At 45.7% G+C, this 133,667-nt stretch overlaps 2 protein-coding genes across 3 annotated transcripts; both read left to right on the top strand.

Annotated features, from left to right (window-relative positions):
* Nucleotides 1-33,893: 33,893 nt before the first annotated feature.
* HIF1A (hypoxia inducible factor 1 subunit alpha) lies at nucleotides 33,894-62,884 on the top strand (the record flags this gene model as incomplete). 2 transcript variants are annotated; one of them, XM_084270755.1, is made up of 15 exons in its annotated part: nucleotides 33,894-33,928; nucleotides 48,539-48,729; nucleotides 49,675-49,820; nucleotides 49,922-50,006; nucleotides 52,750-52,862; nucleotides 53,870-54,072; nucleotides 55,455-55,561; nucleotides 55,721-55,868; nucleotides 56,619-56,839; nucleotides 57,016-57,296; nucleotides 57,805-57,927; nucleotides 58,156-58,550; nucleotides 59,411-59,519; nucleotides 62,201-62,327; nucleotides 62,499-62,884. In XM_084270755.1, the coding sequence occupies 15 exons, from the start codon at nucleotides 33,894-33,896 to the stop codon at nucleotides 62,648-62,650; spliced, it is 2,436 nt and encodes an 811-aa protein (XP_084126881.1). In that variant the 3' UTR covers nucleotides 62,651-62,884. The 2 variants fall into 2 exon arrangements, with proteins under 2 accessions (XP_084126881.1, XP_084126882.1); XM_084270756.1 differs by lacking the exon at nucleotides 57,805-57,927.
* Nucleotides 62,885-70,579: 7,695 nt separating this feature from the next.
* SNAPC1 (small nuclear RNA activating complex polypeptide 1) lies at nucleotides 70,580-80,967 on the top strand (the record flags this gene model as incomplete). The annotated part of the gene is made up of 10 exons (XM_084270563.1): nucleotides 70,580-70,707; nucleotides 71,378-71,537; nucleotides 72,720-72,860; nucleotides 73,290-73,394; nucleotides 74,281-74,439; nucleotides 74,887-74,961; nucleotides 75,523-75,585; nucleotides 76,606-76,747; nucleotides 78,579-78,659; nucleotides 80,498-80,967. 10 exons carry the CDS (start codon nucleotides 70,580-70,582, stop codon nucleotides 80,530-80,532), a joined length of 1,089 nt encoding a protein of 362 aa, XP_084126689.1. The 3' UTR covers nucleotides 80,533-80,967.
* Nucleotides 80,968-133,667: the final 52,700 nt, after the last annotated feature.

Genomic DNA, 133,667 nt, shown 5'->3' with positions numbered 1-133,667 from the left:
ATGATGGAAAGCCCACCTGTGACCTGAAGCACCATCAGCCTTTCAAAGCCTGAGCCCCGCAAAGCCCTGTGTGGAACACAGAAAAAGAAATGGCCCAGAGAAGCTGTGGCTGTCCCTGGATCCCTGGTAGGCTTCATGGCCAGGTTGGATGGGGCTTTGGGCAGCCTGGGCTAGTGAAGGGTGTCCCTGCACATGGCAGGGTGGGGTGAAACAAGATGGCCTTTAAAATCCCAAACCATCCTGTGAGTCTGTGTGACACCTCTGGGTGCCTCCCCAGGGTGAAGAGCGAGCAAGCCCTCTCCTAACTCCTTGCTGGCTGCAGTAGCCATGGTGGGCACCCAGCTGCCGAGCCCAGAGCCGAGGTGGTGTGAGCATCCTGGGGACCGCACCCCGGCACTGTGAACCAAGGGCTAAAGCAGACCTGCCCTGACTGAGCAAACAGCACAGGCTATCGGGACGTTTAGTCTCTGCCTGGCCATTCGCCCCTGTTACAATGCTTGGCTAGGAGGGGGTTGCATTTCTTGCAACATCCCTCGGTGAGGTAAGGTGAGTTACAGGCAGTGTTTGTCTACCGGGACACGCAGCAAACCACCCGGCTGTTTGTCCTGGCCCCCTGCCCGGCGGACGGTGCCAAACGCTGCTGCTGTCCCTGCGGTACGGAGACCCGTGCTGGCCACAGGAGGAGGCACCTTGTCAGCTGCAGGAAGCCCAGAGGACAGTTTTTTGGGGTTCCTGCTGTGGAAGCTGCGGTGGGGGAGAGCCACCTGCTCGCTGCGTTTGCTGCCTCACTGCATCTGAGGCTGATGCGCCGTCCCAGCCAGCAAGTCACAGTGCAAAGCAGCACAGGGTACTGCTTCCTTCAGCAGCTGCTGCTGAGTCACCCAATATTTGTTCTGATTATGAGACCCTTCTTATCAGAGCTTTTCACTACTGTGCCCCTCCACTTCCCCCCTTCCTGGCACCCCATGGTTCATCTCCTGACCCGCCTGGCTGTATTTGCAAACCGCCGGCGTTTCCGTCCCGGCTTGGCATCCCGGCCACGTTCCTGAGGCACGTGTCAGAACTGACTAAGGGCTCTGCTTTGCCATCCCAAAGGCTCTGCCTTGTCATCCCAGGGGGATTTAGCCACAGCACCCAGTATGTTTTGGCTCCAGCCCACCCACCCTTTGTGTCTGCATCACTGCTCCCCTGGTGCTCCGCTCCTTCCCACCCCTGGTTTGCAGATCCAAGTTATCAGTGCAAAATGCCACTGATCCCAAGGCATCACCTTGCCAACTGGGAGCCCAGCAGCCAAGCAGCAGCTGCCCATCATGGAGCCAGTGCCTTCAGCACCACGGCGGGCAGGCTGTGAGGCTGCAAGGGCTCAGGTAAAATCCACCCTTCGGCATGACTCACAGCTTCTGCACCCACTGAGTCAGCCTGGCCTGGCAAACCAACACCCCTGCCAGCTTGCAGTGGCAAATCAATCCCTGCCATCTGGGAACAGGAATAGGGCAAAATCGTGCAACCGCTGTTGCCCAAGAAGCCACAGATGGTGCTGAGAGGAGACTGCAAATATTTTCCCCAGTTAAACCTCTCCTGGGGCATTTCTGCCCACTGCAGCATCCATGATGCCCCCAGCATGCTCTGCTAGCAAACTGTGTCTGGGGTGTGAGGTGGAAGTATCCCAGAGGCTCAGCCCACCCTGAAATGGGTCCAAACACCACTTGTGTGGACATGCCAGATGTCTCTTTCTCCCCTCCACAGGGCAAGAGGGATGGGCTCCTCAGGAGCATGATTCATGGCTGCTGTCTGTGGGATGGAGGGCATCAGCGGGCTCATGTGCCAGCCCAGCAGGAGTGTGCCTGAATTTTGGATGTGTCCTTTTCACCTGGGTGAAACTGCACAGGGAATTTCCAGCCACCCTTGGGGATGGTGGGTGTGTACAGCCATTGCCATACGCTGCTGAGGCTGCTGTGCAGAGCAGATGTTTCGAGAGCCACGGTCGCACCCCTGTAGTGTCCAAGAGCTGCCATCAGGGCCTGGGGCTGACTGGAGGCATTGCAATTTTACCTCCCCCTGCCCTTGCCCCACACTGTTGGCCACCCTACACATCCCCTTTTTCTCCTGAGCAAGGTGTGGCTGCCTCCTGGCTGGCATCAGTCCACTGCATCCATGAATGTACACTGCAGCTGATTAAAGCTTCGATGAAGGCAATTATGGGGTGCAGGGTATATAAATAAGAGGTCCTGTGATGTCCCAGGCTGGGGACAGGAGCTGCTTGACCATGTTGGAGAGTATCTGAGGGTGTATTCAGGGCTTGCTTCTGCTTTTCTCACACCATCTCATACTCAGCCTGAGCTGCTGTGTCACCTTCATGGGACAGTGATCTCCAGCAGCCATTTGTTGTGGTCAGCACTGGACTCAAAGGATTTGTTTGTGTCCCTGACTTAGCACTGCCTTCCTTCCCTGGCAAGAATGTCTGAAACCCCTGGAGAGCCTGGCCCTCTGTCTCAAAGAAGGAAAGATGTGCCCAGCCCAGCACCAGGGCACTGAGCATCCCTCTCACATCTCTGGGCTTTTGTTCTTTTTGCTGTTGGTTTTATTTGGATTTTTCTTTCCTTTCCCCTCACAAGTCAGCTGTCTCTGTGCCATGCTGGCTTCCATTTCGATGAATCCATCCTTTCTTACTGCTGCTCCACCTTCCTATCTCCTGGAGCTAGAGAGTGGTTGAGACGTGGCATTCATGTGCATATACATGTTGTATACAGAGAGGTTCTCTATTCATCTTAAATCTACTTTGATCAGGAAAGTAATAACTTGCTGGCATGAATTACTTTACAAATTTTCCTTTTGTGGAGAGAAGCTCCTTGGCTCGAGCTTTTCCTTCCTAGCAGAAACAAGTTATATCTGACAAACTAACCTTGCTGCTTTCGCTCACAAAGCAGTAATTTACTCTTCAACTGGTGGCATCACAACTTCTCACCCCCGCAGCACCATTTACTCAGCAGTGCAGGAGGATAACGTGGGGTGTAAGCAATGGGGTTGCTATCTGCTCTGTACTGCCTGGCCTGACTTTCCTCTTCTTGGTGTATTTTAGGACACATAAACTAGTGGGGAAATGTTTTTCTTCATGTGAGGAAATTCAAGTCACCTCAGGATCAAATTTATCCCACAGAGTAGCAGCTACGGCTCCCAGTAGATCCAGTGGAAAATAGTTGTAGCCCAGCAAATTCCACTTCGGCCCATACAGCTGCAGAGCTGTAAAACACTTGGATGTTTCCCTGCACAGAGCTCCTGTAAAGGCTTCCTGCAGCCTCGACTCCTGACCTGCCCAGCCTCCAGGGCCTCCTGAGCTGAGCCAGGACTTTCCAAAGAAAATCCCATCAAAAACTCCCCTGTTTCTCTGGTCGGTGTTTTGTTCAGTGCTCCAATGTGAAAATATTGATTCTGGACTTTGCTGCAGCTGCTTTGGATATTTGATGAATTCAGTGGTACCGAAGTTTGGCCTGAACTGTCCTTGTCTGGTTCCTTTTTTATCTTTTTAATGCAGCCTTAAAAGCACAGATGCAGCATAAATCCTCTAGCCAGCCAACATTGCCCGTCTCGACTACACACAGTTTTGGTGTGGGTTTTTTTTTCCCTTTTAGCCTTCAGATTGTATTTAAAATGGAAAACTTTAAAAGCCATTACAGGAGGGTTTTAAGCATTTATGCATAAACAGGGGAGAGTCAGGCTGAGCTGTTTGCTGATTGAAAAAATAACAGAAACCCAAGGAGTGTTTGCAGCACCGTGGTGTTTCTGCAGGCTGGCTGGGAGGTGCTGAGCTCTGCTCAAACCAGAGCCGATTGCATTCCTAGATGCTGAAGGAGCTTTTCCCCATGCCAGGACCCTGCTTCACCCCTCGGTGCCAGTGCTGAGGGATTTGGTACACAGGCTTCAAATACACGGAGCCAAAGTGCCATTAGCGTGAATTAATGCTGCGAGCATCGGCCCCTCTCTAGCAGGGCATAACTCATCCCATGACAGGGGGCTGTGGATCCAGCACCAACTCCAGCCATCACTTTGTTTTCTTCCAGGCTCAGTGCAAAGGGCACATTCTGGTCTCTGTGAACCCACAGGACTCGGTGATGCCCAGAGGGTTTCATTTCAGCCCATCCCCAGAGGTCTCAGAGGACCGGGCTATAACAGGCCAGACGGGAGGTTGGGGAACTGCAACCTGCTTTCTGTCTCCAACACCAAACTTTAGCTGTTTAATTGTACTGTCTGGTCCCTCCTTCCTTGCCTTGCAATCAGCAATTGAAGCCAAGGGAAAGGCATATTCAGCTGCACAACGATTTATAGTCTTCTGATCTGCCTCTCGGGCTGGCTGCAGCTCGGCAACCAGGCAGGGGGAGACGAGGCCTGCTCCTGCAGCCTCCACCACCTCTGCCTTTCTCAGGGTCTGATCCAGCCTGGGCAAGGTTTCACTCCCAAATCCCCCACAGGAACGAGGTATTTTTAATATTCTCATTGCATCTACTAATAACTTGAAGAAATGAGACTCAAGGTACACTCGTCACAGATGGAGCTGCCCATAAATTTCTGTGCCTTGGCGTTTTCAGCAGTTTCTGTGAGAGCAAATCTTTCCAAGGGGTTGAAGCTGAAATGGTTTGTTACAAGGAGTTTGGCCTTCTCTAGGCCCCAGCAAGACTATTTTTCTTTTGGTTAACATTAGCTTAGCTTGTGCCTCTGCCTGCTCTGACTGTGATTTGGGTGGGAAAAGTGTTTGGAGGTGGTCTGGCCCCATCCTCTGCACCCCAGACTCCTCAGCCTGGTGCTATCTCCTGCCAAGCAGCCCCAGAAGGGACTCTGATGATGAACTGTTTTGGCAAAGATGCAAATGATCCCACCTGCAGCTCCAAAGCCCTGCATCAAAGAGATCTGTGGACCAAAAAGCCCTTTGCCTTCACTCAGTGTTGTCTGAGTGAGATGCCATGCTAAGCCCAGCTAAAAATTTAACCCTTGGATGAGGGTGCATCGAAGAGACATTTCCTTTAACTTGGAAGTAGTTTCTCTGAATCAAAACATTTCCAGTACTTCTTCCCATTGAAAGTGGGCTCACTGTGAAAGTCTTTATAGCAACTGGGTACCTATGCTGAGCCCTGGACATCTCCCACCATTGCATCTCCCACCGCTGCTCTGCACTGGTAAGGGAGACACGTGGCACAAGAGCAGATGAAGAGCTAGCACGCATTTTCTCTTCCAGCTCCCTGTCTGTGATATCTGTACAAATCAACTCATAATTTTGCTGCTGGTCTTGAGGACAAGGTGTCCACAGCACTGGCCATGAGTGTCGGCTGACCACCAAAAGTCACCTCTCACAGAGCAGCGCTGCCCATGCCAGGGTAGCATGGGAAGGCAGGCTGACCTGCCCCACCAGCTCTGCTCTGCTTGATGCTAGAGGGAAAAAGAGTCGTCCCTTGCCTCCTGCAGCCTGCTCTTATCTCCTGTTGCCAGCATCCTGTCCTCTTACTTGGTTCAAGTCTTTTTAAAAGGCCAAAAGGCAAACCAGAAGGGGTGAGGATTTCCTCCTGGGCATGGCTTGGAGACACCGTGGGCTGAGCACCCGAGTGTGGCTATTTTGGACACAAAGCCGACAGATCCAGCAGTAAAGGGATGGCTGCTTTTGTGACATGGCCATGTATGCCCGAGGAAGTACTGAAGGTAGATCACAGGCTTCCTGCTGAGCCTGGCAACAGCTCTGAGGAGAAGCTGGAGGGTCTATGCAGCTGCATCATTGCATTTGGGAGAGAGGGAGGGTAAACCATCCAGCTTTCTGTTTCCAGCCTCTTCAGCTTTCTCCTGGAGCTGGAAAGCACTGAAAAGAAAGTTAGTGAGAGGGAAAGAAAACCTTGTCTAAGCGAGACAAGACTGTGGCCTCCGAAGCTGGGAGCTGTTGTCTTGGTCTTGTGGGAAGCTGCTGCCTGCAGTGGGACTGGCTCTGGTGCACACCTGGCACCACTGCAGAAGTGTTCTCAGGAGTGTCACAGGACATCTTTACTTTCTCCAGCTCATCTTAAAAAGCAAGGAGCTAATAGGAACCTGCCCAGCATGGTGTGCACCAGACCTAGTCCTGCTGCAGCCAGCAGCTTCCCATGAGATGGAGAATCTGCCCTGGGCAGCAGCCGTGTGCCGTGGGCAGCCTGGCACGGCTGCGGTTCAGGGCAGATATCCCACTACCTTCCGCTTACACAGGGGCAGGGGGCCAGAGCTAAACTTCAGATAATCTGCTAAGACTCAGCAAGATCAGCTGAGGAAACCAGCCTGGCTTTCCACTGCTGCCAGACTGGGCAAAAAGCCGGAGACGGAGCAGTCGGGGCTCAGACAAAACAGCTCGCTGGGCTTTGTTGCAGGCCTTTGTCTGCCTGTGGGCAGTTTTCCGCAAGGCTGCTTCCCCCTCTCCCTGTAAAGCTCTGCAAAGCTTGCCTATCAGGCAAAACGTGAAGGGGTGAGCTGAGAACCCGAGCTCACAGGCCACTAGAATTCGTCTCACAGCAAAGGTGAGGGTTGTTCCTTTCCCCACAGGGGAATTTACCCTCCCAGGGGCAACAATACAGTGACTGGGGGGAAAAAATACTCAAGTTGAAGAGCTTATGGAGAAATCCCAGAGGCTCCAGGCCAGTCAGGACAGAGAACTAGGAGTATTTGAAGCTATTCATACCCTGAGCTAAGACTGTTGATGGGTGGCTTCCTCACGGCATTTGGTGAAAGAAAGTGTGGAGCTTGTTTTGGCTGCCAGTCTATCCTGGCAGTTTATTTTTAGCTGAGATGGCTTTGTGACGGCGCAGTGGTGTTGCAACACTACAGTTCTTGTTTGTGGTTCCCCTGTACTTTGGTGCTGGAGTAAGTGAAGGCTCCTGACAGGCTCGTTGTGTTAGAAAATGCAGAGATGTTGCAAGAGACAGTTCCCTCCCTTGGAGGCAGCAGCTAAAAGACCTGCAGAAGCAGAAAGGAGCTGGCCTTGTGCGCAGCCTGCTGCAAAGTGATGCTGCTGTGGACCTACATCCTCATTCCAGCCCCACAGACTTGCTGTGGCAAGAGGTGTCTACCTCAACCCCACATCGCACTGCTGTGCACTGCCCAAGAGACCCATGGACCTTCTCCTTCGAAGGGGTGGTGATGAGAGGCCCCTGCCGTGGGTTATGCCTCCTCCCAGCTCTCCTTCCAGCCTTGCCGTTTCTTGCAACCACTATGGGCTTGCACAACTGCTGAGCTTTCCCCTCCATCCTCTCCATGAGCATGAACCACACCTAGAAATAGTTTTTCTAACCCTAGCAGTGTCATCGTGACCGAAGTGACAGTGAGGGGAGCCAACACAGGTCAAAGGAGAAGACAAAGATGAGCTCTGAGGGCTGAAAGGAAATCTAATCCCACAACTCAACACTAACTAAACCTGCCTTCAAAAAACAGACTTCACAGTCCAGCTTCCTACCTGATGTAAGAGAAGAAACATGAAATTAATAGGAATCTGGCCTCCTTGGTTACTCTCCCTTCACTTGTGGGTGCTTTATGCCCATGCAAGTCCATTGTCTTCTGCCCAGGGTAATACTGAGGAGAGTGAGGTACCACTCTGCCTCATTTTAGGCAACACAACCTGAGATCATAGCTGTGCTAGCTTGAAATGCCACACTGTAAATCCCTACATGTTGGTTCTCTGTCTCCTCCTCAAGTTTTACAGGATGCCGACAGCTTTCTGCTTGTTTTATGATTTCATGGCTGTTGCTTGACAGATCAATATGAGAATTAATTAATCTTGGCTACAGGGTAGGCAGCAGCTCAGGCAGCTCAAGAGCAAACAAGGTCAGGATTTCAGCAACAGCCCATTTTGAGAACTTGCTGGGGCTCCAGCAGAGCAGCCTCCTCTCTCTGGCTTTTGTTTGGATCGCTGCTCTCTTGCCTTGTTTGCAAGTTCTGTCCTGTTGGTGAGGCTGATGTAAAGCCAAGCCCAGAAGACTACAGCAGATGACTCTGCTCCATACAGAGAGCAAGGATTAGGGCAGGGGCAGCGTTTGGCTCAGACACATACAGCCACTACAAAACAATTATTGACTTAAAATTCCTTTGCCGATGTCCCAGCTTTCATTTGATGATGTTAAAAGGTCAGAAGGAAAATTAGAGCTTTTTTGCCCTAATCCCTTTAAGTGCTAAATTCATGGAAAGCACTTGAACCAACTATTTAGATTAAGGCAATAGCTTCAGATGATGGAGAAACTCTGATCCTCAAAGGATGCCTGAATGAAAGATGGCTTTTCAGAATGAGATTGGAGTTGTCCTTAGCCTCCTGTTACAAAGATTTTCCCTGTTGGCTTGGTAAGTGAATAATCCATGACTGCCATGCTTATTGCAGGGCTCAGCTCTGCAACGTGCCCTTAGATCACAGCGAAAGTTTCCAAGCAGTAACAATAAATACAGAGCAAAAGAAAGGTCTGTGCCAGTCTCACTCCAAATTCACCTGTTTCCCAAACGAATCACCACTGCTACTAGTGAACATCATTTACCAGGTTGATGCTGCTCCTTACAGTCTTTGCTAGGACTGAAGTGCCCTTTTTTTCCCCCCCTCTCTGTCCAGGTTTTTTCCAAACTTTCTCTGGATCTCCAGGACGCAGAGTGAGGATGCCCTGAAGGAAAGGGTGGATGCTCTCCCTCCATGGAAAGGAGCCCAGTGAGTACCAACACAGCAAGACAGCAGGTACAAAGGGGATCTCAGAAGAGGGCTTGAGGGCAGCATGGCTCCTTTCTCCCCTGACCCTGGCTCCCAGACCCCGCTCCAGCTGAACGCCCTGGGCACAAGCAGGCAATAATCCAGCAGGCTGTGGGATGGTAGATAGGATCTTGTACAGTTCAGTTGGGGTTTAGCCAGCTTGTTTCCTTGGTGTCTCTGTTGATAGAAGGGCTTTCACTGCACATACAAGCCTTAGCAGAGACAAAACTCATGTCTCCTCTTTTAACAGGGGAACTGACAGTTACGGCGCTGTCAGCAAAACGTGTTTTCCATGTACAGCTCTGGGTAGGTACAGAGCCTGTCCCTGCAGCTGTGCTCAGCAGGCAAGGGGAGCCCCTGTGGACAGGAGCCTGGGTTCATGCCCACATAGCCCGGAGTAGCCAGCCAGCCTGCACAGGGGGCTGCACCCCAAAAACCAGAGCACCCCTAAGGGCTAAACTGATGACAAGACCTGTTAGCTTCCCAGACAGGTGCCTGTGCTCCTGGCCCGCTGGCAGACACCTTTGCCCATCTGTCTGGAGCAGAAGGCACTGGGGTGGAGATGTGGCTTCTCCAAAGCCCTGCTCAGGACTAGAGAGAAGACCACTCAAAGAGAAGACAGTGCTGGACTTTTACACCAAGCCTGGGGGGTGATGGACAGCAGTGTGTGGATATTCCATGGCACAGCCTCTATAAACTGGTAGCTTCACTGTTAGTCCCATGTGAGATGGCCCTTTGTAATCCAAGGCACAACAGCTAGCTGTCCTGGTGAAGGAGAAAAGTCCTCTCATTAGTAGCAGCAACAGGTTAAATTCCCATGTTCCACTCTGGCACAGCAGTTCCAGCTCTATCCTGAGCCCCTTGCTTGCAATTTAACTTTTTTCTTTTTTGAGTTTTAAATTTTCCTAGGACATTTCTTGTCCTGAAAACAGTTCTGAGAAACATATTTTCCATGACTGGCTTGTTCAGTAATGTTTTTACTGGCCTGGAATAATTCTTATACAATAAGATTAAGTTTCTCTTGCTGGAAAACTCAGACACTACAAATTTTTAATATCAAAACACAAACAAGTAATAACAAGTAATTTCCTAAGAAGTTATACAACCCAGCATTGGTACTTTTTCATGGGAAAATGCTTCTTTCCAGCGTGTGTGTCTATTTTTAAGGAAAGTAATGGCAACTGGAGTGAGAGGAAAACACACAGGATAATTACAACCCCCACTTATCAACCCGCTTCTAACCGTTCTTTGGAGTGGTGGGGTAAACATGCAAAACACTGAACCACTCTGCATTTTTATGCTGCTTTGAAGTGCGAGTTCCAAAGAAATTTTAACTTGCATCGCTTTGGCATTTCCATAACTGCCTGGTGTCGGTGTCTTTGGATGGCAGCCAGTGTTTGGCTTTCCAGAAAGAAGCCCAAAGCAGGTGGCCTGGTTGGAGATCATAGAATCATAGAATCATAGACTGGGCTAGGTTGGAAGGGACCCCAAGGATCACAGAGCTCCAACCCCCTGCCACAGGCAGGGACACCAACCTCCAGGCCTGGAGCTACACAAGGTTGCCCAGGGCCCCATCCCACCTGGCCTTGAACACTTAAGTTGGGGTACAGCCCCTGCTTCAGCCAAACACGTGTGTGTCACATTCCCCCTTTTCTTCTGGCTGCAGCACATAAACTTGTATAAATCTCCAGAGTGGTGTGGCAAGGAGAGGTTGCTGGGTGTCGACACTTGGGAGCCTCTGCCATCAGCAGATGCAGGTGTTGGCAAGTGCAGGCGGGCTTCTAAAAATATCCTGCATGCTTTATTCTTGTTTCAAAGGCCATTAAGTATTTCTGTGAGAGTCTTTTTCATCTTCAGCATGGAGAACTGCCTAATACTCCCACACATCCTTTATAATCCCCTGAATCTCAGGTTCTTCCAAATGGCAATATCTGGGCTGTGGATCTGTGCAGCAAGATGCATAGTGCTGTGCAGCAGCACCAAGTAATATGGGCACAGAATCTGAGTGTCTTCTCCTTTCAGCTGTCCTTACAACACAATAATTCAACCAAGTGCAGGCTGTGGGTCTGCTTCCCCTCTCAGTGAAGAGCACAATCAGCTCCAATTACTCCTCACACGAGCATCATCCACGCGTGAGACTTTTTAGTGCAGAATATTTAGGTCTGCTTCATAACTAGCAATGAAGTGTCAAGAGGAGGTCTCAGCTCACCCATTGGTGCCTTACCAAACCCAGCTTACAGCCATGCAAAGGCAGGAGAGACCAGGAGCCAGCCTTAAAAACAAAAGCACATTGCTCGCCTCTCGCTCTGCCGTTGCGTTTCCAGCGCGAGTGCTCCGTGATTCCGAGCAGCAGAGCGGGTGTTTCAGTCATCCTAATGTGTTTGCTTAGGCACCAACATTAGTGTCAAAAGCACTTAATGCAAAGGAAACTTCCCAGGAGTGCACCGGTGGCTGCCAGAGCAATCAGTCTTGTTTCGGGCGCATACACACGGCGCGGCATTGACTTCGGCGCGCTGGGTAATGAGCTACCTGCAAATTCGGAGTGTAGCTCAGAGGTTTGCTTCCCACTAGGGCATCTGTGAGAAAGCTGCTGTGCCCCATATCAGGTGCCCGTGGGTCCTCCCATGCTCCCCCCAGCCTCCGCTGGCCACAAATGTGAGCTAAGGATGGAAAGAATTATTCTTGGCTGATGCTGCTACCTCATATTGAGCTGATGATTCGAACTGGTGGCACTGAAGCTGTGACATGAGGGACACCCCACCACCCTGGACACTGGTCATGAAAAATCAGGTTTCCTATCAGGCTAATTAGGGCTGGGTGATTAGCCACGTTTGGTGAGGGTTGGCCACTGGAAGCCTCTGGTGAGGTCTCTGACCCCTCTCCCAGTCCCTGGCAGCTCTGCCCTCCTGTGTCTGGGGCTGGCCAGTGGTTCTCCTGTGCCCCCAGCTCTTTTTAAGTGCAAGCAGCTTGGTTTGGGACCATGGCTTTAAACCAGGCTTGCCTGAGCCTAGCTGCAGGTTTTGGAGCAGAGGATTTCGCCAGGAGCCTTCCCATGTAACCCATCTTTTAGTATCCAACTGCAAGGCTCTGTCTTTGGGCTCTCCTTAGGCAAAGGAAGAGAGAGACCTGGCTTGCTCGCTGCTTTAAGGAGCCCTTTCCCTTTCATGATTTGTTTGCTGCTTTGATTAATTCTTTTTTCAAGTTTCTGTGTCTTTGATGTAAAGGAAACAGTTATGAGGAATCAGAGCTGAGCTGTGGAGGCGAAGAAATAGTTGGAGATTACATTTAAATCTGCTGCTGGAGTTTTGAAGGCAACTCTTAGAGCAATTTTTGCTTTTTTAATCTCTTCTTTCCCCTCTGTGGCAGAAAATGAGTTTTGGGGGGCACCTGGCCATCACATCTTGCTGGAGATGGCTGAGTCCTTTCTGTATTCATCCAGTACCTCTTTGCTTTGCTGTTGTTCACCATCTGCAGATTGTCCTTGCCTCCAGCACCCACAGCCTCCCTTCCCTGGGGGCAAACACTCATTAGCTATAGAAAGGAAAGCACAATAATAGGGGTTTTTTTTTTGAAAAAGCAACATTGCTGTAGCTCAAGTGGGGTTTTTTTTTCCCTACAGGTTCTATTGCCAAACCCTCACACCTGAAAATACCCAGAGCTAATTCATCTCTACAGGTGCTAGAGTCACCTCAATAGCAGCTGAATCAGAAATAGGCTTCCCTCCTTGTACCCACACATGGTGCTTATGGGCCCTTCAGAGCCTAGCAGTGACTGACAGGGCACAGTCCCAGTTTCCTTGAAGGTGGAGGGTGGAGGATCCCACGCCTGCGCAGGAGCTTTCCTGGAGCTTTCCGGAGGGAGCGGGGAAGCGGTGAGGCTGGTTTGCTCTTCCCACATGCCAATTTACTGCAACGCAAGGCAAGTCACCTCATACGCTATCATCAAAGTGGTGGTGGTTATTCCAGGGGATTTTTGGGGTGGATTTGCCTAAGGCTTGTGCCTGAGCTGGAGAGGCCATTAATTAGAGCAAACAATATTGACTTTAAGCCTCTTTTGAGAAACTGAGGAGCATTTTAAAGAGGCAGATCCCTCGAAGAGCCTTGTGCCAATCTCCCCGCCATGCCAGGAGGGATGGAGCCAGCCTGGCTCTTCCCACCCCATGCTGTACCTCCTGTGCTCGTGAAGGGTTTAACATCCCTGCTGCAAGCCTGTAATTTCAGAACCAAGGGGACAACACACCTGTGCACCATTACTCGCCAGGTGAATATTGCAGATCCACTTTAAATCCCAAATCCGAGAACTTTTCATCCCGCAGAGAAGGGGTGTGAGCTCCCACTCCCCCAGCTGGCTGGCTGGGTCAGAGCCAGCAGTTTTACACTGCCAGGGAGCAGAATTTGGGTGTATTTGGGTGCAGAGGGGATTTCTACAGCGGCTGCCTCTCTGTCACCACGTGCTTTGGCATCTGAAACGTGGAGCTCCTCAAAGGGCACACCATCGGATTTCCTGGCACAGTGCAATTCCCTGGACCCTTGGAATTTGGAGCCCTTAGAAAAGGTTTCTTGCTCGGGGCTTTGTTAGTGTTTGATGTTTTAAAAACACTAAGCAGACACCACTCTCCTAATCCTGCCAGACTTGCAATGAAGCAGATATGTAATCCTTCATGGGTATTAAATTTAATAGGAATAAACTGTATTTAAGAATTGCACTGTCAAATGCTTGCCTAAGCAGAGGAAAGTATTCTTAATTTAGACTTCTTCAGAAATCTCTTTAAGCTGTTATTGCTTGTGAAAGCCTCTGCTGCACGTGTGGGAGTGAAGATGAGAAAAACAGCAACAAGGGCTGTCTCAGATCACTCTTTTTTGGACACTTGTGGAAGAAACATATCCCTGTAATATATGACTATATTCATGTGCCTGCACAGCCTTCCATGCAACTGCTTTTTTATGCCTGACTGCAAATGTAGATGTATATTTAAGGGGCACCCCTGTGACTAAGGAGAAGCTACATGGTATAGATTCATGTCAGCTGAAGGATTTTGAGGGGGTGGGAGTGAGGTGTGAAGGGGGCTAAGAGAGGGAGGTGGTGGGAGCCTGCTGTGGGCAGGCTCAGCCAGCTCTTGGAGCCACTCCTATGGAGGTGAGCAACAGATGGGGGGGAACTGAATAAGGAATGGGGGGCACACCCCCGAGGAGGGGAGCAGCGAGGGAAAGTCTCCAAGCCTCTGGTTTTGGATCCCTTTCTAACATGGGTACTGCAGCTTGGCTTTGTTTGGGCTTTGGCCCAAACTTGGGAGCAAGCAGCTAGGTGTCCCAGCTGGAAAGCAAGTTTCTCAGCTGAGCAAACATCTGAGTTAACAACCCGACTTAACAATAGGTGATTAAAAGCTTTGACTTAGTCTCTACTATTGGCATGAAATGGATGAAAAGTCCTCTTCCAACCCTCAGCCCCCCAGCACCGTGGCTGGGAGCCCCAGTGCAGGCAGGTGGACGTGTGGCAGTGGTGGTACCTGAGGCATGGCTCATAATAAGTGGGGGACCTGCAAAAGAAAGGCTTTTGTGAGAACTCAGGTCGAAAAAAACAAAGAGGAAAACCCCAAGTGCCCTGGCCGTGAGCTACGTGGCAGGATGTGGTGGGAAGAACACAGAATGGTTGTTTCAGATGTTGATCGACTTCTCTCCATTCCCACCCTCTCCCACCAGCCATGGCACAGGGCACTGGGAGTTGAGAGCAGAGAAGCTCTTCAGAGGTGAGACCGGCTGAAATCCAGCTCATCTCGAGCCTGCCAGTCCCTATCAGGGCATCACACAAACAAATCCCACCTGACATGACTGCGCCCTCTCACCTCCACTTGCTGCCCCCCCCCCGCCCCCAGCCCGAAGGGTAGTCAGGCAAACTCTGGGGTTTAACTGTGGTTTACATGAAAACATTTTTCCATCTGACAAAAACGAACCCTGTGGTAGCACCCCAACCCATCTAGCAGTCAGCACAGGAACTGCCTGAGACCACAGGCTAATTAAGGAGCTTTTAAATAGTTTCCGCCAGTGACATGATAAAGTGCTGACATGATAAAGGTGACAGGGTTCTCCATGCCACCACCCTCCCCCTTTCCTCTCCTATGACCAGCAATCAGCAGCTGCTTTCCCAAGAGAACCACATAACTCTGCAGCGGTGCTGGAAGATGCTCCTTCCCAACAAATGCATTTATCACCCCTGCCATGGGCTCTGGATGTGGCAAAGGGGATCCTGGCAGCACAGGGCTGACCCCGGGTGGGTCAGAGGCAGCTCAGTTGGGTTTCTGCAGCCTGGCCCCTTCATCTCAACAGGGTTTATTTGCACCTGACCTGTGCCAGGACAGTGAGAGCATCTCCAGGCTGCTTTCCTCCCTCCTGGCTCCAGCCTGCCGGGTCTGAGCAGGCTGAGCCTGCTTGAACATGAACACGCTGTGCACGGGGAGCTGGGGCAAGACCTGGAGTTTGCAGATCTCTTCCCTTAAAAACCCAGCAAAGCGGGTGGGAAATTCCCCCCCTGCCCCAGGCTGAAGAAGGGAGAATAGGGGGAGGGGAAGGATGGGGCCAGGCCCAGCACTGAAATGAGTTTCAGTTTGATCCTGATTAGAAGAGGGCAGGAGAAGCTGAAGCCAACTCAGCTCCAGTTGCTCTTAACCTCAGATGACCTCATGTAAAGGCCGAGCACTGAAGCTCTGCTCGCCACGATGACCGGTGGCTGCTGGCAGTGCTCCTTCGTGCCAACCTGTGTAGTAAAACTCCCCTGGAAAGAGTCTGGGGTCCCAGCAAGGAGTTTTCACTCCTGAGGATGGGGCACTGGATGTATAACAAGGCTTTTGCTGTAAAGTGAGACTTCATGGGGACAAATCTTTGCAGGATTCGCAGGTCCCTCATCCTTGCTCAGGCATGTGCTGGAAAACCATCACCTAGATAATGATGCAGGGTCCTTTTTAAAGCACCACAGGTATTGTACTTCATACATGAAGTACATACTCCTCAGAAAGCATTTAGCCTATACAGTTTTACATGGGCTAAAACCTATGAGATAAACATCTTTTGGATGGAGAGTTTCAGCTGAATTCCACCAAGGAATAAATAGACCATCGTCCCATAAACTTGTTTTTTACAGAGTACAAAATGTGTGATAAAAAGCACATATTTCTGTGGCTGAGTCACCCCTTGCAAACAGAGTGTCACATTAATGTTTGCCCAGAAACACCTTCCCTCAGAGCAGCCAGCCTTGACCCTTTCAGACAGCATGAAAAAATAAATAAATGAAATAAATATATAATTTCAGTGGCTTTTCATACTGCCTGACCAGCTGCCAGAAGCTGCTTAGGAGCTGCTTTCCTCTTGAGGCAAGGACACAAACAGGAATTTGAATTATACCCTCGATTTCCTCTTAAAAGGTAAAATTGACTTTTTAACAAATTGGAGGTCAGCTGATCAGGGACTGTTCTGTGATGGATGCTGTGCACCCGTCGACTGACTGACGAAGGCTGTAAATCTGCAGCTCACCCAGTGGAGCGATAAAGATTTACACGGGCTGAGGATTGGGACTGTGGGATTTATGTTAGACAGCATGACTTTTGACTCCTGGTTATGTCCAAGGGAGTGAGGGAAAGGGGAAAAAAAACCCCCTCACCTTAGCAAAGACGACTGCTTGCCTCTGCGTCTGCGGCAGCACAAGATTGGCCTTTTAATTTCCTACTGATTAAACTGTAGAAAAACAAAATCTGCTCTGCCTGGAGCCATTTGGCTTCTGCTCAAAAGCTTCCTCATCAAAATGAAATATCATTTGCTGTGAAACCGCTAGCAGGAGGATGAACACAGTTATAAAAGTGGCTGTTTGTAAAACCCAAGTGGGGAGCAGCAAAATTCTGTAATTCAGGGTGAAATCTCTGCAAGAGTTCCAGAGGGCAAAACTTCATATAAAGCCCGTGTTTCACCAGGATTGTCTAGTTAGTGGGTTGGTTCAGCTGCCCATCAGGCAGATACAGAAGTGTTTCCTTTGCTAACAACTCTTGGCTTCTTTAAAAGATGAGCTGGCTGGTGTGGGGTTGGCGGGACCCTCCAGTTCGAGACAGGTGTCCCCAAGCCCAGAGGTGCAGTTGGTGGCATCATCTTGGGATGCGCGGGGCAAGAAACGGTGGTGCAGCCTCTCAAACACCCACGTAGTGCCATCAGCAGGGCTTCAGGCTGGACAACAAAGTGCAAGAGGAAGAAACCTATATCACCTCATATAATGCTGAGTAAAGAGCAGGTTGTTTTAGCCCTGGGAAGTAGCCACAAGAGGGAGATGTGATGGGATTTACCAAATCTATGTCTCGATATCTCTGCAGAGATATCAAGGAACCGAATATTAATTCAGAGACTGCTTGTAGCCCAGGAGGAAATGTCCCTGCATGAGCCTGAAGTTTTGGAGTGACCAAATACCAGAGTTGAATTTAGGAAGTACTGTTACAATGGCAAATATATTCATAGTGATTTCCCCACACCCCCCCAAAAAACCCCCCCTTGTTCCTAATGAAAAGTTCTGTTTTCTGGAATATTGCCTGAATTATATTAATAATTCTGAGTCAAAAGAGGGAAAATATCAACTTCCTCAAAACCCCAACAAAACAAGGAGTGAAATTTTTGTTTCAAGTTCATTTAAAATAAATTTTTAATCAGTGAACCAAAAAATCCCTCATCCAGACAGCACAACCATAATTATCTCACCCTTAAGGGCAGACTGACCAAGTGATGTTGAAGCATTTTGGAGCGTGTTAGATGACTTGAATCGGCTTCCTGCAGTCTGTGCTTTAGATTTAAACAAAATGTTTCCCAAAAGCTATCAGTCTATCACCTCTCCCCTGTCTGAAGGTCATTCCTACTAAAAATAAACCTCCTTATTTCTCCTTTCCCTCCTTCTTCCCTCGTTCCCCACAAACCCAGACTCTAATATCAGGAGCTCTATGGGGCTGAAGATTTAGGAAGGGAATTGTCAGCATAGCCAGTGCTGTGGTTGCTCCCTTTAAAATCTTCTCTACACCCTTTAAGCCATCTGATTCTGGGCTGTCATTGTAATGATGGGGGGGAAAAACAGCATTTTTTTTTCTCCTCTTAGTGCTGCTTCTGTTACGTAACCACTAATACAGTATCTGGTGCATCCAGCCAGTCAGTCCTTGGGGCTTTTAGACCTATTTACACACAAACAGACTAACATCCATCTGAAAGTCATCTGGGGCACAGAAAAGCGATCCTTTTGCCTCCCTAAAATAACAATCTTTTTTTGTTGTTGTTGTTGCAGGGCACTGAATAACTGTTTGGCAAAGCAAGCACCAGGTTGGTGCTTAGATTAATCTGCTTAGATCGACTAACACAGTTGTGCAAGAGTAGAAAATACCCAGTCAAGTAAATTACATCACCCAGGGAAAAGCTATTCTAAAGAAAGCACACTTCATAAGCCTGAGCAAAATCCTGCTCAGTTAAACATTTACATATATTTACAAACAGGAGCAGAAGCTTATTTCATTCCTTGTGGGAAAGGGGAAAAAATTAAAAAGGATCTTTGAAGTTTTGGCTGGTAGAAAAGCACCTGACCAAATTAATCACTGGCTGAGATCCAGGATGAATTAAAAACCTATTAGAATTTTTCTCACGTTAGTAGGACTGGATAGGTACAGCCCCGAGTCCAGAAGAAAGGAGGTCAAGGTGTTCAATAATACTACTTCTGAGAAATGAGACTGATAATCTCATCTGACTGCCCTACACATACATAAATAAAACAATAGTCTGGACCCCCAATAACATTTCTTTGAACCAGACTCCTCTTTGGGCAACCTGATATAGTGAGGGTGTCCCTGCCCATGGCAGGGGGTTGGAACTAGATGATCTGTGAGGTTCCTTCCAACCCAAAGCATTCTGTGATTCTGTGATTCTATAAGTGGCAGGTCCCTGGTTAAAATTTGGGCTGTCTTTGAAATGTGGCAATTCTACTGTCAGACCATCTTTTAACAACCTCTATCACTTGATGCTTCATTAAAATCTGTTGTTCTCTCCACAGTATTAAATATGAGAGGAAAAAAATTAAACTTTGAGGGGATGAAGGAATTCAGAGGGTGTAACCACATCTGGATTTAAATGCTTAATAATTGCTGACTTTGTTTTTATTGTTCTGCTTAGAAATATTGTTAGTAGGAGATCGATGGAGAGACCTGAAAACAGCTGATGGCGCAGCGCCTGGTGCAGGCAGCTCTTCAGTTCAGTTTTCTAGGTTGGTCCCCTAAAAGCATTCACCAGAAGAAGTGTTCAGGTTTTAATGAATGAAAGATGGGATGAGAACGTAAGGTTTTGTCTTGCAACAGGGCCTGGGCTGCTGGAGACATCCCTGCTTGAAGCATAGATGTGAGCTCTCCTTCACAGCATCCCACTCAGGTGTGCCCTTGGGAATTACAACCCAAGCAGCACAACCATCCCAGCAAAAGAGGACAAACTGCCACCACAAATGGAGAGGATTAGTGGAGGGTGCTGGAGAGAGATGAGATCTTGGGGTCTCCATTGCTTTCCCTGGACCAAAGCCCATTCCAGCCACCTTGCAGCAAACCCCTTGCTGGCAAACCCCAGCAGAAGAAGGCAGCGTGCTGGGGCGAAGCTGTGGCTGTGTGATAACAGCCAAATGCAGCTCACAGCCAGGTCCACAGGGGCCAAGTGCCATGCACAGCCCTCTACACCCAGTCGTGGCAGCTGCATCGTGCTTCTGGTTTGGTTCTGCTTTTGCAGAAAGCACGGCACCATACCAGAAGCTCTGCTTCAGCTTCCTGAGGTTTTCTTGAAAGCTTGTCTCTAGCAAAGCCCCTAGCCATGGTTTTAGCCTTAGATTACAGTTTGGACCCAAATATGCAAGTGTGTCATGCAGGGAATTCCCACAGAATGGAACAGAAGTATATAAAGTGGTTGGTCTAGGACCATATTTGAACTTGGCGACCCCTTTTAGCCTGGGTCGTCCTTTAGCAGGATAGAAAAATGTATTTGGGTTTAAATCGTTCTCTTTCTCTTCCTCCTCCCAAGTTTATCTGACCAAGCTCCTCTCAGCTTTAAGAACACCTAGATACTCCACTGACATTCATTTTATTTTTGGAGTAACCTTTGCTTGCTACCGTTCTCTTTTCCTGTGATCTTTATTCACTTCACCTTAAACTCACACGAAATAAGAACGGCCTCATTGGTGACAAAGCTGGGTGAGACCTGTGTGAGTGTCACCGAGCCTTTTAGGATGTTATCTGCCTGATTGTGTCAGCAGGGGGATTGTTAAGCTAATGTGAATTTTAAAACTAGGTATTGTATATTATATATTGGCTTCTACGCTGTGTGCACGTGATCCAGCTGGGAGCTGGATAGATGATTCATCATTACAAGACTTAACATTGCTCAAGAGTTGAACAGGGCAGCATTAATTAGCTCCTTCACACTGATTGCCCTGCCCTGGCCTGCTTCTCCCCAGCTCTCCTCTAGCTCCTCCTTCCCACTTATTCACCGGTTTGATCTCCCTGGTACTCTCAGATTTAGCTTTATAGCAGCGCTGCAGATAACCACATCTATCCCAAGTGTAAATACAACTACACACATGTCTTTGCGGGGTGACGGTCATAATAACATGTACATATTATTATGTGTATCACACAGAGTCCTTCTGTTCATAAGCATGAGGAAAGTCCTTAATAAGCGTTATTACTATTATTGGTATTGAGTGACAGTCTTGTCACTGGCATAAGTGTTCCTATGTAAGTGTATATTAAGTGCATAGTTAAAATCCTTAGTCTATTTTGTTCATATGCTACAAACGAGCTGATAAATGGCTGCAGCCTGTTGGGATTATAATATGAATTGACATTCCAAAAAAACAAAAAAAAAAAAGAAAAAGATCCAGCTCCATCTGTTTGGGTTACATAACTTGTGATCTCAAGCAATCTCAGAGGCAGGATTTTCTGCATAAATAGTACAATTTCCAGTAAGGAGATTAAGGCTTCTTTGTTGGGAAAGGAAGAAATTACCAGAAAAGCTGTCATTTCAATGAACACAAATAAATCATGCTCCAAAATACACAGGAAGACAAATTCATGTCATTGAGTCCCTCTACCCCAGATGCTCTCTTCCAACCTGTCAGAGAGAGCAGTATTTTGCCATAAATACCATTCATCTCTTAAACAGCCATGAATCGTGGTCAGTGATCTTCTCTACGCATGTTAACTCTCTCAAGAATCAGTGCTGCTGTTAATATGGTGCATTTTTACAGCTATAATCCAAGTGGGTTTTTTTAATATCCGGTGGCTTTCCATAAGTGCTGGGCTTCAGTAAATCCATGCACTGGGAAGCATAAAATGCATTCCATGAGTACAAGCAGAAGCAGTCAGAGCAGCTGCTGTATGAGAGCCCAGCGGCAGATCCCACTGTGGGTGATGGAGAGAAAAGCCCTTCCCCAGCAGCTGACGGCGCCGTGCCCATGCTCTGGGAAAGCACACAAACCCAAAACCACGCTCTTTGTGTGTGTGAATGAGGAGAAAGCTCTGTGTTTGGCCTATTTCTGCAGACAGACAGGCAAGTGTTTCTGCAGACAGGCTGTTACCACACGTCACATCCTCCAGAGGCAAGAGATCCCATTAAAAGGCTGCTTGCAGAAGGCATTTATTAAAGCAACCTGTACCACTGGCTTTCCCGACGGCAGCTCTGCTCCAAACCCAGCGGTGCGCAGCGAGGGACTCTGGATACCTGCCCCGACACAAATTCACTTTTCTAGAGAGGAAAACCAAGCAGAACCCACCCAGCAAAACCCCACTTTGTACACCCTGGGGAGCTGGTCCACCAGTCCCACACAGAGCCCGAGCCGGGCAGCTGCGCTTCCCTGGTGCTGCCTAGCCCTTGGGCAGTCAGAGAGCTTTCACCCAGCTCTCTGCAGCACTACCTCTGTTTCTGCCCCTGATTTATGTTTTCACTGCCTGCTGCAGCTCTCAAGTGCATCCAAACCCCGGTGGGTTGTGATGGGAGTTTCTCATCTTTTACATCCACGGTAACAGTTTGGTACAGACCTTGCTGCGGCTGCTCAGCACACATCCCTCCTTCCTCTCCTTTGTCTGTTCTCCTTGGAAAGCCGAGCGAGCCTGATATGTGGTTAACAGGAATGTTGTGCTGGTAGCTCTCATTTTATTACTTGTGCATTACCATCCCTCTGCTGAAGCCACTTCATGCCCGAGTACTGTGTTTACCATCCCTGTGCTCCTTGGCCACCTCCATCCTTTTACCTGTCCCCTGTGTGGTTTAGGATTTCCATGATCTCCAAGGAACAGCACAGCAGGATGCCCTGGGAAAACCTTCCCTCCTCCCAGGCCGACTTTTTTGCTTTTCCACCAAAACAGTGTGTAAACAAGAGAGGAAGTCCTCACCCTGCCCTCACACAAGTCTCTGGGACTTTAAAATAACCCTTTATCTCCTTGTTTCACCACAGGGGAACTGAACTTGGTCAGGCTGATATGCAGAAGGAAGAGGGGAACGGCTCATCTGGAAGCTTGTGCACTCAGCAGCATTGGTAAACTGAGTCAAACTCAACGTGCTTTGGAGAAGTGTCCCGGTTGGTACCTGGGGAAACCATTGCTTTTGACCTCCCACGTCAGAACATCACAGAGGTGACTTGGGAGAGCAGGGATTGTTTGGGAGGGATTACAGAGTCAGCACCTCCTTGTTGTCCATGCTCCCCTCTTCCTCATGCATCCCTTGACTCAGCAGTGAGAGACTCCCCAGTCTGCAGGGGTTATCACACTCTGTTCCCTCCCCATGCACTGCACACGGCAGTTTCTCATCAACCCCCCTTGTTTCAGCTTCACAGAAACCCCACTTCAGACTGCTGAACCCCCAGTGAGATAAATGTAGATACAGGTTTCCACGGCTGGCCCCTCTAGTCCTGGAGATAAAGTGAATATTGCAGTGGGAAGCCCTGGGTTTCCCTGCCCCGCCGGGCTCTGCAGGCAGCCAGCGAGTGTCTGCATGGTTGCTGCAGCAAGCACTAACCAGAGAGTTGCAGAGCTGCAATTTGCCATCACATGTGTGATGACTACAAATGCTTTGTGTCATCCGAAAGGAGAAAGGACAGCTTCTGGCCTGGAAGGGGCTGCTTGGGCAGGAGCTGCCTGGGAGCAGGGAATAGGGACAGTCACCTCAGCGCAGCCCCGTTTAACACCACATGCCCCACCGAGGCTGCAGTCACTTTGTAAAGGTCAAACCTGTGTTATAACGGGACATGAACTCTGACGTCGTTTCAGAGTGACTGATCGATATTCCTGGCATGGGAAAGCAGCCAGGGATGAGGCAGAGTCCCACTGGCATGGCCAGGCTCAGCAGCACCGTGTGGCTTGTGAGCAAGTTTATAATACAGAGTTGCTAATGTATTAATGCTTTAATTGCTATTTAGCAACGAGGCGTTTGGGCGGAGCTGCCCAGGCAGAAGAGATTAGAGAGGGCCAACAGAAGAAGAGATACTGATCAATGAGATGCTTGACTTTCTCTGGTCAGATGTATTAGCTAACTCCAGGAAATTATGTTTTCCTCATACCCCTCCTGTGAGCCTGCAAGAGCCTGGCCTGATTTCACTGACACCCAGCACTTCAAAGCTGGCCACATCCAATCTCAGGAAGCGTACGTGTGTCTGACACAGGCCATCACCCTGTGACCAGCAGCTACCTCTGCTTAGCAGCATTAAATATGTGAGCACACATATGTACCAATTAAATATGTGCAGTTTTATAATTAATTTTAAAAAATCAGCTGTTTGCATGGTCTCAGACATGATAGAACTTCATTCCTCTTTTCATGGGGCTGCAATTTCCTCACCATCATATGCAGCGGAGGCTGCAGGACTATCACACATGCTACAGAAACTCTGAGGTCATGTGGAAACTTTTCAAACTAATGAGGGCTCCTGGACATGAGATAACTATGTTTTGCAAAATAAACATTAGTTCTGGGTAGTTTTCAGCTCGTTTAAGTCATTCTCAGCCCATTTTTTAAAACGAGTCTCCTTGCAGGGAAAAGTAATCAAAGCTGTATGATGCAAGCTACTTGTCTTTTCTGGAAGGGGTAAAAACATGTGAGGGACTTTTTGTCTGGAAAAAATCTGTGCCAGGAAGATCAGTGGTTACCATACAGATCTGTGAATCTGGAAACGGAATGTATCCCTGAGGAGCTGACTGGCTGCCTGTGTGGCCTTGAAGAAATCAATGGTCTGGCAGTGAGATGACCCTTGGGTTGAGCCAAGCCTGCATGTCTGCATTTTGAGGGAGGAAGGGGGTTTTTCTGCTGGGTTTTATCAATGTTTCTACTTTTTGGATTTTCCAGAAGCCACACAGTCAGAGCAGCCAGTCTGCCCCTGCCTTTCCTGCAGCATGATGCACTGGGGGCACCTCGCATGGGCTGTCCTCGGCATGCACTTGGGAGGAAGAATGCTCATACTAAGATGCAACGTAAGAAGCATTGTTCAGTCTGGGAGGAGAGCTATAGAGGAGCCTGAGATGTTACTGAGTTGCTTCTTTCCCCCTGGCTCTATTGCTTGCAGGCCTTCTGTCTGCCCGAGCCTAAGGGATGCTTGGCAGATGCGTGAGGGTGTGGTGCTCCACACAGGTCAGGCTGAGAGTACCAGGTGAGCCAGGCATGTGTTCCTGCCCAAGTTATAGGGATACACAGGCCTCTGAAAGTTATTGAGACTCTTTGGTTTGTGAATTCCTGGCCCAGTTCACCTCAGTGATGTTTCCTATGGGTCTTGGTACTTAAAGGGTTGAGTTTTGTTTGTTTGTTTTCAAGCTTAAATCAATTTAAAACCCTGCAAAAGTGTTCCTGTTACATCAGAATGGATTCTTCCTTCTCCTGAAACTACTCTCCACTCTGCCAATTAGACTGCTTTTGCTGCTGCTTTGGGAGAAGTTGGTTTAATGTTCAGCTGCTAGTCCTATCAATAATCCACGATCTGCTGTACTCAGGCCTGTGCTTCCTTGTACCTGGGGGAGACTGCAGGCAGTACTGTCTTCTCTCAGTTTTGCGTAACAGTTCTAGTAATACAAAGGAGTAGAAGTGATGCTATTGCTATTGTCCTCTTGCATTGCTCTTTGGTTGTTTTTTTTTTTAGTAAATGCAGCAGCCATGACATAGTGATGAAATTTGACTGGTTTCTGACCTTAAGGTACAGTTGAGGACTTCTCTGATGTCCAGTTGATGTCCAGTTGAGGACTTCTCCACTCTCTAAAAATAATAATTACATCCATGAACTAATTTTTTTATCCTTTCTAAGAAACTAGGAGAAAGAAGACTTGATTACCTTGTGTGTATCTATTGGGTGCATGAATGTACTAAAGGCTTGTACTGAGGAAAAGCTGGCAGCATAAATACATTTTCATTTGGTTCTGAAAATGGTGAGGTCTGTGGTCATCCTTATCTAGATCCAGTTCCTAAGAGATCTTTGTTTCCCACGCTCATGAGCTGCCTCTTATTGATAAACAGTTTCATTATTTAACATGTGATCTCAGATAGCAAAGAGAGGTTTGATGCACCAACTTGGTCATTATGGTTCTGAATTTTGCTTACACAGTTCCTTGGCAAACTCCTTCCATCCTGTGTTGACATCTTTTGACACACGAACCCAGAGTTTCCCTGGCCTCTGAAATGCACTGCTAATTAGCTCCTATGATAACTTGCCAGGATTGCTGAACTCTTCATTAACAATAGAGGAATGCTCCCAGCCCATTCTTTGCCTCAACTAGGGGTTTGGGTTCTTCTAATTTTGCCACCTGCCAAAGTGCCCTGACAACCCAGTGCTGGTGGTCCTTGTTTCACCACCCTGCACTTCACCTCTCTTGCACCCCTCAGTGTTTCCAGCTGAAGTCTGTAGGAATGAACAGTTTAAACCATGAAACAGCCAGAAAGTGTTCAAGGGGGATGTCAGTCCATTCCCGCTGGCCAAGGTAGGTAGCACTAAGGAGAAGACACTGGGCAGAGTGCCCAGATCCTGCTTTGGGGTCAAACACCTTGGAACTGTTCAGTCTCTGCCTTTTCTCAGATCTCACTTGGCCTTTGTCTTCTGTGAGGGGAGTTGGAGTTCTGCTGGAAAGTACCTATTATCCCATTCATAAGTAGAGAACTCAGATTCCCTTCCAAAGGACCACATCTATGTATCTAGCTCCAACTGATTTTTATCTCAGTTCCCTGAATATCTCTGTGTACCCAGACCAAAGTGTTCTGTCTGTGGCCACGCAGGAAGCCTATGGTAAGCAGAGAAGTAAAAACACACCCCAAGCTAGAGCTCTGACTACTGTGCCATTCCTCCCTTCATTGGAACTTTTTGGGGGCAGGAGATCATCTCAATTTGCTGGGAGTAACAGCAGCATTTTGCATCTGCATTTTGATATCTGGCTTTAAAATAAAACCCCCATACCACTGCTGCAAATGATGCCTATTGATTAGCCTCCCATAAACTGGAGAGCTCATTTCAGCTGGCATTGCCATGGCTGAAAGCCAATACTGAAATTGATCATTTAATTAACTGGAAGAAAATTAAAGGAACTGTAATCTGTGTCTCAGCTCTGTTATTAACCTGGCAAAACTTACTTCTGCCTAGAGCAACCATCAGTTCCTTGACGCTGCAATTCAGAGACATTGATTTAGACATCCCCTCCTCACCTACCCAGCCCGTGTTCTGCAAGGCAGGAGGCAACGTGACCTGATCCTTCCTTCACCCAGTCGTGGATCCCAGCCTCTGGGGTGCCCGACACCTCTCACAGCTGGCTGGATCAGCTAAACTCATATCTTATCCCCACAGCTGTGAATGCTGTGGTTCTAGCTAAATAGGTGGAAAAACTGAGCCAAATGGATGTACTAACAAAAGTCATTTGTTAGACGCCAAAATGAGCACATGGGAGGTCTTAAGTTTTCCTGAATTCCAACATTTCCTTAAAGGGATTGCAATATTGATTTTAATTTTGCTACTTCAAATAATGTTTGAGAGAAATTACTGGGTCCTGAAAATACAGTGATCTCCTGAAGCTTTAACTTAAACAAGCGACTTGAGTGGTCTGTGTGCATGGAGAGGAAAACAAAAAAGATAGAAGCAGCCATTGTTTTAATGATTGTGTTGCCATATCAAGAGAAGAAAGACAGCTGCTTCTAACTTGTCTTTGCATGCCTAAGTAATATATTAATTACCTCATTCCCCCATAAATGCCTACAGTCCTCCAAAAGGCATGTTAAAACAGACACAGTCATTAAAGCTTGCGCTGCATTTTCTAATGTGTTGCGGGAAAACAAACAAACAAACAAATAAACCTCAAGCCCTTTGTGTTTTAGCTAGATCCAAGTTGGGGAAATGTCAAGTAGAAACACTTCAGAACCTGCATCATTGGGAAGAAAGTGTGTTTTAGTGCCAAACCAGAAGTAACCAGAATTTGAAAGAGTTCTCAGTTTTGGATCAGGTAAAATCAGGTTGGAGCCCTTTACATTTTAATTTCAAGTGAAGCCCAGTTTCATCTTTTGATTTATTTCCGAGTCTTTCTTGCTCCATGTGAGAAACCTGCAGTCCAGGTTGTAAAATAGCAAAGGGCTTGGTAGGGCAGATGAAAAGGATCAAAAAAAAAGAGAAACCTCATTGGGGATGTTCTTGCAGATCCTAGCTAGGTGTGGGAGCCAGAAATCGGCAAGAGATTGGAACCCCATCTCCTGAGAAAAGCAGTTTCCCTCTGCTCTAGGTTACAACTGATGCAAAGGCTGTCGCACCATTCACGCTGCATCTGCTGACTGCTCCTCTGGTTTCCCTTACGTGTCCTCAAAGCATTTCACTTGTGTTTATAGTACCTTCAAAAGGGAAGCTGGGCAAAGAAGAAAGTAAAACGAGCCTGGTAGGTATGAGGTGTTCCGGGCTGATTGGCATACTGGGAGTGTCTTGCTGGCTCCACTGATGGAGGTTAAAACAAGCAGAACCAGCCGGTGCCCTGCTTGGTGGGGTGATGACAGACCACACTGCGGTGGTCACCACGGCCTCATGAGAAAGTTGTGTGAGGAGTGTGTGAGCAGAGGCAAGGGGAAGGGAAGGAAGTGCTTGTGTCTCCCTCTGACACAGTAAGTCCGATGGCCATGCGAGCAGCGCTCTGTATGCTCAGGCATACTCAGGACCGAACTGAGGAGCATCAAACCTGCTGTTTAAGTACCCTGCACCCTCCAAATGTCAAGTGGGCAAATGTGTGCCCAAACTTCTGTTTTGCCTGAATCAGAGCAAGGATTTAAACCCAGCTCCCCTGTGTCCCCAAGCACATCTCTGTAAACAGCAGTTTAGGGACTAAAATGAAACAGCTCTCAGAGGAGAGAAGAAGGGAGGTATTGCCCATATGTGTACCAAAACCGCATCTGAGCTGGACATGACAGAGGTTTGACAACCATCTCTGACCTCCAAAAGAGTGCTTGGTGCCCAGACTTTGGCTCCTCTTTCCAAGTCCCATTGTGGTGCCTAGCAGGACAGAGTTCCCAGCTGAGGATCCTAAGCATGGAGAAATATCTTGAAGACCAAAACCTGGACCTGGCCTTGGCAAGGCCATGGGTCCAGGCAGCACTCCATTTTTCAATGTTCCCACTGTGGTTTTCTCAGTCACTCCTGCCTCAGTTGGTTTCTGAGGCTCTTACTCAGGTCCCCAGATCTCCCAGTGCGCTACACAGGGAGCCAAGCTCCACACCCAGCACGCCGTGGACTCCACCACTCAGCACTGTGGCAAAGGATTGCAGTGCTGAAATCCAAAAACCTTTCTCCAGGTGATTTGTATAATGCCCCACGGGAAGCCTGGAACCAAACCTCAGCTCCCTGATTCTTCTTTGTTCAGGGCTTTGGCCAAAAACTTGTCTTTTCTGGAAGGACAATTTTAAATTCCATCCTGCTCTTAGCCCACATTGGGAAAACGACTGTGTAACTGGCAATATATGCTCTGGAGTGGCCTGAAGTTGGCAGGGTGCAGCCCACTGGTGACACAGTATGGCATAGCTTTTCAAATCTAGATACACTGAATTAGACATAGTGCTGCAGATTTTCTTACCCACATTGGTGTCTGTGCAGAAATCACAGGGTATGTCCAAATACCTAAATGTGCACTGACTCAAGCAGGCTTTAAGAGGTGGTCATAGTCTGAAAAAATGTGGATTGTGCAAATGCAAAAAGAAAAATAATTAGGATCCTGGCACAAGAAAGAGAGGAGAAACACTAAGGTTAGAAAAGATCAGTGGAAGAAGCAGCTGCCAAGGAGAGGTTGTGGCTCCCATCACGTATGCTTGTTTCAGGCAGTACTTTGTATTTGAGCAAGAGCAGCATTAGGCTTTCACTGCTAATGGTTTGGTTTGAATTTGATTCAAACTTCAATTCACTTTGCTATTGTGAAATGAGTTGACCACCAGAGGTGTCAGGTTCTTGCACTGGGAAGCGCAGCAAGCCGCAGTGACAAGCTGCACTGGATCACTGTCAGTCTGTGTAGCAGAGCCAGGGGTCTGCCCAGCCTTACAGACCTTGGGGCACTTCTCTTTCAAGTCAGTGTTCCCAGGGGGTGCTGTGGGTAAGGCAGCTTTTCTAGTCGTGCATCCATAGACTCGTAGGTGCCCTTCCTTACAGCACTGTGCCTTTTTACAGTCAGTTAGCACGGATTCCCTACATGTAAGGGGGCTGCACAATGAAGTGAATGCCCAGGAAAGCCGGTGCTGAGGGCAGGTTGTTACAGGGACATCCCATGGGATGGGAGTTGCCAACTCCAGTGAGATAAGCGGAGGGAGTCCTCACATCTCTTTAACACTCTCCACCTGGTAAGTCCACGCACGGAAATGTAAGTGTTCTTTGTAGGGAAGATGCCTGAGAAAATGAAGCTCTTGATCTTCGTCCCACTGCAGCCAGCAGAAGTTTTGCCATTTCTATTGCTGGGGATGCATTTGGGTCTAGAAAGTTAATGTATACTGAGCCCATCACAGTGAGGTTTGACCCGTCAGCAGACAGATCTGAAGCCACAGACAGCATATCTCCTGTCTTCATGTTGATTTGTTCTGCTGCTAAATCCCTGCCCCTGTCCTTACCAAGCCATTTGCTGACTCATCAGCCTGTGCATTTGCCCTAATTAGTCATATGCAAACACTATTTTATTCAGGAAGCTCTCTTAAGCTGCAATATGAACTTAGTACGACAGTAAAGGTCAAGAAAAGTGACTAAGGTATTATACAGTGTAGTAAGTTCCTGCTTACTGTAGCAAGCACTGCCCATGCGGGGAAGAAAACGTGTATGCAAAATATTAGTTGAGTGACACAAAAGTTTAATAAGGGGGGGATGTGAGGAAGGGGGGGAGCGTTTGCTTAACATGTCTCTAGAGCTGATAGTATGAAATCCTTAATTGCAGAACAAGTCTCCACTAACATCCTCCTGAAACCCAGTTGGGTTTTGATGCAGTATTCTTTATTACAAGCTTGGGGTAAGCATGTTCGGCATGAGAGAAATGTGTCTAGTAAGGAGACCACAACACTTACTCACAGTTCCTCAGCCAGATCATTCTGGGAAGCCTGACATCTTTGAACCATTAACTTGGGCAGTATTAGTAATGTAAATACTAAGATTTTTTCTGTGGTGCCTTCTACTCTGGGGGTTTGCTAACATGTTTCAAGCCTTTGTGCCTGGATGATCGAAAAAGATCATCATCTAGCGAGAGAGCTCTCAACAAGGAACTTTTCTGATGTATTACAGAGTATGTGAATTTGGGTAATAAAGGTGCACAAGTGGATCCCAATGCTTATGGACAGGAAAATTGTCATTTGAAGGAATGTCATGTGAAGCCTACTGGGCAGGATACACCAGGCTCTGTAGTGAGTGTTACAGCTAGGCAGTCCCTGGTCTGGTCCGCACCGGTATTTCTTGGTCTTTAAAGTCAGCGTGGGTACAGAGATTGGAGTCAAAGTGCAAAGAGGCTTTCACTTCTGAGTGTGGCCAACTCACCAGGAACTACTTCATCCTCATACTCAGATTAGAGAAGCTGCTACAGCTACTGTGAGTTGTACCAGCCTCCTTTGAGGCATGGGAAATACCTCTCGTAGTGCCACTTCACTACTGAAACTACCCTGATGTGGTCCCTGTAGCAGAGACTCTGATGGGGAGGTGGCACTGAGCTGGGTATGTCATTTCTGCTCCTGTCAGGAGATTCCCCCCATTTCATCAGGGAAATTCCTTAGGGGCTGTTATGGTGGCTCCATGGACTAAAATAGTGCATGGTTGCCATGTTTAAACTGTCCATAATTCATTTGGAAGCATGAAGTTGTCTGTGTAGGGTTCCATGGTGCTTATGCAAGAGGCCAGAGTTTGAGTCTTGCTGTGATTTTTTCTCTTCTCAAGACTCCAGTGAGCACAGAACAGCAGAAATATCAGTAGTCCACAGCCACAGTGCCGTACACTATCCTGCTGTCACATCTCATAAGCTAAGTAAAGCTGGGCTTTGTCAGCTTTCGGATGAGAAACCTTAAAGGAATAAAAGGAATCTATAGCACCTGAGTCTCTTCGTCATATCAGACTGCTGGGGGCAGGAGCAATTCATTCCATGCAGCAGTTCCTTGTGATTTCTGTTAAATGCCACATTCACAGCTTTTTCTACAGAAGAAATTAAAAAGCCAGAACAACTCAGGGCTGTACGCAAAAAATGACTGCTCATGACGTTCAGAACCCACCACAGAAGTGTTAGGGAGGTGCAGCACTGCAAGGGCAACGCTTTGCCCTGTGGGTGTAACTTACAACATCACATATGCACACAGCAGTGCAAATGTTACTTATACCTGTCAAAGCTGGTTTTTTAAAGGTGTTGTTACTTCTGAGCTGCAAACTGAGTAGTCTCAATGTTCAGGTCCATGTGATCCCTTCACGTCCCTGCTGGAGGAAGCCCAGAAGATGTAAAGGAACCTCTGAGCTCTGAGGAGCCCCTCCACCTGGAGTTGTACCGTTCCTGCCTCCTCACAGTGTACAGGGTACGTAGCTACAGCTACTGCGGAGCCTTTAATTTGAAATGTGTGGGCTCTGGCCCCAATTTTCCTCTCCCTGAGCTCCCACAGCTGTGGCCTGGCTCCCGAGCATCTGTGTGGCTGTGTTTAATAACTGCTTGTATCAATACAGGCTGGGCAATGACCTGCTGGAGAGGAGCTCTGCAGAGAAGGACCTGGGGGTCCTGGTGGATGACGGGTTGGCCATGAGCCAGCAGTGTGCCCTGGTAGCTGAGAGAGCCAGTGGGATCCTGGGGGGCATCAGGAGGAGCATTGCCAGCAGGTCAAAGGAGGTGATCCTCCCCCTCTACTCTGCACTGGTCAGGCCCCAGCTGGAGCATTATGTCCAGTTCTGGGCTCCCTGATACAAAAAAGACAGGGATCTCCTGGAGAGAGTCCAGAGGAGGCTACAAAGATGATTAAAGGACTGGAGCATCTCCCCTGTGAGGAAAGGCTGAGTGAGCTGGGACTGTTCAGCCTGGAGAAGAGAAGACTTGAGAGGGGGTCTGGTCAATGTTTATCAATATCTGAAGCGTGGGACACAGGGGGAATGGGCAGCCCCTTTTCAGTGGTCTGTGGGGACAGGACAAGGGGCAATGGCTGCAAGTTGGAGCACAGGAAGTTCCACAGCAACATGGGGAAGAACTTTTCCCCAGTGAGGGTGAGGGAGCCCTGGGACAGGCTGCCCAGGGGGTGTGGAGTCTCCTTCTCTGGAGAGATTCCAGACCCATCTGGACACTTCCCTGTGCGACCTGTCCCAGGGACCCTGCTTTGGCAGGGGGGTTGGGCCTGATGATCTCTGGAGGTCCCTTCCAACACCAACGATTCTGGGATTCAATTCCTGCTCTCCTGGCAAGGCCTGGGCGCCATCCCTGTTCCCTCACTCGTGAGGAGCCTCTCGGGCCAGACAAGGTTTGTAGGTGACCCTAGAGCGCTGGGGTGTGCGGTGCGAAGCGCCGGACTCGCAGGGAGCCTCAGGGTGTCTCGGGGGCAGCCCGGACCCGGGTCCCGGGCCCCGCCGCTCTCAGCCGCGCTGGGCGGGCACCGGGCCCGCGGTCCGCCCGCCCCGCCGGCTGCTGCTCTCTAGCGCCCCCCAGGCGGCCGCGGGCGGCGCAGGGGCATCTCGGGGCAACGCCGCCGCGGGACCGCGCTGGTCCTAGCGCCGCCCGCCCGCCGTCGAGAGGCACGACGAGGCACCGGGACGCTCTATCCCGGCGCCACGGAGAAGACCACCGGTGCTGAGGGAGGAGAACTCACGTCCCCCGAGCCTGAACCCGTTCCTGGCCGGCGGGGTTCGGGCCTGCCTGGGTGGGAGGGAAGGCAGCGAGGGTGCGGTGCCTCCGCGCGGCCCCCGTCCAGCCTCTCGGCTCTGCCTTTAGGTGTCGGGGTTTTTGAAGTTGTAAAACTCGCTCAAAACGCGCTTAATTATCAGTGCGCTATCCTTCTGGCCCGCCCGGAGATGCAGCCGTCCGTTGCCTTTAATTAAGATGAGGTTTTGAACTCTTTTTAACTGGAAACGTCCTGGTTTTACGATTATGAAACCTTTGGGACAGGGAGAGGAGTCAAGCACCGCGTAAAGCTCAGTGGGTTAAAAAAAACCCCCCACCAACCAACCAAACCGCGATATGCCCATAACTGTGTAGCTGTACCGGCGGGCTCGTTTTTTTGCCAAGTATGTAGCGATTCGCACTGGAGTGAAACCACGGAGCCCCCCAGCTCAGCCTGCCCACCCCCGGGGTGCGCTGCCGTGCCGGGAGCCCGCCCCGCACACAGCGCCACACGTGAGGAGCCGGCCCCCTCCCAGCTGAGCGCTCAGCTGACCCCGCCGGCCGAGGGGTTGGGCCGAGCCGCCGCTCCTCACTGGCGCAGCGCGGGGCCCGGGCCGGCCGCGCCCGCCCCCGCCTCCTCCTCCGCGCCCAGCTCCGCACCGCCCACCGCCGCCGCTGCTGCGCCCTTCGTCGCCCGCACCTCCCCGCAGCCTGCCCCGATGCTCTGAGCCCGCGCGGCCCCAGACCCGGCCCCTTCCCGGCCGCGCCGCCATCTCCCCGCGCCCCGTGGCGGCCATTGGAGCCGCCCGCCTCGCATCCAGGGAGCCGGCGGGAGGAGAAGCTCAGCCCGCCGCCATGGAGAGCCCCGGCGGCGTCACCGACAAGAAGAGGTACTGCCGGCCGACGCCGCGGCCTCCCGAGCTGCCCGCCCGCCGCGCCGGGGCTCGGCCCGCGCCGGCAGCGCGCTGCCCGCCCCCCGCCCGGCCCTCGCTCGCCGCCCGGCGCGGGGGCCGCCTCTCCCCCCCCCCCCCCCACTTCCCCCGCCCGCCGGTGCAACCGGCGCCGTCCCTCGGGCGCCCGGCCGCCCCCCGCTTTGTTACCGCCGCCCCCTCCTCGTCCTCCGTCCCCTTCCCCTCCCCGCGCTCCCCCGGCCCGCGGAGCGCTTCGCTCTTTCATTCCTCCTCCTCCTCCTCCCCGCCGTCCACGTCGCCATTTTGTCGGCGGGGGGAGCGGACCGGGACTCCGTCGCGGCGGGGGGGGTGCGATGCCTCTCCCGCGGCGGGAGCTGTCCCGCCGGCACGGCCTGGCGTGGCTCCCGGCTCCGCGGGTGGGAGAGCGCGGCGCGTTTTCTCCCCGTGGGGCGTGCGTGGGCCCCGCTCCTCTCTCCGCGCCCCTCAGCCGTCGTGCCTGGGCGGCCTGCGCGCCGCGAAGGCGAGACAAGCGGGTCGGGAGAGAGGGGCTGGCGGCGAGGCCGAGGGGTGTCCGCGGGGTTCGTCAGCCGGGGAAGCGGGGGGGGGGGGTGGAAAGGAAGCGCCTGGCTTCGGCCGAACTGCAGAGGTGCCGGGGAGCGACCCGGGGGCTGCCGTTGGGTCTGAAAATGGGTGGGTGGGAATTGATTGTGCTCTATTCCGGGCGCCCACCGAGCGAGGGGGGGGTCAGGCTTTGAGCAGAGAAGGGCCGGCTTAGAATCTGTAAATATTAAGCTTTAAAAGACCCCCGGAAAACCCCCCGGACCCACGCGGGGTGGGGAAGGGGGCGGGCGGCTGGACAATGTGAGTCGAGGAGTATGAATAATTCACCAAGGCTTGTTAGCTCAAATTAGGTTGGGGGGGGGGGGGGGGGGGGGAATAAAAGCCTTAAAAGCCTTTGTTAGGCGGTGAAGTTAAGGAGTTGGGAGTATTTGGGTGACCAAATTTCTGCGTTGGTGCTCCCTCGGCGGGCTTTGTGGGGGGATTAATTGCCGTAATCGCCATCTGCAGAAGGCGCCGTTTGTTTATGTTGCTATCCATACCTTTTTGGTTTGTTTTGGGTGGGTTTTTTTTTTTTGCTTCTGTGGAGATGGGTTTTCCTCTGCCCCTCGTACCAGAGGGGGTCACCTGAGCGGGTTAAACGGAGCATTAAAGCCTGGGAGTTGTTGTGTCGGAGGGGAGGCTGCCTGGCTTTTAAAATGGATGGTGAGCTTTGTGCTGAGGTGGGAGCGCGGGGCGCCGGGCTGCGCACGGGGAGCGCTTCCCCTCCGGGACAGTGTCCCTGCCCTGGCAGTTTGGAGCGATTAGGGCCGTGCAGGGGGGGAGAAGCGGCTCTCTGTCTTAGTGAAATCCCTTCAGCGGGGCACCTGGGGGTGGCATCGGTTCTGTAACCTTTGTTTTTTCCGCTCAAAGCGAATAGCTATTGGGAAGGCTGGGAGAAAATGTTGCTAGAGAAATGCTTTGCTCTGCTGCCCTAATTTAGTGGCAGGACTAGAAAGGGGCTTTGAGGCTCAAGTTGTTCTCTGTTACTGGTTTTTGTTTAGGTTTTTTTTTCTTCCCCTTGAGCATTTTCTATTTTTTTTTTACCTTACCATTCTTGGGTACTTTTTTTTTTTGCAATTTCCTTATCCTGGATGTAATCTGCTTTCTTCAGAATGCAAGAATCAGTATGCAAAGCTTATCCTTCCTTCCTAAAGGCAGGGCTTATGAAAGAGAATTTGTCGTTTGCTCTTTCCTGCAGGCTGAGCTCAAAGTTGGGAATGTTTCTTATAAAACAGTAAGGAATATTCGGATTGCTTATGTTGTAGGGTTTTAATCAAAACCATCAAGCTCTATCTGTGGTACACTCGTCCTGGGGGCAGTGGAGAAAAGATGGCTAAGAAAAAAAAAGGAAGGATGTGAGCTCACCAGAGGACGTATTGACAATCTCAAGAATTTCTCGAGAACTCGTTTCTTTTAGAAGGGTTTAGATTTGACGGGGTCCATGCCCTTTAAGGGAGAAGACCTTCTGGTCCTGTTCTTCCGTGATAAAACTTTGGCTAATTATGTCTAGATAGTGATTTTTGGCATGTGTTAAGATCCCTTTATTCCTTGTCTCTCCCTGTGCTTGTACTTGGATAGTGTTTAGCTCTTGATAGTTAGTGAAGCTTGTGTGCTTAATTATCTGCTGTGAGATGCAGAAATGATGGAATTTGACCAAGTGTGTGTCTCAGACTTACATAAGTGAAATTCAGTCATGATAGCAACTGGAAGTGTGGATTCGCTTACTGCTTGGTTGAACCCACTCTTTGAGGAAGTCCTGAACTTCTCATATACATTCAGGGGTTAAGAATCCATAAGAAACAAACTATCAGCAAGGTGATAAGCTATTGAGTTATTTGGGTTTTAGCTGTTCTCCAGTAGTTGTATCACTTTCCTGTGCTCCTGGGTTTTCCTCCGCCTGCTACAAGGAGCAAGTTTATCTCTGTGGGTAAAGCAGTATTGCTGGGAGCTTTGTTTGCTTATTGACTTTGATTTGATTCATATGTAAGGTTTTTGTTGAGAAGTATGCTGGATTTTTTTTTTTCCTCTCAATATTCTTTAAACAAACTCTAGTGCACAGATGGCTGATGCTATGAAAAGTTTTTCCCGGGGTCTGTGCTGTGACACTTCACGGTGAGCAGTGTAATTCCTGCACCATTTTAATTAAATGAGCCATTTAGGGTTACTATGGTAGTGGCTCGCAGCTGGTAGATATGCTAGAAAAATGGCTCTTGGATTGGTTTCAGTCATTGTAGCATAATATGTAATATTATGGGTGTTAAATAAAACGAGAAGAGGAAGGATTTTAAAAAGTGGTTTCTTGAGTACTCAGAGTTTTAGGACAGTATAAACCAGTGGAATTTAACATCCTGACTTGATCCTACAGGAAAAACTTGAGCTTCGCAGTTTCTCAGAGTTGGAACTTGAAACTTTAACTCCGGTGTCTAAGGGGATGATTTGAGAGACCAGGGTTGTGCTGCTGGATCTCTGCCACCGAGGTCCAGCTCCGAAATCTGTTGGAGAAGCAGGGGTCCCGTGCCGCTGGCTGCGAGGGGCAGTGGCTACTGCTGGCTTTTCTTAAACCTGCCTGAGGTGCTTAGGGATTCTGTGTGCCACTGCCTTTTGTCTCTTAATTTCTTTCAGTGCTGGTGGAACTGAGCCACCATTGCTAGAGTGGAAAGTGAATACAAACCCCTTTTGTATATACTCTAACTGTACCTCTCTACGCGTTGTAAGAAGAGGAGAAATCTTTCAGTAAGTGTCCTGTAAAGTCTCCCCGCAGGTACAGGGAGGCCAGACTTGTTTCTGCCTTACAGAAGGATGATTTTCTGCTTTTTGGCTTTTTCTGGGCTGTTTACCTTGCCATAGGGTTTGCCAGGTGGTAGTGCCTGTGGTGTCTGTTCTTTGCCATTTCCTCAAACATGTAACAGTTTTGAATTCCTTTGATAAAAGTGATCAGAAATTACAGTGCTCTCTAAGGATGAAGGCAGCAGCATTAGTGCTTTCACCCTTCCTCCTTGCTATCAAGGCACTATAAATCAGGGAAGAATAGCTGCCTTCTGCGGGTATTTTCCATAATTTCACTCTGTTGGTGCTTTGGCCTCCTTTTATCAGTGAAGGTCTGAGTATATGGCAGTATATCGATGGCAGTAGTTGGAGGTTTTCTGGCTTTTGTTTACAGAAACAGTTGCTTTGCCCTTTTAAAACAGTGTCTCCAGTCTGGAGTCAGGGTCTCTTGGTTGGCATGCTTGAAATGCCAGTAGTGGAGAGGTCTAGTGTATATATGATCTGATGGTCCGCATCGCAAGGTTGTCTGTAGTAGTAAGAGGCTTTTGCTTCAAGTACTTTCAAGCTTTTTTAGCAACTCTGCCTTTTGTCTAAAGGCTTTTTCCTTGCTGCTGTTTCTGGAGGCACATTCTGGACCATTTTTTGGGAAGGGGAGAAGGCTGTAGCTGATAACTGCTATCAGCACCTTAAGTCTGGCAGTTAAGTCAACTGTTGGTTTAAAGGTGGAGGTGTGAAGTGGACGTTCTTATTCAGTCTCTTAATTGTCATTCCCATTTTTGGCTTCCTTTCTCTCTTTTCATCAAAGCCATATTTAGATTAGGCTAACATCATGCCTATGTCTTTTGTAAGCCTGGAGAAAGTTGGGAAACATCGTTGCATGCTGTGTTTTTACTGCTATCATAGGAGAGGCTGGAGAAGACCACCCTGCTGTCACCTGTAAGACTTGGGTCAGCACAGTGCATTTACTTTTAGGTTCTTGCTTCCTCTTCACATGGTGAAAGCAACCGTAGGACCTTTGCTCCTCTCTATCCTTGAACTGTAATGCCTGAAGTTTTATAAGGCTTTTTCCAGGACTCTTGATTGCTGATGGTGAAGTGGAGGGAAAAAGAAGTCAATAAATGTTAATAAAGCTAGAAAATACCAGCAGTGTTGGGGTGTAAGCCCAAACCCTCCTGAGGCTCTTAGGAGTGCACACGTTCACTTTGGTGTGCTGCTGACTCAGAAGAGCCTGAGTAACAATGGATCCGATTCTTGAGTGTGTTCATGTTGTTCAGTAGTAATACTGCACCAGTCTATGGTAGAAGGCAGGATTTCAAGTAGGCTCATGGAGATTTTTTTCAGTATTAAAACCAGCATTGAATGACAGAAACTGCTGATTTTTGAGTATTCTTTTTTGGGTTTTTTGTATTGCAGAGGAGATTTTGGCAGGATTATCTCAATTTATTCTTGAAGAACTTGGTGTTCTAACATGCCAGCGAAATAATTCTTACCTGATGGTAGAGTATGCATTGTTAAGTAAAGGGGGGGGTACTGCATGGTTCAGCAGTGGTATAGAGAACATCTAGATTTTCCTGGTGATACTGGTCTTTCAAGGAGATGCAAATACCTATCTGATGACAATTTGTGTTCTTTAAAAAACAAAGTGCTTCAAAACAAAAACAAATCTTGCAAGAACCTTGGCAAGAAGGTGCAGTAACCCATTTCTCACAAGCTGATGTCCAAAAGAAAGGAATGTTCCAGATTACAAGTCATCAGCTCAAATGCTCCTTTTATCTTCACATACACAGTTATATGGGCAGGTGTTCACATGCCTCAAAAAAAACCCACCTAGGTAATGCATGGAAAGAACTTGGACCTTAATCATCTTTTCATGTTATAACAGCCCTTTCTCTTTGAATTCAAATGCTCAAACTTTGAGCATTTTGAGCCTCTCTTAAGAAAGCTCCTTTGTACTGGAGCAGGCAGAAGAGCACGTGGGATGATCTTAGGTTTTCCACTGAGTATTGATCTGGACATACTTGGGGGTTTAATGACAGTGGGAACTACAAAAATGGCCTGGGAGAGAAGGTGAGCCTTTTTGCTTTAACAAATGACTGAAAATCCAGGAATGATACATGTTTCCAAGTTGCCATCGGATAAGAAAGGCTGTTAAGCTTTTCTTCTACCGAGGTTTCTGCTATCTAGCTTAGAACTTAGAATAAAAGTTCTTATGAAAATTAAGTTCTGAAATGATTTGAAACATGAAATCCAGGGACTACATGCCAGCATATATATAAATATAGTTTATGTAGGTGACAACCACTTTAGGGTTCTTTGATGTGGAGCCATAGCCTCAGTTGATGTAAATTAACGCAGGTTCATTAAGTTACTCCTGTTCATACCATCCTGGCGGTTTGGTCCAAGGTCTCCAAGTAAGAGAAGCTTCATTGGATACATAATCTATCATTTTTGTCTGCTGAAGCCTGATAAAACTGGGACTTGTACAGAAATGCAGTCTTCTTTCAAAAGCCTGGCGCTGAGGAACTGGTGCTTCAAGAAGATGCATTGGTAGCTCCTTAAAGATACCCAGTAGATAATGAACTTTGTGTGTGCTAGGAAGGGACACTGCGCAGCTTCTGTTTAATTTGGCTCAGTGTGAATGAATGTCTGTTAAGTGTTCTGAGGAAAAATGTTACAACAGTTCTTGTAACTCACAACATTAAAACAGAGCCCGAAGTCCAAGTGAAGAATTGAGGAAACTGAATCAGCAGCGCTGAACTGGGCTATTGTATTTACAACAGTGGAAGGTTTTACAAAGTAACTTTATTAAATAACCTTTTCAACCCAGTTTGTAATAGTGGTGGAAGCCTTACCTGAAAAAGATGATCCATTTCGTTTACCAGAACAAGTTGTTCAACTGTCAGTCCTCAACCAAAACCAGATTGGTTCTCACACTTCAAGAAGCAAAAGAATTTGAGGCCAGGACTTCTGTGAAGTGATATTCATACTGCCCTAAATAAGAATAGTAAGTGGACTGTTAAACTAAATGGAGTTACTAGAGGATTACTAGAGGCTTCCCTCCTTATGTTTGCCTCCAGCTTGTGCACATTGGAAGAGATGGGGGTACGCTCTAAGAAACAGAAAACTTGATGTAATATGCATCAGAGATAAAAGCTGCACCTTCTACTAGCTAGGCTGAATAAATGAGCACCTCTGTGTGATTTAGCTGATGCTGGGAGTCTTCAGTGCTCCATCCTTCAGAAAGGACATTTTCCTTGCACCCTACTGAATCTACTGGATGTAGAGCTGATACTGCTTTAGGCTTCTTGTCCTAGCTATTGTTGTGTTCTTGATTGTTTAGTGGATCTGTCCTTTATTCATACCAAAAAGTAAAATTTTATCTCTCCTGTTTTAGTGCTTTAGTTCTTAAAACCTCTGATCATGAAATACCTTGTTAACTGAAAGCAAGTGAATGTGGATGGAAGCAGTGAGGGGAAAATATCCAGCCTCCGTTCTGGAAAACCTGATGCAATGACATAAAACAAATTACACATTTTAAAGCCTTAATTTAGACTAAAATTAGTTACTTTATCAGGAGTCCTCATCTGTTTGAAGAGAGCAGTTCGTAGCTAAAACATTGTTAACAGAGACAGGTATCTTGTGGATATGTTTTGTGTCTTGTGAGCCTGGTAGAAGCAAAAGCAGAAGGGCTGAAGGGAGGGGAGCACTTGGTGACTAGTTCTGTCAAGCCCATGTCCAGATACCTCTTTTGAATAGCTGTGGTTTTTCTGTAATGATAAACACAATTTAACTACCATATATCTTTCATCCTGAAGGGCAGGGCACAGCTAACTAAAAGGGGGAAAGAAAAAAAGCTGTATTCTAGGAAAAAGCTGAATAACCTCGTTGGGGGAAAAAAAATAATAAATTGAGAGTTTTCTTACAAACAACTACTGTATGCTGTGTGGTTATTTTAAAACAGTAAACTACTATGCAAAGGTAAAGTATCAGTGGGTTACATTGTGCAGTGAGACAGAACAGAATCACTTCACCACTTCTGAATTAGAAGTACTAATTTTGGAAGCTTTTACCTCCTCACTTGCACTTTCTTAGTGGGGAGGTAGTTGGGGTTTCAGGTCAGTCTGAAGCCAACTCCAGGTGACAGGATGTATTATTTCTGCAGTCGGGTCCTGTGCTGGCCTCAGGAGTTCTGGGCTCTGCTGCTGGCTCTTATGTGCCATAATTTACCTGTCTGTAAGATGGCTGTTTATATAAACTTCCCAGTCCTGATAGTAAGACCTGACGCAGTAAGTTAAGGCTTAGCTCTGGAGTCTCTCTCCCCGTGATGGCTTTGCGAACAGCAGTGGGTTTCAGCGTTCGTCCCGTTTCTGCTGCTGTAGCTGATTGTCTGAACTGCCTGCTTGCTCCCTTAATCCATGAGGTCTTTTTTTTTCAATTGGGGAGTTTTTTCGTGGTGGCCTGTAACTCCCCTAGTGTAAAGAGCATGGTTTAAATTGCTCTCTTGGAAGGTACCATACAGCAGAATGAATTTTAGTAGTTTACGTTCAGCGGTCTTATCTATGCTTGCATATGATGCTAGTTTCTGCAATAAATCTCTCTTAAATCTTTCCTTGCTGTATGTAAGGAACCTCTGATTTTCTCTCCTGAGTTGGATTACTGGGCTGTAGTGCTCATTAATTTATAACGAGCAAGACTGCCTTCTACTAAATCACATGCTTGTGATTACACTCACGATTTGGGTGTGGGGTTTTTGTTTGCTTTGTTCGGTATTTTCCTCACAAGAACACTCTACCCAGACTATAAAATAAGGTGAACTGGTAAATAAAACCGGCCATAATGGTGAAAACAAGGGTACTTAAAATGAGGTCAGTACAAGAAGAGGCAAAGCTGTGACCCACAGCTCATTGTGAGCTGGTAGCTGAGAGAGTGCACTAATTCTGTGCTGCATCTACAGGAGGAAGGCACTGCACCTCTTCTATCTGGTTTGGAGAAAGTTATATTTATGGAGAATTTGCAGGTATATGGCAGTTTGTGGAAAGCCCCCCTATTGAACTGAGCACAGTCTGAAGCACCTTTTCCCCTGGATACCAGAAACAAGCAGCCTTGTAAGCCAACACGCAAGATGAAGCTGGTCCTTGGGCTCTTTCTTCCCCACCCCGTTGCTTTTTCCCATGTTTAAGCAGTAAAGATTGGGGCTTCTTTGCAAGACCGACTGTAGTGGACACAGCTGCCCCTACCCTTGGCTCACAACCTGCTTTATTTTTGCTTGCTGAACGATGAACAATCTGTGTGGCTGGGAGGTGAGTGGGAACGAGGCTCCTGATCAACTTAAATGAAAAAGTATTTTTAGGGTAATATGAGGGCTAATTGGCGTATTTTCTCTGTATGCCAGGTGGAAGATAAGAGATTTTTGGGTTTTGGGGTGGGGTTTTTGTTTAGTTTTTTTGGTTTTTAGAATACTTGCCTAATTAGCTTGCTCTATATTTAAACTACTGGATTTGCATGTTCTCTTACAGTGTAAATCCATTTATCATATGAAGTTGTCTTTAGTGAAGTTGTCCTGTGCTAAGTGCTGGGCTTGCCTGGAACTTCTTTCCATAGAAGAATGGTAAATATTGCATCTAGCAGCTCTGGATAAAATAAAGATCTGAAAAGCATCAGAGGAAATCAAGTGGCTGCGTATCCAGCACAGACAAAATAGTAGAGTGCTGTTGTAACACGCTCTTTGACACTGCACCTTTTAAGTGAGGTTGTATCCACTTGGTGTTTTGTTGGCTGAGGTGCTGTGGGCAAGAGTGGTCAGCATGGATGTGCCCAGGGTTGAGCTCTTCAGATGGTCCCCATGAGCACAGCCAGGAACTCTGCTGTCCTGTGGGTGTCTGCTGGGCTACGGCTGCAGACCGTAGGAAGGAATTGCATCTCTGGCCATGCAGCTGTGCTGGCAGAAGCAGCTGGTTTAGGCTGGGCAGGAAAGGATGACCCAAGTTTTATACCAACTGCAGGAATGAATTCAACCTTAAAAGCTAAATAGGAGGCTGTGTATGGGATTCATTTCCAAGTTTCAATGCCATCATGATGACATAGACTGTTAATGTGTTATTTTGTTGTTACAGCTGTGTCTTGTCTTTTTTTGTGGAATGAAGCAAAACTGAAGCTGTTATATAAATATATATATTCTCTCCATATATACTAGAATATATAACATATATTCTATAATATATGTAATAGAGTATATCTTCTAAGCCAGGTATTTTCAATATTTGCCAGTTTTATGGTCTTGGGAGAGGTGTTACCTGTCGTGAAAGTACTGTGAATGAAATATTGTACTGGCAAATGATGGGAATTACTCTCAGAACTGAAAACTATTTAAAGTTCAATAATGGGATGTTACCAGATTTGAGGGACGTTATTCACTTGAATTATATTGCTTCCACATGGTAGGCTTCTGTGAGACTGTTTTAAGAGCAGATACTGTGATTAAAAAGAAAGCCACTCAATGGTAGGAAGCCATTCTAAAGAGAAAAATGTGAATCACTGTCAGAAGATGCTTATAAATTTTTAGAATGTGCTCAAAACCCGGATCAAGAAGGATGAGCCTGGATTAATTAATATGCACACAATAGCTATGGGAACCAAAAGCAGCTGGGGGGGGGGGGGTGGGGGGGGGAATCTACCTGATCAGTGAAACAGTATGAGAGGCTAGAAAATAGCTAACACCAGTAAAGCAGCGTACAGGAAAAAAATCCAGCCCAATTACATGTGTTAATGTAATATTGTCTACACAGCGTGGAATTTTCCTGACACTAGATGACGATGTATGAAACTAGGACGAGACAAAGTTGACGTGCTATGTATTTTAGGATGTCTGACTTTTTAATCTAGTTAGTAGTTTTTAATTGAAATTTATCAGCTAATGATGGCATCTTCCAAAGTTCTTCTTAGTCTTAGTTACTGGTGGTAGACGAGCAGGAACAAAGCAGGTTTCAGTGTGCCCGTTGATTAGTGTTACACGAGGAGATGAAAACTGGGTTGGGGGAATCGCTTGTAGAAATACACAGTGGTGGGCGAAGGGGGTCTTTGGGACAGCACGAGGAGCAATATTTTGGCAGAGGCACACTTGGGCCAGGTTGGTTCATCTTACTGTAATGACAGGAGTTGCACACTGGAGTACAGAGGATGGGGTGACATCGGTGACTGGAGCACATGGGGCTGCTGCTGGCGTGCTTTGTTCTAAATGCTCCTGGGCCAATTACTCTTGCATGCTTCTCAAGCCTGCTGTAAAGTTTCTATTCACCTTGCTGTGTTTTAAAGCCTTTGTGATTTGAGGCAGTGAGTGGGACCTTGGCATTAACATCCTTCAGCCAAGCTCTGGGCTCAGCTGCAGTCAGTCCTGGTGGTGAAATGCTTTGCTCTAGGTCTCTAACTCAGGTATCTTTGGGAACTCAGATGTTTATTCAGCTATTGCATGTGAACATCTCTCAGATAAAACCTGCCTAGTATCGGGCTTAAAGCTGTGTGTGAAACACCGCTTTCTGCGAGCTGCAGTGAATGACCTGCTTTGGATTGCTCTCTGCTTCTGTATTCTGGTGGCAGAAATACAAAATGGAAATGAGTGTCTGGCACTGAAATCATGCAGGGAGCATCATACCTGAAAATGTATGCAATTTCCTGTCTAGCATTGGCATTTCTGTAACTTTCATTGCACGTGTAATCGGCTCTTCAGCTGACGCCTTCTGAATCTTTCAGTATTTCTCCTTCATGCAAGACTGGTAGCAGAAGGTTGCAATACAGCTCTGAAGTTTGGGGTTTATTTTAAATGGAGCTCGGGTTCCTGTTGTCTCTACAGAAGTATTTTTTGATGTGAAGACTCTGAGTTTTACGCATGGGTACTTCTGAAAATCATTCATAACTCTTATTATTTATTTAAGCTGATTTAGTGGCAGTTAGTACCTCACTGTTTAAAGTCCTGTTCCTTGGGCACCGCCCCACGTATTTGGTTTTTTTCCTAGTTGAGCCCAAGCTTGCTTCAGAAATGTATTTTTTTCACAGGAATTCAACATCCTCCAAGTGACTACCCAAAAAAAGTTGTGGGCACGTACGCACAGTGATTGTGTGCTCATACTTACTTTGGGCAACTGGAACTAATGAAGCTTAGAGTAGTTATGATGGTAAAGGATTTCTCTTTTGGCTTTTTTATTATTGTTTAATGGTATCCTTTTGTTGAGACAACTCTGACTTCACTCGGTAATTAAATCTGAACTGTGACAGACACCTTTTCCCTATTAATTTGATCCATGAAAGAAACGCTCGGTGAAGCTGGTAGTTAATCTTCTGATTTAAATTGCTGGGCTTCAGCCCGATTGGTTACAGCTTAGTTTTAAACAGCAGCTAAAATTAGCAAATTGTGGTGCTCTACTTAAGCATCTATCTATAGTAGGAGCCTTTCTAGAAAGGAAATACCTAGTGAGAGGGAGCGGAGGCTGCCGATCACACAGCAGCAGTTGGTACCAACCTTGCCCCTTCCCCTTGAGTTCTGCCCATCACAAAGCCAGGCAGCGTTCCAGCCGACAGCACTTGATTCTCTTACTCAGGGATTAATTTTTAACCGAAGTGCTACGAGCTTGATTTGAGCAGTGTGATAAATAATTCGATGGTGGTGAGAGAGTTTTTGACTGTTGGTGTTGAAGTCTGCTGCTGAGCACACTGAAACCAGGCAAAAAATCAAGAAACCAGCTGAAATGCTTTCAGGGACACTAAGCCCTCAGAAAGAAAATGAAAGAGCAAGGGCTGAAACAGAAACTTGTGAGGTTTTACGTCTATTTTCCTGTCTTGCGTGGTCCTTCTCTACATGCCCTTGTAATTCACAGAAGCCTGACAGATCTTGAGACTTGAACCACACAATGTTATGGCCAAAGCACGAGGGTTTTTTACTTAAAAGTGTCAGCAACAGTTGAAAAAGGAAGCTGTGACACAACTGCCTGCATCTAGGCACATGGAAACCAATTACTTCTAGTAATTTTCCCTTGAGTTTCTGTTTGTAAGACAAACTTTTCCACAGGGGAAGGGATCCTGAATGAGCAGCTACCAAAGAAATATCAGAGGTATCAAGGTGGATCTGCTGAAGGCAGCGGAATTACTTGTTTTACCTCTGTTGGGGGAAATCTGTGGTGTAAGGAGGATGAAGAAAATCCAAAATGGTTTTTTTTCTGCTCCACCTTTAGAGAAAAGACACTGGAGGCCTGTCTTCAGTAAGAAATGCTGAATTGATCAGGTTATATAGCCAAAATGTTTCAGTATTGTTTAAGGTTAATGGCTGTTTCTGGATAGATCTGTATGTCGGAAACCTCAAGCTTCTCAGACCAAGATATCCCTGGCTAGAGCAGGAACATCTGTTTTCACAGGGATATTGAATGTGAAGGAATCTGCAAGATGAGAAGCATTACAGCAATTTTAGGCTGTTGTTGTGAGGAACACAAATTTATATTCACAGAAACCAAAACTATTTGTTTGTCTGGCTTTTTTTTTGCTACTAATCTATAAGTAAGTTTTCCAAAGACCTCCATTATTATGATGTTAATATTTCTTATGACACAGAAATACTGTTCCTGTGATCTAGTAGCCTGACTTCTTGCCACCAAAGGGCAAAACATAATGCTATTCGTGCATCTTATACAATTCACAATTCTGAAAATCAAGCTCTCGGTGCTTCTTTCTGCTGGCAGTGGCAGGAGGAGAGGATGGTGGAGGTGGGGATGGATGGGGATGCTGTGTAGTAGAAACTAAGCAGGTTTCAGGTGGTTGTGGGTAGCGTGTCAGGGAAAGGACTGAAAATGTGTTCCTTGGGGTATTTGTCCCAGAATCATAGAATGGTCTGGGTTGAAAGGGACCCCAAGGATCATAGAATTCCAACCCCCCTGCCACAGGCAGGGCCACCAACCTCACGTTGAGTCTGGTTTGGTATTTCCCAGGCAGTATCAGCTCGGGAATCACTTTCCTCTGTCATTTGTGGTACCTCTCAGAAGATGTGTACTAATTAAAAAGTGCTTTTGCACAGATCTGCAGACTTAGCAACATGAATTTGGCAGCGGCAGTAAGTGACTTTGTCTAGTGAAATGGATTCCTAAGCTGCTGTAGTAAATGTAACTCAGTGGGGTTTTCTTTCTGTCTTCCAACTAGTGACACTTAATCTCCATGAAATAACATCAGAAGGTGTGCGACTCTGAAATACAAAAGCGGGGTTTATAGGCGTCCTACAACTTTCATGCAAGTCAGTGGAAACAAATGGGATCCTACAGATTAATGCTACTGCCTGTTGCATCTCAGGTGTGTGCAGGATGGAAGCAGGGTGCCTTTGGAAGAGATAAACGTATAAAAAGAAGAATGAACAATAATACCATTTTAAAACAATAGAATTTATGCCACTGAAGTTAAAAATGGTACGGGGACCACAGCAGCATTGAGTTGCTGTTCAAATGTAAGAAAACTGTGGAGCTCCTGTCTCATAATGTTTAGTCCAAAACTCATGTGACAGGTGCGTGGGACAGGCGTGAACCAGTGTGGGTACTGGGCAAAGGGAGAGTTATCTGCGTTACTGACAGAGTCTGTGTTGTTTCGGAGCTTGCTCTTTGTCCCTGCCTTCATCTGTCCTAGGGTAGGTGAGTCTGGCAGAGGCCATGGAAGGAGAGTGAGGCAATTCTTTACAGCTGGGGATTTCCAGTATAGAGGACGCTATGGAACAGGATATACTGGAGAAAGAGGTATTCTGGATTACCTGAAAAGCAGGACACCTCATGCTGAAGTAATGTCCTTGCTTAGCTGACGTGTTGAATGGGCTTTGTAAGGATGGTAAAAAGGGAAGAACTTGGAGAGTGTAGATGATACTACAGGACCATCAAGCTGGAAATAACTTGCACTGTGGTATTTTGTGTGGACTTGGGGGCTAGGAAGGAGGAAGGAAGCAGGATTTCAAGGCTAGAAAGGCATTTCAGAAGCAGCGCTGTTTGAAGAACTGATCTTGTTGGAAGACTGTGGGTCTGAATTTAGTGCTGGGAGAGCGTAGCTGCAGCAGTACTGTTATACACAGCATAACACTTTTAAATTGAGGTTTTAAATTATTCAACATGGAGAACTGGTTAATTGCCCAGTGGGCAGCTTAGTTTCAAATTTAACTTCCATTAAACAGAGCTCTGTTTCCTATATTAACCCCAAACTTTGTTTATACAGGATTAGCTCGGAACGCAGAAAAGAGAAATCAAGAGATGCAGCCCGGTGCCGGAGGAGCAAGGAGTCAGAAGTGTTCTATGAGCTTGCTCATCAGCTGCCCCTGCCCCACACCGTGAGCGCACACCTAGACAAGGCTTCCATTATGAGACTGACCATCAGCTACCTGCGCATGAGAAAGCTGCTAGATGCTGGTAAGCAGATAACCTAGCAGAATCCGGAAAAGGGGCTGGAGGTATATTGAGGAAGAAGCTATTTCTTCCTCAATTAGTTAAATAAACAGTATCAGCAGTTAAATAATAGTTGCATCCTTTCCATGGAAAGGCAGAAGGCATTACGGTAGAAATAGACTCTTGGTGATTACACAGGAAAGGAATGGCCACAGTTCAACCGCCTGTTTTCCCCTTTCTGTGCCGGTGATCCCAGTTGGCTCCCCACAGTAGGGTGAACTGCAGTGCCATTTTCAGTCTCTGCTGTTTGACCCTTCTCCCAGAGTTAGATTATTTCATTTTACTCTTCCCCTCTGCTATCCCCTGTAGAGTTGTTTGCTCCAACTGTGCTTTACTGAACTGTAGGTGGTTGGTGGACAGCTGACTTAAACTGTAGGTGCTTCTCCTTAATACAGTGTGAGGAATCTTTTTAATTTGTACTTCACTGAAGGCGAGGTTAGCTGAGGGCTGTGTCTGTACTCTGCAGGAGTAGGCTTATCTACAAGAGTATCCGACTTAGCGTATGAACCGGTGTCTGTACACCATGCCAGTATGCTGTACTGGGTATTTGTACTCATGCATGCCTACCTGTACCATATAGAGGAGTAACTTTGGTAGCCATACTCTGAAATACCTCCTAGGAAGATCCTGACACAAGTTTGTAATGCCTTCCTGAGATAAATGCTAATATTTTTGCCGTGTAGACTTTCTTAAAGTGGAAGGTTTACTGGTTTATGCACAAAAGCACAGAGGTTTAACCTTGCTGATTGTCTGTGGTATGTGATACCATTACTAGAGCTTGAAGAATTTAACTGTGTGCTTAGATATGTGAATTATGCTGGCTTTGAACAGCTCTGAAAGACTGACTGCTTGCCAGAAGGCGAGTAAAGAATGGCTGATGTTTCCTTAAAAATGTGTGGCTGCTTGTAGGTGAGCTGGAGACTGAAGCCAAAATGGAGAAGGAGCTGAACTGTTTCTACTTGAAAGCTCTTGATGGATTCGTCATGGTTCTGTCCGAAGATGGGGACATGATTTACATGTCTGAAAACGTGAACAAGTGCATGGGACTCACTCAGGTGAAACATTGACATTTGCTAAGACTCTTTTGAATCTGTACAAGTTGCTGTGCTGTTGTATATGTGAAGCTGAACACCTGTGTACCTCTTATTTTTTGCAGTTTGAGTTGACGGGGCACAGTGTGTTTGATTTCACTCATCCGTGTGACCATGAAGAGCTGAGAGAGATGCTTACGCACAGAAATGGTGAGAAGAAAGAAATAATCAATCTTATTTACTGATGGCTACCTCTTGTTTGCATTAGTACATTTGGATATCTTCCAGAAAAAGGTTTGGTGTTGAAAAAACAAACTAGTTTGTTTGTACTGGTTAGATCTCAAAATAAACCTTGTTCAGGGATACTGACACAGAGATAGCCAGAATGCTTTTGCAATGTCTTAATTGTAGGAGAGATGAGACTTCATTAGTATTCTTTAATCTAAACCAAAATTGATGACTAAAACAGACTTATTGAGGGTTGAAAGAATTCGTGTGCTTACAGGAATAAAAGTAGAGGTAGGTGGAATGAGATTGACCTGAAGCAATTGCTAGAGAAGGCTATGGAAAAGTTGTATTGTTGGATTGGTCTTGGTCTGGGCTTGCCTTTCCATGAGGATTTAAAAGCAAATGGTTTGTTCCATTTCTTAACACACATAAGAGATAGCTATATTTAGAACATGGAAAAACTAATTGGGGAATACTTGGACAGTCCCAAAAAGGGTTTTGGGATTGTTGCTTCTCTGCACTTCTTAATTGGTGCATGAAATTGGTATCTTTCACAGATTTCTGACTCTTCTCTTCTCCCTCTGAGAGAGCAGAACACTGTGTTCACGCATTCTGTACACTTTTGAATTTAACAAATGCCCATGAATTAACTGCTTTTAAGTCTTCTAAAGGTTTGGTAATGACTATCCAGACTTGGCAGCCTGCGAGCCTCCACAGAAATCTGCTTTACTCAGTCTAAAATCCGACCTCTCTAATTCCTGCTTCATCAAATGAGGGTTATATGGACTCTGAATCTAGATACTGAAAAAATTACCAAGTCTGACCTCTGCTTTCATGTAGCACTGTAAATCAGAAGTCTTTTATGGTGTCATTCTGTTTAATTCAGTGGAAGAGATGTGATAAGATATCGTAACATTAAGGGCTCCGACTTCGATTTTGTAAGCATTTTCTAAACTTGTCTGCCCTTAATACTGAAGTGTGTTTCTAAGGCTGGATTAGACTTTTCCCCCTCCCTTTTGGAATACAGCAATACATTTTTGGGAGGTGGAGAAACAACTTCATTAAAGCAGCATAAAGAAAATGGTCTTTTTGCAGAAGTTGATTCTTAAAAATGTCACATTACAGCATTTCATGCAAGCTCTGGCAAACCAGAGTAAGATGTCTGGAAAGCATTATTACAAAATCTGTTTTGCAAATGAAGTTGGCAGACAAAAGTCTAAATTACAGTAGCAATAGTACGTTTTTATATTTATTAGTATTCCCAGGTTGCATTCTACTGCAGCTCTTGCATCAGTGGAATTATGTGGGGTTTGAATTGAGTGTGAAATATTCCCCTTTGGGATTGTACAGGTGCAAATGAATATAAATGTGATTGGCAGAGACTGGACTGCATTCTGATTTTGCAAAGTTGCTCTTTAGGCTTTCAGTGCTGGTGATTTTAAAACTTAGGTCCACTGCTGAGTCAGACTTGAGAAAGCTGCTCCATCTTTTAGAATTGCTTCTTAAAGCAGAGCCGTAAGCATCGGGACTGGGTAATAACAACGTGTGTCTTCAACTAGAATTTCCAGGTTGATTTACCTCTTTTTAAATAAGTTGTAGCTGCTTCTCTGAACTCTGCTTTTTATGTTTTTTAATTCCCCTCCCTCCTTTATTAAAGGTATTTTGATGTGGTGTAAAGCAGGCTTGTCCCTGTTAGTCTGTGCTAGAAGCACCAGGCGATGTAGCAGTAGGGACTTCCAACGTGGTTCTAATGAATCTTGTCAAACTAGTAGCCACGGTGCATGGCACCATGAAGAATTCCATAGCAAATGGTTGTATAAACCTGTATCAGAGGGAAGCTCACATGCTCTAAACTTCCACCCTCTGCTGTGAGTTGCTGCTCACCCCTCAGCACAAACTCACTCTTCCACTGCTCCTTGTCTTGGGTGCTTTGTTTCCTCCTTCCACGTGCAGTGAGCTGCTTGCAGCTCTTCTGATAGATGGGTTTGCATTTTTTTTGCCCAGAAAAGTAATTGTAGTTAGTTGATTAGTTAATAATCAACTCTGAAAGGTTCTCCCCTGTAAAGAGAAAAAATTGCCTTACTTGCTAAACAGCAAGGTTTTAAGTTTAAAAATATTAGTGCCACTAATAGTAATTTGTGTTAGAAATTATGGATATTTCTTTTCTCCAAGAATGTTAATAACGTGTTAAATTTATTCTCTCTACTCCACTGTCTATGTGCATATGAATATTTCCATTGTGAGTTAAACACTTGAAGTTGTTAATGCTGAATTGATAAACTCTAAAATACTGCAGTCCTGAAGAGAGCTACAGGCCCAAAACATGTTTGAATTGAACCTCCCTGCAGTGATTTACTGATGCATTTCAGTGGAATCCAACTCAACAGTACTTGGCACCCTGCTTTTCTGTTAACATTTTAAGACACATTAATTTTTCAATCTGTTTATCTTTCTCTCCATCCCCTTTCCCTGAAATCTGGGAATGTGGAGTTGGCTACAAATACAGTCCTGATTGTAAAACGTTGAAGCTTCAAGTTTTTGCCTACCTCATTCTGAAGAGTGTTTTTATTGAAAGCACTTCTAGGTTTATTGAGCTTTTAATTTATTTTTTGGGGGGTCTTCCCCTAGTCTTAGAGTTCTCAAACATGTTTTGAAGTGGGAGGGTTTATTCCTTGGGAAGATGATCTGAGAGCTTAAGAACTATTTTGCTATTTGCTTTTGCTAGGTGCTGTGAAAAAGGGCAAAGAACAAAACACAGAGCGCAGCTTTTTTCTCAGAATGAAGTGCACACTGACTAGCAGGGGAAGAACAGTGAATATAAAGTCTGCGACATGGAAGGTAACTTAATTCAAAGGAATATTTACATAGTTTGGCTGCTTCCTCTTCAGATGTCATAACACTACATTTCAACATTTTTACTTCGTGCAACAAGCTTCAGTTCCCACTAAGTGCTTAACTAATTTAATGGGTGTGCTTCGATGTGCAGAATTTTAATGCTGAATACATCATGGAGGTAACTGAAACTGTGTTAAAATGAGCTTTTCAAAACTCTTTTAGTGAATTAGCCATTTTAAATTAGAGGTTATTTACTTGCTGAAATTACAGTTGCTAAATGTTTGCCTAAAGCCTTGCTCTCAGAAGAAAACTACTTACACTGATACCTTATTTAATTTTTTTTTTATTTGATACTGTAAATGTGGCAGTTGAGGTCTCAACTTCAATACCATTCTTTCTGAAGCTGCTGGCTGCATCCCTTTTGTAACAGTTGGAACAAACAGTAACTTTCTGCAGTGAGTGCATTTTCTTCTGTGGACAAAAAGTAACCTTTCACTGTATTTAGATGTGTTATGGCTCACAATTCTCTTTTGTAACTTAAATTTAGTTATTCTTTGCTGCCATTCAGTAAAAATTTCTACTTCAGAATGGTTAAATAACCCCCAAAATACAAAACCTCTCTCTTGAGGAATGTATTTGATCTCTACCATCACCTCTGCAGAAGGGTCTGAAGCAGGAGTTGCTGCTGTCACTGTAACTCTGGAATTTTAGTAGTAAGGGACCTTTTGCTGAGGCAGCTGAGTGTCAGTGTCATCACTAATGTAACTTTCAAAGAAGAGTTTGCAGAAAAGCAGAAATGTTGGTCTTGCTTCAGCCAGCACCAGCAGCCTGTGTGGTGTGAGAACTGCAGCTCTCCTGTAGCCACCCAGCTGAAAGCACTGCGCCCTGTTGTGACTGTCGCATCGAGGGGTGGGGAGGGGAAGGACTTCGCTCCGGGTGTGCTGATGGGAATGTGACTGTGTTGTCTGGCAGACAAGAACCTGGTCTCTCAGGATATGACCTTCCCATAGGTACTCCACTGCACTGGACACATCCGTGTGTATGACACATGTGGTAATCAAACTCACTGTGGCTACAAAAAGCCTCCCATGACGTGTCTGGTGTTGATCTGCGAACCTATTCCTCATCCATCAAACATTGAGGTCCCCCTGGACAGCAAAACCTTCCTCAGTCGTCACAGTCTGGATATGAAATTTTCCTACTGTGATGAAAGGTAATCTATATCTTGTGCTTTAAAAAAAGGCTTAATTTGGAGGAATTGCAGGGTGGGTACACGTTGGCTGATGTTGGCCTTGCACATTTACATACTCTTACTCATTAACTCGCTTCATGGGTGCCACGGAACCAGCAGTGAGATACTTTGGCTTTTATTAACTGCTCAAGAGGTCTTATCAGAGAGACAGATTTTTCAGTCATGTAGGGTTATTACTTGGGAATAAATTCTCTGCCTGCCTGTTCAAACTGGTCTTTAGTGTACTGGCAGTGATTAAATTGAAATGACAAGATTCTTCTGAACACTGAAAAAAACAGGGAGGATTCTAGGTTTGTCAAAGGTGATGGTGCATTTTGGTGATTTCAAAGTGTATGTGTAATACACATATTATATAAAATACAGAAGCATTTTATTGCCAACACTTCCCTCCCTCTCTCCCTGCCTTCCTTCCTTGGGAGATCAGTGTCTCCTTTCTCCAATCTAAAAGACCCCAAAAGTTCATCTGTACTTTCAGCACAGTGCATCTGCTGCTGAAAGTGAGATTCTGTGTTCAGGTACAAATCATGGATGTAGTCACCTACATAAGGCTGCTCTTGCTACCTTCTGGAAACCTAGCTTGACTGACATGAAAAACAGAAGTGAAGGAAATACTGACCTGAGATTTGTGTGGGCTTCTTTGTTTTGTCTTGTTTTTTCAGTTGGGTGTTATTTATTATTGCCTACCAAAAGTTTCCTTTTCCTTATAATAAAACCCAAATGTCTAATTACTTGCTGCCGTTTAGATGCAGAGAGATGTTAGCACAGGTTATTTTCTGCCCTCTGCAGTAACATTGCCTTTATGTGACTGGTGGTACCACATAAAAGTCACTCGTTTGGTCACGTTCTGCATGTGGAATAGGGCAAAAGAAATGTGTTCCCCTATCAAGCACTGCCCTCTGCGGGCTGAGGAAAGTACTGCTTGCCGTAAGACAAGTAGGAAGAATAAATCCAGTTCCTCATTTCTTCTAGTTGCAGGTTTAAAACCGTTGAAGCATGTCTTTGTTATTTTATTGAATTCTCGTGTTTGTGTAAGCTGGATATTCCAGCCCATAAGTAGCTGGTCTGCCTTTAAGCTAAAAAAAGAAAAAGGCTAGAAAGCAGGGATTTACTTAATCCTGTCCACAGGATGAGATTTATAAATATTCAATGAGAAGTGCAATCTTATGCCTGTTGCAATTTTTTGCAAAGAAGCATAAAAAGACAGTAAAGTGAAATTTCTGCTAATATGTGTAGAAGTGAATCCTCAGATCTTTGTAGATGGCCAAGCATCCCAAATCACTCTAGTATTTATGCTATTCCATGTCTGCTCTTACTTAGCAGTTTTTTTCCCCCTTGTTTTAAAGAATTACAGAGTTGATGGGATATGAGCCAGAAGAACTCCTGGGTCGCTCAATCTATGAGTACTACCACGTGCTGGATTCCGACCATCTGACCAAAATACACCATGACAGTAAGTGAAAAGCCCTCCAACTCCCCAGAGATGAGGTGCAGCACTGGTGGAAAGCAGCAGCAGAACGAGGGCTTTCTTTTCATTGCAGATATGAATACTTAAACAGCTCTAGGGTTTTTTTCTGCCTATAATTAAAGCTGGTGTCCTTTCTGCTTTTAGTGTTCACAAAGGGGCAGGTGACAACAGGACAGTACAGAATGCTCGCTAAACAAGGTGGCTATGTCTGGGTTGAAACTCAAGCAACTGTTATATACAACACTAAGAATTCCCAGCCCCAGTGCATAGTGTGTGTAAACTATGTGTTGAGGTAAGTTGAGTGGACATCACTATTCTTTGTCATCCTCTTTCCTGAAGATGCTTCTCTAATTTGGTGACATCAGTGACTATAGGGCCAGCTTCTTCTGGTCTGGTGTGATGGAAGCACTTTGGAATTTGTGTGCGTCCTAGACAACCCTCTCATCATTCTCTGCAGCCTGGAGCAGTTAATTTCACTAATAACTTTTAGTCATGGAGTCAGAGCAGCAGTAATTGTCTGTCTTAATCCCTTTTCTTCTCCTTCCTTAAAATTCCTTTTTCAATTGAAAGCTTCAACTGAAGGCAGACTTGTGGACTGTTTTTCTGCAATTCTCTAATAGTCTTAAGTTAGTTCTTCAAAACTTCATGGGAAATACCAGTATCAATATATCTCACATCTATTTAAAATGGAAAAAAAAAAAGTTTTAGGAAATAGCTACCTTTTTATATTTTTTCTCCTTATTTTCTCAATGCTTTCAGAAAAACATGTTTATTCTGGTTGTGGTTTTTTGATGGTACCAATTAGTGCTTGCTTCTTTCATCAAATGTAATAATTGAATAAGAAAAAAAGAATTCTTAAAGCTCCTATCCTCATAAATTTGTAGTATGGTATGTGTGGTGTTTTGGGGTTAATTTTTTGTTTGTTTGTTGTTTTTTGGGTTCTTTGGGCTTTTTGTTTTTATTTTCAGCTTACAAAACTGTTGAGCTAAAAGGAATAAATTCAGGCTTCTCTTTAAAAGTTATCTTCCTCTCTGTCTGACAGTGGAATTGTACAGAAGGACTTGATTTTTTCCCTTGGACAAACTGAGTGTATGCTGAAACCAGTAGAGTCTCCTGATATGAAAATTACCAAAATATTCAGCAAAGATGACCTGGAGGATACCAACAACCTATTTGAAAAACTTAAACAGGAACCAGATGCTTTAACTGTGCTGGCCCCAGCTGCTGGAGACACAATCATCTCTCTAGATTTCAGCAGTAATGGTGGGTGTGTGTTTAAGTTGTGGAGCATGCTAATTAGTAAAGTTCTGTTTTATGGTAAACTTTAAAAAATAACCTCCCAGTACCACTTGTACTTCAGCTGCTGTTTAAATTTAATGAGGTCCGTAGACACGCTCAGTATTGTTACTTAGGTTGATGGTTTCTTTTAATTTTTATAGAGTCTGATGAGCAACAATGTGATGAAGTTCCTTTGTATAACGATGTAATGCTCCCCTCATCCAGTGAGAAATTGCAGAATATAAATATGGCAATGTCCCCACTACCTGCCTCTGAAACTACAAAGCCACTTCGTAGCAATGCTGATCCTGCACTCAATAGAGAAGTTGTATCAAAGCTGGAGCCAAACACAGAGCCGCTCGAACTTTCTTTTACCATGCCTCAGGTGCAAGAGCAACCAACCAGCCCTTCTGATGCAAGTACCAGCCAAAGCTCTCCTGAGGTTAGTTACCTCGTTTGGATACGCCGTCGTTAAAGTGGATGTGCTGCTGGGGGCTCATGGAGCAAATCTGGTGAAAGATGCAGCCAAGAGAGGAATTTTAAAAAAAAAATGAGCTGTAATTTAGTTAAGTTTGTGCCAGGATCTGAGGAAGAAAAGATACATTTTCATACTGAGAATGATCTTTTCATTAAAGTGAGTCTTGCAAAGGTCTGCGGTACCACCTCATAGAAATAAGAAGACCTTGGGGTTGGTCTGTCTGTTAAAGAACAGTTCAGAGACTGTTACCTACTCTGTAAATAGCAAATTAGTTGCAATAAATTACTGTAGAGTCTATTTCCAGGTTCCAGCTAATGGTGAGCTTCCCACATGGGGTCAATTTCTGTGTGTATGTGTTTTTCCATTTTTAGTTTTGTGTTTGTGCACTAGAAAGCTTTTCAGAGAATCTGTAGATACAATGCAAAATGATGTAATGACAGAAACTTAAGTGCGCTCCAAAATGTTTTCACAGCCCAGTAGTCCCAATGACTACTGCTTTGATGTGGATAATGATATGGCTAATGAATTCAAACTGGAATTAGTGGAGAAACTCTTTGCGATAGATACAGAAGCAAAAAATCCATTCTCTACTCAGGTAACGTACGCTAACTTAAAATTCTGTATCATCTGCATACTTATTCTCAAAGTGCTTCTCTTTCAATTAGAATGTCTTCAGGAAGCTCCTTCCTCTTCTATGCAGTGTTTTTATTTAAATAAATTGAAAAAAAAAAAAGTGTAAGGATTTGGTAAAGGAAAAGCCTTTATGAAGCCATAGCTGAGATGTTCTTACATACTTATGATTTTTACCCCTCATCTTTTCCAGGAAACTGATTTAGACTTGGAGATGTTGGCTCCTTACATCCCAATGGATGATGACTTCCAGTTGCGCTCCTTTGATCAGCTATCTCCGCTGGAAAGCAGTTCTTCTGGCTCTCAAAACGCAGCCACCATTACCATCTTCCAGCAGACTCAGACACCATCAAGTACTGCTGATGAAATAAAACCAGTGACAGAACGAGTCGATGATGTGAAGACGTTAATTGTTCCTTCATCTCCTGTCCACATAATCAGCGAAACGAGTAGTGCTCCAGCATCGCCGTATGGTGGGAGCAGGAGTCGAACTGCATCTCCGGTCAGAGCAGGAAAAGGAACGTTGGATCAGACAGAGAAATCTTGTCCAGGAACACCCAGTTTGCTGACAGTCACTCTGAACAAAAGGTATTTTTCAAAGCGAAGCTTAAGCCCTAATATCTGCTCAAGAAACTAGATAAAAGCACACTTTTAAATCCTGCCAACTGGCATATATTGTCTTCAGTGTTCTACTTCCAAGTAGAAATCCATACACTTAAATTTGGGCATGTCACACAAGTTTGGCTCTTTTTGTAGAGCAAGCTTCCCTAAAGTTAAGTAGCTTTTCCATAAACATCATCTCTAACAGGCAGCTGCTGTATGCAGACTGTGTTCATAACTCTTGTTCTGCTCTTGCACCTGACACGCAGCCTGTTTAAGAGAACACAGTAGGCAGGATACAAGTAGCTATACAATATTTCTGGTGCTTTTCTTGTCTGCTCTGTTACGAGGTAAGAGATGACTGCAGTCTGTGTGCTATCTTTAGTGCTTTTAAAATGAGCCACATTTCATGATGATGGACTGTGGTGTTTGTAGCAGATACTGATCATGATAGAAAATCCTATGAAGTGAAACATCAGACTTTTGATATGTGGAAGCTTTATGTGTCTCTAGAAATAATCACAAAAGACTTCTCCTCACCCTTCCCTTCCTCCTCTCTGTTGTAAGTGAATTGCTGAATATTGATGCTTTGGGGGGTGGTGTTTGGTTGGGGTTTTTTTGCAAAGGCATAAAAATTTTGGTTATAACTCAATCTGAGCTGCACAGCAATATTAAAAGCTAACGTTTGCTATGCTCACGGACAGTTATGGTTGAAATGCATCAATTATGAAAGAAAAGTAGTATAGTTCATAAATTCAGTTCTGTGATATTGTCTATAAGTGTCCACAGAAGAAGAATGGCTCAAGGATAGTAGAAACGTCTTAACAGCCTGAATCAATTTTTCTTAGATCTACTGCACTGGATGAAGAACTAAATCCAAAGATGCTAGCTTTGCATAATGCTCAGAGAAAACGAAAAATGGAACATGATGGTTCACTTTTTCAGGCAGTTGGAATTGTGAGTTTTGTTTTACCATTTTAAAATATTCACTTTTAACCTTGCAATTTCTGAAATGAGGCATCAGTGCAGACTCCTGAGTTTAGCTGTTGGTATGCAGTGGAATCTTGGTATCAGAGATAATGGTTCGATGTGACATTCCCACGTACGTGCAGGTGCTCTGGTTTTAGTTCTCTTTCTCTTGGCTGTTTCAAAAAAGTGATTAGAGAGAAGACACTTTTGTGATCATGTATGTCCTTCAGTAGAATGTGCACAAGTGTAAGACATCGCATTGAGATTTAGAATTGCCATATTAATCTCACTTCTGAATTCAAACTCATGTTTTCACATTTGTCAGTACTGGACTTAGAGGTCTTATGTTTCTTTCTACACTTTCAGTTTTCCATCTAGTCTGAGATTCCTGTATTTCATCACAAAACCATCTGAACCGTAAGGGAATAAAATTCATATAACCCAGCAAACGTATATTACTATTTCTTTCATTTCATGCAGACTCTCTCTAGTATTATAGTGTGTGCAGTTGTGGGTTAGCTCATCATCATCTGGCCTAGCTCTTCAAAGAATCTTTTAAAGTGTTCTTAGATGTATGTTAATTAATTGGGGCTATCCAGCCTATTATTTTCTTCAAGGATATTTCATCTCTCTGATCTTGTCTCTTACTGTCAGTTCTTAGCACATAATGGCAGAGCTCAGGATTTCAAAATATTACCTCTCCTTGTCTTCATTGCCAATTCCCTTTTCAGTTTCACCCAGTTAACTCTTAGTTCCTCTGCTGCAACACAGCCTTTGAGATTCCTTCTCAGTGGCCCATCTCCTAGGTGTAGTCACCCATCACGCCTTACAATGCAGGATGATTTTTCTTCTGAACTATGAGTTATTCCTGTGTTAGCATTCTGGTTTGGGCATGAGATGAATCGCTGTATCCTGTCTTTATCAGTGCTGTCCTCTAGAAGAGCTGAGAGCTTCGTGTATCCATTTTTTTCCCTGAGGCAAGTAGGCTTTATTTAAAAAAATAAGGTCATGCTTATGCCATTGTTTCCCTTCACCAAATGCTTTGTGCTTTCACTCATGTTGTTCTGCTGCTTCAAGTAGCCCTGTAAGAATTCACAGCTCTGCAAGAAAACCTATTGCCTTTCATTGCCCCTTTGTCATGCCAGGGTGCTAGGGCTGTCAGGTAGAGATGCTAATAAAGTATTCTGAATGGCATGGGATGTCTCTGAGTGCACAGAGCTGGGGCAGTTGGGTGTTAACCACTGTAAGAGTGTTCAGGCTATTACACTTAGTGCCTTTTTAATGCTTGTAGGCTCAAACCTCACCCTTCGCTAAAGCTTTCTCTCTTGTTTTGAAAACAAGTGTTGCAAAGACTCTGATGGTTTCTGCACAGTCAGAAGCTGAATTTTCCACATTGTTGAGACTTACATGATGTTGTTTCAAGTGAGTGCTTTTGTTGTTCCACTGCTTTGCCCACAGTGGATCTGAGTGGATGAACTAGGCCTTGCACACGCGTGGAAGCAAAATTATGTGAAATCCAGGCCTGGACTAAATGGTGTTCTGAGGTTGGGACAAAAAATTGCTGCGACCTCTTTGCTGCAAGGAAGCAGGACTAGTTTGCAAAGAGTGAAAATAAATGAAGATTTAAGTGTTCTAGAAAACAGGAGAATTAGGGAAGGGCAAGATGTGTCACCAGTGATGTTATGAAATATCTGAATCATTACATCTTCCTTAGTATCAAGGGCTGTGTCGCAGTCAGGGTAAAGACCAAACCAGCAGTGATGTTGGTGACTGACCTTACTATGAGATCCAGCTTCCAAGTCTGAGATGTTTAACTGTAACTTCTGCTATCCAGCTGTCCTTTTGACTTGCAGGGATATTTTATAATCCGAAACCATATGTTCTTTACTGGTGTAACTGTTTGGGATAACAGCAGCGTTCTGAAATACCTTTTCCTCTCTTTGCAGCAGTCAGTGCTACTAACAAGACCACACTTTGCAGATTCAACTACTTTGCTAGCAGATTTGTTACTAAGATCATTTGTTTTTTTCCTCCCATCCCATCTGTTTCAGTGGCAGCTTCTTACTTATCCCAATTATATGGAGCCCTTAAATCTTTCTAATCTCCATATCTTCTATGCCGCTGTCCAAACAATACACTAAGGAGCTGTGTCTGTACTACATTGTCTTAGGACTGCATTTCCTTGTGAGACTTGGGTCAGACAGCTTGGTGGCAGGAACTGGAGAGCGAGCAGAATTTACATCTTAAGTTTTGACAACCTACTGAGGTTCCAGAATCTCCTACTTGCACTGTTAACTTCAGTGCACAAAACCATTAGGAACTCCAGTGAAAGGCTGCTGCTTACTCTGCTGAGAGCAGCGGTAATGAAAAGGGTGTGAATATGCTGATCTTGGGCACAGGAATGGATGCTAACCAGCATTTAGTAACTGCTTTCTGTAAGGGAAGAGAAAGGTCTTGAGCTCTGCTTCGGTTTTCCTTTTTAAATATATTTTCAAGGCCAGTGTACTTGGAAGTCTCTTCCTCCCTGTGTTGTGAATGAAGCCTGCTTTAGACTGTAGTGATGCCTACGGAAGTAATTAGCGCCAGGGACGCTTAGCTTGGAAGAGGGATGTGGAGGGCTAGAAAGATCCAGCATTCAATAAAGAAGCTTTATTTTATTTCTTTCCTAGGGGTCTTTATTCCAGCAGACAGGTGACCATGGAGGAAATGCATCGCTTGCTTGGAAACGTGTAAAGGGATGCAAAACCAGCGGTCGTAACGGAGTGGAGCAAAAGACAATCATTCTGTTATCAACTGGTTAGTACTGGCTTTGTTTAATATGCAGAGGAGGGTGGATGGGGGCTGCGCGAAGAGAAACCCCGGTGCCACCACCACCATCCAAACCTACCTCCCCGGGGGAGCAGTTTTGGAGGAGAGGTGAAGCACGGCCAATTAAGCGCGATTTTTTTCCTTCCCCTCCCTCTATAGACATAGCGAGTAAACTTCTAGGGCAGTCGATGGACGAGAGCGGACTGCCCCAACTCACCAGTTACGACTGCGAAGTAAATGCTCCCATACAAGGCAACAGAAACCTGCTACAGGGTGAAGAACTGCTCAGAGCTCTGGATCAAGTTAACTGAGCTTTCACAATACTTGTTCCTTTTTTGGACACTGGTGAATCATCACCTAAAGCAGTCTATTTATATTTTCTATATCTGATTTTAGAAGCCTGGCTACAGTACTGCACTAATTCAGTTAGTTCAGTTTTGATCCCCTTTCTACTTATTTTGACAGTCTTTTTAATATGTTCTTTATGTAACAATAACTCAAACTATAGCGCATTTTTATAATTCTTTGGTACATACACTTTTAAGTCCATTACATTTAAAATACACTTGCAGTAGCAGCTTTGAAATATGCACCTGATTTTAAAAAAAAAAAAAAAGTATTTATTTTTTGGCTGGGGAGTTAAGTCACCAAAACTTACCATTAGTGAGATGTCAACACAGGAAAAACTGGCAACACTTCCATCCTGCTTCTCATAGGTAGTTGGAAGATTTGTGCTCTCTTACTCTTCATGTTCAAGTAAGTTGTTTTTTCTTATTTTAATAGTTTTTGTAAGAAACAACAATGCTTTGCAGCAGTGCATTGTAGCCACAATCGCACAATATATTTTCTTAAAAAATACCAGCAGTTCCTCATGCAATATATTCTGCATTTATAAAAACTAGTTTTTCAGAAGAATCTTCTCTTGTTTTTTGTTTGCCTATGAAACCATGTTTAAACCTGGATTATGTCATTATTTTAGTCACGTTGTAACATAAATTGTTCTTAAATGCTGTCTTATGCTTTTGACTTCAATGAGTGTGGTTAGTCAAAGGAAAGGCTTTACCTGGAAAGGGCTAGCAGCATTTTATTTGGATATGTTCTCAATTTAGAGAGAGTTTGATGTTCTTAAAAGTAGTCACTTTGCCAGCTTAAAAAAAAAAATTCCCTGCCTGTAGTTGTTGAAGTTAATGCTAATATTGTGTATGATCTTAAATCTAAATGTTCAGCTTACCCCGTGTGGTATAGGTGATATTTCAAGCAGATTGTAAAACATCTTGCATTGTTAGCAAAGTTTTATCTAGTACTTCATTGAGTTGCTCAATATTTTGATGTTTTGGTTTTATGCACCTTGTTGCTATTAACATCCATATGTTTTCATGTAGATTTCAGTAACTTGAATATATTTAGAAGTCTTTTTATTTAGAAATATATAGTTGTCACAAACATCTTATTTTCCTATATGTACTGTACAAAACCTTCATTCACTCATTCTTTTGCTCTTTGTGGTTGGATCTAACACTAACTGTATTGTTTTCTTACATCAATAAACTATATGTGGACCAGGCCCCCTTGGGGAGTGTGTTATCTGAGAGAAATGAGATAATTTATATTTTTGTTAGTGGTTATTGTTCATCCGTGTTCCCTTTTTAACTTAGAGTTGATTGGAAATCACTGCTTCCTTATTTTGATGGTAACATCTCCAGTAATTATTTGAGCCCATTCAGTACTGAAGTCTCCTAGACAGTGTTGTACTACTGCTCGCCAAAGACGTTAAACTTCAAAACCTGTTATCACACCAGTTAGCAAACTTGAGAGCGAGGAGCCCAGCTACTTGTGTTGCTGTAGGGTGGAAAGATTCTTCCTTCCATACAGCTTAAGGCTTGTCTCTGGAAGCTTTATCAAGGTAACACTGGAAAGCAGGAAATAGTAAAAGTCACAGGAACGATCAATTAAAAGTGGCTTTTTATTGCAAAACTGCATGATTTAAAAAAACCTAAGCTGGTATCTGATGTTACAGCTTGTCCTAAGTTCTTGTGCTGTTGACTCAGTAACTTTGACTAGATGACTTTTCTCATTTTGCTGTTAGAAAACATAATGCTACTGATACAACCTTGTGATGTGTAAATACGGTCAAGGCATTCTGTGCAGTCTTCCAACTGTTTAGAAAAACCCTTATCTCAATGTAAGAAATCAAACATGAAGCATCACAAGAATTATTTCTGGTTTATTTTGGAAACTCTGGTTTCCTTGGACTCTTTGAGTCTTTTGAAATCAATATAAAGGTACATAAGCTTAACCTGTTTCACTTGAAACGAGCACTTTTCAAAATGACCCAACTGTGTTAAATTAGATGGAGATTATTAAGTACCAACTATAAGAAGCAAAGGCACCAGTAGCAAAAGACAGTTCTGTGCTTTTTTTAAGGTTGAGTAGAGAGAAGGAAGTGTGTAGATGCACTAAGCTAGAGGTTAAATTTCACATGGAGAACATTTTGAATATACACATGCTACTGAATGTTACCTTTAACATGTGTACAACCTTTAAGTGTACAAAACTTCAGTGTTCTCTGGATAAAAGCAGCAGTGGATTATCCCCTTTCATGTCCCACAAGAAGCTTGCTACCCTCTTGCTTGCTTTTGTTCTGTTACTCTCTTTTCCTTACTTTGGTGGAGCCTGACCTGTTTGACTCTGTCAGTTCTTCAGCATACTTTTAGAGTAAGTAGTAAATTATCACGGAGGAAAATCCGTGTTGAAAAGAGGAGGAAAACTTCAGTAACCCACATGATTTATGGTTACAAGCCTGCTGGAATCACTTCTGCTCTCAGTGACAGCAGCCTACAAATCTTCCCAACTCTCACACTTTTTTAACTATAACAATAAGGCATTTTGTCAGCTGTCCTGGTAAAAGGAACAGAAATAAGCAACTAATGGTATGAACAGCAGTAGCTGTATTACCCCACCAAACCTCCCAGAGACGCTGAGCAACACAGGGACCGGTAATGGGAACTGCTCTGGCCTTGTCAGAGCTTTGCTACTAAACACAGATACAAATTCATAAACCCCAGAAGTCCAGCACACCTTTTTTTAGCTGCTTCTGTTGTTTGGTTGGTTGTTTTGTTGGGTTGTGGGTTTTTTTTAACTACAGGAATACACACCCTGATTCTCTTAAATACAAAGTGTTTCCTTATTGATTTTGAATAACCTTTTAAAACATCAAGGCACTACAGGAGAGCATTCAGTCTCACCCGTAGTAAAGAAGAAACTGTAGATAGATGGATAGATGGAGTGTTTCTGCACATGAAACATGCTCAGTTATCTGGAATTGATGAAGTGAGACTAACCAAGTTAGCTTCCAAAAGGTCAGGGTGACCACAGCGCTTGTCAGGCCCTGCCTTCATGGCATAGCATAATTATATTCACATAGGGATTCTAACTGATGATTTTATCAGCCATATGATGGTTTTAAAAGGTAAAGGAATTTTTAAACTAGTGTTTATAATAACGGCTCCCAAGAAGTCACTTACCTCTCCTGCCCAGTAAACTAATGTGATCTTGGGTGTAATACACTGGGTAAATTAAGGTAGCACAGAGTCCAAAGTACACCTTTCTAACACACCTTCCTCCCAGGTACTCCCAGAGGTTGGGCTATGATGATCTTTGAAAACCCTTGGGTAAAACAGGAACAATTTACTGTTCAGTTTTATTTCCTGGGGGTCTGTGTACGCACATTAAACTCTCCCTCAGTAATTAATGAACTAAAGAATTCCTGATTAAGACCAGAAAGAACAATTAAACATAACAAGTTAGACTCCAAAGCTTATTTTGGATTAATTGATAGGCTCAGCTTCCACTGAAATAGAACTCTGATGACTACAGGTTAAAGTACTGTATATTTAAGAGACTCTTTTTCCATTGTTTATAAAGCTGTTCATTTAATAAGTAAACAACAGTGGCTCAAGGCAGAAACGTGGGCTCTTTCACCAGTAGCTGTTGGCAAGCTTGTGCCTGTTGCACTGCTGAATGAACCATTTCCTTTGACAAACTGTGCTGTGGAAGCTGGGAGTCAGGAGTAGGCAACCACTGTCAACCAGGCTGGATGTGCCTGGGGTCAGCCATCTGTTCCCATCCCACTGCTTAGCTGCTGCTAAAGAGAACACACCTCTCACTCAAATGTCACTGCACTAATGGATGTTACTCAAACTTAATTGTCCACCATGAAAATAAACATTTCACAGGCCAGCAGTGCTTTGCAGGAAGGCCATTTTCAGAGGAATTCACTTAGTTGGTATCCAGCTTTCATTAAAACTACCATTAGGAATTAGGCACTTGATCCCCCTGGAAAGCTCCATTCTGGAGAGCTGTGATTTTTGGTCCAAATTCTAGAAAAGAGCTGTTGTTTTCCTTTTGCTTCCCTGCTTACCTTGAGCAAGGCTTGCCAAGTTACCAAAAAGTTAAAGAGTTTGCTACTGGATTTACACAGTATGGTAGATTTTGTGAATAATAGCAGTATTCTCTCATGAAGAAGTGGTATATTTTAATGGAATTCTTTTTTGGAACCAAGTACAACGTTACTGCAATTGATATTTCTCTTGAAAAATTTTGACATACTTGTGACTGTATTTCTTTAATTGTGTAACAGTATAAAATTCAATAAAAAAGAAGGTTTGTTTCTAATTTGTGACATCTGTGATCTTTCTGGTCTTCCCTTACCCCTGTTCTAAAACACAGAGATGGCAAAACCACTTTCAAACTTCTGAGGTCAGAAACTTTGGCACTAACTACACGTGTGGTCTGTTTTCTGAAGAAGTTTCTAAACTCAGACTTGCTCTTAGAGCTGAATCCTGTTTCTCTTGACACAATGGTTATCTGACCCGAATTAAGTAGACTGCATGCATGAACAGAAGAGGTTAAGGATGCATTAGGGAGGGTGTGGATTTTTCTGTGGGAGGTTAAAGAGAAGAAAGAACAACAGATAGAGAGCCAGAGGGACAGAGAACATTTATGAAACCTGTTGGAGTGATCACATCAAGAATGCTCTTAGTAACAAAAGAGAAGCTAGGTTGAATCCAAGATCCTGTCTCCAGGTGATTTCAGTTGCTCTCAGTACATGCAAATGAGTTAACAAGAAATTGTGACTCTTGCTGCCTTCTTAAATCAGGCTATTGATTAAAAATTGTTTGCAATGTTTTTGCTTGGTTGGGAAATCTGAAAGCAGAAGGCGTGTGCCAGCACTGTCAGAGTATCACCCTGTTACATGGTGTTAGCATAAGGTTTGTCCACACAGAAGTTTGAATATGCTATTTAATAAAATATATGAATGATTTCTTTTCACAGAAACCCATTAAAATGTGATTTATGTACTTTTTCAATTTGAAACTGTGTTCTAATACAGTCCTACCATTTTTTTTTTGGTTTTTTTTAAAAGCAGTTCTCTTGTGCCATGTGCAACTGGAGAACCCCTGACCCCCCATTCTTTATACAGGATAAATCACTTTTTAAGTTACAACTTAAATGCCAGGAATTAAATAGGGCAAACAGGATTGCAGGAGTTAAATAATACAAAGAGGACCAGCACACTCTTCCTTGCATCATCTAATTTTTTTTCTGTTTGTAGTTTGGAAGGTAGCCTCTTGGGAATGGAAACGTACCAAGGAAACATCTGAAGGAGCACTAGATGAAAACACTTTATCAAGTGTTGCTAACTAGCCTAAGAATTAAGACTGTGTTTCATTATATACAGTACGGAAGAGATATTCTAGGAAGAGACCCTGTTGCTCTTTTTCTTCTTTTTATTCCTCTCAACTTACTTTCTTTACAGTGTAGCCAAACTTTCTGCAAGGAAAAACTAAGCACCCTTAACACAGGGACACAACAACCTTATCCTCACTACATCTTACATCATCTCCCAGGATGAAAGTGTCACGACATGAAACCCCACCTGCCTTGGGAGGGATGGAAATTTCCATCCAGCGTTTCCTGAAACACCAGCCCTGAGAAACCACTTAAAACACAAACATCAGGAAACACCCTCAAGCTTTACCAATTCTGCAGCACCCAAAAGCCAACCTCCTCTGCTCCTCACAAAGGGATACGTCCCGTTACAGAGGCAGGCTTGGCTTGACCTATAAGCACTGACAAACCCGCTCGGTGACGTGTCAGTCATTAACTTTCTCACGCTTTGAATCCTTATTGCTGGGAGTAAGATAATAAATGGCATTCTGCTTCAAAATCAGTGCGCTCTGTTGAAGGATCACGCGCTGGATGAGCTCACTGCCATCCGCGAATCCAAGCCGTAGAGGAAAACGTCTTTTCAGGAGAAAACAAACAAGCAAAAGCCAAACTAAACCCCACCAGGAGCAGCTCTCCCCCCCCTGCTAAAATCTGCCCAGTTCCCGTGTAGCAGCTCTGCTAACGCTCCTGTTCTATAACCAATGGCAGCGGCAAGCGGTGGTGCTTAAAGACAAGGGCTGTTAGCCGATGGCCATTAAGTTCCTAAAGGTTGGATTCCAACAACTTTTGGAGGGAATATAATGAACACGGGAAGATGCTCCTGTGCTCCAGGCGCTGTGGAAGCTGCTGTCACTGACAGCCCGCAGCGCCGAGCTTTAGGGACCGACCTTTGGCTCAATTAGTTGATGCTAATGGCGAGCGGGTGAACACCGCGGTACCGGAGCCAGCTGACTTTGAAACGAATTCCGCAGCCCACGATCGTTTCAAAGGCGAACTGTTGTTAAAAGGCGATCGCAGCGCGGAACTGCCGCGGGTTTAAACACCCCACGGGCAGCGGCAACGCGCCGCCCCGCCGGCACTTCCCCTGCGTGCCGCTTTCCACCCGTTCAGGCTCCCCCAGCGCAGGGGCAGCCCCGCACAAGCCGGGTTCACCGGCAACCCCCTTCTTCTCCCCCGCCCAGGCTGGGACCCGCTCTCCAGCGCAGGTGGTGCTGCTGCTGCCGCCCAGCCCCGCGCCCACAAGACCGCAGCCCGCCCCCGGCCAAGCCCCGGCCGCAGAGGTAAATCCACCCGCGGGCGCCGGTCAGACGGTAACGACGCCCTGAAAACCAGAAGCCCGTCCCTAAACCCTCCTGGGAACTGCCGAAGGGCCGCGGGGCTTCCCGGGGATAGGCAGCACCAAAGCCGCCTCCTCCAGAAAACACCCCTCGCCACCAACCCGAGCCGGCGCTCAGCTGCCCGACCACCTTTCCCGGTGCCGCGGGTCCGTACTCACGCGGGGCGCGGGGGCTCACCGACGCCAGCGCTCCTCTCTCTCTCCAGCCGCCTGGGTAGCTGCTCGCCCCTACGTGCGCGGGGCAGGAGAACCCCCGCCGCCCGGCTCCGCGCCGCCGCCGAGGCCGCGCCCACTCACCCTACGTGCGGCTCGGCAGCCGCGGCCCCCTCCCCGCCCGGCCGGCCGGCTCGCCCCGGCAGCGTACGTGTGGCCCTGCATGCGCGGGGCGGGCGACACGCCGCTCCCGAGCGCACAGGCGGCGGCCGCCGGCTGATCCCCTGTCCGCCACGCTCGCTCAGGCGGAAACAGGGCTTCCGCTGCCGGCGGTCAGACAGAGCCGGGACGGAACGGGGTGGCGGGCAGTCGCCGAGACGGACCCCGGCAGCGGGGCGCACGGCGCGGAGCCGCGGGCAGGGCAGGCAGGGCAGCCCTTCGCGGGGCACATCTGTCCGGGAGCGTGGCGCCGCGTCACGTCCACACGGTCGCTGTGCCGTGCCCCTGCCGTGCCAGCCTTTCCCTCGGAAGACCCCGCCGGTCCCGGGCTCCCGGGCTGCAGGCCGGCGAGCTCGCTGCGGGGAGGGGGGTGGGTCCTGTGGCGACAGGGGCGAGGGATGAAGAAGCCACACCGGGTATCCCCAGGCGCCCGGGGGCTGTTGGACGGCGGCGACTGCTTGCGCGACCCCGCGGACAGCTCCTTCCCGTCCGAACCCACTCCTTTCCCCGGGCTGCCACCCCCACCCACTGCGCCCTGCGGCCGGCAGAGGGGTGCGCTGGCGTCCATGCCTGCGGAGCAGGAGGGACAGCCGCCCCGGGGCTGCACTCTGACAGCGGGGAGCACAGGGACAGCCACTCCGGGCTGACAGTCGCTCCCCTCAAACAAACCCAAGCCGAACCTCCCGGCAACGGCGAACGCGCATGCGCAGGGGAGCCGCGCAGGCGCCTCAAGGAGTATTGCCGGGCGGCTGCGCATGCGCGCAGGGGTGTGGAGGGGCGGTGGGTCGAGCTGGGTGCCGGGATGAGCGCGGTGCCGGGGCTGCAGCAGGACTGCGAGGATCTGCTCAGCGCTTTCCGGGAGGCCAACACCGTCCGCTTCGAGCGCTTCGCCGAGCTCTGGCGGGAGCGCCGCTTTCACACCATCTTCTAGTGAGTGGGGGTCCCGCCCGGCCTACCCGCCCTCGGGCCCGCGCTGTCTCTGGGCCGCCCCCTCAGCGGCCCGCTGGCCGGCACCGGCTGGAAGGGCCGCGGGCCCTGCCGCCCTTTTACGCCCCTTTGCCCGCGTCCCGCCTCAGGGAGTCCGTCATCCCTCTCCCAAACCTCTCCCCTGCTGAATTTGCCCCGTGGTAGCGCGGGTGTGTGTTGGGTGGAGGAGGTGGGGGGTGGTGGTGGTGGTGGTGGTGGTGGTGAGCTGAGGGTCCCTCAGGCATAGCTTCTGGGAGAGGTTTGCTTGGCTGGTGGGTGAGCTAATGGCATCGGTCCCTGCGTGCTGCTAGAAAACAGTCACGAGTTGCGTTTATTTTGTGTGTTAGCAATGCGTGTGCTTTGAGCACGGACATCCCAGGGAGCTTGGTGCAATTCTAAGGACGTTAAAAAGTATCACTGTAGGACATTGTGTTTTTCACTTAGATCTAACTTTGTAGAATTTCCTGTAGTGCTGTGAGAGCTTAGGGTCTGACTGTCTTTGAAGACTTCACAGAAATTTGGCCATATGATAATGTTTTAAAATACCTAGAGCTTGTTTCTGCATTGTGGACCTTCTAGAGCCTTCACTTTTATATCTACTTACCTTAATGTGCTTCCTTTTTGTTTGCTTCAGTGGTAGAATAAGAGCTTTGGAGAGGAATAAGCTCACAAAGAAGACCTTAGAACTGGCACAGCAATACTTCTTGCCCCCATATGCTTTCCAGATTCGAGTTGGTGCTCTGTACCTTTTGTACGGGCTCTACGGTACGCAGCTTTGTCAGCCAAAGCAGAAGGTAATTGTTCTTGAGTTTTTAGTCTCAGCAGGTGCTAGATATAAGATGTATGCTATGCTTCTGTCTACTTTGCCATCATAAACAGGATGGGTATTTCCTCACGTGTTCTTAAAATAAAAATACTTAGAACCAGATGATGCCTTTGGAAAAGGTAGCCCTTCAAACACCTTTGGGTTGGAGAAATTATGTGCTGGTGACTAAAATATTACTTATGCCTCCTAAGTAGTAGCTGTCGTCTCAGAAATCTTGTTTGCCAGATAGAAAGCTTTGCTCTTTTCAAAATTGAGGAAGGCTGCCTTTAAATCAGAACAGAGAAAGTGCTCATCAGCTGTGGGGAGAACTCCATTATGACTCCAGTTATTCCTTAGAATTTCAACACACTGGAGGCTGGCTGAATCATTTCCAGATCTCGTTACCCAGAAGTGGAATTTGTGAATAGTTTGAAAGGGCAGATGCCTGTTGTCTTGTTTCTAGGACAGGATGCCACTATATAAAGGAGTTGGAAACTCAGTGCAAGAAGTGGTTTACTTGGAACTGTGGTGTATGTTGTGTGCATGTGCACAATTGAGTCCAAATTCTTCAAGAAACTGAAGTTTAAGTATTCTACAGTGATGCCATTGCATATCATATCTTACCTTCCAAGAATTCCTTACCTTTTTAGAGATGCACTTAGGGCATTTTAAAACCACTGCTATGTAGCAATTGTTAGAGAGTCCAGGAATTATCAAAGAAGCTAACTTGGGTAGAGAGAAGAGGAAGTGGACAGAGTACCTGGGAGAGGAAGGAAAGCAGGACAATATGGATACTTTTACAAGTATTTCACTGGCAGCAAACCCTGGTACAAGTATTGTTTGTTAACCACCTAGATGTGTACTGTTGCAGGCACTTTGGGATGCAAAAAGTGAAACTTTCAAATGTCAGAGAGGGCTTGTGCTTTGTGTCACTGTCAAAGAAAGCAACCTCAGTAGGAATATTAAGCACAACAATATAATAAGCTGATCTGCATGAAATTTTGGTGGTAGTAGGATCCTTTCTGTAGTTCTGTGATGGTGTGGCATGTTGTACCCTTGACATCCACGTATTCTGCATAGTATTACATGGTAATAGTAGTCAGCTGAATCCATTGTTTTATTTGTTCAAATGTGTGGGTTGGTATGACAATATGCAACTGTTTTGTCACAGATCAGGATTGCACTCAAGGATTGGCCTGAAATCCAGAGGTTTCAACAGGACCTGCTAGACTCCCAGCATTATGATGCAGCATACATCTTTAGGAAGCTGCGACTCGCCAGAGCCTTCCATTTCACAGCAATGCCCAAGCTGGTGAGTTGTGACATTCATGACCTCAGTTACCTTCAGCTTTCCATGGGGAATGGTTCAACAGCACTCATGTTTTTAGCTTAGCTTTGTGACTATTGAATTGTAGTATGTGTTGCAACATGGTATGTGATGGAAGGTTTGGGGGATGTTTAAATGTAGCATGCTTCTCACCTGAAACTGTTATTAGATTTGAGATGTCATGTCATTTGTGGCATGACATGGGCGCTGCATTAAGTTATTGGCTGGGGAATCATTCTTGAAAAGGGCTGACTGAGCACTTGTCAGTAGAGCTTTAGTGAGTAAAGCTCTTGTTGGTGAGATGGTTTTATGCCTTTCAGCACCTCTTGACTGTTGGATGTTTTGCAGTAAGAACTTTCAAGAGGTGCCGTTTTAAGTTTGCTTTTAGGTGACAAAACTTGTCTCTTGCTTTAGCTAAACTACAGAACTAAGAAGAAGATTCAGGAAAATGAATTGAAAGAAGAATTTAAGGACCCCAGTAACAGAGTAAACAGCCTCATCACTAACGATGTATTGGAGGTAGAGTAACTTTTAAACTACTGATTAATCACTGGGGTTTTGTTTTTCTTTTGTTGTCTGAGAGCTGTGACTTCTACTTGACAAGGCCTTGTCCTTTGTAAATCTTCTTATGGAAGGCAGTCTTGGATAATAGCCTGTAGTTTTACTGAACACTCAGAAATTCAGACAGCATTTATTTTGGAATATTTGTTGTACAGATTAAAATACTGAAATATGCTTTAATGTTTTGTGGGTTTTGCCTCCGTAAGATGTAAAAAGGGGAAGGGTATAAATGATTGCCACTTGGGCAGAGAAAAGGGGACAGTGGTGAGTAGGGGCACGCATGTTTGTTTTGATAATGTCTGGAGGTTGCAGATTTACTTATTTGCAAGTTTATGGCTTTTTCCAACCTTTATTTCTCCTTTTAAAACTTGTTTCTGTTTAATATAGAACACATTTTATGAAAAAAAAAAAGGGATAATTTAAGCCTGGTATAAGTTGTTACATTTCTCATTATGACTCAGTAATAGCTCTTTGTTTACAGGTTTTTCCAGTTGCTGCTGGGAAATACCTATCTCAGTCAGGGTGGCTAGAGTGGTGCAAAAATCAGTAATCTGTGGCAGGGTGAGAAGACCTTCTTCCTCAAAGGGAGGAAGTGAAATGCTCCCTACAAAGAGATGGAAATAGACCACCGTGTCAGAATGAGACCTGTGAACACTGAGTACCACTGAGACTTCCTTTTTAGTTGAAATCATTCAAGATACTCTTTCTTTTTTTGTTTATTTAATGGGCCAGTGCTAGGTTCCCTGAAACAGAAACTGTTCTAAAGAGAGTCTGTTTCTCTCACGCTCCTTGTAGTTCAATGGCTTCCTTAGAATGGTTTGCATAACCTTCTTTTTTATTTTAGGAGCTGATGAATATTCATGACCACTATCAGAAAATGAAGTGTGTCATTTCAGCTGACAGATCCCAGCCAGACAAGGCCCTGAGCTTGATAAAAGATGAATTTGTTGTTACTCTTAAAGACCTGACGTTGGAGCATCAGGAGTGGCAGCAGAACAGAACGGTAGGTAACGTCAACCATTATGCTGTGGCAACTTAACAGGTTGGGTGAACATGTAAGAATTGTCTGTCTTAGCCTAATTACCTCTGAGGAGGCTTTGCAAATGTCAGACTTCAGTAGAAAAAACTGTAACACTGAAGACATGGAATGAGTAAAAGCTTAGACAGAATTATAGTACTGAGGGAAGGACATGGACTTGTATGTAGTACTACCTCTAGGATAACATAAAGGTTTGCTGAGTGGCAAGCCCTGGAACATATAATTTGTGGCAGTATTAGAATGACTGTATGAAGTTCCTCTTTAACACTTACACAATGGCCTTTCCTTAATCCGAGAGTAAGGTCAAGGAAGAAACTGGGCATATGTGTAAATACTTGCTTTGTTATTTTTATAATTCTTAGGTTTTATTGGACTTGTGTATGACAGACATTGATTTATTTTTTTCCCCAGAAGTTACTCCTAAGTACTAAAGAAACTGAAAAAATATCAAACAAAACCCAAGAAGAGACTTTGTTAGAGTCAGAGGTAAGAAAACCAAACTAGTTTGTGACATTGTGCAGGCCAAATCTGTTAGGTTTTGGTTTTTGCTTCAGATTACAGGCTAAGCAATTACGTGGAGGCTTGATAGTGTGAAATTAAGTTCCAGGGACAGCTTGTGGGGCTGATTCACTTTTTGTTTGTTTGTTTTTGTTAAGCTGTGACCATTCCCAGCTGTGATAGCTCTCAGATCCTTCTAATGAAAACTCTCTTTCAAGTAAGAAGGGGGAAGAGCCATATTATCTTGGCCAGACTCCTTTATGGTTCCTCCTGGACTTTCAACTAAATGTAATACCCATTTTTGTGCTACAAAATTATCTCATGTTGTATGTATCTGCTTATTTCAACTTTGAATTCGAGTAAGATGTGAAGGCAACCAAAATCATGGTCTGCCTTTTTTATGACATTTGAACTTTTTTATTTAAGTAACAGTTTGGCAGCATTCTAATTATATTAACTAATTACAATAATAGAATTGCAGCTGTAGTGAGCTATTGCTGGAGTGCTTGATCTGATATTTGAATACTGTTGATTTCTGTTTCTTTGCAGGGTTCTGAAAGAGCAAATGCATTGGCTAGAATCAAATACAAGTCTTACTCTGCAGTTGTTGAAGTAGGTATAACATTTGAGGGTATGGAGGTATTTATTTTAAAGAACAGTTTTAAGTGCCAGTTTAATGTAAATGCTGGGTCAGAAAGGAATGAGTTAATATTGGACTGAGAACATTCAGAGGCTGAATTACAAGTTTACCTAACGTTGAGGAAACCTGAAGCTCTTATTGCTGTATTTATGGAAAAATTGCAGATTGTCTATGCTTGGGGTATTTTAATTTACAAGGTATCTTAATGACTATGCTTTAAGTAGATGGAATAAAAATACTTGCAAGTTTAATTGCTCAGATTCCTTGAAGTTTAGATAACAAGTACATTAAGAAATGGAAAATGGCAGAAGGTGTCCCTGCTCATTGCAGGGGGTTGGACTAGATGACCTTTAAAGGTCCCTTCCAACCTAATAAATTCTGTGAATCTGTGCTTCTATTGGAAACTGATTGTGAAAATAGAACTTGGGGATTTAAATTCAATGGACTGTTTTTGGAAACATTATTTCAGTGACTGCTACTTTAAAAATCTTGTTGACTTGGGTTTTTTTCTAGCAGGCCTGTGAGAAACATTACAACTTTCCTTGTTTATTAAAATCTCTTATTGAAAAATACATCATTAAATGAAGCAGAGCACTGGAATGTGCAGCAGTTCAGACCTGTAAATATGCAGTGATTATTATTTTCTAGGCAACTAAGCAAAATATGACAGTAAGGAGGCTTTGTGGTGCAGCAGTTCTTGGCAGTGTTCCTTTTGCTTGCACACAGCAGGGGTGGTAGGGTGATACCAAAAGAGAATAGTTTGAAAATAAATGAAGTTTTCATTACCTGGATTTTAAGTGATAAACCAATTAAAGCATAAAAGGCTGTTGTCTTCTTAAAACTGAAGAGCAGTAACTAGTGGGAATCCTCCATCCTCTTCCATCCCTTTCCACCCTGGCATGGAAGTGGTTGCTGACTTGTGAAGTCCAGGTGACATACCTGGCTGTAGACGATTAGTTTGTGGTACCATTCATACGTGTGCTTGGTTCCAGGCTTCCAAATCCAGGAGACACCGTCAAGTAAGATTAGAATCTTCTGAATCCGGATCAAGTTATGGGAAATCTCCAAGCAGAAGTAAAAAAGCCAGCAAGAGGCCACAGCCATCAAGGAGAAGAGATTCTTTGGGAATCAAAGGTATTTCTCCATGGCATTCATGAACCTGGAGAGACTCCAAAAGTTTATCCATTGCTTTGTTAGCTGAGGCAAATGGGTTAAATTATACCATTCATTAGTGGACATAGAGAAGTGTTTTGTGATACCCCTGTCTTAATTGAACCTTTCTGTCTGTTTTTCACAGTCTGGTCAGGTAGAAAGTAAGTGCATGCAGTTTATAGTTAATCTGAAGTTTCATATATAGTCCTTCTAATTTTTCTCTGGAAAGGTGTGGCCTTGGAAGAGCATGTCCTTTGTGTGGCAGTGTCTTAATTTTTCCTATTGCTAAATAACAAACATTCTGGAGATTAAGAATCTTTCTTCTCACAGATAAGCTGCTACTTTTCTAGCTATTTTTTGGATGAAAATCAGCCTATCTGGTAATTTACATAGTTCATAGTATCTTCATGAAATCCGAAGTAAACCTTGCCTGTTTCTAATCTGCCCCTCTCAAAGGAGTATCTTGTAACTTGTCCTAGGAGAAAATGATGTTGATGCCTTAATGACGATGATTGCTTTGTAAGACTAGTACCTGCTCTGTCACATCAGTCATTCTTCTTCCATCTGATACTCATTATTTCTTTTGTTCTTTGTTACTGACAGTTCTAGTACTCCCATGTGAGTACAGATCTTTTGTCAACAACAAATGTAGTTTCAAAGCTCTTTTCAAATGAGTTCCTTAATCTCAGTATTGCAATTATTACGTTATAACAGTTCTAGATTTGTTTTGTTAATAGCTACACTTAACTTTTTCCTCTTTTTTTTTTTTGGTGTGGTTCTGTAAATCTATTATATAATAATTTCTCCTAATTATAATTTAAGCTAGGAATAAAAACAATTTCAAGGAGCAAACTGCCTGAGACCAGAAGTTTTTTCCAAAAGAATGATGTGTCTGATCCAAGGCTGCTAAGTTAACATCATTTTCACCTCTTTTATTTGTGAGGCTTGTTGTTAGTATGATGCTGAGACCAGCAACTTAAAGGATTAGTCATTTATGTGGATTTTTGTTGTATGATATCATCATTTATGTTAATATATTCTAAAAGAGATCAAGTCTTAGAACTTGAGGACTGACTCACTTTGACATAAGACCTGGTGTGAGGGTAATTGACTAGATCAAAAGAGCTGGTGGGAAGGGAGAGGGAGATGAGTTGTCTATTTCCAGTCTCTGGTGGAGAGACCCTGTCTGGTGTTGCTGATCTTTGGCATGTCTGAACTGCCCAGTGATTGATTTAGTTCATTATTTTACTATCATAGCATTTATGTCACCTGTATTGATGCAGTTTTACTTTCTAGGTGTTTGCACATGCCTGCTTATGCATCTCTTTCTTTGTCTTCCAAGACTTTCTTTAGATTGCTTTGGCTCCCAGTTCTGAAAACATGGGAAATTACTGTTTCTTAGGGAAATTGTCTTTCTGATACCCAACATTTAAACTGATAGAAGTTGCACTGCTATCTAAGTTTTTCATTTACTTGTTATTTATTAAAGGTTAAATTAAATTGAACAGCAAAATAGTTTTTAATGAACTTTATTTTGGGGCAAAATGCATCTGCTTGTGGGTTTTTTCCTCCTAAATGCAATTACCAGAGGCAGTGTGAGCATCACTGATGGGCTCAGCCTTGGTCAGCAACAACTTTGGCGTTGAATTGGCTGATGTTTAGTCTCTGGGGCCTGCAGAGAACTTCTGGCTGCTTCTTGCAGAAGCCATCCCTGCAGCCCACCCCTTCTCCACCAGAACCCAGCCACACAAAACTATCAACAAAAGTGAAAAAAAAAAAAGCTGACTTTTTTTCCTAAAACTCTGATTTGTAGGTGACATGCAAATGGTGAAGGAAACTGCTACTCGTCATATTGGGATGCCTGTAATCACAGAAGAGAATTTGGATGAAGAAGGTAAAATTATTGAAATTCTTACAAACCAGTACTTGTTTTTTAGTAGCTCTCCTGTGCTCTATTTTTCTGAAACTGAAGCTGATGTTTTGGACCACATGTTGCTGCCTTGCAAACACTGCCTAAGTGTTTAGCATGTAAATTGTCATGTGGAAATTGAAGCTTTGATCTGAGACTTTGTTACGAGCACACCCATGGTAGCAAAATACTGAGTCATGTTTTTCTAAACAGATTTCATTATAGTATCTTCAGACCTAAAACTGGTCCAGTTAGAAGAAGACTTGTTCTGTAATGTGTTCTTTCAAATTTTTAATTTTTTTTTATCGTTCTTCCACTTAGAGAAGATACCTGTTGTAGTAGCTCTGGGATTTTATGTAACCTGTGCTCAGGGTCAGAATAGCCCTTTCTGCTTTCACCTTTGGAAATGAAGGGGCATAGAAGTTTCCCCTCTAGCCTTAGTTGCAGCTGAGCAGTGCTTCAAGGATTAACTTTCAGCAGACATGTGCAGCACTGGCGTCCTTTGCTTTATTGGATGTTGTCAGACACAGATGGGGTAGGGTTCTGGCACCCTTAGCAGAACTGCCTGACTTTATTTCCAGCAGTGTGAGAGATAGCAATGTAATCTTTATTTGCAAGCAATGGTGAATCAGGTTTCTCAGAGCTGATGGTGCAGTTGCCCTACAGAAACATCAAATGCATGTAGTAAGAATCGAGATGTTAGATGATCTTGAACTGCTCTGCAGCTGAGAAGCTTCAGGGTCTGTTCTTAGTATTGCTCACAGAGAATGTAAGCACTGTGGAGTAGACACTGTACAAAGAAAATCTCATCCTCCTTATCATGAGGTACTTACCTAGCTGTGCTCTCAGCAGAGCCCAGGGTGCTGCTTTGCTGCCTGTGTCAAACGTGGGTGCTGTTCCTGGGAGAAGAGCTGGCCAGCTAAAGGCATGATTTCCACTTGGCAGCTCTAGCTAGTCTAGGACTGATGGGTCTTGCTTACATAGTGGAAGGCAGACTTGATAGACTGGAGGTACTGGCTCTTCACTTGGCAGAGTAGGATTTAATTAGGTGGTTAGAAAGGGGAAGCAAAGGGTTAAGTACAGTTTCTGGAATGTTTTAATGACATAGATGAGAGTGAGGAGTGTATCTTTTGGAGTAATTTACTATCCAAACTTGTATGTAATGGAAGGATATTCCATCCAAGGGAGCATAACAGCTGCTAAAATACATTTGTAGTGAGGCAACACGTTTACAGTTGCTCTTTTTACAAGCAAAATATCATCTTATAGTGATGAAATGAGATTACATTCTCTGATCACCTTAGTTGTAGACAAAGTGAATTAATTTAATTTAAATGGTCAGCTTGAAGGCACAATGCTGCATTTAATATTGTATTTTATTTACTTTTCCTTTCTAAATTTGGAACACTTACTGGAATTTGCCAGCAAATGCTGAAGCATTAAAATATCTATAAGCAAACTCTTTGGGTGCTTTGTGCTTAATTTTGTGAGCATTCCATTAGTCAGATTCACAATGAAATCTTAAAGGCATTCATGAGGAGCAGAAAGCTCTCAAGAGTGAGTAAATTTTGAAGTATTTCGTTCATCAATGGAATTTTAATTGATATTTTGAATGATAGCATGCTGTAGAATCAAGGAAGATATTGTCATATTTAAACCCAGATATTTTCATATTTAAAACCATGGGGAGAGGGGTTGGAAGGGGATCTCGAGCTCCTCTTACTCATTTCCTTTGCTGGGCAGAATTAATTCCACTTTAATCATTCCCGTGAGGGAAGAGAGATTGAAAAGCTTGTCAGAAAAATCTCTTTATTTCCTTTCAGAAGTCTCTCTCCCCAAGAGGAAAAGAAGATGTTAGAGGATCCAGTTGAAGAAGCGCTGATGTTCATTTTAATGACAAAATGTAAACATCAGAGGTGACACGAAGGCATCCAAAACAAGTGTCTGGGACCAGAACTACCGGTGGTGCTGGAATACTGGGAGAGACATGTCTACCTTAGCTGTCTCATCCTGCAGCAGCTGGTGCTGCTATTCACCTGGTGAATGCTTTTTGTGGGAGACAAAGTTGCTGTGTCCTGTTTGAGATGGAAAGAGAAGATGTATGGTTGTCTTGTGTAGCTTGTACAGTGTGAGTTACTGGTTGGGACTTGTTGATGGTTTTAGCTGAGACTGTTAAAAGAACAGCTCACAAAATTTGCCCGTGTGAGGTATGTTTGTAATCTTCTGTTCTCTGCAGATAAAATTAAGGTTACTGACTCTTGAACATTAGTACAATAAATTATTTTTCACAGTTCACTTGCTCCATTTTACAGTGTGTAACTTCAGCAATGTTTATCATGGTTTGATCCCATGGGGGTGGAAAATGGTAAGTGTTTTATTGTAGTCTGTCTCCAGCAGGTCTGGAAACACTGTGTATTCAAATGAATGTAAAGTGCATTGTTTAATTCTGCAGGTGACCCTAAGCTGCACAAGAGCAGGACTGGAATTCAAAGCAATATTTATAAATTGGAAAGGAGTGGAAGAAGTGGGTGTGGAAATAAACATGAAGCTCAGTGCTGAGAACAGGTACAGGATGGGGAAATGATTGCTAGGCAACGGTACTGCAGAAAAAGCAAACAGGCTGAGAGTATTTTCTATAAACAGTAATCAGCACTACAATTTGTGCCATTCAGCCCTGAAAGGCTAGAGCCTTACATACCTTCCATACCACTCTCTGACCACAATTCCAGAAGAATGTGCATAGTTATTTTCCCTGATATTTTCTCCTGTTGATCATAGCTGAGTTGTGGCCAAAGGAGTTGAAGTGTCCTCAGAATATAAAACAAAAAATTGAAAGGTTTTTAATATGAAAGGGACTTAAACTGAGTGAATTAATTTTGTAGCATGACTCTCAAAGGCCAAAGGAATTGAAATGCTGCCCTTACCTAGGAGAAAAAAAACACTGAGTGGAAATACAAATGATTTGACTATAAAAGGGGTCTGTATAAATGCATCGGTTCGTACAGAGAGATGGGCTTAAATGGCAGATAGGTGGGCATTGGAAAGTAAGTGTTGCACTCAACCTCACTAATGGTAAAAGAGGAAACTATAATGAAGCCAAACCCCCTACTCTGCAGTAAACTGAAGGATCAAATGCACAGTTGAATAATGAAAATCTTTAGAGTCTTATCCAAAAGTCATTATGAGTGCAAATCAAATTATTACAGGAACAGAATATTTCTATACAGGAAAAAAAATACTATACTGGTAATAAAACAGTTTAACATGTCATACACACTCTTAGTTTCTACTGCTTTAATCATTGGTTTAATCACTCTTCTGCTGTGCTTCTGGAACTAAGCTTGTTAGGCTTAGTCTGTGGATAGAACATGCCATAGGTATGGTATGTGTAGAAAGACTGTGAACAGCAGCATGGATGTTTTGGGAGCAGTTTGGAGATGGGGTGCAGTGGAGTACTCGAATCTCTCCGGGGGATGTCCCATATGGCTAAGAAAGTTCATTATTCAAATTAATAATTTCTTAGGAGTTTCTTCACTTAGGAAGTTGCTTAAGGATGAACTTTACAGCACCAATCCTGTTCTGGTGTTTCTAGGCCCTGAGGTTAAGCCAGGTCTTCTCGCTACGTAGTATTGGGTCCTTCCCTCGAAGGGAAACGTGAAAATGACTTCTCTTTTTCTGTTTCCCTCCAAGCTGCAGGTATCTGAAAATGAAACAGAGCTACAAAAGCTTAGTTTTCATTTTCCTGATGGGCTATTTTCAGCTAAATCATTATTGTTCCATATATATGGCGTGAGTTTATTTTAACATATGTAAGGAATGTGCTTGATGCTGTTCCTGCAGTGGCATTTTTCTATAACATGACCATCTTGTTTGCCTCTCCTCATCTCTGTGAGCCATCCTCAGAGCTGAGTAGGAGAAGTTTTTGGAATTCTCAATATTCAATGCCCTGAGTCTTCCCCACACACACTTTTGAAAATGATTTACAAATCAGTATTAGAAGCATGCAAAGCCTTGACTAAGCATGAAGATGGGTGCAGTCAACTGGCAGTTATTTTAATATTGAACAAGTGTTCTAATTTGATTATAAAATTATGTAGATAAAATGGAAGTTATACTTAAGGATAGATGTAGAACTGCTGGCTATAAGCAGTGGTAATATTTCAAAACGAATCCTTAGAATTTAGAGGCAGCTGTAAACAAAGTTTCATAATGCTGGTGTAATTATTTTTTTTAATAAAAATCCCTTGCTGCAGTCTGATGGGCAATTACAGGCTTTTAAAAACAGCTGAGGGACTTCCTAAAATGCTTCATTGAAGCAAGCAGCTGTCACTAAAACAAGCCAAACCTACTCCTTCCTCCCATCTCCCCCCTAACCTGCCAATAACAGTAAATAAAGACATTCAAGACTATTGTTGTGTAGTATCTAACTTCTCTTCTGCTTATAGCAGGTAATACAGAGGCTGCAAGGAGACTTCATCTCTTTAATGCAGGTCTAACTTCCATCTGACCCAGTGGATAGGAGTGAGGCAACATGACATTATGTGTCTGGGTGGTGTTAGTAGTTTTCATAAATATGTTAGCAAAACGTTTGTCTGAACATTCTCCGAGATGGATACACCACTGACAGAAGAACTGCATTCATACATGTCCTAGTGTTGGCTGGGATAGAGTTAATTTTCTTCCCAGTAGCTGGGATGGTGCTGTGGTCTGTATTTAGTATGCAAATAACAGTTGCTAACACGCTGGTGCTTAGCTGTCTGCTGAGCAGTGTTTACAATTTAAGTCAAGGATTTTGCAGCTTCCCAGGCCCTGCCAAGGAAGACACATGAGCCTTCCACAGGTGTGCAAGAAGCTGGGAGGGGACACAGGACAGCTGGCCCAGACTGGCCCAAAGGATGTTCCATACTATATGGCATCATGCTCAGTATGCAAACTGGGGGGAGCTGGTGAGGGAGGGCTCTGGCTGGGGAAATAGCTGGGCATCGGTCAGATGGTGATGATATTTGTATCATTATTATTATTATTAATCTATTCTTTCTGTTCCTCTTCTGTCCTATTAAACTTTTTTACCTCAGCCCATGAGTTTTGCTGTTTTTCTGATCTCCCCCATCCCAGTGAGGGGGGGGGGGGAGTGAGCAAAAGGCTGGCAACCGGGTTAACAATACAGTATTAATCACCATTTCTTTGGCAAAGCTAAAGCATCCTTTAAGTGGAGGTTTGAGCTAGTGCTTGGCCAGATTTTCAAGTATAATGTGGGTGATGAAAAGCAGAATAAACTTAAAACACTTGCAGATTAGAAGCTATTTCCAGTATAATTGTTATTCTTACAATGGGAGAGACTGGTAAGGTCTAATGAAGTGAAGGTGCAAAAGGCTGTGCTTAGAAGGACAGGTGAAATGCAAGTACCTGCTCAGGAATGCTTGTGTAAGCAGCTGCTCTCAGTTGGGAGGTTTTTGCAGCCTGGGTCAGTAATATAGGGGTAGTATGAAAAAGTCCAAATGGTGTGGAAGGCAGTGGGGATCTGCATTGTGTATGGCCTGGAGAGGATGTAGACATCACCTCTAGAATGAGTACACAATCCTCAGAAAAAAAAAAAGGGGGGGGCAACAAAATAAAACCCAAACACAGACTGCAAGAGGATTCAGCTGGGAAAAGAAAGGGTTGGAGTGTGAATATAAAGCTTCCCTGTTAACAGTCTTTACTGCTTTGTAATCTGTGTTTATGCAAATGGTAATTAATTGTTCTCTGTGTTCACTGAACTGGAGCTATCCAATTTGCAGTAACATAAATTTACTTAATAAGATATTTTTTGCAGTTAAGGAAACAGTTTGGCCTTGCAACAAACAGCAGAATCACCTTTCTGCAGGAGTTCAAGTCGGTGTTGGAAAAATGTTAGTCATGGCTGTGTGAAGTAGACCTAATTCTGCTTTGGAGACAGGAGATGGGGGAGAGCATCCCTTGAGTTTTATTCTAGTCTTACACCAAGTGTACTTAACAGGATCCTGTGTGCATACTTCATATATCACATGTGCATAGCAGGTTCTTCAAATGAGACAGATCTTTTATCCCTTCCTTTGTGGAACGTTTCAATTTGCAGTTCATTCTCCTTCTGGAGTTGCCCAGTCATGTTTTCCTGTGTGGCCTGGGCTTCCTCACCCCTTTTTTGTCTTCATCCTCAAATCAGATCAAGCCTGGTAATGGAATACTTCTCCACCCATATGTAACTCAACACTCAGAAACGGGACTGCAGGAACTTCATGAACTACACAGGTCTGAGAAACATACACAGGTTTGAGAAACTTACAAAGGTTCTGCCTGCTCCTGGCACTTCAGGGCTTGGGGCAGCCCCTCTCCCTGCTCTGCTGTAGTTGGGCTGTGATGGAAACCTCCACAAAGCAAAGTTATGTTGCAACAGCTTGAGCTTTCTGTAACAGACACCAGACTGCTTCCTTTCTGGTCAGAGAAACAGAAACCTGGATATGGAAAATGAGGCAGAACACAAGGGCCAGCCACCAGCTGCTGGCTGTCATCAGGGAGGGAGGAATGTGTTTCTTCAGCAGAGAGTTTTGTATGTGTGGCAGAAAGTCAGGTAGTGTTTAAACCTTCGAGCCCAGCTCAGCACAACCTGCTGCCTCGCCAGGTCCGTTTCTGACAGGGGGCTGCGTGTTGGCAAAGCCCATCGAGTGCGGGTGGAGTTGGCTGTCGGATGTAACGCTCAGCGCTGAGGGGTCAAGGGAGCCCTCTGAGGGGTCAAGGGAGCCCTCCGAGGGCTCGGGAGCAGAGCGGGCACGCAGTTTTGGGAGAGGGAGTGGAGCTGCGACCCCCTCCCCAGTCGCTTTTCTTCCTGTGCAGTCTCCGCGTCCTGCCCGGGCTGTGCGCGAAGGCGGCTGATGCGCCCGGCGATGCGGGCGCGGCCGGGCTGTGCCGCCCCTCACGTTTGCCCCCTCCCCTCACCCGCGGGCCGCAGCCCCCGCACCCAGCCCGCTCCGGGCAACGCTCCCTGCACCCGGTACTGCCCCGGGGGCGGCACCGCCGCGGGGAGAAAGCAGCGCTGCTCTCGCCCGCAGCCCCGAGGGACACCCCCCCACCACCACCACCACCACCACCACCACCCCACCTCCATCCTCTCCGCGCCGAGGCGGGGAGGCGCCGTGCGGGTCAGCGCGCCCCCTCCCCGCTGGCGGCGGCGGCCCGGGCCGCCTCCCCGCCTCGCCGCGGCCGCAGGGCTCCGCCGTCGCTATCGGGCAGCGAGCAAGGGAGACCGAGCCGCCGCCACGGCCATGGCGACGGACGGTGAGTGTGGGCTGCGCCCGGGGCGGGGGCGGCGTCCCCGCGGAGGGGGCTCAGGCACCTGGCGTCGGCCGCGCCCTTCCCTGCGGGCGCTGGGGGCGAGGGGGTTTCCCTGCGCCGGGCCGGGGATGGGGGGAGCGGGGAGGAGAGGGGGAGCTGCGGAGCGCGGGCACGGCGGGGTGAAACCGGGCCCCGCGCGGCGGCCCTGCCCCTGGGACCGGCGGGGACCCTCCGCAGCCTGGGCCGGGACTGCAGGGCCCGGCTGGGTGGGGAAGGGGGTGGAGGTTGTGGGGTGTCTGTCCCCCGGGACGGGCCTGGCTGCGGTGCCCGGGCCGGCTGCGGGCCGCGCCCCCTCCTCCCGCTGCCGGAGTCTCGCAAAGGGCGGGGGTGCGGTGATGGGCTGTGCTGCGGGTGCCCCCCGCACGGGATGGCGTGAGGGGGTGAGCACATGCAGACACCCAATTTAGGGAGAATAAAGAGGCAGTAAAGGCTGCTTCTAAGCTGGCAATGCACAGGTGTTCTTTGTAATTATGGGCGAGTTGTTAATTGTGTGCTGCTTGACTCGGGGACTGGGAGCTGGTGGGTTTCCTGACCCCGCCGTAACACAAAGATGGTCCTTCAGATGATCCCCTCCGACCCAAGCTGTTCTGTGAGTCTGTGGTACTAGGGATGATCACCACCTGGGCTGTGATGGAGGAGGTTGTTGCCCAATGGCACGGATCACCCTCGCTTGGGTCTTGGCTGCGGTAGTGGTGCTGCTGGGCAGGGATTGGTATCTCCCATCACAGCACCGGTCAGTTAAAACCTGAATAGGTCCTGTGACCCGAGGTCCCAGCGTTCTCCTCCTGATGTGCTGTAGAAACACCCATGTCAACGCTTATTGAAGACTGCGGGGTTGGTTTTGCTGTATCTTTTGTGAGGCTGGGGGAAAATAACCATGTGAAGCTTTGGAACGTGTCAGGGTGGCACAGGGCACTTGAGGAGCTCTCAGGAAGAAAAACAACCTGGGGTTGAGCATTTAGGAAAGATTTGGCTTAATGAAAAGTCTGATTTCGCTCTTCCTTTAGACATTTGGTGATGTTCACTTGTGTTTGCTTTCAGGTTTCTGTGCCTAAGTAAAGGTCATAAAATAACAGACTGCTTTGGGTTGGAAGGGACCTCAAAGCTCATCTAGCTCCAGCCCCCTGCCATGTGCAGGGACACCCTCCACTAGCCCAGGCTGCCCAAAGCCCCATCCAGCCTGGCATTGAACACTGCCAGGGATCCACGGGCAGCCACAGCTTCTCTGGGCACCCTGTGCCAGGGCCTCACAACCTTAATGGAGAAGCATTTCTTCCCAGTATCTAATCTAAATCTCCCTCCTTCAGTTTGGAGTCATTCCCCCTTCTCACTCCATGTCCTTGTCACCAGTCCCTCTCTAGCTTTCTTGGAGCCCCTTTAGGTACTCACAGGCTGCTCTAAGGTCACCCTGGAGCTTTCTCTTCTCCATGCTGACCAAGCCCAGCTCTCAGCCTGTCTCCTTAGCAGAGTTGCTTCATCTCTCCTATCATCTTCATGGCCTCTTCTGAAGTTGCTCCAACAGCAAGGCCCAGGCTGAGGTGAGGTGGAGCCCTTCAGTGCTTGAAGATGGCCTTAGGAGAACTAGGAACTGCCCTGGTGTGTTCAGAGTTTGTTCAGTTTACCTGGCAAAATCTGTCCTTTCCCTAGTTAGAGCCTTGAAGCAGAGATTCCAAGGCACTGATGGTGCTCAGTACATAATTGAATTATTGTTAGTTTATCTTTTACAGCATTTTACAAATTAATAAAAATATTGTGGTTTGGCTTCTCACCTGTGTTCCTGCTGCACAAATATGAAATAGGTAATTATACAGTATTTAATTGATTAGACATCCTTCAGACCCAAAAGTCAGCAGAGGGATTGGTTTGTTCCTTAAAAAAGAACAAGTGTGTCTCCTCCCAATACTTGTAAGAAGTATCTTTTGTTTAATGTATGTCTTCTGGTAGTAGGCTCAGTCTTTGGGCTGAGGTGGTTGGTGGATGACTGATCAGGATATGGGGACAGCTGAGCTCCCATCAGCCCAACCCCATGCAGGTGGGTTTGGGGTGTACAGGGCATTTGGATGGTTCTCCCAGCCTGGGATTGTAGCAGGGTGAGAAGGAGCAGCGAGTGACATTTCATTTGTAGCTCTGAGGTCAGACTTGGGCACCCAGAAGGTCAATGTTCTTTATAGTGAAGGGGAATTTGAGGAAATTTTTCCCCTAGCTTTTTAACTTAGTCACAATATGCTGTTTTTTCCTCTTGTAAGTGTGGGGGAGATTGAACTGCAAGAGCAGCAAAGAGAACGTTAAGCAGTGAGGAAACTGTGAGTTAGCCTAACGAATACAAGGGATGGAACTGACCATGAAGTGTGATCAGTGTGTTGATCACTGCAATGGTGAAGTGTTGATACAGTGATTGCAAGTGTGAGAAGGCTGCCTGGAGACACGACTTGCCTTATGGTTCAGCTGCCACAGCTTTGGTGTGGGACTTGGTGTACTTGTATTGAATTCCACACAGATAAAAACTCTGTCTAGCTTTATACCCAGCAGATGCTAGCCCTGCTTTTACGTGCATGGAGCAGTGGTACCATCAACAGAACTTGGGTTTCTTGTGTATTGGGGAGTTTTGGGAGGAGCAGGTGCATCCTAATAGCTCAGTGTTGACTTCTGTCCTTCCATCAGAGCTGCTTCTCAGAGAGGGTGATAATAGCAGGGGGGATGTCTCTTCCTCTGTGATTCTGGGCTGCCAGAAGAGGTGGTGGCAATGACTTGAGGTGGTCAGAGATACATACTGCAGCAGTCTGCTCTGAGTTTTGTTGTTAAATAATTCAGTGTTCTCGCTGTCTGAACTGAGGGAAGTTTGGTCTCCAGTAACTTTGGCTTCAACCCAGGTTGAAATGTGTACAGCTTGGACACGGTTCAGGTCGGTGCTAAAGGGTCTAAGCAGAGACTGTGGATCGTGTGAATCACAGAATCACAGAGCGTTAGGAGCTGGAAGGGACCTCGAAAGATCATCCAGTCCAACCCCCCTGCCAGAGCAGGATCACCCAGACTAAATCACACAGGAACACAGCCAGGTGGGTTTGAATGTCTCCAGAGAAGGAGACTCCACAGCCTCTCTGGGCAGCCTGTCCCTGTGCTCAGTTACTCTCAAAGTGAAAAAGTTTCTCCTTATATTCCCATGGAACTTCCTCTGCTCCAGCTTGCACCCATTCCCCTTGTCCTATTAAATACACTTCTAATGCTATTCAATGTGATATCCTCACAGCATTGAGTGTGCTCTGTATAATTTTAAAATTAACCCCCACCCCCCCAATATATTTGAAAGAGGAGATATATGTGTGACTGTTCAGAGTAGTTTTTAAATATTGGAAATATATTTGCTTTCATTTGAGAGTTCCTGTCCCTGTACCAGGGTTTTGTTTTGCCTGGCTTAGGTTGTGTAGAGAAACCAGCAGTGTGATGGGAATGTCCAGATTCTCTTTCAGGGCTCTGTGGCAACAGGTCTTAACCACCTTCTCCATCAACAGCCTGTTCATTGTGTGGATGAGTGTGCTGGACATACTCCACCCAAGGCAACTTGACTTTGCTAAAGGTCTGTTGGTTGTATGGACAACCTCTTAATTAAACAATCTGTACCTATGTATTTGCATCACTTCATGTGCCATGGTGACGTAATGTGCACTAATACGTACTAGTACAGGAATAAGCCGGACACAGTAACTGCATCCTGAGTGAATTATTCCCCTCAAGAAGATGATGGGAAAGAGATGTTGGTCTAGCAGCAATCCAGAGGAGGGTACTCTCATTCTCTTGGATCTTAAGATCCTTATTAATATGAAAACACAGTCAAAACTGGTAGATGCTTCTTTAAAAACATAAGTGGATAAGCTGCCAACAGCAATCCGGAATCTTGTTGGTTTGTTTCCTGTGTCTTTCTGGATGGCACAGAGATGTGGGTCTTGAGTTTGTGTGGTGGTGTTAAAGAGTTCCCATGCCTGATGTGCAGTGACAGAATCACAGAGTCGTAGGGGTTGGAAGGGACCTCAGGGGATAATCGAGTCCAACCCAGTCGGGGAAGATCTGTACCTGTTGCAGTTCTGCATCTCCAGTGCAGGGATCACTGAGGGTGATCCCTCAGTGTCCTGTTTTCTCAGGGCATCGTAGCAGAGGGAGCTGCCTCCTGTAACGCCTGGTCCTGGGTTGCTCTGGGAGGAAGGAGCCTGGAGGAGTTGTTAGGACAATAAGCCGTGGTGGTTGGGGTCTCTTGTCTCAGACTCAGATGCACTTGTGAGCCAGGTGCTCTGGGAAGTTGCCTCCTGCCCCTGTATGCTCAACACTGGACTGTAAAGTTGTGTACAACTGTGGAAGGCTTTCCTGAGTACACCCACACTGGTGTGTAGGAAAAACCAGCTATTGGAAAAGAATCAGGGCTGTTTGATTCTTTTTTATGTTGGTTTTTTTTTTAAAAACATATTACCTCTCACTTCATTTTGAGGTACCACTGCTTTAATTCTTCATAATAATTGACCTGCATCACATCTGGCTGTGTTGAAAGCAAGTCTGGAGAAATGCCTTTGTGGAAACCACTGATTGCAGTTGCATTGGTCTGTTTTAAACAGGTTGAAGCAGAGTTTGTTTTCTAAAGAGCTTGTGTTTGTGCTCCTGCACCTGTCCCCATGGAAAACACTCAAATAACACAGCCAGACTTCAAAATAGCTTGCAAAATAAATTGGAGAATGCTTTAATTCTGCTTCCTTCCTGTTTTGATTCAAGTGAGGGGTATTCTCCAGGGATGCTGCCTCTGAGGAGAGTTTGTTTTGGGCATTGTTATTTGTGGAGACAGGCAACTTGATATGCCTAGGAGGAGAGGATGGGGAGTGCTTTGGCTGAAGATGCAGTTGCAGGGGTGTAGGCAGTGTTCCTTCTTTGACAAAATAAGACCTAAAGGGCCACTGTGCTTGTGGATCCTAGAGCCAGGCTTTTAAAACATATTTTTAGAGGTTTGAAGACACAAGTGAGGTACCAAACCAAACATTTTCGGGCATGTAGGACAACTTAAATGAAACCTGGCCCTGGAGCCTTGCTGGTAATGGCTGTAGCACTGATTAAGTATGCTTAGGTCACAGTGAAATGGGTCCTGTTGGGTGCAGATGGGCAATTAGGGAGGAAGCCTTGTGAGTGAGGTGGTACCTCTGAGGATGTGCTGGGGGCTGTGCTGGAAGCATGGCAGCAACGAGAGGGCTGTGAGCTGCGTCAGGGTTTGTAAAATGATGCTCTGTGGCTTGCCTTTGCTCTAAGTAATGATGCCAGTGCTTCCCAAGGGGCCCATCTGCAGTTGTCTGTTATGTTTATTGCACGTTACTTTCTTGAAGTGTTCTTTTGGTTCCCAGGCACGTGGGAAACGAGTGTGTACCATCTGGCCTGGGTAAGTCCTTCCGTGGTGCTGCTCAGCTGTAGAGATGAGTCTTATGTAAATAGTAATCCTAATTATCAGGGGAGGTTACCTCCAAACATCAGGCAGCTTTATTTTGAAAAGCAGCCTCTTCTGTGCCTTAGATAAGTTGATCAGTGGGGTTAAGTAGTAGTCATTAAGGAGACCTTGTGCTCCCTTTCTGTTTATATGATCTGTTGCTGAATACTCTGATTGTGCATTGAGAAAGTTTGATCAATTATTCAGCAAGGGCTCGAGTCTACTCTGCCTTGGGGCAGGCTGGTGTGGTTAGTTGCTGTTTTGGACTCAGAATTTGCCCTGACTGTTCCTTGTGTAGCTTTGGGAGATGAATTCCCACTCAGAGGAGGATACAGTTACCAACTGTTTATCTGATACCTACCTACTCAAACTATTCCAGTGCTGTAAACAGATTGAATTAGACAATCAGTCATGGATACTGTGTTAGCTGTGCTATCTGGAATGGACTTCTTGGAAGAAATTCTTTACTCTGAGGGTGCTAAGGCACTGGAAAAGGCTGCCCAGAGAGATTCTGGAAGCCCCATGCCTGAGAGTGTTCAGGGCCAGGTGGGATGATGCTCTGGGCAACCTCACCTAGTGGAGGGTGTCCCTGCTCACGGCAGGGGGCTTGGAATGAGAGGATCTTTGAGGTCCCTTCCAACACAAATCATTCTATGATATCTTCCTTTTATGTGTAGGATAGACTGGATTCATGTTGAAGTGTTAAATGAGTGGGTAAATGGCTAAAATTGCCAACAGCAATGTTATCCATCAGCACTGTGACCAGCAGGACTTGGTTAAAGCAATGAAGAGTGACCTTTGTGGCAACCTTCTCAGTGGGTATGAGGAAGACAAGATGCCATTTGTGAGGTGCCAAGAAGAGCAGCTCACAGGGATCAAAATGGAAAAGACAAGTAGGGGAGTTTAAAGAGTATGGGTAGATTGGAAAATGTGTGACCATACAGACACTGTACAAAAACTAGGATGATCCTTCTTTGTGAGATCACAGAGCAAGTTCTGAGATGGGAAAATGGCCAGATTTTTGGCCAGAGAAAATTAGGAGCTGTGCTTTCAGCCAATTCACAGGATGTACAGCAGGAGCTCTAGAAAGGCATTCCAAAACCCAGTGTGGATGGAAAGGTAAGACTGGAGTGGAGGCAGAGCTGTGGGTCATGATCAAAAATTAGAGGCTGAGACTAAAGTAGGGTGGAAAGAAAAAGAAAGAATAGGTTTCCTGGGAAACTCAGAGAGGATGTAGAGGAGGATGGAAAGATCATGCAAAGGAACAGGTGGAGGTGGGAAAGGAGGGTTACATAAGACAAGAGAGGATATGATTTCAAGAACAAAGTCTGTGATTGCAACAGAACCACTCATGGGTTGAAGAGGACATAGTCTTGGCTGAGGAAAGGGAAGGGTGTCATGAAGCCCACTCTCCATATAAAGACACAAACTCATACTCATTCCTTCCTCATCCTGTGGGATCACAGCTCCATTGCCTGCATGTATGCAGCAGCTGGATGGCATCTCTTCGGTGACACATTCCTGATTTCTGGCTTGGGATAAATTGCATGATACTCCCTGTGGAAAGCTCCTAGTGAGAGGAGTGCAGGGGTTCCAACCACCACAGGGGAAGGATGAAGGTGGAATGGGGCTGGTTTACTTTCTGTCTTAGGGTACCTCTCACCATTCTGACCCTGTTTCACAAGTACCTTTCATGCCTCTCTTGGGCTTGTGCAAGAGGCTTTGCTGGCACTTGTGTTGAGCATCGGTCCTCGCTCTGCTGCTGACTTCTTCAGAGACCACGCTGGTGTTTTGCTTCCCCTCCTCTGCACCTGTTTCCCTTTGCTGTTTCTGCAGTGCCCTGTAATTAAAGGTGTTATATATAAAGTTGTAGTTGTTATTTATTATTACTAAGCTTTTGCGACCCATGTACAAGTTATGGGGTCCCTCCAAGGAGTGTGTGTGTGGTCAGCCTTAATTACCCTTCATTGGCTTTGATAGGGTCTGAAAGCATCTGGGGACTTGCAGATAGTGCCTATTCCTACTCCTGCTAGCAGGCATGTTTTCAGGTGGCTGTTATTTTAAAACATGGTGTTGTGGATACCAAAATGACTTACACTGGTCATAAAAGAGTTTTGAAGCTTCTAAGCACCTATGGAAAATGTGGAAAATCTGAACATTTGTGGTTGACATCTCAGAAGTGTCTAGAGATCATATTCAGATAGTGTGTGTAAATGACATCCCCCCAACATCTCCTGTCACGTCCTGAGAACCAAGTGCTTGAACGACTGAGAAATATTTGGCCAATGAACCAAACTCAGTAATTTTCTCACGAATCTACTCGTCCCTTTGTGGTGTCTCACTGTGATGGGAAGGAAGGAGCTTTCTAAAAGAATTTATTGCTCTTTGGTGGGGTAGTTCTCTTCCCAAGGATTAGCTCGTCGAGCCTGTGTGTGTATTCTGCAGATAGAGGGCATCCGCACACTGCTGATTCCTGCTGGCGGTGAGAGTTCGGTCAGAAGGCAACTATTTGAGCCACTTTGAAAAGGTAATTATCAGGATGTTGCAGTTGTTGTCTGCAGCAAGCGGTTTGTACTAGATTATTCTTCATTTCAGTATTTCATTTTCCTCTAAGAGAGACAGTAAATCTCAGGACTAACTAAACCTGCTAATAAACCCAGCCCTGGGAGGAGGAGGGGGCAGCACCTTGGCCTGACACACAACTAATTAATTAGCACAGAGGCCTGGTTATAGACAGACACATGTATGCCTCAGGTATTTGTGTGCTGGCCAGATGTCCCCTCCTGGGTAGCAGAGGGGGCCAGTGTCCTGTTGTGCTGGCTCAAAGAGGGGTTTGCAGTGTTTGCCCTTCACCCCGTGGTGTGTGATCTCAGCTGGGATTGCAGCTCCTGGTGTGAAGATCTCCAGAGCTTTGAGGGTCTGTGTTTTGCTAAGATATGGTGACCCTGCCACTTTAATGGGCTATTTCAGAACCCAGAGCGTGGCTGAAATACCTTGTTGCTTGGAGTGTCTCTGTGTTGGCTGTAGGTACGATACACCTGCCTCCTTAAACCTGTGTCTCAAAGATTTGGAGGTGCTTTAGTGGTTTCAGAGCAGGTGCTTTAGTGGTTTTGCAGTGAATTGTCACTGAGGCTACTTTGTCAGTGTTGTGTTGACCCTGTCTTGAGAGCTAACAGTGACCCACGTGCAGCCTTTCTTAGCTGTGGGTATAAACTGGGGCTGGTGCATGGGATGTTTAGCTGAGGTGTGCTTTGGGGTGCAGAAAGAAGTTAGGTATTGACATTGCTGGACAGATGGGTGGAGGGGAAAGGGTTTTTTCACAATGGGTTAACAAACTATCAGTAACTAAGCCAGGACAGTGGCTTAGTTGGTGCTGGAACAGGCTGCCCAGAGAGGGGGTGGGTGTCTCATACCCAGGGGTGTTCAAGGCCAGGTTGGATGGGGCCCTGGGCAACCTTGTGTAGCTCCAGGCCTGGAGGTTGGGGCAGGTTGGAGCTCTGTGATCCTTGGGGTCTCTTCCATCCCAGACCAGTCTACGATTCTATGACAGTCACTGGTAGAAGACTTGGGCTAATCATGCTCAAGAAACACAGGTTTTTATAAAACTAAGTGTGGGTGGAGAGTTCTTCTTTGGGAAAAGTGTTATAATGTGGTTTGTGAAGTTCTGAGGTTATGAATTGGAGAAAAGCACAGGAAGAAAGAGCTGGGGGGAGAGAACAGACACTGAGCTGAAGAGAGGCCTTTGGAGGCTGGAGTAAAATGTCTGGTGATAAATATGGTTTTCCATCACATCTTCACATGTGTTTCCAAACCGAGTAGCTGTGTCAGTGTTTGAGTTGTAGTAAATACATGGCACAACTCCCTCAACCCAGTTTCTGACAGTTATTTCAAAGGACTCAGTTACGAGACTTGGAGAGTGGGATTCTCTGGCATCAGGAAGCATCCCAGGAAAGTTACAAAATGCCCACACAGCCACTGCTCAAGTTGGTTTGGGAGATGTTAGTGCAAGGCTTCTGTTTGAAGAGGGCTTGTCTTTTGATGACGAGTGCTGGTTGGGATATTTTTGGCAGTTATCAGACTGGTGGGTAGAGTATCTCCATCTCAGGGGTTTCCAGTGAATTTCTGAGATGATGTAGTGGTTTTCCTGTATGGTTTTGTTTTGTTTGGGTTTGTTTGGGGTTTTTTTGTTTGTTTGTTTCTTTTGATTTTGTGTTTTCTACTGGATAAAATGAGTCTAAAACTTTTTGTCAGACAGTGGCAGAGGAGGATGAAACATCCCCAGTTCTAGAGTGGGTATTTCTTCTCTTTTGTTGCCTAGTGACTCCTTGGAACCAACCTTTTTTTATTAGTAACTTTTGTTGAAAATACTCAAGAAGCTTTGCTGTTTTGCATAACATGCTACGGATCTGCTTTGTGCTTAAAAAAACTTTGAGTCAACCCTGAAGAATCACCATAATCATGCTCAAAATGTTTGATGTGTGGGAGGTTTTTGTCCTCTTTCTTGTTTTGCAGCAGTTGAAATCCTCTGAGTTTCTTTCCAGATGAAAGCAGATGAAAAGAAAGAAAGGCTTTTTTTTTATTGCCACAGGGACTAGAAAGTTATTTGTTATAGCAGTTGAGATTCTCACCTCATCATTTGCTTCAGGATCCACACATTTAGGTAAAATACCTATTATTGTTCAATGAAGGCTTAGATTTTTGTTGGTGAAGTAGTGATAGTTGAGTTTAAAAAAAATGTGTGTGTGTTCCACCAAGCATGGGTATACTTACAAGTTCATTTATTTTCCAGTTGCAAAACTGACTTCAGAAGTTCTGTACCCTTGACCCTGCAATTACCTTCATCGGTCCTCGTGCAGGTGACATGGTTGTGCAGAGTCCTGCTGGCAAGTCTCAGAATCACAGAATGATGGGGTTGGAAGGGACCTCTGGAGATCATCTAGTCCCACCCCCCTGCTAAAGCAGGGTCACCTAGAGAAGGTCACACAGGACAGCATCCGGGCAGGTTTTGGGTGTTTCCAGAGATGGAGACTCCACAACCTCTCTGTGCAGCCTGTCCCAGGGCTCTGCTACCCTCACAGTAAAGAAGCTCCTCCTCATGTTTAGGTGAAACTTCCCATATTCATGTTTATGCCCATAACCCTTGTCCTGTCACTGGGCACCACTGAAAAAAGACTGACCCCATCCTCCTGACACCCACCCCTCAAGTATTGATAAGATCCCTTCTTCTCTAGGCTAAGAAGTCCCGAGTCCCTCAGCCTCTCCTCATAAGAGAGATGTTCCAGTCCCCTAATTGTCTTCATAGCCCTTTTTTGTACCCTCTCCTGTAGCTGCCTGTCCTTCTTGAACCAGGGAGCCCAGAACTGCACACAATATTCCAGATGAGACCCCACCAGTGCAGACTAAAGGGGATCTTTCCTGGGATACTTTGTGATGCCAGAGAATCCCACTCTGCAACGAGTCCAGGGAGTTCTTTTGCTGTACTTCAAAGTAAATGCTTGTTAAGGCTTTACAGAAGCTGTAATAGATGAGATGTACAAATGCTTGCAGCCTTTGCAGCAGTGTGTTGGGGTTTGTTCTGCAGTTTGAGTTGCTGGATTTGTTACCTGCATTTCAGTATAAAATTAGTGGCCCCCCCCTTAACTTGCTTTTGAAGTGGTTGTATAAAGGCTTTTCAGTGGAAGCAGAGTGCAGTTCTCAGTGCTTTTACAGCCTGTAAACAAACTAAGGTATATTCCTGTTGCTATAATATGTGTTGGGAGGCTCTGCCATGCTTTTTAAGGCAGCCTGGGATGAGGGATCTCACAGCCTGCAGGATTTTCTGTCTGTGCTGTTCATGATGCTGTGGTCAGCCCTCCTGGCTCCAAGAGCTGAGCCACATGCTAATGTTTTCATGCAATTGAGAACTTTATGATGGGCACCTAATGTCATGGAGAGCCGTAGTAAGGCCACTTACTGGTAGTGAGGTTACAGAGTCTTGACTGTATCCGATGATCCTCTCATTTTAGCCCAGATACTGGTGGCCTCCCACCTTTTGGATCCCTGTGGCTGGCCATGTGATCCAAAATGACAAAATGCTCCAAAGAGTCATAATTTAATAAAGATAAGTGGAAAGTGCTACCCTGAAGGAGGAGTCCTCAAACTGATGGTTGCCCTGACTACACTGATACAACTCGACATGTCTCATTCTGGTGATGCTCATGGATTTCCTCTTCCTGGAGCATGCTGCAGTGTGTACTGTGATGTTCAGGAGAAGCAGAAGAGGCAAGAGGTGTGCTGTTCCCTATTACTCTGAAAATTGGTTTGGGTGTGTCTGACAGCCTTCAGGCCCAGTGATGAGGTCAAGGTGACAGTGTTGCCACACGCTCCAAAACCATGACCACAGCCTCTCAAGCCCATATGCTAAGAGCACATGTCCTGACTCGGTCAGTTTGGTCTTTAGTCTGCCTGCCTCTGGTTTACAGGTATTTCTTCTGCAAGCATGTAAGCTAAACCAAAAAAACCCATAAAACAAAGCTGAATTCCTCTTTTGTGATGACATGGTTTCAGGTGTTACACAGGGTGAAGGAAAATTCAAATCACTTAAATCTGATAGCAGTTATGGTCCCCTGTTTAGAGGAAAGGGAGTGGTTTAAAGGTTTCTCAATAGGCAATCTCAGGGGAAAAGAACAATTCTTCAAGCAGATTTGGTTTTGGTGCTTCCTCTCTAAGAACTGTTCAGGACAGGTAGTCACATATTTGCCCAAGGGCACACCTCTCAAGCTGTTCTCCCTTGCTTTCTTGCCTCTTCCTGGGTCAGTTCTTTACTCTCCTGAACTTTCCCTGCCTCCTGCCCGGCAAAGGGATGCTGTCAGAGCTTCTGCTGTTGCCTTGGTTTGTGTTTTGTTCTCCCTTGGGACCAGGGGAATGAGAGCTGTGTGGAGCTGGCCCCTCGGGAGGGAGAAGGAGCACTTGTCTCCTTGCTCATCTGGTGTTGCTCAGCAGCCCTTGCCTGCTGGGAGTCACCGAGCTCCATTCCTGAGTGTCCCTTGCTGAAACCAGTAGCAGATGAGTCACAGGCAATCTGGGACTTCTTGAGTTCATTTGGAACACTAAATCCATGACTAGATAGTTCCAGATTTGGGGCTATGGAAAATAAGAAGTTGTGTTGGGCTTACTTGCTCCAGAGTTGAGGATGCTGCAGGAATATTTCTTTCCTACATAGTGCAGCGAAACCCATGACAAGCCCTTGGCAGACAGCAAGCAGAATAGTCACACAGAGCCAGTGGTCAACCAGGCATCTCTGTGGGAATCCCTACAACCAGCAGCCTGACTGTGAATTGCTTTAAGGCAGTCAATATGAAACATGGAGTAGAGTAGGGTGGAGACATTCACCTTTCTGAGACTGCAGAACAGAGCCTTCAGGCTCCTGAACCATTGTCTGTTCTCAGCAGTTAGCATCAGCGACCACCAGAGCACAAGCAAGAAGTCAGGGATGCCTTGTGTCAGGTAATCCCCTCACTAATCCATCATGGAGCCACACTCCTTTGGCACTTTTCCCTTTGGTCTGTTGAACATTTAAATGGAGCAGCTTCAGCAGGGTGTACAGAGAGTTGCTGTGCTCCAGCAGGACTCCACAAGCCAGGACAGTGTGGATGCAGGGGTTCAGGTCCTTCTAGGCAAACCCAAGACTTCCCCTCAGGGCTGTCCTGTCTTGCAGCCATATCCACACAACTTCTGGAGGGAAGGTGCTGCCACTTGATCTTACACAGTGCTTTGCCTCTTTGGTAATGGAGAAGCTCATCAGGAAACGTGGGCAGAAGTTTCTGTGTTATGGGTTATGGGGGGGATTAGGTATGAGTGAGATCTGCTGATTTGATTAATGCTGTCACAGTTTTTGTGAGCAGGTGGGTGCCTGGGGAACTGTGATGCAAAAAATGTCAGATCCCCAAGGATTAGGTGTCAACAGACTGATGAATTTCAGAACTGGAGGTTTGAATTTGGCACCTAAAAATAGCAATAGTGTGGGACGTTGTCACCGATTTCCTTCGCATGTCAACCCTTTTCTGAGAACTTTAACTTTGGGATTCTCATGGCATTTGATTCTAGTATGTAAATACTCATTCACCAAATCTTGCTTTTTTGGGCTGTAACCCCTGTGCTGCCCTGTAGCATCTACTGGGTAGCGTCAGCTAATGGGATGACAATAGGTTACATGATGCGTAGCAGGGTGAGGAGTGTAAGGCCTAAACTGCACATGGTTAGCAACATGTTTATACTGTGATAATCACAAGGTAGCAGCTGTCTTGCCCTCTCTTTTGATTTTTCTTTTTGAAACCCATTCCACTTGTTTCCTAATTACTTGAGCTCATGGTGAAGGTATAAATAGCTTCTCTATTTAAAGAGAACAGATGGTTTTTCTAATGTTTTTTTTCCTTCACATTGAATGAATTGTGGTTGAGTCAGAAACTGCCAGCCCAGAAACGTATGTTTTCATTAGAGAAATACTTGATTAGGTTAATTGAGTGTGATTCAATGTGATGTACATTTGGCCAACCTAATGCTTTCCAACTTTGTCTTGGACGGAGATAACAGTATCTCAGTGTTTGCAGTTTGCTCAGTAGCTTCCAACAACATGGCCTAAGGAGTAACAAAACATTGAGGGGACAGTACTGAATTAGTGAGGGAATGCAATCTTTTGTAAAAAAAAACCCCAAACAACCCAAAGCCAAAACCAACAAACCAAAACATGACTTTGGAACAACGCAAGCAGGAATGTTTGCTGAAGCCATGACCAGTGCAAGCTTTGTGTCTGGACAAGTTATTCTGGTGTTGCATACACAACATTGAATCATAGAATAGTTTGGGTTGGAAGGGACTTTGGAAGGTCATCTGCACACTTGTACATCATTGCAGTGCTCCTGAGAACAGAGGCGAGGTTCAGTGTGAGATTAAAGCGCTCTGAAGGTGTGTGGTAGGTATCTAAGAGCTCATCATGGGTCCATGAAGCCCAGTGAGTGGTTCAGCTTGCTTTGGACTCACAGTGAGTGCTCAGCTGAGTGTTTCTCTCAGCTCCCTGGGCTGGACTGAGTGGCTGCCACAGGAGCTGGTGTGCCCAGCACACACCTACCAGCAGGAGACTGGGGTTTGATGTCTTTGTTTTGACCTGAGGCTCACCATTGCTGTAATGTCCACGTGGCAGCTACATGCCTCTGGCTCCAAGGAGCTGCTGCTGGAAAGACAGAATTCAGCATTTCTAGATGTCCCTGGGGACAGAGGAGTGGGAAAGAGGGTGCATGTGAAGATGGATAAGCCAAAACAACGTAACGCTTTTGGAAGGATTGGGAAGCATTTACAGCACCAAGACATGGTTGTCCATTCATGTGTTGCTCCTGACAGTGAGGTCTTTGCCATCATTGCTGAACAGCAAACTTCTTCCTGTATCCAACTGAGAGGCTTCTGGAGAACAAGCCAAGTTCAAATCCAAGGCAAGAGACATCTAAAGGCAGTCACAGGGATCCAGCCTAGAGAAGAGAGGCAGAGAGAGTAGGGTGAGTTTGCCTTGGGAAACTCCCTCTTTCATGAGATGGAGCAAGAATTGAGCTGGGATAAGCTAAAGACTTCAAGGTTGTGTCTGTGATATCCAGGAAGCTTGCCTGGTGGCAGGAGAGTCACCTTTTCTGACCTCAGTAGAAAAGGTGATAGAAGATCCCTTGGACAGCCTCAGTTGTCACACAAGGTGCTTTAGTTAGGCCATGAAGAGAGTTTAATGTGCTGTAATTTCCACGTAAGCTGAAGCCTTGCAAGACAGGATACAGCAGAGATAATGTGGAGCTTGGGAAAACAGGCAAACTTTAGGGAACAACCATAAAACCCAACCTCTTGAGTCTTTTGTGGTGGTTGCTGGACACTAAGGGATCATGCTGTCTCCTAGAGACCTCAGTCCTCCTCCCAACTCTGGCATATCACCAGAGAAACTCCTAAGAGCTGCGTTCTGTGTCCCTAGAAATGACCTGCACAAAATGCAGTCTTTGGTGTTCCCACTGCCACCCAGCAGTTTGGGCAGTGTCCAGGACAATCCTCATTTCCCAAGGCTGCATAAGAGTTTAATATATTAACTCCAAGCTCTTTGAGATGGGTCCTAACACTCCTGGCTTTATAATTTTTTTTTCTTTTCCCCTGGAGCTCCCTACTCTTGCTCCCCTTCTCCCATCTGATTCATGATGCTGAGACCATCTTTTCCAGAGTTCAACTCCCTTTTACTGCTGTGATGCTGAGAAGGTCAGCAGGCCTGCTGATAACGGACACGTCACTGTGCTCTTTCCAGGGTGTGTGTGCACCTTCAGGCATGTATCTGTGACATTCTTAAACGAGTCATCTCCCACAGCATTTGTGCAATTTGGTGTGGACAGTGAGAAATCAAACAAAACGAGTCCTGGCCTTATTCCATCCCTTTTTTGTTCCCTTCTTTAGGCTGCAAGTGATTTTTAGGCTGTAAGCCATCTCTTACTGGGAGCTTATCAGGGAGCCCTGAAAACAGCTCCAGCCTTTGAGCCCTGTTCCAGTACAAACAATCAATTTGTGTCTTGCAAACCAGAAAGGCAGGAATCGCCTGCTGGGACAGTCTGAGGGCTTCTCACCTGCATAGCTAGCAGGGGTGAAGCAACAGGTCTGGAACAAAGCATAGAAGATGTGCTATGGATCCCAGTGCAGAAGAATGAAACGTATCCAGATCACCTTCTGCTGCCAGGGCAGTGGGAACTTGGGCAAATTGTGGAATTTGTTCGGATGGGGTATCAGTGGAAGGTACTGGGTGCAATTTTGATATGCTGGGGTTAAGGAGGGGTTTGCCTCTCTTTGCCTGCTAATGAATGGAAAACGAATAATTGATGGTGGTTAGTTGTGTGGAGGTGGATGTGTATAGTAGTGAGCTGTACTGGGGACTCTTTCGTTATGAATTGGAGAGAAAGGAACTGAAACTAACTTAAAATCAAACCAAAGCACTCATAGGAGCAATAGGCAACTTCCTGCAGCACTGCACAGGGTTTGAATGCAGGAGATCTGAGTGCAGCGATTTTTCAGCTTGGAAAGAGCCAGGTCGATTCTTTGTCCTGGGATCTGAGTTACAGGAATAGTTGTGGCTTTTGGGAAGGGGGCAAGTAAGAAAAAACCACAATAACTGTTTTTACCTTTATTAACATCTTTATTTCTGTAGGATACAGATATTGAAAATCCTTCCTAAAATCCTATGCTAAGCTATGCCTTTATAGAGGGGTGTCTGCAGGGGGAGATATTGCCCAAAGTAACACCGAGAACCACTTGAAGAGTCTGATTTTGAACTTTTATCTTAAATTATCTGCTGTGCTTTGTATCTGGCAGACAGCACTGCCCTCTGTGATGCCCTTAGAACCAGTTTAGTAAGAATCTGTGTCTAGCTGCTGGGATGATAAAGTGACAGAGGCTGTAGAGGGCAGTGCAGCATCCCTGTGGTACTAGTACCTCCAGGGCTGGCTTCTTTAACAATCTTACTCTGCAGGATGATTGCTTAAGATAGTTAAAAATAATACAGAATTAAGTACGAGTTTTTGTTATTGCTTCACAGAAAGTTTTGATGAATGAAAATTTTTGTATCGAGAATTCTTGACCCTCTTTTTAGGGGAACTTTGAGCATTAGATTAGCTGTTCTCATATTGAAGAGGTTTTAATCTCTTGAAAACAACTTGCAGGAGGATATTTAGGTATGATTTAAGTAAGCCACCAAAATCAAACATGCTTCCTGTGCATCTAGCAGAGCTCACAAAAGAACTCTTTGTTTTTATGTTGCTTTCCTCCTCCTCTAGCAGTCTCATAATGTAACATATCCTTTGACTGGAGGTGCTCTCTGTTTTCCTTGTAGAGAAATAAATCAATAAATCATTGTGTCAGCAGAGCACAGCTTGAAGTGAGATTTCCCTGTGCTGGAAGGTTTGGAATGAATTTTAGGTGGGAGCTCAGACGTGCCACACACGGATGACTACAGATAATATTACAAGGCTGAATTCAAAATGACAGGGTGTTGATTCAGTATGTCAAGCTGCTCTTAGGGATGTTGAGCCACAACCTAGAAGCTGCTTATGCTGTCAGAAGGAGTCGGTAGCTCCTTGCTACCCAACAAACAATTTATGTGCAGCTGGCTGGTTATCTAATGAATATTTGGCGTGGATTTTAGCTTTATGAGAGAGCTCAGCATCTCCAGCCTGTGACCTTATATGTCTCTGCAAAGTGAACCAAACTCCAGATCTTGCAGCACACACGACCTGCAGAGCCCGTTGTCCTCTGAGCACTTGCTTGCTGTGCGTTGAATTGGGGGATCACACTCAGATGCCTCCACTTCTCTTTGGAAAGGTCCATGGCCATCTTGAAGGATGTTTTGGAGGGTGTGCTTGGCTTACATGACCCTCTTTCCCTGATAGCTCAGAAGCAAATAACAGGCACATACGAGAACATCTGCAGTTTTATAGCCATCAGCAAGGGTTGTGGCCTTGTCTCCAGTGCCCTTCTGGAGGTGGCACAGGCTGCCTGTCTGTGCAGGTGCCACATCCTGGGGATGTGTTGCAGGGGTGTTCAGTGATGGGCATTGAGGAGTTGTGCTGAAGTTCAGCATTGTGCTCCCAACACCGTTCTGTAAGCCAGCGGAGGGTAGATTTGTGGTACCTTGCACAGTAGCAGCGCTGCTTCCAAATTAACATTGACTGCTTTTCACAGCAGGAAAGGGAAGATTATCCCAAATAGTCTCTCTGTGTGCATGCAAAAACCTGTGTGTGGACCCAGCATTAAACAACTGGCTTTCCTTTCCTGTACATTGTTTCTGTTCAGGGACTTTCTTCCAATGATGTAACACAATACAGCGGCTGCTCTGTGGACCTTATGGAATTCCATGGAGCACTTCCCTCTGCAAAGTGTGTTTAACTCTCCCTGGTACTTCTGAAATACTTGTTTCCCTAGTGCAGTGTGTGCTCTTTGTTTGTGCAAATTGGAGATGATGATAGGAAAAGGAGAGCTGTGGATATCAGAGACAGGACTCCACGTGACTGGGCTGAAAAATAAGATGCAACACGCTCTTGTTTCAACCTGAGGAAAGGAAAATTCCTTATACCCACTTCCAGAATAATAATTTTTAGAAAGGAGTGTTTTCCTCTCACTCCTCTCCACTTTCTTTGTTTTTTCAGTTCTGCATTTAAAGAAAAGGTGTCTGAGATGTGTAAATGCCACGCTTCAGCCATGCTTTATTTCTCCTGTTGCAGCAGTACCTAGCTGTCCCCTCTCCAGTCTTTGGAAGCTGCCATCAGCCAAAGGCTGGAGGGAACATCTTGTTGCACAAGGGAACTGTTACAGCTCAGGATCACAGACTGTTTAAGGGGCCTTTCCTGCTTCTCTGTCCTCCACAGGGTCATGCAGTGTCAACAGGGAGCGAGCCAGAGAAGAAGACACATCTCCAGACACTGTGTGATGTGGGTCAGGTCCTCAGCTCCCAGAAGTGCAGGGAAGATGCTGTAGTTGAGAAGGATGGCTGCAGACTGATGATGGAGCAGCATGGTGATACCAAGGATGTGTTGTGCTGCATGATGAAGGTACTTGTCTACTCTTACTTCTGCCCTCAGTATCTGCTTGGTATTCTCACACTTGTTTCTTTGACTGCCTGCTCCAGGTGTTCAGAAACTGATGAATAAAAGAGGGGAGACCCCCATTTGTTCCTAGAATTTGAGTGTCAAAGTGCAGTTGTCCATTTACAAACACAGTGGGACTTTTTATTGCTGCTTTTTCCCAAGTGATTTGGTCTCCCAGTAATGGGGGCTGATCTGCAGTGAACTTGGATGAGATCTACCTTCCTCAACAACAAAAGATAACCCCCCCCCCAACTCCCTCTCATAAAAACTTAACGTGGATTCAGAACAAGCTCTTTGGCTATAGATTATGGCTATAGATTATAGATCTATGAATCCATAGATCTCCCATGCAGTGCCTGAAATTTGTATCTACTGGATACAAAAAGTTAATTGTCTTACTAATGAGAGATACTTCTGCCTCACTCAGCAGGGTGAGTTGGGATCTTGGAGAATTAAGCAGGATGAGTCCAGGCCCTAAAACTGATGCTGATGTCACTGCTTTTCTAATTCTTGCTCTTGCAACCAGTGATGGCCATTGGGTATTTAATATTCTCTCTCTGTATAGACTCTTTTTAAAGGTGTGCTCATGGCTTACAGGCTGGATCTGATGTAATCATCACACTTCCCTGACTGCAATTAGCTTTCTCCTCTGGAAGATCTTAACCAAGGTTTTAAAATGAAATGCAGTTCTCCTGAGCTGTTCCTCACCTTCTGGGGCTACAGGGACGTGCCAACTTCAGATAGAATCTGGAGAAACACCTGAAATGGAAAGGCTAAGTGGACACCAGTGCTAGGGAGGGTACAGCACTCTCCCCGTGTTCTTGTTCAACACACTCATTGCTCAGATACAGACAGGGAAGTGTTTCCTGTCTGATGTGTGAGGAAAGCAAGTATGAGGTCGTGTGGTGGCGGTGTACACCCATGTGTCAGTCACAGTGTGGCAGGAAACCACCTTTTCATCGCTGAGCTGGTGACATGGGAGAGAGAGAGTGTGATGCTGAGGCTGGGGAGACTGCACCTCCTCGGGGGGTCCTTTGGCAGTGGGTCCTTTGTGTGGGTGCTGTGCTAGGAAGGTGTGAATTGCTGCTGCTAGAAGAAGAAAGTGCAAGACAGGGGCTGGTGGGCGAGTCAGGAACGTAAACCGCTTGGAGACTTGACAAGTCTGTTGCAGTTTTGCCAAGATAAAAGGGCTGGCTCCTGGCTCATCCCATGAACCTGTCCTGCCATCCAAGCATGCTCTGTAGGTTTGTGCCCGGTGTCCTGATTGCATCCAGGAAGGATACAGCCCTACTTGAGAGAAGGAAATGAGGGTGGCCAAGCAGAAAGGGCCCATGGTGTGCTCCAGACAATTACTATCAGAGGAGCTTGCAGGTGCTTCAGTGCGTGTCTGCCCTGGAGTTTAAATATAGTCATCACAGCCTTGTGTGTAGGAGTGGGGAGAGACAGAAGGATGGATCTAGCACCCTGGCAGAAGGTGGATGCAGGTCCCATCCGTGAAGCACTGGCAATTGCAGAGAGAGAATGAAGTTTTCCAGCCTGCCCCTGGGCCTGTGGAGGGCAGCTTGACTGCAGTGGTTGGAGGAAAGATCTGTCAAGCCAGCATCCTGTCTCTGATAGCAAGCAATGTCTGGTTGGAGCACAGGAGCAGGATTGACATGAGAGCTGCTTCTGCTTTCATGGCTTCTCCCAGCTTCCATAATTTGCAGCTCAGGTACTCCCTGAACTAGGGATGGCTTCTTCTGCCATCACGTTGCTTCACCAGGCTGCAGAGGTGCAGACTTCAGATGGGCAAGGTCATACTGCTTTCCTGTAAATGGCAGGCATGTGCAAAGTGTAATGGATAATTCCATGATGTCAACGACAAAAAGCCACCGTCTTGCAGGGTGTAATTGGTTTTTCTATAGTGTCAAGAGCTTTTATGTGTTCAGCATAAATATCTTTGCATTGATTGGGAGAAGGAGATAAAAATCAATGATTTACAATGCAGAAGTGCTTAGAACATGACATTAAAATGACTCTGGAAGACTTAGCTCATAGGGGACATAGTAAATACTCAAGAGGTACAGGAAATGAAGAGACTCTTCCCAAGTCCTGAAACGAAGCAATAAATTTAATAGAGTCTGTTTTTCTCTGTCTAATGGATTTTAATACCAACTTTCCTTTTGTGCAATTACTCAATTTTTTGTTGTTTAGGTCTGGTTATTTTTTACTCTTTTTTTGTTGTTTTTGTTTTTTGGTTTTTGGGTTTTTTTATTTTTATTTTTAGGAGTCAGGGCTAAAGGGAGACATAGTTATCTCCTGGCTTTCTTCAAGCTAGGAGGAAACTCCCTAGTTTGAACAAAATGGGAACCAAATCCTATTTTGGCTTTGTACACTAAGCAGCAGAAGGGTGTCTTGACCTGTGAGTTCTCAGAAGCACAGATAATCATAGAATATAAAGCTGGAATGGACCACAGGTCCATTCTCTCTTCCCATGTTCAGATGAACTGTATCTAACTCCTGGCAGGTTTTCTTACTGCGATTTAAGCATTGTATCTAATAGATACAGAGAGCAGGTAATCCCCCTTTATATTCTCAGTGGTTTCCCATGTTTCTCCCCTCCTCTAATCTTCCCTTTTTCAGCCTAAATGGTCCCCCTTTCTTTGTTCCTCCTTGTGTGTCATGCTTCCTTTCCTTTTTTGGGTGTTTGGTGGGTTTTTTTAATGGGCATTTAAGTTTTCCCTTTCTTTGTCCCCAGTGTGTTACTGAACCCTGGATGCAGCAGCAGTACTGAGGAGGGAGGAAGGACTGGTTCTTGTGCTTTGGGCAGGGATGGTCACAGCTCCGTACTGCCAGAGGCAAAGACCTACATCCCTACAGGATGCCCACGTGTAAAAAGTCACCTCTGTGGAAAAGCAAAACTGTGCAGCCCAGTGGAGTCAGCCAGACATGGCACTGGTGTCTCCTGGCTATAAGTGCACCATAGTTGTAGGGGACCCTTTACAGGTGAAAGACCTAAATCCCAGAGAAGCTTACAGGCTTTTCTGTGTCTATCCTGCTAACTAATCCTTGGTGAGATTAATTAGCTGTTCATTTTGGCCAGGGGTAGCTGTCTCCACTACTTGTGCAAACTAGCTTGAAGCCTGATGAAGTCTCTGCTGCATCATCTAAGGCAATGCCATGTAGGAGTCAGACAGCACACCAGCCTCTGCATCCTCATTTGCAGAGGTTGCCCCATGCCAGGCCAGGGCTGGCTCGTGAGAGCTCCTCCACAGCAGGAGGCTTTCACTGCAAAGAGTCTTTGCTTCCCAGTGCTGCCCCAAGACTAATGTGTTCACTTTGCACAAGGGTTTCCCAAACTTTTTGCAAGTGTGATCATCTTGGGGCTCATCTGCATTTTTCTGATGATCTTTTTACTTCCATCTTCTTTTGGCATGAGAGGATTTGGTTCCCCTGGGGCTGGAGAATGAGGCACAATTATAATGGGTTTTGCTGCAAGTATTCATACACTATTTTTATATTAATCAGGAGAATCCTAACTGCCTTTCATTTCTGGCAGCAACTTGTGTGATTAGCTGTTCCCTGGAGAGGATAAATGCTCTGAGCTTCCTGAGGACTCACAACACCTTGTCTGAGAATATCAACTTGAGTTTGGGTGTTAAAATGGGAGAAAAAACCCGACAAGTTGAGGATGAAGGGTCCTGGGTTTGACTGGTGCAGGAGGCCATGTGTTGAAACATGCAAGTGACTTGCTGAAGCTCAGATGTTCTGAACTTATTTATGTGAGGAGTACAAAGCAGGAGATCCCTGAAGTGCTCTGCTGTCTTTCTGCAGCAATATTAGCAAAGGGCAGCATAAAGCTTTAGTCTGTTCTTGTTCAATCCAAGCACAGATACAGGTTGGGTGGTGAATGGATAGAGAGCAGCCCTGAGGGGAAGGACTTGGGGGTGTTGATGGACAAGAAGCTCAACATGAGTTGTCAGTGTGCAGGTGTAGCCAGGAAAGCCAACTGCATCTAAAGCAGTGTGACTAGCAGGTCAAGGAAGGAGATTCTCCCTCTCTACTCTGCTCTTATGAGACCTCACCTGGAGTATGTGTCCAGCTCTGGGGTCCTCAACGTCAGAAGGACATGGACCTGTAAGAGCAAGTCCAGAGGAGGCCATGAAAATGACCAAAGGGCTGGAGCACCTCTCCTGTGAAGACAGGCTGAGTGAGTTGGGCTTGTTCAGCTTGGAGAAGAGAAGGCTGGAGGGTGACCTTAGAGTGGCCTTCCAGTACCTAAATGGGCTTCAGAAAAGCTGGAGCGAGACTGGTGGCAAGGACATGGAGTGATAGAAGGGGGAATGTCTATAAAATGAAGGAGGAGAGATTTAGATTAGATATTGGGAATAAATTATTCTCCATTAGTGTGGTGAGGCACTGGCAGGGTTCAAGGCCAGGCTGGATGGGGCTTTGGGCAGCCTGGGCTAGTGGAGGGTGTCCCTGCACATGGCAAAGGTTTGGAGCCAGATGATCTTGAAGATCCCTTCCAACCCAAACCATTCTGCGACTCCATGAAGTATCAGTCATGGCAGAAAATACTCTGAGGGGAACTGTCACAAATGTTTTCAAGGATTTGCACCATGATTGCATGTGGCTACCTGCAGACACAAGGTAAAATGTCACCTACATCTAGCATCTCTTTCTGTCTTCCTCAAACCTACACTGGAGAAGGAAAACTGTTTGCTCAGGACTTTCTGATCCTTTACTGCACAGGGCTAGTTGGGCTTTGGCTGCCTGCTTTAATTGCTCTTTAATGAAAAAGCTGTAAAAAGCCTGTGGAATGACCAATACATCAGTAATATGTATGGAAAAATAAAAAAGTGTGTGTGTGTGACCCAAAGTGACATGAGAACACAGGGGATGTGATGTTCTGACATCGTCTCACCATTTTTTCCCCAAAAGCTCTGGGGAAGCTCCTGTTTTTCTTACCTGGCTGGTGTCAGAATTGGTGATTTGTGTCTCACCATCTCCCCAACCCTGAGCTGCCTTTGAATCCAGTCCAGCCCAGCTCCTCTGCCAGGCAGACTGGTGTGGGTGGTGCTGACTGTACACTTTCTCTAGCATTGCCAGTAATCTGATGCTGTAGGGTGAGGCCAGGAACACTTTTATTGTTAAGTTTTTAAGGCACAAGTCAAGGCTACTGCTGAACTGAGGCTGGAAACGTGCTGTGAACTGAAATAATTAACACTGCTTTGATCACCAAAATATGGATTGCTTTGTGTACAGCTAGGTAAACACCACAGGGAAGACTGAAAGGTGTTAATGATGCTGCATCCTCCTCACTGGCATTTTTTGGTGTTGTGTCCTGATTTCTGTCCCTGCCATAAACATTGATGTGTGACCTGTTTTACCCCATCCCCATTGTACCTACAAGCTCTCCTGCATGCAGGCAGAGGAAGGTGCCCTGCAGGCACTCCAGATAGCATCCAGAGCTGCAGTGCCCTGGTCTTGCGTGACATTTTGAAGTCCTACTGCAGTGCAAGTTGCTGCTTTATCAAAATTTAGTCTATTAAAGTATTTACATTCATTTCCCACAGAGCTCCAGAGGAACAAAGTGCGTCTGTCTGTGAGCAGGCAGCCTGCCTGCCCTGTGCCTGTGAGGGACCCTGGCCCTCAGGCTACCTCTTTTCACCAAGGGCTGCCAGTACTGTTGTGGGAACTCTGGTTTCTGGGTTGCTCCTGCAGACAGGATGACTGGATTAGCTGTTTTGACTTGTTTATACTTCGAAAACCATGAAAAATGCAAGGTTGCCTTCTATTTGGGTCTTTGGCAGAAATAATTCTGAGCAAAGAGTTGAGGATGCCTTTTGTTACGTGATTAAATGTGGTTTTCTTACTCCTTAGTGCTACTCCTCTTCCTTTGCCTTTCCTTTGCTCTCCCTGACTTGTGGTTTGATGAAGAATGATGCTGGATCACTGGGTGGAATAAATTTATGATGGTTCAGAGCACAGTTTAGGTGATCTGACCATGTGATTGCCACTGGTGAGGTAAAATCAGGCACTAGTGACCTTGTGCTGGATGAGGGTTTGGTGTACCATGTGTTGTCCAGCCTGCTCTGCCTAGCCATTGCTTGTTTTCTGCTTGGATTGCCAGATGCCAGCCTAGCTCATGAATATCTGTGCCAAGTCCACAGGTCAATTACTGTGCCAAGGGATGATCATACAACACCACAGAGGAGATAGTTACAGTGTTATCTGAAAGCAGCTAAACCCCATGGTCTCTCTTCTCCCATATCAGCCAGTTCAGCACTGGGAAGGGGGATGGCTGTGTGCGCTGCTGGAAGGACATACTGACAGGAAAGCTGTAGGTATGTGGTGCTTCTGATTGATGAGCAGACCTTCTGCCTGTTGTCCAGGCACAGGTCCTCAGCAGGAGACGTGGTGTGGGCTCTGCAGTGCTCCAGGCTGTAGCAGGCTGCTCTGGAAGGCACAGGGCTGCTGACCCTTGTGTAAGGCCAGTGATCCGGGCTGTCACTGCAGCAGCAGCAGCTCCTGGTGCCAGTGGGGAAACGTGCTTTTAGCTCTCTGGAGGGGACATGCCAGTTCCCTCTCCTCTGACCCCCAAAGGAGCCAGAAGGTCTATTCCTTGTGGATGCTGTGGCTGATTTTGGAGTGGCCATTGTGTGTGTATATTTGATTTCCTCTGAAGACAAGAAGAAATCCTTCTTTTCCCTGTACTCCATTTTTATTCTTGCCCAGCCATCATCACCTGCTGCTCACTCCTTCTGTCTTTTGCAAGCTGTGGGTGGCCAGGCTGGGACAAACCACAAGCCCTGAAGTGCTTTCCCTTCTCCTTCTCCTACATGCCCTTGTAAGAGCCCTAGAGAGGGTGGATCGCTGTGAGAACATGCAGCAGTGACTGGAAACATCTGTTCCAGGCACAGAATAAGCAGAAGGAGTAATTGTTGCAGTGCTGCTGAGGGTTTGGGAGAATGGGAGGGACAGATGAGGACCTTGCTATCCAAGTCCCCATCGTGGACTGTGTGGTGGCATGTGTTGGGGTGTCTTGATGCTGGGTGTCACTGCCCTGGGCAGAGCAGCAGCAGGCAGGGCATGCAGTGATCCCTGTTGGGGAAGTTGTCCTCTTACTGGTGGGGAATGGGAGGTGGCAAGAAGAACCAGCATCCCCCCCCCCCCCCCCCCCCAGCACTTGCCAAGGGCAAAAGCAGAACAGATGCTGCTGGTTGAGGGCATCTGCCTTGGAAGGGCACAGAGATCCTGTGCAGGGAGTCAGCATCCACTGAGCTTGTCTGGGAGGCTTGTCTGGTTGGGGTTGGCAGAAGCAGACGTTTCTATAGCATGCCTACCAGTGACGGCGCAAGCTGGCACAGGGTGCTGGAAATCACTTGTTAGCCTGGGCATATCTCCATCTATAGCCAATCTGTGCAGCACCCAGCCATGCTGAAGAGCAGGGATGTGACTCTCCCTGGGCCTGGCTGGTAGAACGTAAAGCACCGTATGGAAGCTGATGGCTCAACCTGGCTGTGTAAGGTGTCTAAAGAGAGAGAGGGAACACAGGGCCCACCCACTCCTTTAAACATAAAGGAGGATGTGTGGGTGCCATTTCCTCAGCTACTGAAGCTGTTGTTTAAGTCTCTCTTCAGTAGTACTTCTGCTAAGGGGGCAGCTGGGAAGAACTTTTGCTCTGTTAACTTTCAGGTGAGATTGGATTTGAGATCAGAACGTGACCTTTCTTGTTTAGTTCATATTCTCCCAGCAAATTCTGAATTTTTCAAGTTTGATGCTTCTGTTTATGTCTATGAGATTTCTGCTTTGAACTCTTGATCACAGTGCATTCCTGATATATCACTCTCTTGCCTATTGTCCTATTGGGGCTTTTTTCAGAATTCCCCCCACCTATTTTATGTCTCCTCCTTAACTTCTCAGAAGTTAAGCACTGGAATTTTTCACTGCTGAATCTAAGCATTATTTCTGCTACAGTGCCTTTTTTTAAATACCCTGGTAGTTGCTTAGTCCCAGATTTCTAGATATCTGTCTCATTTGCAGTACCTAATTTTGATGCTCTTCAGACTCAGGTACTTTGCAGGCAGAAGCCCATGGAACGTGTGGGCAAAAATCATGCAAATGGAGTCCCTTATGGCTCAAGTTCAGCAGACAGAAATTAAAGTGCATGTAAGTCTGGAGTACTTTTGGAAAATGCTTCCTTCCTCCTTAACTATCACTTTAGGATTCACAAGATTAGGGTGGTTCTGCTAGGGAAGGGAGCTGTGAATGTAGTGGATGAGTTTGCCTGGTCATTTTTTGTCCCCTTACGATTCAGAACAACGAGCCACATCATTAAAACTCGGTGCATGTGTGCTTGATATTAAGCAAATTGGATAGCCCTGAGATTGCTTATTTCTTCCAGAGATACAAGGATGAATTGAACCAAAGCAGTTTGCAGCCCGGCGCGTTTCAGCTCAAGGCTGCTAATGACGCATCCTAGAAACACAGAGCATCAGCAAGTCCTTTGTACTTTGCTAATATTTTTCCTGCAGGAACATGAGAGCAATTACAGCTTGGAAGGATGGGAGCTGGAAGACTGGAGGAGATGAAAAATTTTCAAGAGGAAAACAGGATTTCATGAAGTGAAGGCAGGGGGGTGTATGTGGGTGGGTGAGGGAGCAAGCATCTGTAAATAGTTGGCACTGTGGCAGCTGCTTTTGAAATATAGAGAGATTTGGAAAGAGAGAGGTAGAGCAGCTGCATGTTGTGCGTATGTTTTATGGAAAAGGGAGGAGAGTGCTGTGCTTGTGAGGGAAGGAGCAAAACAGCAGAGCTAGGCAGGAATCCACAGAAAGGGTGGCAGAGAAAGTGGGGCACAGAGTGAAGTTGGGGAAGAGAGATTAATTCACAGAGATTTTCAGGAATGAGCATAAACCGTAGTGCAGCTGGTGTAAAATTCCCTGCCTTGCTAGTGACCTCCGGGGAGGGGAAAATTGCTGTTGCTGCCTGCCTGTGGTTCCAGCCTGTCCTCCCTTCCCCTGGTTTAGTTTTGATTTATAGTAATAAGAAATTGGCCTTCCTAAGAGCAGGTCAGGGTGCTCGGCTGAGGGATTAAAGCCGAGTCTCTGACCTCTGAGCGTATTGTAATGCTTGTGAGTCATTGCCTCATCCTCTGTATTGGCAGGTTGATGGATTCCTAACTAGGTTGTTAGTGGCATGTCGGTGTGGCTCCCTGAGATGTGCCTTTTGTGTTTAAACTCTGACTCGGAGAAACAAGTTCATTTCAGGCTCTTTGTGTTTCTCTCCTCCTCCTTTTCTCAGCTTTTTCCTTCTTTAAATGTAGACTTCTTTTGACAGATCATCTCCATGGTAACTAACAGGACCGGGCTGCCTACAGAAATTGTAGTAATAAAGTGGTTGGTTTTTACACATGATGAAAAGATGATGAAGCACAATGATAGGTGATAAAGACACAGGTAATTGCTCTAGAATAATATTGCTGCCAAGAAGATGACTGAACTCCCACACAGAAGATGAACAGATGGTGTATTTATTGAAATTCATAGGCTGTGAGAAGAAAAATGTAATTGATGGCTGTGTAGGTTTTGTTGCAGTTTACTATGCGGTGAGCAGGGCCAGGAGCAGCGTGCCGGCAGATGGAGCCCCTATGCAGAGCCACCACCGCGTCTTCACCCGAGAACCGGCTTGTCGCTGGAGATCAGAATTCCAATCAGAGCCATAAAAGCAGCCGAACCGCTAATTGCTCTGATGCATTTCGCTGTTTTAGAGCTGTCACGCAGCCCTGTTTTATTTTAGGAAGGGTGTAACGCTTTGGTAAGAGCAGTGGTGGTAAATGACACTCGCATGCCGGGAACGGCAGAGCCGAAAGTGGAAAAGCAAAAGCTTCTCAAACTTGGGTTTGAGTACAGGTTTCTCAAGGCTGGGTGTGCATTTGTGTTACTGAGTGGCAGCTGTCCCTTCTTTGCTGACCTGCTTGCTGGAAAGACTCTTCTGGTAGGGCAGCCTATTGTGCAGAATCCACAGGAAGACAAGGGCAGGGTGGTTTCCTCTCTGTGTTTTCAAGTATTAAGATAAAACTGGTCAGTTTGATGCTGGGGCTCATGTCAAAGTGTTGTCTGCCTGTGCGTAGCAGTGCTGTGGATCTGGTTTGAATGGCTACAGCGCTGCTTTGTGGCATGGCGTTGGGGTCCTGGGTGCTGAGTGATGTGGTATCCCCTGCCACAGGGCTTGGTGCCTTCAGTTTCCCAAGAGGATTACTTCAGTGCTGCCAGAACAGCATAAATGTCCATGGGAATCGTTGCCTGAAAGGTCTGTCTTTCTTGGAGAGCTGTGAATAACCCTACTTACAACAAGGAGTGCCAATTCTAGAGTGTCAAGATTTTCCCCCCCCCCGTCTCTAACAAATGCTAACTGCTGGGAGAAATACTGTTGGGAGCATCTGATTGAGTTGAAGAGCTGGTGGCAGGTTGTTGCCTTCCCTGCGGCTCCTCAGTTCTCAGCAGCTTTAGCACCCCTGTTGTGCCTCTGCTAACTCCCAGAGTACTGTGATTTATTGGTGATAATGTCTGGGTGCTGGTTAGTATATGATTCTCTCCTCTTCTACAGTCTGGTGCTACTTTATTGATTGTGTAGCTCATTGTCTCATCAAGTTTCATAAGGAAACCACTTCCCCTTTGGGTTTACATCCAGCTGCACCTACTCCTATTGACTGCATTGGGAGGCATTGCATGCAAGGGGCTTTCAGAGGGCTTATAAATAAAAGGAGAATCAGGTTCTTTGTCTTAACAATGGTAATGTCAATGAGGATGAAAATAGCAGTGTAGGTAGTATGGAAGAGTGTCTCTCCAGGACACTTTGCCCTAGGGAAGAAACTAAAAGTTGTGGGTTCATCACTTGACAGTATTTGTGTCAAATTCACCCTTTTTTTTTTTTTTTCATTTCTTCTTTCCAGATTGGCAGGGCCCCCACATCCTCTGTGGCACCTGAAAAACCTGATTTCCATGCAAATTGCTCCCGTTTAGGTTAAAACACTGCTGTCATCGTTCTTTTTTTCAAACTTCTTTCCTTTTCTTCCTGCAGAAAAGGCTGGGGGGGGGGGGGGGGGAGAATGTGAGGAGGGGGAAGGGGCGGGGGGGGGAAGTTACCTAAGTGATACACCTTCTTCATACAAGATTAAACAGAATTGTGCTGGCAGTGGAAAGATATGCTTTTTTGAGACCTGTCAGCCAGCCAACAAGTGGAGCGTTAAGCTAGAGCTGCCAGAGAGATGCACTGTGTTAATAAAAGAAGGAATAGGAAGGGAAGAGTGTGAATCTGAGCACTGAGACTGGCCTACCAGCTGTACTTGAGCAGTTACTCCAGTCCCTGAAGCATGCTTGGTGACTCTCCTTGTGGTGACTGGTTCCTTAATGAGCCTCCTCATTTATTTTTGGTGTCAGCCATTCCCATTGCTAGATCCAGGCACCTGAGAGGCCCTGACAACCTCACTGGCAGGGTCCAAGGCACCTAGGCAGTCTGGTGGGGTTCTCTGGAGAAGATGGTAGCCTGGGTGTTTCCAGCTTCTCTATGTCAGGCTGGCTTTGTTTGCTGCCCAGCTGCTGGCCTCTTTTTTTTCCTTTTCCTTTCATTCCTGTGCTGCCCTTCACCACAAATTGAGTGTTTCAGGCAAAGCTGATCAAAACATATTTAATAAAAACTCATTTTTCTGGCAGCCAAGCTTGGCAGCATCAAAGAAATAGGTAAATAGAAAGATACTGTCATTTTTTTGGGAGAAATTCTTGTTTTCGAAGTTGGAAGCTGAACTGTTGTCACTCATCTGGAGGGGATACCTTTCTTACTGCTTTTTTCCTTTTCCACTTTAACTTCTCTTCCTTCTTCCTTGCATCTGCATTCCCCCTCCCCATCTTGTTTTTCCTTACTTGGCAGTAAAAACTGTTGGAAAGGTCAAGGGAATCCAAGCTGATGTGAAGATTTCCTCTCCAAGTTGAGTGCTACTTATTCAAAAAATTAATTGGATGTTTTTCAAGGTACAAAACAACAAGTAGGACTGCAACCTTGGATTTTAGGAAGGCTAATTTTGACCTTTTTAAGAAACTGCTCAGAGAAATCCCATGGGACAGGCCTCTGGAAGGCAGAGGGTCTAATAAGAGCTGGCTGATATTCAAGGATCACTTCCTCCAAGCTAAGGATCAGTGTATCCCTAAGAACAAGAAATCAGACAAGGGAAGCAGGAGACCTGCTTGTCTGAGCAGAGAGCTTCTGCAAAAGCTCGAGTAGAAGAGACTGACCACTTGGGAAGATGACAGGAATGCTGTCAGAGTATGCAGGGATTAAACTAGAAAAGCCAGGGCCTCCTTGGAGCTAAACCTGGCAAGGGACATCAAGGTTGATGGCAAGGAAGGGTTTCTTCAAGTATATTGGTAGCCAAATCAAAACTAGGGAAAATGTGTGCCTGTTGTTGAGTGAGGCAGGTGTCATGGTGACAGAGGGTGCACAGAAGGTGGAGTTACTGAATGCCTTCTTTCCTTCAGTCTTTACTACTCAGGAGCCCCAGGCTTTGATGGTGACAGAAAATCAGGAAGACATTCCCTTGGTTGAGGAAGATCTAGTTGAAGTCCAATTAAATAAACTGGGTATTCAGAAGTCCGTGGGTCCTGATGGGAGGAGAGTGCTGAGGGAGCTGGCAGAAGTCATTGCTAAGCCACTCCTCCATCATCTTTGGAGAACAGATGAGGTGCCTGAAGATTGGAGGAAAGCCAATGTCACACCAATCTTCAAAAAGGGCAAGAAAGATGACCCAGGAAACTACAGGCAGTCAGCCTCACCTCTATCCCTGGAAATTGTTGGAAAAGCTCGTTCTGGGGGTCATCTCAAAACATGTGGATGAAAAAAGCTTATCAGAAGTAGTCAGCAGGGGTTCACCAAGGGGAAGTCATGTCTGATTAACATGATAGTCCTCTGTGTGGGCATGACTGAATGGGTAGATGAAGGGAGGACAGTGGACTACCTTGCAGAAGTCTACCTTGACTTCAGCAAGGCTTTCCACACCATCTCTCTCAGCATCCTCACAGGCAAGCTCAGGATTGTGCATTAGATGAATTGGCAGTGGGGTGGATTGAAAATTGGCTGAAAAACAGAGCCCAGAGGGTTGTGATCAGTGGCACAGAGTCTAGTTGGAGGCCTGCAACAAGTGGTGTTCAGTGCTGGGTTCAGTTCAGGGGTCAGTGCTGGGTCCAGACCTGTTCAATATATTCAGCAATGACTTGGATGAAGAGAAGGAGTGCACCCTCAGCAAGTTTGCTGATGATACAAAACTAGTAGGAGTGGCTGACATGCTGGGAGGCTGTGCTGGAGAGTTGGGCAGAGAGTAATCTTATGAAATTCAACAAAAGCAAGTGTAGGGTCCTGCACCTAGGTAGGAATAACCCCACGCACCAGTACAGCTTAGGGGCTGACCTGCTGGAAAGCAGTTCTGTGGAAAAAGACCTGGGAGTCCTGGTGGACAGCAGGTTATCCATGAGCCAGCAATGTGCCCTTGTGGCCAAGAAAAGCAATGGCATCCTGGGGGATATCAAGAAAAGTGTCGCCAGCAGGTCTAGGGAGGTTCTCCTGCCCCTCTGCTCTGCACTGGTGAGGCCTCATCTGGAATATTGTGTGCAGTTCTGGGCTGCCTGGTTCAACGACAGAGGGTTCAAGAAAGGGCAACAAAGACAATTAGGGGACTGGAACATCTTGCTCACAAGTTGAGGCTGAGGGACTTGGGACTTTTTAGCCTAGAGAAGACTGAGGGGGGATCTTATGAATGCTCATAAATACTTGAGGGGTGGGTGTCAGAAGGATGGGGTCAGTCTTTTTCCAGTGACAGGACAATGTGAATATAGGAAGCTCCACCTAAACATGAGGAAGAACTTCTTTACTGTGAGGTTGGCAGAGCGCTGGGACAGGCTGCCCAGAGAGGATGTGGAGTCTCCATCTCCTGAGATATTGAAAACCCACCTGGATGCTGTCCTGTGTGACCTGCTGTAGGTGACCCTGCTCTGGTAGGAGGGTTGGACTAGATAATCTCCAGAGGTCCCTTCCAGCCTCTATCATTCTGTGATCCTGTTTATCATTCTTTCCCCCCAATGTAATGGTTATTCTTGGACTGGGTTCTGCCTCAGGTGGGCTAAAGCTTCTGTGATTCTCTTGCCCATCAGGGCAGAGCTGAGCTGGTGCTTTGTGCAGTGGGCCCCAGACCTCTCCATCAGACAGCAAAGCCCAGCTCTGAAACTATCTGTGTCTCTTGAGTATCCCACTGATTGCACACATGTGGCTGAGGCTGAAAGATGGAGGCTGTTTTGCCATTGCTAGGATGATGTTACCTGGCCAAAAGAACTACTGGTAGGTGTTGATCCTTCAGGCTGGAGGAGATGGTGGCCTGGTAGAGGATTCATTAACCAGAGCGGTGACCTTTCCCTGTGCTGCTTGGCATGAATTGAGAGCACAAATACAGATAAGGCTCCAGACTGATGCCTTGCCCAAATTTAGGGGACAGCTTGGATTATGTAATATCCTTTAGACTTTTGTACAGTTGGGTTGCATTACCAGGGAAGTGGCATTGACTGGGGTGTGTGTATAGCACACCAGTTGGGTTGGCATGGTATGCTGTTAGCTGCTGGGTGATTTGCAGTGTGAAATTGCTTTCAGATACCGTGTCTGCTGGGAGAGCTGCCCCTGAGTTCAAAGCCAACGATCAGGAAGGTTTATTTGACAGGTACAGCTACTGGAGCAGGTTATTTGTTTGACCTAGTGAGTGAAAGCTGCAAACCCAGCAGTTAATTTTTCATCTTTTGTTAACACTTTGCACTCTTACTGCTTCAGATTATTTTTAAATTTAAAAACAACTGAAGAAGTTTAAACAAAAAAAGGCAATCTTATGCACTGCCAGAAGAATGCCTGTGCTGTGTCAAAGCAAAGATCCCTGATCCTGGCAGGTAGCAGGTACCTGGGGAGAATGTTTAAGAGCAGAGTTTGGCTGTGTGTTCCCAGCTTCTGACAATCAGCAGTCAGGGGACATTCTAACCCAGAGGTTTCAGTGTGGCTGTTGTGTTTGATAGCCCGTGATGAACCTGTGCTCCATTTATCTGTTTACTTTCTGAACACATTCATGCTCCCAGCCCCTGCAACATCTTGCAGCAGTGAGTTTCATGGTCCTGTGTCACGTTAAATGGTATTTCTGGGTGTTGTGCTTTCTATGTGATGCTTACTCATTTTGTTGTGTGCCCTCTCATTGTTTTCTAGAAAGGAGTCCTTACAATTCATTCCTTACTTGCCACCTCCATACCACTTACCATTTTATTACCCCTCCATCCCTGCCCTGATCCCATAATTGCCTTTCTCTATCTGAAAGTCAGGTTTTTCCTTCAGTAGAAGTTATCTTGGACTCTACATTATCCCAAGTTGCCTGTCTCAGTGTAGTTCTATTCAAGACTTCTGCACTGTAGTGAAGAAAGGGCTACAGTATGGATTTGCAGTGCCAGTACTGGTTTTGTAGTCATCTTCACTAATTTAAGTAAGATTCTTTATTTGCCTTGCTGCTGAACATTGAGCTGTTTTCAAAGACCTGTTAGGACAGTCACCAAGATCCCTCTTCTGAGTGAAAACAGCTGAATTGCACCCCTGGGCTTCTCTGCAGGTAACAACAGTGCAAACCTTGCCTTCCCTACTCCAGGCACATCATGCCTGTTCCGTGTGCACCTTCATCATCTCTGACCCCCCCAGCTCTCAGGGAAGCGTCCTATTTCTGCAACACTTGAAAAAGAGCCGTAATTAATTTTTTATGCTGTTAGGAAGCTGATTCCCACAGATGTTTTTTGGTTTCCCCTCCTCTGATTCCGCATTTAACTCTGCCAGAAGTTTGTGCTTTTTTCCTCTCCCTCCTCTGAACATAACATTTGCAACCTGAAGGAGATTCTTCATCCCCTTTTTGTCTTTATTGCCAGTAATTGCTTTAAGCTGCTGTTCAACCCCAAACAACAAATTGATTTGGGTTTTTTTTGTTCACTTTAAAGACTTATGAATTGATGATATAAGTGTCATGATGCTTTCCTGTAGTACCTGCAACACGGTCTCCTGCAAGTATTTCCATCTTTCTGGCTATTTCTTTTTACTGCTGCACTGATGTTTATGCAGTTCAAATCCAAGGTTATTGCTTAGATTTCTGTGGGGTTTTTTTCCTTTGGTAGGGTTGTTGAATAGTGAAAAGTAGCTGTTCTCCTGTGGCACTGGGGACTGGCTGCTTTTCTATTAAAAGTTTTTAAGTAGTTATTTATAACACCTAAAAATACAGTGTTTTCATCACGCTTCCCAGTCTGTGTGGGGTAACTGTAGTTTCAAATCATTCCTACCTTCTGTCTACATGCCCAGTCTCCTGTAGTCCTGTGGACAGCATCACAGGCTGGATGGTTTTAAACTGATCTTAATCCGTACTTGTTTAACGTATTGTGCCATTTCCCCACTGGCCTTGCTTGCTCTCACATCCTTCTGTGTCTCCTATTTGGGGAGTTACAGCTTCCTGCTGGGGTCTGTCTTCCCTTGAGCCTTATCTTGCTGTCCCCCCACCTTATCTTGCTGTCCCTCCCTGCTCTCCCTCAGCAGCATGGGGCTTGCCCTCTGGGAGATGTGACAGGTGGGGGACCATGGTGGATGCAGCCCTTGTCTCTGCACTCCTTGGCACAGTGCTTTTTGGCTCTGAAGGTGGGGCATTGCCTGATCTTGTAAGCTCTTGTCCTTTGGTGTAGGAAATACCCCTGTGCTGTTGTGTAAACCTGGAGTTTACCTTAAAGATTGCACACAGTTTTGCCCCCCTCATTTCCAAGAGGATAGAAGAAAACTGGAAGAGGTCCCATGTAGGTGACTAGGTCAACAGTGTGGACATACCTGATACTGAGCATGACTGATAGACAAAGACTCAAACTGGGAAAAGAGATGAACTTTGAGGGATCATCAGATACCACAGACTTACCTGAGGTGGGCAGGGAGGGGTTGTTCACTGCCTCACAGGGCCTGGAGTGTATCAAAAGGAGCTGCCTTCAGAAGGAAGTGGAAGGAGCTAGACCTTCATGCAGTGGGTGATTTGCAGAGGTCTGTTCTGAAGGATGCATTGTGTGCTAAAAGTTCACCCCAGTCCAATGTGAGGCTCAAAAAATCCTTAGAAATGAACTTGGTTGCAGGTGGGAAGGCTACTCAGGAGAGGGCACATGTGGCTGTCCTGCTCTTGCTCTTTCCTTAGCATCGACACACTAGAGAACTGGCTGAAGAAGAACCAAACTAAGTTCAACAGAGAAGTGTGGGTTCCTGCACCTATGAAGGAATAACCCAGGAATTGCCACACAGGAAGTTCCACCTGAACATAAGGAAAAACTTCACTCTGAGGGTGTCAGGCTGCCCAGATTGGTTGAGGAGTCTCCTTCTGTGGAGATGCTTAAAACCAGCCTGGACATGATCCTGTGCAACCTCCTCTAGGTGATTCTGCAAGGCATTGGACTAGATGATCTCCAGAGGTCCCTTCCAACCCGACTGTTCTGGGATTCTGTGAATCCTCTTAGGGCTGTGGTTGGAAAGCAGGCTGCTTCCAGGGAGAGAAGAAAGGCAGCTGCTCCATTCTCATCTTGTCCAGAAGCTTTTGCTGTAGGTTTTGATTTACAACTCTGATCTCCACCAGACCTTCACCTAATTGAGTAGATTGACCCTGGCTCTTACACAACAGGCAATTAATCAAAGACTGACTAATCATCTCTCTCAATGGTTGGCACCTTACAGAAAGGCTGGGAATTCCTTACCTGCTACTTCTGCAAACCAGTTTTATGCTCTGAGATTTACAGCCAGTTAACTCTATTGAATTCTGTATATTTACTGTAAATTTTAATTAATGTAAGTTCTGAAATGTAATAAAAGTTAGTTTACTTACTTAAGTTGGAATTTAAAAACTAAGTTCTATATATGCTTTAACCAATTCCATTCAATAGTTTTATCACACTACTAAAACTTTGCTGAAATCTGCCATCTCTCCCTGAAATTAAATACCTGGAAAATTGGCTGGTTGAGTCTGAACTTATTCTTTAGGGTTTAAAAGTAGTTTTACTGAAAGGTCTTAATTTTTATCTGGAGAACTTCCAAAGTTAATGTTTGACCCTGCTGAGATCAAGAACTTTACTTCTGAGCTCAGGTTCTGATTTACCAAGGTGCAGTAGTTAACACTCATTCAGTGATGTTAGCTGCCAACTATCAGGAGTTGTAAATTGAAGATGCACTGTGAAATAAGATGCAATTAATGAAAGCAGAATAAACACGGACAAGCATTTAATCTTCCCACATAGCCAAACTCAGTTATGTTAGCACAGCGTGTGCCAGGGCTGAAGCAATGGGCAGCGAAGGGATCTGGTTGGAGGTTGTGGCACTGTCCTGAGTCATCACTGATGTCCTCGTTGAGAATGACATGAGGGGTTATTTTTCATTTCTTTTTCCAGCCAGGTACAAGGTGCTGTGTGGTCCTCTGAGCCTTCATTTTTCTGCAAGAAAGGGTAAGCAGGCTGCACTTTGTTTTATTGATGCTGAGTTTCTCTTTCTGGTAGCAAGTGTTCAAATCTCTGATTTAACAGTGTTAATACACTTAATTAAATAAGCTAAGCTGACATGGGCAATTATGTTGGCTGTCTCTTAATGTACCACGACTTTCTTTTGGTTTATCTTTTGACCACCCAGAACTCTAGAGGTCTTCCACTGACTTTTTCCTTTGCTCCCTACAAATGAAGCCCGGAGAGAGTCATCCCTGCAATGTTGTTTATGGTCCTTGGTGCATGTACTGTAGAAGTTGTGTGCTTCCCTTGGCTCTCTCTTGGTGACTTCTATGTATTTCTTGTCACTTCTGTGACCTAAAGCATGTTGCTTACCACTGTAAGCACAATCTTTCATCTTCCAGTCAGGTTCCAGGCTGGACTACCCTTGCAACCTTGTCTTTACTGATAGTGAATCACCCCTGGGTTTTTCCTGCACTGGTAGTGTTGTGGCTGTCTATTCACTGTTTGATTTTCCTTTCATTGTTGCTAGATAAGTATATTGCATTCAAATGGAATTACACAGACTCTGGAGGCATAGTTGATCTGCTTAAGCCATGGATTCCCTGCATGTTCCAGCACGTGGGCATTTCCAAATGTGTTTGAGTTTCTGTTCAGAGTTGCTGAAGAGAGCACCATTGTTTTGATACCTGTTATTAAAGTATTCATTTCCCCCTCCTTTCTGTCTGCATCCAGACAAATCCTTGTTTCAGAGCATGGCTGGAGCTGGGCTGGGTTGGCAGTGCAGCCCTGGTGTCCTGCTTTCCCCTGCTTGCACTGGTGCCTTCCAGGCAGATCCCTGGCTGCCGTTCACGTGCACTGAGTATGGACAGGTGATAATGCTTCTGTGTGTGAAGTACCATGAAAGCTTGGTGATAACGTGCCTGGTGTTTTGGGCTCTTTGGCTGCCTGCATTTCCTCATGCATCTCCAAATGGTTCTACTGTGTGTCAGGGACAGCTGGTCCATTTCCTTCAGTGGGATACTGCTGCTTATCAGTGTCGCTGGGATTAGATTGTAGTGTTTGTACCTGGCAAGAGTTTGAATTACCCAAAGCTGCTCTGCAGGCACGTTCCTCTTCTTTGGCAGTGTTCTCAATCAGTGCATGTGTTGCTGCTGGGGTATTAGGTTCCGTCTCCCTCATCCCTGCTAAGATAGCTGTTTGGGTGCGTATCTTCCTCTCTGCCTCTCATATCACTTTCCATGGTAGAGTGGTTGCTCCTGCTCATATTCCAGGTATGCCTGCTGCATTGCTTTAACCTGTGTGCTGACTTGGTGTTTGTGTTCTTGGTCCTTCCCTGGGCAGGGTGTTGTCTGTGGCTCTGCGCTCACGTTTTTTGGAGTTAGATCAGCTCTTCTCCATCCTCTTGATTCCAAACTATTTAGCTTGGTGTTTCCAGAGTAGTAAGTGGACTCAATTGCAAGATGAAGAACACTGATAATCTGTTTCTTAATTTCTGATCAAAACCAGCAGTTTTTCTGGGGAATGACAGGCTCCCTTCATCTCATCTGCAGTTGTAATGTTTTTGGCTCTTTTTCTGGCAGCACTCTCACTGCTGGAATGTTATTTAAAAAAAAACAACCAAACACCACCCACTTTGAATGAGAAAAAGAGAATCCTTGCCATTGATTTTCAGGTCTCTAAACAGACTTGAACCATCCTGGTGTACCTTCTTTGGAAATCCACCTCTCGTGGTGTTTGAGTTGGCCTGTCTACTTGCTTTGTTTCTAGGAGTTGATTTGCCTGCCAGGTTGTCTTTGCTGGGCATCTCACTAGACTGAGTGCTGCTCCAGGCTTTCCTTCCTTCTGCCTTCACTGTCACAGTAGAATAAAGGTGGGTTGCAACAGAAACCAGAGACCCTGAGCTTCCCCAGAAACTTCTGCAAATTTCTGTGAACTGGAAGGCTCAGATCCACTGTAGTCAGTATTAAATTAGTGGGAAACCTTTTCACTGAACTGAGTGAGTGTGGAGTCCAAGCTTGACGTAGATTGAAGCCCCATCTGTGAAGAGTGCAGGTGCACGGGATTGTAGTGAGCCTGCCCACCAAGCAGCACGAGCTGGAATAGCCACAGGGAAACTGTTGGATCAAATTACTGCTGATTTAATAATCTAAACAGACACAATTTCTCTCTTTGCATACTTTGGCAAACGAGGTCAGATTTCTCTACTATAGGCTTAGTGGGCACGTGGATTTTGTTGATGTAGGTGAAGCCAGCCTTTTTGTTTGTGGGTAATGGTTTACAGTCCCAGTCCAGTTGGTTTTCAAGTGTGTTTTTTGCTAAAGAAGGCTGTGCATTTGGTCTGTGCCACTACATAGAAATTTTAGTGAGGAAATACTGTAGAGTCCAAACATGTGTTTAATTTTCTTGAGTTCAGGAAAATTCTATACCTGTCAGCAAACAGCAGGTGAACATGACTTAGGCAGAAATGTGTTGTGTAAATATTTCTGACTTCACGCTCATCTAGCACAAGCATCTTCCTTCCAGTGTGCTCTGCTGCTGCACTCTGCTAGCCCAGAGGAGTGGTGAATCAGGCAGACCCTGGGTGAGTTCAGGTAAACATGCTGGAGATGTTTCACACATGCAGTTACACCTTGGTAAGATGAATGAGAAATGAAGTCTGTTTTGCAAGGTTTTCTAGTTTGGGGGCTCTTCACTCAGAGGCCTGTCTCTGTTGTACAAGGTTCTCTCTACTATCTTGTGTTTCGATCGAATAAGGAGCAGAGGTGAAGAGTAATTTTAATTTGAGCCCAAGATGCAGGAGATGGATTTGGGTTTGCAAGTCTAGGGAGTGTTGAGGAAGGCTGAAGTAGTGAACAAAGTGAAACCCTGAGTTGTGGCTGCTTGGGGGCAGGTTCATTGCTATCCTGCTTTTCCTGCCCATTAATGGCTTTGTTCCAGTTGTGCATGTTGCTGCTCTGGTAGATACTGGTAGGCTGCTGTGGCAGGTGTCCCATGGCTGTTGCTCTGTGAAGGAATGGAACTGGCCATGCCAAAGTAAGCCCTCTTTTTCTTGGTGGTGTGTGACTACAGGGAACTGATTTTGCTCCAGGTTTGTTATGTGGTGACATGCATGTGGTGACATGCCTTATTACCCACAGCAGGGCAGGGGGGATCTGAATGACACTTGTCTTGGTTCAGCTCAGCATGGTAAGCTGCTGCCTGTGGGGAGGAGGAGCACAGGGGTGCGAAGGCACCGGGGACTTCACGTGGCTTTAAAGTAAAAAGGCAAATTCAGATCACTGAAAAAGCTCAGATGAAATACCCTGTCCCCCTGCCTCTCTGGCGTGCCTTGAAAAAGAAGAATTACAAGTCAATTTTCAAGGGGTTTTGCTCAGAGGTGCCTTGGTGAGGGGCTTTGGGTGAAGCTTTGAAAGAGAGCGTGGCTGGTCGGGCACCGGTTGGGCAGCGGATGCCTGAAAGGGATCTTGCTGCTTGGCCGAGCTGGGAGGACATCGTGTTGCTGGGGGAACCGGCTGCACCGTGGCTCCCAGGTGAAAGGATGTTTGATCTTTAAATAATGGTGTAAAGGTTTATGTGAAATACATTGTCTGGGGTTTTAAAATATCAGCTTGACATTTAGTGGGACATAAAGGGAGTATTTCTACAGTTTAGCTGGTGGTTGACAAACAATAATAAAAACTGGCTGGATCTGAAACTGTATTTGAATTTCTGCCCGTTGTGCTCTGGCTCTTCTAGCACAACAGTTTTGAAGAAAAATGCAACAGAAAAAGGGCAGTGTTGAGCTGACAAGGACGAGAGTTTATTCTCCTAACATTATTGTGGCATTATTCAGAAGTGATGGATTCCAGAGTAAAGTTTGGAGTAAGAGCGTAAAGTGAGAGAGCAAGGAAAGCAGTCGAGTGCATGGGAGTCGAAATGGTCTCCCATTTTCCTTCATAACTATGACAGTCTTGATGAATTCTGGGTTAATTTGAATAAAAGTGAATGAACATCATGTTAAAGAAAAGATGTTAAGGGCTACAGTGAAAGTTTTGAAGTGAGGAGCTCAGAAGTAAGGGAATAACAGAAGAATCATCAGGAAGAAGTTTGGAGTAAGCGACTTCTCTGGTGCAACATTAACTCCATGGCAGTGGCACAGATGGACCATGGTTTTCCTGGCTTCTGGATAAGTTGCATTGAACCCAAGGCTTTCGTCTCTCTTTGACATCTCATTTCACTGCCTTTCTTTTGGGGCTGCTACTCAAACAAGTGCCAAGTGTATGCACAGGGAATGGAGTAACCACAGCCCTCCGTGCTGAACTGCCCTGGCCCCTTCCTGCCAGGGAATCTGCAAATCCTTAAGGGATTGGTGTTCACTTCTAAATTAGCAGGGAAATTTCCCACTGATCTATCAGATGAGGAAGCTTCCTGGGGAAATGGAACTTGCTCAATCAGTTGGCTTCAGTGACTAGTCTGGCATAACGAGACTTCATGTTTCCCTTGTTGCTCTGTGATGCCCTTGCATATTTTTTTAGCATGGTGCCACAGCCACCATCTCCTGCTCTGGGACCTCGTAGGGCTGATCAGCATGACCACTCAGCCATGCCTGATGGTGGCATCACAGCGACAGGGGAGAGGCATTGGGTCTGCTGAGAGCACAGTGTCCCCAACACTGGCCTTTCCCCTGGGCTCTGCCCTTCTGCCCGCAGCCATCACACAGCCCAGGGAACCAGATTGACTCTCCTGTGGGCTGCTCCATGGAAAGTCTGGTGTGGCAAGACTCACCTAAGTCAAGGGGCTTGATGTCTGCTCAGCAAGGATGTTTTCCCCCTTCTCTGGAATTGTTTTTTTTCCCAAGTACCTTTTATTTTGAAGATCCCAGCCTGGACTACTGGATCTGCCAGGCAGCTGTTTTTATAACCAAGGTCATCAAAATGCCTTTTTGAGGAGGAAAAAAGGGTTGCAAGAGGAACACCTGCAGCAGATTGCCTCAGGGAGCAGTTTACCTTACAGAGGTGAGATACTGCTGATAACTGATTAGAGCCAATTTAAAAACTGCCAAAGGCCAGTAGCTGTTTTGGTTGTGAGCAGCCAGGCCTGCAAACCCCTGCTGAGGGGTAAGTGTGCTTTCCTCCTTCCCCCCCTTTCTGTCCAGTCTTCCCCATGCTCTCTCCCATCTTGGGCACTTTGAGAAACTTGGTTCAGATGTCCAATGGTTTTTTTTTGGTACAGCTCTTCCATGTTGTTTTTGAGGAGCACCAGATACTCTAGAAGCCAGGAAGAAAATTTTGCACTGATTAATAAATTGCTGGGAAGAGGTCCAGTTTCACAGCAGAGAGACCTTTCACAGGCAGACAGGGGGAATGGATTTGCCCTGAATGCTGGAGAAAAATAACCCTTCTACTGGGAATTAAATCTATACCCAAAATGCACATTCAAAGCAGCAGTTGTGTGCGCAGTGAGAAGAGGATGTGATCTCACAGTAAGTATCACAGTGTCTTCCTTAAAATAAAAAAATAGAAAAAAGGAAAATAATTGGGAGATTAAGTCCATTTTATATCCTTTTTGTTTTTTAATTTTGCATTGAAGTGTGCCTTCATAAGAGACAACCTCCAAGATGAAACCTTCAGCTATTAATGAGTGCTGTGCTTATGCTTTTTGCTCCAAGAACAGTTTTCACCCCATGTGTACAAACCTCATCAGCAAGCACATTGCTGCTGGTGCAGCTTTGCTCTTCCAGCTTGGGAGCCCACCAGGATGGAGGGATGGAGCAGGGCTGGGCAGAGCCTGTCAGGAAAATAAGGACTGGCTGAGGGCTGACAAGTACAAGGGGTAGGCTACTCCCTGGAGAGGAAACATTTTGGTTGAGACTGAACGCCCGCTGTGCCCCTTACTTCACTTTTCTACTGCAAGTCTGTGGGATTCAAAGGTGAAAAAGGTTTATTTCTAAAGTAGATCCAGAATATTTATGACCAGAGTGTGAATTTAAGCCGAGTAATAAATTATATCTCTGTAGAGAAGAGAATAATTACTTTCAATTTAATGATAAATGAATGGCAATTTGCCTTTTTTTCTTTTTTTTTTTAGGCACACTTTGTCAGGAAGATGTTCAAAGAAACACCTAGGTGAGAGCAGTAGGAAAGCCACAGGTGAGGCAGTAGTTTGTAAGCAAACCCTGTCAGAGGCAGTATAGGCTGCTTTCTCTCTGGTTCCTCTGGCTAGCATTCCTTTGGTGGCAGTCACATATTTACCAACCGGCTGCCTTCCTTCTTCCTTGGGACATTAAACCAACAAGCACAGGCAGAGAAAGAGCATGAGCACCACTCCTATGTTTGAAACTCAGGACGAGCTGTGCTGCTCTGAAGCTTGTGTGAACGCTGCAGGTAGGGAGCAACCTGTCCCATGAAGAGAGCCTGTGGGAAGAGCAGTTTGATTTGTTTTGCCCCTTTGTGTCAGCGTGATTTGGCTGGTAAGTGTGTTTTGGACAATTTGTGGCTATTTCTTGGTGAGAGGATAGCTTTTCTAGTTTGTTACTTTGGTGACAATTACAGCATGAAAAGCAAATCCAGTGTTACCAACACTTGCTACTTTGGGTTTACACACTGCTTTGGTTTTCTTGAAGTACAGTGGTACTGGGAACTGCAGGTGATGAGCTGGGAGTTAGCCTTTTCTTCTGTTTTCTGCTTTGACACTGTGCTGTTTCCTGCTCTCCCTACTGCTTTACAGTGAAATCTGGAATAAGACTGTAATTCCAGATCCATAATGAGTAGCACAAGCGCAGCACATCTGCAGTCCTGTTAAGCAGAGGGCACATCTGATCACTGTGCAAGGGAAGCCACAGATACTGACAGGTATTGGTGACCAAGGTAGGTTAAAAAAAAAGACCTAAATGTGACATGATGGCTGTAGGAAAAAATAGCTGAATGGGTCCAAATAAAACAGTGGCTCTGTGTGTTTGAAAACACTGAAGGAACATGATGCACTTTACTCTATTGGTCCTTCATGTCAAGTATTTTGCAAAATGTGTGTGGGGATGTTTGCTCATGTGGGCTGGACTGGAGCATCAGAGCTGCAGAAGCCCTTGATATACGTGGAGTCTATTTTAGTCTGTATCTGTTGCATCTGTTTTGGCTAACAGTCCCCTCTCTCTGCCTCCCCACTTCTCACTCTTCTTCTGGCTCTGAAGTGGCAGGGCTTTTCATTTATCCCTGAGAAGGGTCGGACGTCACAGCGTTTGCTTGAAAGAAACTCTGGCCAGATGCTTCAAAACTTGTTAACGCAAATGAATCCTCTGAGGCAGCACTGTGGTTGCTTTCATCTGGAGGGGGCCCTTCTTACAGGTTTTATAGTGCTGGGATCCTGCCTTGCCCATTGCTTTTTTGAAGGAATTATGGAGGCAGTCTTACATCATGGGCATTTGTTTTCTCTGAGATCATTCTTGCTCCCCCTTAGATCGCTGACAACTCTGCTTTTGATTTTCCATGCCCTGTAGAGACAGATATTTTGGGCATAAGTCCCAGGGTCCATCTTTGATGCAGTTTGGCTGAACTGAGATTAAGCCAGGTTGAGGAGTGCTTGGAATAGAAAGAAGGTATGAGGTAGGAAAGAATAAGGCAGGAAAGCACACAGAGGGAGCCAGCTGTTCTCCTGGCCACCAATCCCGCTCTGTTCCCTTCTTCCTTATGCCTGAGAGACTTCATTGCCTTCCCCTTATCACAGAGCCTTTGGTTAGCTGAGTGATAACTTCGGTTCACACCCTTCTCTAGGCAGCAAGTTCAGTGGTTTGTTATACTAATGTGGGCAGAGAAAAAGTTCAGGATGACATGGTAGAAGGTGGAAGTGCTTGCTAAATTCTTCACTCTGTTAAATACATGACTCTAGAAATTACTGGCATTTTTCCTCCAAGCATTTGTTTTAATAGCTTTTGTTATTGTTAGAACATATTTTCTCAGGGCGTGGGTCACTTGGTCGATACCAGAGGCCTAGAAATCTTCCACAATATGCTCTTTCTTTGAAACCACACCCTGCTTTATGAGCAGCTGCCTTCCTCTTCAGGGCTCCCTTTTAAATACCAACAATTCCTCCATCCCATCCCTCAAGATCTTGAGCCTGAGCTTGGTAGCTAGCCCAGGTCCCAGGAAGCTGTGTGGTGGGGCAGCTTGTCCAGTGTAGGTGCCCTCCATACCAGAGCAAAAAACATCTAAGGCCCCCCCCACCATCACTTGTGTCAATACCATCAGTTAATCTTGCAGCAAATGTAAGTGAAAGAAGTCAGTGTAGGGCCTTTGGCTTTTAGTTTCAGAGTGGTGGGTTAGTGTCTTCTGAGATGGAGTAAAGAGTGACCCAGGAGTGGAAAGGAAGAATCTGAATGCTAGGATTCACTCTGTTATTCAAACAACCTGATTTCCTTTGGCAGTTGTGTGGAAAGGTCATAGTCAGGGGCATCTTAGGTGATGTAGCATTTAGGGTTGTTAGATAGTAATTGGTGGCTTTTCATCACCACTGAACACAATTTCTTGTCTTGGCAGCAGCTTAGCTGTAGGCAATTCCTCTCTTGTCTGCCATTCATGCCTCTCTTTGTGGCCCCTTGGTTGTGCTAAATGCCAGACCGATCATCTGCCTTTGTGGCTGGGCTTAAGTGGAGGAGATGGAAACCTTTAGTGGAGCTGTAGAAAGGTTGGTCTTGTTTCTACTTAAAAAAAAAATTAAATAAATCAATTACTGTCCTTTCAAAACAAAATTAGCCACCAAAGCTGCCCTTTTAGCATTGCCAAGTAGAAGTTTCAGAATAAAGCAGGTGTTCTGCACTGCAGTGTGACAGCAGCTCTCAGTCTGGGAGGGTTGACACATACATGGTAGTCCCACTTTTCCTTTTTGGCCAGCGGTTTGCCAGAGCTGTTACCTGGGTGGCAGCTGGAAAAGGGACAGAGTGAGTTGAGAAGGCTCAAGAGATGTAGCACCAAGCCTGTAGGGAGTATTTCTTACTGATATTGGAAAACTTTCTTTTTCCTTCACAGGACAGGGCTTGAGGCATGGGCCCTGTGAGGGTCCTACTGTCCGCAGGCAGCTCTCGGCGGGCAGCCAGTCTCCTCTCTGCAGCGTGTGCCTCACGTGCTGTGAGTGCAGATAACGAACACTGTGGCATCTTGCTGCCCCCTCACTTCCTCTGGTAGCTTGTCAGATGTCTGTGGCCTACAAGGAGCCAACAAATAACAGGTCAAGGAAGGAGCCAGGCCTGTGTTTGTAGGGTGCCCTGCTTTCCGCGGGCACATGGCCTACTCACCACAGATGGGAAATCGTCTATGTATTAAGAGATTTGGTTTGATTAGCTGAAATCTCCTGTTGGCAGCACATTTCCAGTCCCTGGAGCAATGGAGATCAGACAGGTTGCCAAGGCAACGCGCAGCCTTCAGCAAGACGTTTACTGCTGCATCGTCCTTGGTCAATTGATGGAGTAGGGTTTATTTAGGTCTTTGGAGGGAAAAAAAAAGAGAAAGAAAAAGCTGTTGTCCAGCCTTTCACTGTGGTGAGTCATTCTGCCTTGGGTCAAATCGGTGGAACTAAGAACAAGGTTTTGTGGATGAGAAAAATAAGTACATGAGAGCATAAAGATCCCAATTAGATTCTTCTTTGAGGAGGTGAGAGCACTTCAGTTCTGAGTGGAGACAACTTATTCTTTGTTATCTCCCCCAAATAAGAAAAACAGCAATTGAGATCTTCCTTTCCTCTCCCTCTCCTCCCCTTTCCTCTCTCTTCCAAATGTAAAGTACTTATGTTTGTTTGTTAGAGTACTCTGGGCTCATTGTTGAATTCTTCACCTGTACCAGGGATCCTTCCAGTTTGACCTTCTGTCACCGCTTGGCTCGCTGCTTTCTGCTCCCTCCTCTTGCAGAAGCCTTGATAAATTCAGCTTATGTAAGTTTTCTTTTCATTACATTATTCCTCCTTTTGCACCCCCTGGGAGGTGGAAAGCTCATCACACCACCACTGTGAATATCACTGCAGCAGTGGTGCTACACCAAAAGTCTTTTGGGTCTGTTATTGC

This window comes from Gallinula chloropus (genome assembly GCF_964237585.1).
Source record: "Gallinula chloropus genome assembly, chromosome: 14".
Classification (NCBI taxonomy): domain Eukaryota; kingdom Metazoa; phylum Chordata; class Aves; order Gruiformes; family Rallidae; genus Gallinula; species Gallinula chloropus.
This window is presented reverse-complemented; position numbering and strand designations above follow the sequence as displayed.